Genomic DNA, 144,179 nt, shown 5'->3' on the forward strand with positions numbered 1-144,179 from the left:
CTCCTGTATGTAGGGCTGCTTGCACAAGCTCATGCATGCTTTGTGGGAACGTACTAGTGCTGCTCGTCGACTTTGGGAGTTGGCTATGCTCGCTCTATGCTCGCTCATTGAGGCACCTAACGCGACAAAAACTTCCGAATAGCCTTTCTTTCGGTTCTATACATCTCACTAAGATGCCGACGGGACATCAAATTAATTCTAATCACCCTTGAGTCGTAAAAAACCAGAAAATAGTAAATTCTTACACCCTAAATCCTTATTCAACAGCACTTGTGCCTGTAAAAATTTATCCTCCGGCATGGAGTCTTGGGTCTGACAAAGCTTGTGTACAAATTGTGACCTTATACTTGTCTTCACTTTGTAAAAACATCCTTCGTGGTGCCTGTAAAAACTGAATTTCCAGCATGGTAATGAAGCGCTCGTAGGAGGGTAAGCATTTTTTATGACGGTGATTCCTGGTACATGTACAAGTTTATGCGCATTCTATGTCGTTTTTTCTCGGTGCACCTTATTCTCTCCCAAACACAGAAAAACATGGATGAAAATTATCACTGATGTCACACAACTTTTATCATAGATTCATAGGCTGCGCCCTATTTTGCACATAGAGAAACTGAAATCTTATTGTCCAAACAATGACTTGCAGGTTATGTCTAACATCCAACTAACGACGGAGGAAAGACAAATGACGAAAGAGACAGCAACGCAATTTGACATAAAAAACCTAGAATTATATTCATGATCTGATCATCTTTGGAAGAAAAGCATACCTAAGAAATGTAAAACTCTTCATTTCCAACGCATAATTTAAATACATTTCACTGCTAATACTCCTGCATTTAACTTACTTGAGATTCTGAACCAACTCGTTAAATCTACATATCTGCACATCATTCCTCGTTTAAATTACACTGCATGAAGAACACAACTGCAATAACGCAAATTGAAAACGTGTTAAGAAAAAAAAAGGCATAAAGTGTCAAATGATTGCTCTAGAAATCAGCGAATAAAAATATTGCTCGTATCGAAAATAAAAACTAGTCAAATGTAAAAGCATACCTGTATTTGGAATAGGCCAGCAAGCAAAGCATGTAAAACAACTTGTGCTCTGCCAGCCACTTGATTATCTCTGCGCTTGATCTGACCCTGCAGCTCCAACTTGATTAGCCGGCGCACTGCTTGCTGACCCATTTTCAACTGGTGGGGCCACACCCCATTTGCCTTCAGATTCAAGGGGCTCAAAGACATGAACAGCACCATCCGATAGTCCTAATGCAAACTGATTTGCTTCTTGTGGATGCGCCGCAATCACGAGGGGCTGCACGTTAGAACTGCAGCACAGGGGAAGCAAAGGGTTGGAATTTTCAACAGCTATCACAAACCTAGTTAGTGTTACCTAACTAGTAACTTTATTGGGAGGGGTTATTTGCACGCCAAAACAGTAATCATGCACTTCTCAAAATGCTAATCTCCCTTCATTCTTTTACAAAGGAGCGCAGGATTGCTTATTCAGAGTGGCAATAAAAAGTCATCAAAGAGGCGCTGCAATTACTACTAGTTATCTGCAGTTTACTATAATTTTGTCACACGTGTAGTTAACGATCGTACACATATTTAGATTGGAAAAGAACGTTTTCTGCTTGGACTGCATGCAGAGATCATCACTCCAATGTACAATTTTTTTTATAAGCCGTGAAGGCAAGTATAAGTGAATTATAAATCCTATTCTATTAGGCCATAAGCATCAAATGTTGGGTTTTTAAGGAAGAAGTAGCTAAAATTGCCAACTTTTTAAAAAAAAATTACGTATTCGTTATAAGTAAAAGTTCTAGCTATACCACTAGATTACGTTATAGCATAAATCAGACAGGTGCATCCTTATTCTTATCACATGGATCAGGACTTATAGCGCATTAAGAATCTTGTTAAATTGTTTAGTTTATGACCATCTCTCAAATTATAGTGCATATAACATGTATACACTGAAGGTTCAGCTGATTAAGATTATTAGGTTTTAGATCATACTGCCATGACGGTCAAGGATGACAACAGCTTCCTATGGACAGCAATGAAAAAGAAGATCTATGTCCATCCAATGTAAGTATACTCAACTTGCTTGGTCTCTCATGAGGCTGGGCACATAACCCAGAATTCAAAGTGTAACTTAAAACCTAACACGAAGACTCTGTTTAAACTGTCACTCAAAATAAAAATCAAACATATTCCGGACTTGAAAGAGATAATGAACAAGTACAATCCAAATTTAAACTTGAAATGCATCATTGAAATGAAGGAGGAATTACCTGACATTAGCAGGAAGATAAGCAGAAGGATTAATACGACACCGTAGTCTGAGATTTGCAGCACTAAACACACAAACGGTTGCATCTAAAAAGCTGGCATATACAAGCTGGCTATCGCATGAGAATGTTGCATGAGAGATTGGTGCAGCAGAATCACGTGGGACCCACTAAAACCAGGGAGAAAATTTTTAATTTAAACAAACAATTATTAGGGAGGCGATAAATCTTCACAACAATGCTCCTATACACAAATCTACCTGCTTGACAATTTCTAGTTTTGTTGTTTCATATATGGCAAGTTGAGTCTCGTGAACAACCAAGAACTGTTGCTGATCGTGATGAAACTGTACACGCGTGTCTGATAGGGAAGCTGTCGTTCTTCCAGCTGGAAGCTGCAAGAATCTGGACTTCAGCTTCTCCCATCCATCAGAGCTCCATACGCAAAGCTGAAGAAAGGAGTGGAAAAAAAAAAAAAGAATACCCCAACGAACATTAGTGATTTCAGTATTTTTTTCACGAGGACAATTACATTTACAGAAATGCTTGTGTTGCGCGATTCCAAATTTAACAATTGAATTAATTCTTCAAAGAGAAAAATAATTCCAAATTTGACAATTGAATTAATTCTTTAAAGAGAAAAGTTGCGAGTCGCTGGAAAAAGTTTGAAAAGGTAAAATGAATGCATGTTGGATCAGAAACTAGAACACTGTTATTCTCTAAGATATGAGTTGTAATTAAAGGCCATAAATTTGCAAGTAAAATACACAAACAGTTGTTTTTTCAATGCCTCTAGTAATTTTCTTACTTCAGTTAGAGCATACTTGTCGAGGAAAGGTATTTGGGAGTCAGATTCAGTTTCAGTGTACCAGGGAGGACAACTAAATATGGAATATTAATTCATGACACCAAAGTTGATGAGTTCTAATACCTGTGCATCAGCTCCTGATGAAACTAGCACATTCAGTACATGAGAAAATGCCAGGCCAGTTATCCTTTTAGAGTGACCTTTAAGCTTGCTCTTAACCTGCATCAAGAAAATTACAACAAATTAATAACCATCTCAAACAGTAAGTTTTAAGACAAATTGCATACGCATGTCATTGTACCTCATCTACGCGGACATTATATATCTGAATTGTAGAATCATCCATTCCAATAGCTATAATATTGTTATCTTGAGGATGGAAAGCAAGAAATGTTGCGGCAGGTGGTGGAGGCATGAAAGTTGTCATTGTCTGCACTCGCCAACAAGTTGTGATTAGCCAGATGAAAAATGGAACGAGGGAAAAAAGATGGCTATCTATTACGTGTTACCTTAAATGTCATCATATTGAACAGGGAAATCTTTCCACCAGATGCTGACATTACATAAGAATCATTCTTGGACAAAGCGAAGCAAGGAACAGCTTCTTCAGGACTTGTGTCAGTAATATCATTGGTCATTAAAATGCCACTTGTGGGTTGCCACAGTTGAGGTGAAACACTAGCAGTTGCCTGCAGGGTATAAAAATTGTTTTGCCATTATGAGACTCGCCTATCAAATTTATGATGAAAGAACTACAAATGATTGATGGAAACTACTACTAAGCATTTACACACCTTGCTAGTAGAGTTACGCTCACTCCTCTGCCATTTCCATAACAAATGGATGGCGTTTGATGCTAATGCCAAAATTGCACTTCCTGAGTTGGTATAGATTAACCTCGAAATCTGTAAAAATCAAGGATTCATCACATTGATACGGCACCAAGAAAGAAATTATCTCTTAGTTCACTCAAAATATACCAGGTAAAAATGCAACGAATCAAACTATTTGGAACAACCTGTAATTAATATAGGTAATGGAAAGCATTCATGTCATATTGAATGATAAAGAGAGATTAACAAAAAGCCATATGTAAGTTATAACTCAGTTGTTGCTGCTGCATAAGTTGTCTATTTCAATTTCTATTTTTGAAGAATGAAATCATGTGAAGCACCATTCTGAAAACAAAATATTATTTGTTTCATATAAAAACTACTATGAACGGAAATAATCACTCATTTCGAGAAGCAGGGTCAGGGCCAAGAAAAAGGTCATAATATTTTTGTTGATGAACACATACATTAACTTGTACCATTTAGTAAATGCTCCAAGACCACAACATACAGATTTATACCGTAAGTTGTAGAACACAAGGAAGTATTTATAAAGTACCATGAGAAGGATTAACCAGACCAGGAACAAACAAATCCATCAATAGACATTAATTTTCCAAGAATCCAGGCAATTAGCAATATCATACCTTGGTTACTCTCATGTTTTCAGGTAGCCTCAAGGAACGGCATTGGGATGGTTCACTGATTTCAGTGAGCTTCCAAATCTTTGATTTGTCATTGGATTCTTCAGCTATTCTAGGTTTCACATCCCCCAAGTTCCGAGCATCCCCATTCTGGTATAAATATGTTTGAATAATTAAAAGAATCATAACTGTAGGTAATTTTAAACTCTAACTTACATATAATAAAAGAAGTCCGACTTAAGAACAACAAATGACCATGAGAGAGTAATTGCAGATCAAAATGCAGTTAGAAACAAGCAAAATAATGACAGTCCAATCAACGCAAAAAAAAAATAAGGATATACAACGAACCATTCCAGAAAGAGCAGCTGCAGCTGCACTTCGTTCAGCCAGTCCAGCACTGCTAGCCGCTGCCGCAGCAGCAGCAGCAACTTGAATTGGGGTTATTGCAGGCTGAAAGAGGTTGAGTGTTAGGCATGCTTAAGTTAATAAAGGATAAGCTTAATTAAATGTAGGTAGGCAAAATTAATTAAAATACCTTCATCACAACTTCAGAGGTCCTCGACGCCTCGTAAGAAAGATGATTCTCAAATGTTCGCAACAACCGCATTCCATCTGCATTTGCCAAAATCTTAATCCCATTCTCGTTGGCAGAAACAGCCAAGAGAGTGCCATCCTTGTTAAAGCGGATACGAGGGCTTCCCTAGGAATTAGGAAGAGTAAAGATGAGCAGCTGGTATTTTAGATTCTATTAGTTTAATTTACTTAAAGGGAATGAACCTACTGGGAGGCCTCCATCAGCATCAACAGTTGTCATAAGTTGAGTGTTGTCCATGTCCCAAAATTTAATTGAAAAATCATCACCAGCAGCCAAAAACCGGTTTTTAGTAGTATCAAATTGCACAACACCTAAAGAACGCTTGCGAAAGCCATGATAGGTCCTCTTCACAGCGCCTTCACTTTCATTCCATTCAACAATATGTGACTCACCATCTTTACTTGTCCCACATGAAAATAGCCTGCAACCCACCGCCAAAGAAAAACAACAAAAGGAAATAAATAACCATATAGTTTGCCCATCCAGCAAAAGGAAAAAAGAAACTCTGAGCTAAGTAAACTAACCTTGTACCATCAGCACTATAAGCCATGGTTGTGCACCAGCGACCAGGAGCATCATAATCAACTCGAGATCCCAAATTGTCATACAACCAAGCCTTTATCTTTCCATCCAGTGCTGTTGAAAAGATAAACTGAAGCATAGCAGCAAACAGTGAGTATCAAAGGACAAGGACAAACAGGCACCAGAGACAGAAACACAAGGTGTAATTAGTAAGAATGAAAAAACAAAATAAAATACCACAACACCTGAATGTTTTCCTTATAATGTGGGCAGACAGAATAAACTGGAGCTTCGTGACCTTCAAAAGTATATTGTTTTGCACCGGTTGCAGCATCCCACACCTGAATTTATGAAGGAATTCAGCAAGAAACAGAAAACGCTCTTCCAATGAGACAAGCAAACATGTTAGACAACGAACGAACCTTGATGGTCTTGTCATCCCCACAGGTAATCACACAAAGCTGCTTATTGGGATGGGAGAAAGCTAGATCATTTACTCCACCAACATGTGCATCAATCTATGACAGTAATTCCAGAGTAACCATTAGTACAGAAAACTCATAGATAACAAAACAAAAGTGGAAAAAATTGAAACAGCATCTTCAGTATATACCTCTAGGTGTTGTCGTACGTCATCACCCCCATGATATGAATATATTTGAACAATATGCCTTGAGTAAGCAACACCTGTAATTGGATTGTAAATGATACAATAATTAGGATCTAATTCAGTCCTTAAATAATTATAAAGCCATAAAACATTTGCCACAGTTACTTCAGTATGCTCAAGCTTACCAAATAAAGCACCATCAGGGCTCCAAATCACACGGTTAACAGACACACCAGGTTCCTTAACTAGAGCAGCCTGAATTTCACGAAGAGAAATTTACTTTTCAGTCAACCAACTCATACATTTACAAAGAATACAGTGCACACAATTTTTTTTGTCATATATGAACCAGTATAGAAAGGGAAAGACCTGCAAGGGCATTGAGCATGAACTAAGATCCCATACTTTGAAGTTCCTTAAAACTAGTCGCTCCCTAGATCCAACTTCCCACAGCCCAATGTCCCCCACATTGGTACCAACTGAAGCATCACATAGAAAACAATCAACAGTCAATTATGAGTACCAAGACTAGAAGGGAAAACCCCAATTAGCAAACATAGCTGTAGAGCCCGAAGGTGTACAAACAAATATAAGTAGCTACTTAGGAAATACAAACCAAGAAGCAAAGTCTGCTGTGAAGGATGAAAATCCATGCTCATGGGTGATGAACCCTGATTCAAAGTCCGTGTGACATTCTTAGGCAAGTCCTCAGGTGCATTCAAAGCTTGACCATGTCCGTGCCCTTGAAATGTTACTGGCAACATGTTAACAGGGAGATTAACCTGCACGAAAGAACAAATTGTCAAATACAAATAAAAGCTAAATGAGGACAAATATAGAGATCATCATTCAAAAGTTGATCTTCACAAGTATGTACATACTTCAGTCGAAAGCCCCATCGGCCTTGTTCTTTTAGAAACATGATCAGAATCCCCAGACGGGTACTCCACAGAAGGATTAGTTGGAGGAGTCCTTGGATGTTTCAAGGCAGCTATACAAGGTAATGAAACACCATTATCAAAATCCATCTTATCAGGATCATGAAGCACCACAATCAAAAACTATATTGATCCCGAAACACCACAATCAAGAACCATCTTATCGGGATCATGATAAATGAAAACTAAGAGATTGAGTATTAACAAATGCATTACCTGTTATTGATGGACCACCAAGACCAATACCTCCTCCTTCAGAAACTGCTGGATGAGTAACTGTGGAAGGATTAGACATCCAACCTGCAAGGGGAATTGGAACCGGGGCTGGTGTAGGTTGAAAAGGCTGAAAATGCAAAAGCCAAGCACATCAACAAAAAGTTAATAACAACAAAGTGTCTACTTCATTAGCGTATGAACAGTTAAAGCTAGATTACTTACCCCATGTGCACCTAGCGGAGGAAACCCTCCAGCTTTGGGCAAGGACCCAAGCAGTGGGTTGTTTGCAGGCGATGGTGCCCTTGCACCGTTCGGTTGTCCACATGAGTGATCCACAAAAAGTGTTTTTATATCAGGATTTGGCCTTGGATTCTTACAAAGTTGATGCTGCCAATTTAAGCTTGAATTTACATAAGGAAAATTAGTTCTCTCTCAAAAGAACCAGAAAGGCCATAATTTGCACAAACAATAGTTACTGGTGTGTGGAAACTTCTGACACCGTTCATCAACAAAAAAAAAAAAAAAATCCTGACACCAGACGCTGGAATCAAGCAGTGATGTACGACTGTCACCAGGCCCCTTTGCTATGTAGTAACGAACCATATGCTAAATTAAGATTCAGGCACATTTTTAGGCATTGCAAGAATACTAATGACTTCTTTTTGTTTCCACAGAATTCAAGCCATAACCAACTTTTTGATTGGCCACATAGACAACGTACTTAAACAATAAACTCATTAGTTACTGCTATCAACTTGATGAAATTCTCATCCTGAATGCAACGAGAGACAAAAGCACTCATTCCATACGTGGAAACAATATCAAAGTCCCAATGAAGTGCACAGCTAATCTTATATAACTGAAGGTTGTGGTTTCTGAGTAATTACCTTTGGTTAATGAGAGTCCGTAGCCTCGAATTCTTAAGGTTTGGAAACTGCAATTTATCACGGAACAAGGGATTCGCTTCAATCAGTTTCTTAAGTTCAACCAACATGATTGCCCTGGCAGACTTTGTATCTCCATACTTGGATAGTTGTTCATTCTCCCTATATAATGCAAGCGACCATTTTTCAGTAAATTTGGTATAACTGTTTTCTATAAAGGCCTTATTCATATAACGGAATTCTCATACCTAAAGTTCTCCAATGTCAAGAGCTGAGTGATTTCCTTGAAAAGTTCTTCATTGAATGTGGCAAAAACCTTTAAATCCTTAACTAGAATATCCACGGCTTTGGACCGATCATGCCTGCAAAGTCCAGTCACATTACATGCAATTCAACCATATAATTCCTCAATACCGATCATAAAATTCAACCCGCGAAAGTTACCAACGAAATGACATCAAAACATTGTAAGCTTACTTGTCCAGTGCCTCGAGATACTTCTGCTTCCTTATCTCGAAAAAGATTTTCATGGAGTAGCGGTTATCGTCCACTTTAGTGAACCCGGAGAGGTACTTCTCAACTTCATCCCAATTGCCATTATGCACCTCATCCTCAAAATACTTCATGTTGAAGAAAAACCCAGATTCCTGCTCTAGCCTATTTAGTATTTACATCACAAAAGCAATTAATGACGCAGTATATCAGTACATCATCAGCAATTACTGCCAACAAAAAATACATTAATTAAAAAAATTAATTTAAAATTACAGAAGTCAGCCCTACTTGTGAACAGTCTCTTTGAATTTTTCCTCATCGAGAAACTGCAAGATCAGGAACACAAGCTCCCTACTCAGAGAAGACATCTTGACCGCCCCCTCTTTGATTCCAGAACCAGAAATATCACCAACAATATAACTAGATCTGCAAAAATAGAAAATATTATTAAGAAAAACCATATACATATGAAAGGGGTCAACTTAGACAGCTCAAAAATCAAAATAAATTACAAAATAAAATAAAAAATTGAAAAGGAACATACCCAGAACCAGATCACAAAGCTAAAACACCAGTTTTGCCAATAATTTCACATATTTTCACTGATGTTTGAAGTAAAATATAGGGAAAAAAAAGGACAATTTTTTTTAACTTTTTTAGGGATCAAAGAGGCAAAGAAAGCAGCTTTCTTAAGACCCATGTGAGAATCGAAGATGCAAAAGAAAAAGGTTTCCAAAATTCGAAAACCCCCAAAAAATTAACAACCCAAAAGAAAAAATAAATAAAAATAAAAACTTCAAGAGAAAAATTAAAAGTTAGAGATTTCAGGAGAGAGAAACTCGCACCTTGAGAAAACCAAATCAGAACAAACAGCCACACATCCAGAAGAGGAAGAGAGAGAGAGAGAGAGACAGAGACAGAGCTCGGAGAAAGCTTTCTCTCTCCAGAAACTTATAGCAAACTCTCCTTCTCTCTCTCCAGAAAATTTTTGTATTTATATTTTTCAGAGAGAAAAGAGGACATTGAACTTGCGGAAATGGGTGATTTTATAGGGGGCGAGGCGACATGTAAACAGGATGATAAGTCAGTCCACTTATCATCCATCCTCGACTTATGAAGCAATAGGTTATCGTAGCCTGTGATAGGGACCTATGATCTGCACTATGGCTTATGCGTAGGTGCGAATGGAGGTGGGCCCCACTTGGCCGGCTACGTTTGTCGAGCCCATCGGAGCGGAATCTGTAGCTGACACTGTCCTTCAGCTGAAGAGTTGAACAAGACCTAGAGCAGTTATCCCGTACATCGCAGACAATTGTGCACCCGTACCTCATGCCGCTGGATGTATCAAACAAGATTGACATTGATATTTCTGAAAAGATAAACGGCTGAAATTAACCTGATGCTAACCTGAAAAGGATGGGAACTGAACTTGGAAAGCGAAATTCACCACCCTCAGATCCCCTTAACAAACGACAAGCTCCCTTGGACTGTTCCACAAAAGTTCGACCCCAGATTTTGTGAAATATTACGAAGCATACCACTGGGACACTTAGTACATTGTGTATCACGTGATACGGTGAGACAGGTGATGATTGCGATATGATATTTTAAAAGTCACGAAGTGGTTTTCGTTTACTGGCTCGCGATATGAGGTTTGAGATTTATTATGCCAATTATTCATTTAAATTACTTGGGAAGGGATTTATTTGAGGATATTGGATATCTAGTTAAAGCTGTGGTTATCGAGTCGTAACGTGGGGTTTTGTGACTTTTGGCCATCTCATCGGTTCCGGAAGTACCAGGACCACTGACACAAATTGGGTTCTATTTAGAAAAATATAGTACGAGGCCGACTAATTATTTAAAATAAGTTTTATAAATTATATGATGTGGTAAGACTAACTTCAATCATAGGCTAAAAGCCAAATTATCTCCCAAATTTTCTCCCCAAACCCACTCCAACTCAAGAGGAAAATTGGGGCTAAATGCTAAATGCTAAACCAAGGCCAAATTCCCTCCAAAATTTAGCCCAGAAATCAGAGTGGACTCTACCCAATATTTATCGGAATTTAAATTTTTTTAGATTAAAATGTTCATAAAATTAATTTACGATAGTCTACATATTTATTTTTTTTTTAAATTTAATTTAACAAAAAAAATAGCCTAAGTTCATTCTTTAATAATCCGGGGCTAAAATTTTAGGTTAGAGCGATTAGAGCAGAAAAGTTGTTTCTAGGCTAAAAACTAAATTTTCAAGATAAAATATTTGACTTTTAGCCCAACCATTGAAGATGGTCTAATAGATAGTTTTTTTATTATTTATTTATTAATTAACGTGCTCAGTTTTTTTGTAATACATCACATAATTTATAATTAGTCTAAAAAATTGACCCACCAAGCATTATTCTTTAGGAAATGTTAATGAAGAATGATAGCTACCTTCCCAAATTTTCAACCCAATGGACCAAAAATTCTAGCTAATTGGGTTATCCTTTAGGGGGCAGAAGAAAACTATGGAGAATATATTATAATAGTCAGTTTTGTACGGCATTAAAAGCTTTGTGTTTAGTGTTGATGAGTGGAGACGTCAAATGGGTGGGTAAGTGGGGAAGGTAGATAACATTCTGTCAATTTGCTAACATATGCAATGCTATTGTGGCTTTCTCAATTCCTTAAATTTATTTATTTTTAAGTTAAAAATTCACATATCGACAAAGTAATAATACACCTCTCACACTCTCATAACACTTCAATGGTATATGCAATTGAGCAGACACACTCGTTTTGATGAGTCATTGAAGCGAAAAGTAGTGTCAATGTTGTAGGCAATTGAGTAGGCAAATTTGTTTTTCATACTCTTCAAAGTAGGTAATATTGCCTACTTCAACATGAATAGGGGTGATGCTATTTACATACCTTTGTTTATCTCTTGCACACCCTTGTTCATTTTTGTCCGTATATCTTTTTCAATTCATTTGATCCGACGGCTAAAAATTGAGAATGGTGTGAGAAAAATAAAAACGAATGTGTGGATAGCACCACCCATAAACAAATTAGGCCCCATTTTGTTTTATAATAAAATATTTCATGTGGAGGAAAACGACAAAATGAAATATAAAAGTAAGGTTAAAGATGAGTAAAAAAAAAAATTAATAAAGTACAATTTTGAAATTAAAAGGCACACCGTATACATATGAAATCACTAAAATATAATGAGAAATGGCTTCAACACACCGTTGCAATAAAGTATGACCAATTGCAGAGTAATGAGCACACTCAAACACTTCGTCGAAAGTCGAGCTCCACGAAGAACCATAAGATTACACAAAATAATATAATCGCTAAATCTCATATTTCACAGATATCGTCTGGGAACAAAAACTCTCAAATCATACTGGGACAGGAAATATGATACCCATGTGTCTAACTGCATTACCTAACCACAACCATGACCCCAAAGCATCGAGTTGAAAATGAAATCCAACACACCAACTTGAAAACTAAAATGAAAGAACTCTTCTAAAGGAAAATTTTAGAGCCAGTAAATTCCTAGTGAGTTTCTAGCTCTTATTTAAAAAATAAAAAACCCAAAGGGCGTCATAGTGTGTCGTATTGGCTAAACTCATAATTTTATACTGGCTAAATTTGAACTCAACGGAATCCGATCCACACCCATATCAAATACTATAGTTAGAGCCCAAATCTTATGTTGGTTGCGTGCATGGAGAAATTTTTATTGTGATCAGAATACGAATAGTACATTATGTGTTTTTTTTTATAAGGGGGTGGAAAATTTTATTTTTTAATTTATTAATTTTTTTAACACGCGTATCCCACCATTTGTATAATAACACCACCTGTATTTCTATTACACTAAAAAATCTCTCTCATGCATGGGCCAAATGACGACTACAATGATTCCTAGAGACAAGCTCAAAGGCAAGAGCCGACAACGAAGGATTTTTCCTTGTTATTCTTCTCTCCAGACCGCTAGGAATTTTTACTTTGTAACTTTGGATCCTGAAAGTAAAACGATCATGTGACAATTGATGAAGCATATGCTATTAGGACTTGAATCTAGGTATTTTTATCCTCATATAAATGGAAGATTTTAGGTCGACGAATATGATTTGAGGAGATTATTGTGTGTATTTCTTCATACTAACTACATGTCAACTATGCATGACAACAATTGGAATATTAACTCCAACTACAAAAGAGAATTTATTTTTCCTAAAAAATGTACATGTGACAAATTTCTATGAGTTGATACTATTGCAGAAAGTTGGATTTCATTTAATCATATTAAATTAATCCATATGACCGTGGTTAATCGGCGTTCTTGTGTCCATGTAAAAATAAATTAAGAACACATGCATAAACTTTATATGAAATTCAGAATTCCAACTTTTAGATTTCATATGCGGACGAATTCAATGTTGTTGAGCCTCCCATGTGTAGCTACTATGATCTAGTGTTTTTTTCTTTACTTGTAATGTAGATGTTTCAATTTCAATCACTAATGTCCCAATATCGTTGTACGAAAGAAAAAAAAAAAGTATGCAAACATATTAATAATAAAACAATTTTTTTCTTAACAAAAGACATACTAGGGCCCTTAATTTGGCGTTTGCTCTAAGCCTCAAAAATCAATAAACCGACTTTGATCTTGTATACAAATATACAAATGAATTGTATATAATTATTTATATGTCTATCTTGTGGTGTACAATTACAACACATGATTGTCTATTATTACGTGACACATGATAAAGGATTAACATATGATTGTGTGCAAAGAGGCATCCATCCGGCAAGGAAATGAAAAACCTAATGAAACCCTAGAAATATTGATGCCAAAAGAGCCCTATCTACGAGTAGTGGCTTTCACGTAGCCTATCTGACAAGGGTTTGGCGACATGTCACTTTCCCCTAGTGGGATGCATATTTTATACAGAAAACTAGCAACGGTTGTCAAGCCAGTTGGATCACCAGATCCCAATTTCATCAAAATATCAGGAGAAAATGAGAAACGATTTATTCACATTGGTTCCTTCATCCATGATCTCTTCTCTGTCTTGTGCCTTCCTCTTTCCTTTAGGAAGTAAGATTCTCTTTCTTTCTTTTTTTCTCTTTTTCCTTTCTTTTCTATTTGAACAGCTACGGTTAAATCACGTTAACATCTTTTATTAATTTTTTATAACAAAAAAAAGATAAAATAAAAGAATGTAAGATAAGGAATAAAAAAGGATAAAAAGAGAACGAGAGAAAATCTTATCTTTTTTTTTAGAGGTCAGTAGTCAGTGACAGTAGCCCCAGTGGGCCCCCTTTTATGGGGAAAGTGATGTTCCTCCTCCACTCTATCAATGACTTTTTCAATCCAACACACAGACTAGTGATCAGAAGACGAATTTTAGATTTGTATTTAACATGGTATTTTTTGAATTTGATTTTTTTACATTAGTAAATCATACAATAATGATTTGAAAGAGATTAAAATACATCTGTAAATGTTTTTTACCTTTAAAAAAATAAATTAACGTAACGAAACCATCAACCCGTCTTTTACTGAAAAAGATGGAAGAAATGACTTTTTCAAACTTTTTTTTCTTCTTCTTTTAATCTTATTTTTTTCATTAGTTAGTTGGATAATGACTACTCTCCTTTAAGCCTCAGGTCACATGCCCAGGAAGGTTTATTAAAAGAATAATAAAATATTACCATGTTTTGCCAAAAGTAAAAGAATATTAGGTTTTCTTGTGCGTTATGCAGAGACATATGCGAACGTAAACCCTAAGGAGGTAGAAGTGTCATAATCCACCACAGGTCACGTTATTGACTATGGAGCATCATATTCCTTCCCTCTTTCCCCAAATGAAAAATGTCAAAAGAAACCACATTGTGCAACATTTTTATTAGAAAGTGAATCAGACCTACTTGTAATGGTAGCTCTAATTATTTCTATTAATGGCTTGTTTACTAATCCGTAATCAAAATGAGAGGAATTGAATTGAGGAAGAGTTGGAATGGGAAGGAGTTGGAATTGGATTTCTGTTAAAGCTGTTTACTTAAATTTTCTGGAATCGGAGTAAAAAAAATACCGATTCCATTTAAGTGTTTACTAATTCACTAGAATCTGAATATAATTCAATATGATTACAAAAATGCCCTTATTCAAAATCTATATAACAAAATTTTATATAATAATTCATAAAAAAATGAATATATATTTATTTAATAAAAAATAACTCAACCCCAAACCAATCTTATCTTTCTCTTCCCGAAGAACCCACTCCTCACCGCCACCTCTGACTATCTCAATCCATTCCATTATAATTCAAGTTTATTTATTTCAAGTCTTGAGCATTTGATGGCAAATAAACTCCATTGTAAGTCCCTCATTCCCTCTTTCTCTTCTTCTTATTCTCTCTCTCTCTCTCTCTCTCTCTCTCTCTCTCACCCAGTGCATTTAGATTTCAAAATTTTCTTGGGGAAACATAGAGATATGGCGGAAACTGGGAGTAGTGGGTTTGGGTTGTGTCCCTGGGCATGGGTGGTTGCGGTGTTGGAGGAGGGAGTAGCAATGGACATTATCGTTGGACAACGGCAAGTGGATCTTCTGTGTTAATGCAAAGGGTAGTGCTAGAATTTTAAAAATAAAGTGAGGATATAAGTGGTAGAAAATTTGTATTCCGAATTCCCCATAGCAGGCGGAATTGAAATACCTCATAGATTTCAGAAGTCCAATTCCTTCAAACGAAAGAATTGAATTCCAAATTTTTTGTGAGTCCCGCCACTTTTTCAATTCCTCCATATTTAATAAACACTGAAGTAGTCCGTAATCAGAATTCAATTTCACATTTTGATTCTGATTACGGGTACGTAAATGCGTCATAAAAAGAGTATATTATGGTAATGGCTCGAGTAGAGGCGTGCAAAAGGTGTATCGGCATTGGGCTCGATTTCTGAGAGGCCCCTAAATCTTTTTATACTTCTATATGTACTACAAATATATATTTTCTCATAAAAAAGTATTCAATTTTCATGTGATAAATTTGATTTATTTATTTTTAGTCAATACATTTCATGATCTCCACTAATTAATGAAACATTTTTTGTCAACTAAAAGATGATGAAAAAACAACTTAATCTTCAATCACACAAAAAAATGATGGGCAATAATGTAATTTCACATGTTAAAATTTTACTTTTTTTTTTATGGAAACCTCACCTACAAGTGATGTTAAAATATCTCTAATATTTAAAATTAAAAAAAAAAAAAAAAAACCAAAAACAAAAACCTCCCACTCCTCTGTAACATCCCACATCGTCCAAGGAAGTGGATCATGTAAGCCTTATGTGCATATTCCTATCTCTACCTAGCACAAGGCATTTTGGGAGCTCACTGGCTTCGGGTTCCGTAGGAACTCCGAAGTTAAGCGAGTTTGCGCGAGAGGAATCCCATGATAGGTGACCCACTGGGAAGTTCTCGTGTGAGTTCCCCATAAATAAAACCGTGAGGGCGTGGTCAGGGCCCAAAACGGACAATATCATGCTACGGTGGAGTTGAGCCTGAGGTCTGGTAGGGGCCCGGGCCAGAATGTGACACCTCCCTCCCATCTTCTCTCTCTCTCTCTCTCTCTCATTTTCTAAAAAAAAATATTCACACACAAAGTGTGTAGGTAAATGCTAGTATAAATTAAGTGAAGGCTATAATTATTATATTAATTTTTCAATTTTCTCTAACAATTAAAAGTTAAAGGTAAAAAAATTAATTTGTATGTTACTTCCTCCCACAAAAACAAGCGTCATTCCGTACCTCTCTCTTTTAGTCTTGCATGCTTTCTTTTTTACACGGATGCAACCAAAATCTAATTTTAGGGCAGTTGAAGGAAAGAAAAATCCCAACTAGTGAGACTATTCAATAGTTGGAGCGAGATGTTGGCTTTCATTAAGTTGGAATTTTGACTCTTGAATTTTGCAATGAATACATTGTTCGAAATAAATATTTGCTTGAAAGTCTACTTAAGAAGGATCACTTTATAAAATTCGTATAAGGCTCCCGAAATGTTAAATGGCCCTACAATGTAGTCACTCTAAAAATCATGGAACTCTTCTTACGTTCGAGAGATAAAGAGGAAAGAGTTGCAATACCAGTGATGGAAAAACTTTTTTCCACCATGAACCCTCGTATCATTGCTAGAAGTAATATTAATAAATAAATAAATAAATAAAAAAGGTTCTAACACTTTCTTTAGATCAAACAAAAATTTATTAAAAACGATCAAGAACACGCATAGGGAAGACATGCTAAATATAAAATCAAAGAGGCTGCACACTTTAAAAAAAAAAACACAAGAGCTTCATATATAGTTACAAACCCACTAGAAATACAATATAACTCCTCAATCACAGAGAACCCAAACTTAACCAACATGAAAGATAACACTCATAAACAAAAAAAATACTGCACCACTCCATAATGATTTTGCAATCGTGATAAAAGAAGCATTGTTACGAGAAATTTTCAACAAATATCGAGTTTTCTTCTCATAGTCATTTTCTATGCGTACAAACCACAAGCAACACAAAAATCTCTACCTCAACTCTGAACACAGGCACCACGCAGAAATACGAGTTTAAGACGTAAATCATAGACGCTAGAAAAACTCTCATAGACAAAGTGATCAATGACCACAATCACCAAGACTTCTCACCAGTGCGAAAGAGAAATCACAACCAAAGGAGATGGTTTGAACACAGGTGAAACAAAAAGGAGAAAAGAAAGGGAAGAGAGCGAGACGAAATGCCACCGACCTCAAAGCCAATGATAGTTGTGAAAAACTTCTCACACTAATTTATTATAAAAAAATAAAAAATCATTATTTATCAATTAGTCAATTTTAAACCTCACGTAATTTGCACCAATAAAAATTTATCATTACAGTTTGACCACTAAAAACACCTCTAATAAAAGATATCAAAAGATAAATCTTAAATGTTAATTTGAAGACTTACGTAGCAATATCAATATTTTTTTCCTCTAACCTTTTTTTTTTTTTTTTTTTTTTTGCAGTTACAATAATAAATGTAGGACCTGATTTTGAAAATTAAAGATTTAAAAGCAACATTCACAATCTATACTTGGAAAGATTTTTCAGTGTGACCAGTACATAAGATGGTACATCATGAGTCATTATACAAATTGTGTGATATGTATGTTTAAAAAGTTAATAACTTAAAAAATAAAATTTCTCACCATTCTTATTAAAATACGTAATGTACCACTTGTGTTTCCGTCACAACTAAAAATTTCCCTATACTTGGTCCTTACTTGGACCTACACAATAAATAACAAAAAAAATAATAATAAATGTCAACAACTTTGTTTGCTGTCAAATTTGGCAGCAGGCAGTCTCAATGCCAATTCATGTCAGACTGACGTACCGGTGAGGTTTCATCTTGTCTTAATGTTCTGCTACGTGACGTTTCACTGTGGATTTGACCCCTCAGTTAAACAATATTTTTTGGAGTGTATTATTCACACATTTGTTTTTTATTTTTCACACACATTCTTAATTTTTGACAGTTAAATCGAATGATTTAAAGGAAATTAAAAGATATAAATTAACAAAAAATAGGAGAAAAAAAATGTGGATATCATACCCTATTTTCTTGTTGGAGTTTTAGTTTTATAAGCTATTGTTTTTGAGATTTGTGTACATGACATCTAATAATGGATTAGATTTGAACTCATGAGCTCCTTACGTTATTCAACGTTGTCACGTGACAAAAAAGATGTAGTTACATTTACTTTTTCTTTTAACTATAATTGTGCATGTATTGTGGAAAGAATGACTTCCGTGTAGCAAAATACAGTTTAACGGAAACTTAAAACAACCACACTAACATATTAAATAGTTAAAACGCATTAGCAAAAAAACTTGTAATTGGAGCAGGAGAAGCCCCTTTTGACCCTTTAAGACCCTGTTGGTGGTACATGGAGTGGACTGCCCGATCTTGATTGGTGTTGAAGTCAAGCCGGTCCTTGCGTCCGGTTCGAAAAATGCCATGTTCGTGTTGTACCTTGAACAAAGAGCATCTTTAATGGTGTAGACAACGGAGTAGGTAAATTCATTTTGATGAGCCATGTCAATAAAAACCAACTCCAATAGTATAAGAACTAGAGTACGCAAATTTTGCCTACTTCTCTAAAGAAGTCAATATTGCCTAACTACATTACGAGTAGGCAAATTGGGCTCCACATCTCTGAAATTTGCCAAATGGAAAAAAAATGACAAAACTAAAAAATAAAAGTAAATGTAACAAATCTTTTGATTGATAAAATTAAAAAAATAAAACGTAAACGTTATAGATAAAATAAAATAATAAAATATAAAATTAATCAATTAGTTCGACTAGTTTATTAGAGTGACAAACTTTTTTTATAAGATAATTGAGTATACAACATATCACGTTAGTCTTTATGATATAATTCTGCATATTTTACTGCCTATATACCATTGAAAAACGCTATAGCCATGCCATAGCTAGGAAACCACTTCCTACAAAAGGAAAGGGATCCTCTCCAGATCCCTTTCATTAAATCTACTCAATGAATCAATTCGGATTTTTAAAATTTAATTCAACTATTATAAATATGAATCTTTTTAAAAGTTATAATAACTTTAGCCGTTAGATTAAATTTCAATAATCTGAATTAGATAATTGGATGAATTTGTTAGAAGGAATCCGGATCCATTTCTCCTACAAAACTTCCCAATCACTCGCATGTCTGAACAATTCAGCACCAGAAATGCCCACGAGATTTCGTTATAATTACTGATCTTCCGTACCGTGACTTGTAGACTTGTAGTTGTTGTTGACACAAACGAACAAGCAAGATTTAATAGTGTGAGCGTGACATCCATACCCCACGATAACCTGTAACTCCACGCTCAGCATGGAGCGTGAACACACGCCCATTGTAGGGCCTGTCGGTTCCCTTTCGTCTTTTATCTTTTTATATTTATTATTATTTTGTCTTTTGGTTGTTGGTTGACAAACGGGAGGAGGATTTTTTTCAAATCCTTATAAAGAAAATTTTGAAATCACTTTATCGAACCGATTAATTTTTATTAAATATTATTTGTGTTTAATTTTAAATAAATAATATAAAATAATTTTTTAACTGCATAATGATAAATGAACTGTTACTATAAAGTGATGAGCAGGATTCCCACGGATCCAGATAGGATCCTATTCCGACAAACCCAACAGGATTATCTCCGGATCCTTTTGGTAAGGATTTTGAGAATCTATAAATTGTGTCCGTTTATCATATATTATGCAGTTAATTTTTGTCAAGTACGGTTAGTGTTTAATTTTAAATAAAAATATTTAAAATAACTTCTAATTGCATAATATATGATAATCGAACACAATTTATATCCTCATAAAAAAAATCCAGCGAGATCCGGATTCCCGACAAACACGTAGGCTTATCCGGACCTAAAATCAGAACGTAGGCTTAATGGACATATAGGCTTACGTGGATCGGTTCTATCCATACAATTGGAAACATGACATTTTCCCTCTCCTTTTGTTGGATAGGGAGATTAAGCAAGGGAGTCACAGTTGATATGACAAGAGATGATATATCAAAATATCAAACGAAATAAATTTATTATTTCACATGACATATACGCATTATTTGTTATATCAAATAAAGCAGCAATATAATATAAAAATGATGCTTCTAACATATTCGTCTAATCATCGTCCAAGATCAATCACCTAATTGTAGAGAAAATGCACATTTGAAGAGTAGTGTTTTCATGTTGCCAACAAAAATGTAAAAGCACTCGAAACATTTTGGTTAACACGAAGAATCTTATATCAATTTGTGGGTTTTATTTCACTATACTTTATATAATAAAGAAATATTTGTGCAGAATCTTTAAAAGGTGGTCAAGAAAATAGATGATTTTTTTATCATCGAGCAATACAGGATTGTAAAAAGAATTAAGAAGATAGAAGAAGATGATCCAATTGTAAAGGTTGCCAACAACTCTCAATCTTTTTCAGCCTAAATTAAATGTCTCCAGTTGGTGAAATGTGAGCCGCCGTAATAGTGTAACAAAGAATTTTCTTCTATATACTTTTACACGTTTGAAGTACCAATAACAACTACTAACAATTTTAATCATAAAAAGACGTAAGGCGAATAGTACTAAGAAGTTCTCTTTCGGCCTTGTCTTTGTCCTCTTGACTCACTAAGGCTTTTTCTTAGCATGTACCGTTTCTTACATTTTAGACTCTCATATACCATCTCTTACCTTTTATGTCAAAACCAACATGTTGCTTTGTCTTACCAAAAACAAAATGTTGCTTGATCTTCTCCTTGATTAAGTATAGCTCATTATGTCAACGTAAAATTGTACAATAACATATGATTAGTGACGTCATATTTTTCTTCTTTTATACTTAGTCACAAAATACAGCGGGATGAAAGTAATTATACATGCACTTGTGAGAAATTAATAAATAATGCTCAAGAATACACTCACAAATATGAGTAAATCTGCCTTATATTGAATGATTTCGCTGCTAATATAAGGTAGATTTGACTACATGAGGTTTCTGATGTGGAACATGCTTCAAAAAATGATATTGTACTCCACTGCTTCTTCCTGAACCGGGGTATGTGGTTGCAAGTTATCGATTATAGTAACATGGTCTAGTGATATCGTTTCAAAATGTAAACAAAAAGTCTTAGGTTTGAATCCTATACATAAATAATGAGTTAAATACTAATGATGAATTAAATAACTAATTATGGCTAGCTATTGTGACGTTCAGCATGTCAGTAACATAATTCATGAACTAATTTTGTATGCATACCTATTTTTAGATTATCAAGAAAGGATGAGAATCCTTTTTAGATTATCTTTGTGGGCATCCTAGGGATCCTCACATTTTAGTCGTTTATTGTACATTGTGCGGTCAATTTTCATTATGTACTATTTGTGTTTAATTTTAAATAATAAAATTTAAATGATTTATAAGCACACGATGTATGATGAATAATTAAGATGCGAGTATCCTTAGAATCCCCACCATTTGAATCCAGATAGGATCCAAATCCACGAAGAAAATATCTTGTCTCATAGATCTGCAATTCATTATATATATTTTTTGTAATCATTATATACTTGAAATTGTTATTTGTGTCGTTGATATATCTTTCTTGTAAATTTATTTATAACATGTTTACTTACTAGAAATAAGTGCCAAAAAAAAGAAAGAAAAACTTTCCGATGCCTGACTTGCCACACATTTACTTGTTCAGTTATTCATATTTACTTTACTTTCCTCATTCCTAATATTTAAATAAGTTAAATATTTTTACAGTCCTTGGAATCAATGTAAATAACATTAATTTTTTTTTATAATTTTTATTATATTAAATATTAAATTAACCACTAATAAAATTCGAAGACACATTGTTATGCAAATATTCAACATATTTTTACTTCTTTGGTAAAAATGTCACCTGCTAAATAACAATAATAGTCGCGTTCAAAAAAAAAAAAATAACAATAATAGTCAAGACAGAGCCATCCATCCATAATCTCCGGTTAGATTTGACAGCTTGTCTTCCAAAGTTGGACCACAGAGACGTACGCGCAAATGCAATCAAGGATTTAAACGAAAGTTGCAATGCTACAGTGACATTTTATTCTAACAAAACAAATGTATGTGTGACGTTATATTTATATCGGTTTTTATTGGCATGAAATGTAACATTATGATTTATTTTGGCCATATAAGTTTTTTTTTGTGAGGCCCATTTTGAAACTTAGAAAAAGAAAGAGGTTCGTTGAAGATTGTGAAACCCTTTTCGAGCAAAGGCTTACAATTTTTTCAAGAAAAATGCTACGAGAGATTATGTTTTTAAGTTATATTTTTTAAATTACATGATGTAATGGTTGATAGTTGAATTATATTTTTAAGGATTTAGAATTAAATCCAACAATCAATCGCCACATCAAAGATGATGTATTCACACACACTCTTTTGTTGTTTTAATGGTATATTAATTTATTGCCTTTAATCTGTTGAGGTCGAAAATTGAGTGAGGTTACATTAGTCTTTTTGAGCAAATAATAGTATCTACATTAAGGGATGAGAAAGTAAGCTAAATTTTATAATAGGCTAGTAATAATATGATTCAAATTCGTTTTTAATGAAAATCGTACCTAAGATCCTATTACATTGGATTACTAAATGACATCAATCTTTTTCAATTGAGTGGGGGAAACACCTGTCTTTTTCTATTGACTCGGTACATTGCATCCTATAGTTAATTAACAAGGACTTCTCCATCATTGATTTGGTTTTAAGCAATTGCAACTTCCCCTCGAGAATAAAAGTATAAAACCCTTCCTTATTTTGACGATCTATAAGTCTAATGAATTTATCGCGATATATTGACTATGGTACAGCTTTATTTTATTATGGCTTTTTAAATTTGGTGCCTTTTGACAGTGAAATGATTCCGACCTTCTCGTGGGCCCGTGGCCATGTGGGGAAGGTAAAATAAAAGGAGATAAGGGGGATTTTATGTTTTATTCTTTTTATCAAATATGATAATATGAGGTATTTTGACCGTCTCCAATCGAATAAGGATCAAATGATTATGTTTAGCCCTCTAGTTATGTAACAAATTATATTTTAATGAATAATATCAATTCATATTTTATATCATCTCCAACCGAGATGGTCAAATGATCATATGTCAAACATAATTTATTATTTTAATTGAATTAATATAGTTAATTAAATTAAATTACCATATTAAAATAAGATTTTCAAACATATTGGAAGATTATTGAAAGAGGTGGCCATTTGAAAATTATTGAAAAAAATTAAGAAAAGATTATTGGAAGATAATAGAATGTGAAGAATTGAAATAAAATGAGGTAAGATAGTATGGAATGGTGAAAAGTATGTGAGAAATGGGTTGGGCTCATCGAGCTGGGTGGCTAGCTGGAAATGGCCAGCCAGCTGGCCTAAGGCCATCTCTAACCGAGGGTTGGGCAAATGGCTTGTTTTAGCCCTCTGGCTCCTCCAAGATATTAATATCTTAATGAACAATACAAGGTTATATTTGTCTCCATCTCCAACCGAGAGTCAAATGGCCATAGGGCTTGATTTAGCACTGTCGCAAAAAACCGTCTCTAACTGAGGGCCAAAGGGCCAAACATAATTTATTATTTAAAAACTACAACTTAAATTCAAATCCAATGGCTAAGTGACGTTAGCTAGCCGTTGGATTTGAACCAAATTTTGTAAAATAGAAGTTATAGGAAAAAAATTGAATTTAAAAAAAATATGAACCAAATTTGTAAAATAGAAGGTATAGGAAAAAAAATAGAAGGTATAGGAAAAAAATAGAATTTAAAAAAAATATGAACCAAATTTTGTAAAATAGAAGTTATAGGAAAAAAATAGAATTTAAAAAATATATGAAACAAATTTTGTAAAATAGAAGTTATAGAAAAAAAAAACTTTAAATTCATTAAAAAAAAAAATTTGAATACAACGGCTAGCTGACTAAGCTAGCCATTGTATTCAAAATTTTCATACTATTCGTGTCAGGTTATAACCGACACGATTGCAATTAATCAAAATTATTCCTGTGTAGTCGTTACTATTTGTGTCGGTTATAACCGACACCATTGCAATAAACAAAATTATTCCTGTCGATTATATCCGATAGTTTTAATCAAAATTCTGCCATGCCGGGGTTGGCTGGCTGGCTGGAAGGGGCTAGCCCTCTGGCCCTTTCAGATTATGTGGGGCCCACAAGCCCTTTGGCCTAGCCCTCGGTTGAAGACGGTTTTTGAACTATTTTCGGCCCTCTGGACCCTTCGGTTGGAGATGGCCTAATTTGGTGGTTTTGGCCCAGTAGGGCCCACAAGCTCTTTGGCCTAGCCGTCGGTTAGAGACAATTTTCGTGTCATTTTGAGCTATTTTTAGCTCTATGGCCCTTTGGCCTGGTCGGTTGGAGATGGCCTTAGTATTACGGTTTAGTGATATTTTTCTTCACTTGTAAGTGAGAGGTTTTAGGTTCAATTCTCGTAAAAGGAGAATTTGAACCAGATTATTGCTAGCTCATTGTGTAGCTTAGTCTACTTTTATTCCCTTAGTGTAAATAATATCGTTTGTTAAAAAAAGAAGGTAATATGGAACATTTTATGGTCTTTCAAATGCAAAAAACCCCATCCAGCTCCTAGCTAGTGTTTTTGCACCTTGCTGTCCCAGTCTTAAATTTTATTTTTTTTTAAACAGGTTTTATTTAGTATTTTATTTTTCTTTCTTTAAATATAAGAGGTATCTCCCTACATAGTGATGATAGAGGACATCCTTATTCCGCAGCCCCAGTACCCTATGAGGCGAAACATATTTTTAGTCTCTCGAATCAAATAGTATGTCAAAGCATAACCATCGACACCAGTGCATGCAAAAATACTAACAAGTCTTATTAAGAGAACAAGAAATAAGGTAAGATCCAAAGGCACTCATGGACATTTTTGTGTGGAGTAACGGAGATGCTAAACTTGTAATGGATGGTGCTCTTGGATTTTACTCGATTTAATAAAAGAGAAACACTTGCATGAAACTATTATTAATTTGAAAACATATTGGTAGAGAGACGAATCTTGTTGATGACACTATTACTAACCTTAGAGATTTATAATATAACGTGCACTTATGAGACTACACTATTTCCTCAGTAGTGAAAGTATTCTTTTATTTGAGTGTTTTGGTTTAGTCAGTAATAATTGACATGTAATTCAGTTAGTTAAAAGTATTAATTTTCACTTGCACCTGAAATTCTAAGTTCGTATCCTCCTCCAATATCTTATGTTATAGAAAATGAAGATTCTTTTTTTAAAGTCAATTTTTCTTACTGGGTTTTCCTCATGCCACATCTCATAAACATGTGTGAGATACATACCATAAGGTTTTCCTCTTCTGCCAAACCCTTCCTCTCTCTGTCTCTCTTGAGCATTGACCAAGAGAAAAATCCTCTCTAGATCTTTTGCTAGAAGGGGATGTTGGAGGGCATCATGGCAGACAAGTGTCTATGCCATGAGGTCAACCTTATTTTTCAATGTTTTAAAGTTTAATTATCAGAAACAACTAGGAATACGATCGGCTAACGATATTTTTTCTTTAACTGATAAGTAAAAGAATCTCAAATTCGACTCACATAAGTAACAATGATGTATTATATTTGTATTGAATTTGATACTTAATGATTGGTCACTTATGCAGCCTAACCCAATCCTTCTCCACTTTGATGTACAATATCATTGAAAAAAAATAGTTTAAACTATTATAAGTGAAAACCATGCATGATACCACTTTATACTACAGTTTAATAATATTTCTCTTCACTTGCAAGTGCAAGATTTTAGGTTCAATTCTCTCCAAAGGTGATTTTGAACAACATTATTGCTTGGGAGGCTTAACCCCCCCCCCCCCCCATCTTTAGTGTACATACTATGTTTTGTCACAAAAAAAAAAAAAAAACAGTAATAGACGAATCGCTACTAATATTAAACAGTTTGGTCAATCGACTTATTTCACAAAAAAAAATGGAAAAAATGGAAAAATAAAAAAGTTTTTTCAACATAATTTTTCTCTTTACCACAGCAAATGACCTAGTAGTAAGGATGCGGACTGACAATTCTCCAATAAAACAAAGAAATTGTGGAATGTCTCGGATTCGATGCTCCGAGTTAATGAGTTTGCTTGACCGTGACTACAAAAATAATGAAATTCCTCATAATCTCTTCAAGACGAAAAATGATAAATAACCTTAACTTACTACTAATTGTTTCTTTTCAATAATAATAATAATAATAATAGTTTTTCTATCTGAATGGTCGGCGATTGCCATTATCTATATTTAATGACATACAGCAGAAAGACGAGGTGTTTGGCCTGTTCGTTTTTCTTTTATGTCCTTGTCACTTCTTTTGGTCGAGGTATGTGGTTGTGGGTCTGCCATTTGTTCAACCACATGTTAATGATGGCATCAGCCAAGTTGGTACTTACTTGTCACCCTTTCATATAGCACTGTTAAGAAGAGGTTTTTGGGGGCACTTATTATGGGAGACGGATTGTCTGCCTCCCATTTTCATATTCTCTCTATGTTTTTATGTTTGTGTGATCACGGTTAAGTCACATCAATATTTTATATTTTTATTACTTTTTGTTTTATTATTTCTATAAAATGTTGAAGTAGCTTAACCGTGACCACACATCACAGAAGGACATGAAAAAAGTATGAAAATAGGAGGGCATACAATCTACCTTCCTTATTATGTATCACAATATAAATACCGATATATAAAAATATACTTTAAAAGTGAGATATAACAATTTTTATACTGTAACACGTTATACATCTCATTGTATTTCGAATATACATAAAAATTTCTCTACGTAAATGACTTCGTTATATTCTATTTACCTGTACGTATGTGGGTCCATTACAATTTCCATTTTATATCTCAAAATCACATATTTCTATTGGATATGCTTTAATTAGAATGGACAACACTTTCTTGTGAGACACAATTTCTGATGCATAAAATATCATTTATATACCCAATCAAAGAGTATTGGATTATCCTTTCAATCCTAATATTTTTTTCAATCAAATATATTATCGACATTAAATGAGAGAAGAATGTAGGTTAAGTCTTACAATATACAAATTATAATATAGTTCAAATTTATTTTTAGCGAGAATCGAATTTAAAACATTTTATTTACACGTGAAAAAGAATACTATTAAACCTGTAATACTAAATGAGTTGCTTTCATCCTACTCGGAAACCAATAATTCAAAAAGAAGAAAAAGAAAAGGTCACCATCAACCATGAGACGGTGAACAAAGATAACTTCTCATGCATGGAAATATCATGGTATTACATTTTCTTTAACAATTATATACCATGATATGTTATCTTATTAGGAAAAAAGATAATATCATGATATATTGCAACAAAGTATAGGAATATTTATCCTTTCACGGTTTCACCCAACTTTGAGAATAATAATGCGAAAGATAGGGAAAAAGAAGAGGTCATCGTCAACAATGAGAGAGAGAGAGAGAGAGAATGAGAGAGGCTGAATTATTTGGACCAGAAATGCATACAGGAAGGGACAAAATACAGTGTTCGACTCCTTGATTAGGACTTGGCCCATGCCTCTCAAAATCTTGGGGTGTGAAATGCTAGGAGACCTCTCAAAAGCAGGATTTTTTTTATGAATTCTCCGCAATTTTATGTTTTTTGGCACAATATATTATAGGTTTTTTTTGGGTAAAAAATTGTCATTTAAATTAGCATAATTTCTCATTTTGATTTATGAGATTTGAAACCGATAGAAGTAGGTCCTTAAGTTTGTCTACCATCAATCATTTTGTTTTTTCTGTAAAAAATTTTGTTAAACAACGACCAAAATAACAAAAATACCCTCAGTATTTGTTGATTTGCTCCCTGAACTTGTATGGAGCTACCAATTTCCCTCTTCAACTTTAATTTTAGCCGATTACCCCCTGAACTTTTATAATTAGCCAATTCCCCCCTTGAACTACAATTTTAGCTGATTATCCTCTTGAACATTTATAAATAGCCAATTCCCTTTGGCATTAAATTTTAAAAACTTTCATTTAATTTTTCATCCATCCAATTTCCCATCATTTTTGCCAAGGTGTAATGTGTTGTTTTCGTGATCAAGATGGATGGAAAATTGGATTAAAAACTTTAAAATCTAACACCAAGAGGGAAGTTGGCTATTTATAAAAGTTCAGGAGGGTAATCAACTACAATTAAAGTTCAGAAGGGAAATTGGCAGCTCCGTACAAGTTCAGGAGGCAAATCGATATATATGCCTTTAATAAACAATGGGTCAAAATGATTTGACAAAAACTGAGGATGTTTTTATCATTTTATCCTTATTTAATAGAGATTTTTTACGGTATGATCAAAATGATAGATGGTAGGCAAACTCAATGACTACATCTATCAATTTAAAATATCAAAGACCATTTTGGCTAAAAAACTTAGTTTTTAATGTTGGCACATAAATTAACGTTAAATTGTGAGATGACAAAGAATCTACAAAAAGTTTATTTTTTTTTTCAAAAAAAAAAAAGAAGGACAACTGGTGGCAAGCCATGGTTATCCACCAATTCTGGGAGCCGGGAAAGACTCAAAGAGGCATTTTAGCCTCCCCCTGGTTACAAGTTTGGCTTCCTCACCAGCATCGGGTTTCGAACCTGAGACATCCAATTTTTTGTTTTAATGAAGCCTTGTAATCCGTCCTTTACCACTGAACCCCCAGCTTGTGGTTCGACAAAAAATTTATTAAGAATTTCACTTTTAAAAGAATCGTCTTAGCATTTATCTTCTACAAATTCAGCCAAATACTAATTAAAAGTCGCACAGAAACGGACGAAGTCATAGTTGCAAATATCTAAGGAAAGGAAACGAGTCAACCACAATGCGGATTAGCTTTATGAAAATTTGTAACTAATGGACTAAACCATGTTTCCAGATGCAACTCCACGGAATATTCCTTATCAAGGACAACCCTTGCACACGACAAATACGACCAAGACTACGAATTTTGGTGCCATGTAATGCGTTCCAGTGGAACTGGTAGCCTTTTGTTTTTCGTAATCGATACGATAAGATGAGCCTATCATAATTAAGTATCGAATTTATTATGATGTGTAATTTTTACATTTGTATAAGTAGAGGTGACTACAGCTAAATAAGAAATTAGTTTATAATGGTGAACTCATATTTTATTGAATTTGAAATCAAAAAATTAATATGATTATCATGTCCATTTACATGACTCAAGTGATTTTTGATCAACAACTTTTACAGTTACGTTTCATAGACTACAATTGTTGAACAAATATAAGTTATAATTATGTATAACAAAAAGTCTAGTAACTTGTCTCATTCATAATAAGTTCAATAAATTATTATTAGTTTATTGTGCGGTTTAGGTTAACTCTCTCAATATCCTGTGTAGGATTGGAATCGTTGAAGGTTTTGTTGAGGGAGGATGGACTTCTAGGCAGGCTAATAGAAGTGGGCCCGCATGTTATACCTTAGGAACAAGGTAACCAATGAATGCTTGTTTTGATGATAAGTCAAATCTACCGGTTTCTTAATCCAGAGCCATACAAATTTTTTATCTTTGCATAATCCTTATTAGTCACCTTCATTGTTTTCGTTTGAATTTATCTAATTTGACGGCAAAAAAATAAATAATGTTTGTATGTGAAGAAAAATGATGTGGAGTCGTAACTTCTATTTTTGTACAACAATCAGTTTTGGTCTAAAATTTGTGTGCTTTTTTATCTCATAAGAACTCAATGCTATTAGTAGTAAACCGCCTTTATATTGGTACCCTTCCATCTCGGAACATGCATTCCCTGTAACCAAAACTCTCATTTGTGTTCACCTTAATGTGCTCTACTTTTATCTTAGTTACTATACGCTCATTTGGCAATAACGCTAGACTATATTGGACATGTGATGGGTGTCTATAGGGAATGCTCAAATGGTTATGGCTTGAGAAGAAATTCAGCAAGACTGCTAGACTATAATAGCTCTCATACGGAGCGAGACTGTAGGGTTGTATGAGACCGAACCATAAAGGGCTCATACCTTTGTGATCAAAGCACCATTACACAAGTTTTTCTCATCCACTAAGAAGGTCAACTGGCTAATTGTTTTTCTTTTGTTTGTTTGCTTACGTGGTGCAAATTTCACATCCACCTCAGCATGGACAGGGGCATACGCGTGCCACATAAGCAACAAGCATCTGGGTAGCGAAAATATATTAACAAAATTAATTTGTGCACAATACAGATAGACTTTGTTTTTGTTTTTCCTCTTTGAAAAGGAGACCAGCTGGTGGCTCAGTCCACCAGGGACGGAGGGACCAGAAATTGATCCAAATAGTTGATAGGTTAATAATATTTCTCTTCACAATTGAACAAATTCAAATTTCCGGTCTCAATTAGTTGTTAAAGGAGGGTTATTTGTGCGCCCTTGCTAAACAAGACAAGTGCTTCTATTTGCTGGGCTACATAAAGAGTAATTCAATGGGCTGCCTTGGGCCCATAATTGGGCATATGTCCCCCACTAACCCCATTGCCTAACCTTATTTATTTATTTTATAAATGTTTTTATTTAATACGAAATTGTGTTTTTTTTTTTGAACAAACGATATTATTTACACTAAAGGAGAGAGAAATGAGCTTAGCCTCACAATGGCTAGCAATAATATGATTCAAATTCACATTTGATGAGAATCGAACCTAATAGAAATAGCATCCTCTAGTAGTGTCTCCTTTAGAATAAAATCTTTATGGCTCTCTCCTTACCCTACGAGAGATTCTAATATAATAATTGGTTGTATAAAACAATATTAATACATATATATTTTGGTTACACCCTACAATTTAACCTCTCCTAACCCATCCACTTGTTAATCTAAACTATCTCTTCGCTCCTCTCCCCACTTTTCTGCTACATACATCCACCACGCATCTTGTGAGAAATCTATCTTGTTAGTAGTTTACCTATAAAAAAATGTTAAAGGTTTCGTATAATTAAAGAAATATTTTAAATTCCCACAAAAAAAAGTGGTGCTATGTCCACTACATTGTCTTTTTTTTTTACCCTCCTTATTTTTCCACACCTCATGGAAAGTTAAAAGATAACACACTCTTTCTCACCCATCGTTATTTCAAAAATACTCTTTTTTGTGTCAAATGATAGATTTAATTCAATCAAGTCTAATTAAGAAGTTCACATGCTCACCAAGAATCTTAAAATGAAAATCAGGACTAATAAATTCCCAAATAAACGTTTCTCCTACGTATTGCATGAAAGCTGCAACAGTATGTGATGATCTGTTGGTTTCTCGATGAGAAAACACAAACTCTACATATTCCATCTAAAATACCCTTTCATGTATCAACTTCAAAAACCATTAACTTGTCTTTTAGAAAAAAGGGAAAAAAAGAAATGGAATTGCTTATCTGTTATGTTTCAAAAGAAAACTTTTCACTGTAAACACTTCCAACATTTAGCACAAAAGCATAATTATATAAGGTTCAAAGTATAATCATCAACAAACTTAATTTTAACATTAAGCATAAGTGGAAATATCATCTTCAATGAACAATCATATGAACAGACGTGAAAAAGTTAAAAAATATATATGATTTGAACATGTTTTTATTACATTTTTAATGGAAACATTATCTTCTACCTCTTCAATAGAAACATCATCTTCTACCACTTCGATAGAAATGTCGTCATCTACTTCTTTAATGAAAACATCATCTTCTAAGTCCATTTTCTTGTTGTTTTCTCTGAATAAAAGGAGATAGAAAGATGAGTTACGGTCTAAGGGTAGATAAATCGTTTTTGGACAGAGAGCGAGAGTTAGAAGTGCACATCGTTATATACTTTTTAGGAAATTATTATCGACACTCTCAAATTCTCGTTGTGTACTCCAAACGCTCTATAGTTAAAAAAGAAAAAATACACTTGTAAAACTAAAAAAATCTTTAGAATGTTAATAACGTTGTAGCCTATTTTATCTGACAAGGTTAAAGGGAGCCGACAACAAGGGTAGAGAGATTGAGAGAGATGTGTTTGTAGAATTGTACGGAAATGTGTCTGTTATCCCTCCTACATAGTGCCTTTTTTTATAGTAGTAAAATGAGAGAAGAAATTCCTTCATCCCCAAGGAATACAAGTTGTAATAGGAAATGATAACTAGAATCAAATTTAATCTAGGATTTACACAATCACATAGAAACTAGGAAAGTTTACAACACTCCCCCTTAAGTGTGTAAATACTCAAGGTAGATTTAACATCATGCAGAAGTTGAGGAAGTCGACTCGTCGACACTGATTCTAAGGAACAACTCTTATTCTCAATAAGGTAGGAACTTGCATAAGTAAGTGAGTCTCACTAAAAAAACCCTAAGGCTATGGCAAAAACTCGAATAGGGACAAAATCCATAGTCTAAGAAAAATGTTTGAGAAATGCAAAGTCAAAAGAAACGTTTACGAGATGTCATTAGGGATATGACCAGCCCATGGTGGGTGCCTCATTAAAACCTAGTTAGGTAGCAAAAACCTAGTGGGAAAAATACTCCTAATCGTAGGGAAAATGAGCACATTAAGATCAAACAAGTATCTTTAGGATACTCCCCTTGAGTTTGACACAATTCCAAAGAGAAATAACAATGTTACAACTTAGAAAGTTTACGCATACTAATTTCATGAACAAGCTTTTGAAACGTCGTTTTTGGCAATGACTTGATGAAGAGGTCGGCTAGATTGTCTTATGAACGGATTTGTGTGACTTCAATCTTCTGATGCTTTTGTTGTTGATGTGAAAAGAAGAACTTCGACGCAATGTGCGTGGTGTTGTCGCATTTGATGTAACCCTTCTTGAGCTGTTCGATGCATGCTGCGTTGTCTTCAAAGATCGTCGTCGGGACATCAACGGCGCGATAAAGAGGAGCTTCGAATATGGTCCACTACTACTCTCAACCAAAAGCATTCTCGAGTTGCTTCATGTAAGGCGAGAATTTTAGCATGGTTAAACGAAGTGGCAACTAAGGTCTGTTTAGTTGAACTCTAAGAGATTGCGGTGCCTCCAACGGTAAAGACGTAACCCATTTGAGAACGTGCTTTATGTAGATTAGACAAGTATCATGTGTCGACATAACCAACAAGGCGAGAATCGACTCCAAAAGCAGGGGGTGCAGCATCACTCGAGGATCCGTAGAGCTCCAAAATCTCTTCATCATCCTCATTCGGACAGAGGGGATCTCATTTTGCATCTAATGATCGAACGATCATAAGAGTACTCGAAGGCTTCGCTTTATCCTCATCAAAGCGGCGCAACATCTTTTGGGTGTAATTCGATTGATGTACTAGGATTCCATCCGAACAATGCTCTATCTCGATGCCAAGACAATATTGAGTCTTACTTAGATCTTTCATCTCAAATTCCGACTTCAGGTGCGCGGCAGTTCTCGCGAGCTCTTCAGGAGTTCCAATGAGATTCATGTCATCGACATATACTACAACAATCACAAATCGGGAATGTGACTTCTTAATGAACACACAAGGGCATAGTTCGTTATTCACATATCCCTGACTAGTCAAATACTTACTCAGATGGTTATACCACATTCTTCCGGATTACTTCAAACCATAGAGTGAACATTTCACTGAATTGAAAGTGTGTTCCAGGGTTTGAAAATATTTGAGCCAGTCAATGTAAGTCATTCGAGAACTTTCATATAATTTTCCGTATCAAGATCCCAATAGAGATACGCGGTTACTACGTCCATCAGCTGCATACTCAGTTTTTCGGAAACTACCAAACTGATAAGGTAGCGAAAAGTAATCACATCCATAACAGGTGAGTAAGTTTTGTCATAGTTAATCCTAGGGCGTTATGAGAAGCCTTGTGCAATAAGACAAGCTTTGTAATGCAAAATTTCGTTCTTCTCACTACGTTTCCGAACGAAAACCCACTTGTAGCCAATGGGCTTCACATGTGGAGGAGTAGGAGTTACAGGTCCAAACACCTTACATTTCACAAGCGAATCAAGTTCAACTTGGATTGCTTGTTTCCAGTTTGACCAATCAGTTCTACGTCGACATTCATCAATGGAATGCGGTTCAATGTCATCGCTCAACATGATCTCAGTAGCTACTGTATATGCTAATGCATTGTTGACAATCATCTTATTTCTACGCCACACATCATCTAAACTAGCATAATAGACCAAAATCTCATGATTCTTAGGAGGAAGATTCATCTCTTCAAGGACGCTTCCATAATCTAGAATTTCCTCATGAGTTGGATAGAGTGAGTAAGCGATAGTCGGATTCACGATAGGTTCTTTATGACCTTATATCGTGGTTTTCCTCTTCCTGGGGTGTGAATCATTTGAACCAAGGGGTCTGCCACGCTTTTGTGTAGGGGTAAATGATTGGCTAGCCGCTAATGTACGTGGATCACCAAGATTGGTGTCGTGGGCCTCCAGGAGGCAAGTCCGTCATACATTTGGTACATCCATCTTTGCAGCCGTATTCACAGCGGAATATATAATCTTATCACGCAAGCTAGATCGGTGAAAACATCTGGCATACTCTGAGCTATGCTCTGGAGTTCTAATATGCGCTGTGTGGAGCCAAAAATAATCACAAGGCGCCACATGGATTTTTGGATAACGGAGGACAAAAATACCCTTGAGGCATACTGGGATTCCTACGCACGAGTAGTGGGCAATCATCCCTCAACTAAGTCAAAAGTTCCCAAATAAGGTAACAAATTCAAAATATTTCATCCTTCCTCATTCCATATTCTTTACAAAGCAATCATTCCATAACCTTCAAAACATTCCATAAAAATTAGGTTAATTGGTTAATTAATGGATTTATTTCCTAATTAATCCATTAATCACCAATTAAATCACCCATTACACACCAAAAATACCCCAAAGGGCCGTCCACCTTTTCTCCAAAGGGGACCAGCCATGCTCTATATATTGAACACCATTTTTCTCTAAAAAGTTAGGTCTTCACTCTGGCTAAAATTCTTCAAAACTCTTAAACACTTTTCTCTATAAATTCTAACTTTGACATCGGAGTTTGTTCGGCCAAAGCCCCCCTATTCATCGCGGTGCGTGAGGTTCTTGGCCTTGACCTAAGGTGTTATTTGTTTTGTAGGTGCAATTTTGTCCAAGATCAATGAGGAAGAAATTTGCATCCACAAATTGGTGCTTTCATTGAGAGTTGAAATTCACACTCGTAGAAGACACTCGCATAAAAAGGTTTTTTCTCTATTTTCTAGTCCACTTGTATTTTTTCGTACGTTCTTATTATTAAAATTTTTTATTTGCAATGATTCTTTGATAAAATGAAAAAGAGAAATACAATGGCTAGAAATTTAGAAAACTCTGTGAGTGAAAATTCCAATATTTAAGAAATGGGAACGCGGCGATCCATGAGACTAAATGTGATCCTAGAGGGAGCGGCACCACCACCACAAGGTTTCACCACTGGAACCACCGGTGGCCACCCGCGGCGAGGTCCATGGCACCACTACCACGGCCCGAGCCGTGCCACCAAAGCAAGCCCAAGTCGTGCCATCCAAGGCTCATGGCACCAAGGCCATGACCCAAGCCATGTCACTCCAAGCCCAACGTGTTGCCAAGCCGAGCCCTAGCCTTGCACCCACCGAGCAGCCTGCTCCCGCCGAGTAGTCTGCTCTCGTGGCCCAACCTGCTTCCGTGGCCCAGCCTGCTCTTGCAGCCCAGTCTGCTCCTGTGGCCTTCCAAGCAGCCCAAATCGATTCAAGACTAGTTCAACCGTCTCGACTCCAAATTTTTGAACCGATGATCAAACATGGAGCATTTTTACCATATTTTTTTTGTGGATTTGACATTTCCAGCTCAAATCTCACTCCTGGAGTCTATCATACTTCCACTGTTCAAGGAGAAACATTCATTCCAAGCTCTTCCAATCCAAATGGCGAACAACACTTGTCTCAACAAGTCATAGAGTTGACGAGCGCCCTAGCACAGCAGACGACTTTGGTGAACTAGCTCTTGCAGTGCACGAAGATGCAATGTGTTCCAAACGAGTTGTCCCAAAGAAGGACAAGAGCAGACGAAGAACCTTTCCAGCAGCATCTCGACAAGCAGCCACTTGACCTGCCACGAATCGAGTATGTGGGCAGAGTACATTCCTGATTGGGCCCCCGAGATAGCGTATACTCCCGTCTTAGCGCATGGAGGAGCGTGCACTCTCGACTAGACCCACGGACGAGCATATACTCACGATTGGGGCCACACTCCGATAATCAACATGAGTAGCCTTATAAGCGAAATGTTCATTTGCGGCTAGGCCCGCAAGGAGCATCTTCTATATAACATCGGGGTAGGCAGCATAACGAGCGGAAAGAAGTAGTTACTCAATCCGGCTCAAGTTTAACCAGCAGCCTGCGAAATCACTCGCTTTTAGGAATCCACCACATGCACCGCTGCCGCGGCATAGACGAGCCGAGCACGTAGAAGAGCAGCCTAGACCAACAGGTCAAGACTGGGGCAGCCGAGAGCTCTGCCACTCCCATAAAAGGCAAATTCAGGAAGAAGTAGAAAGGCTCCTGACCGAGCGATTACGCAATTTCCCGCGCAATGAAGCTATTGACAAGGCGCTCTGATAAGACATGACCAACATGAGCGGGTCATCTTTCAATGACAAGATCGAGCAGACGGGATTACCCCATATAGATTGCTGGATATAAAGACTACTTTTGTTTCGACAAATGTAGCAGCTCAGCCTAATGGTATGCCGGGGGCAGACGAGTACCAAAAGGACACACCAAGCCCAACTACCAAGAACCAGGGGCATGCTAAGGATTATTTCGGTTGTCCCAGCAGTCTAGCTTTCCTCAGCTGCACTCATGACAATGATTTCAATGCTCTTCAGTGCGAGAGGGTAAACCAATTCCCCGACACCCAAAAGGTATGTTTTCCAGTGTGAGAGGATAAACTAATTGCTCTCTAGTGCGAGAGGGTAAACCAATTCCCTGACACCCAAAAGGGGCTGCTCTCCAGTGCGAGAGGATAAACTAATTGCTCTTCAGTGCGAGAGGGTAAACCAATTCCCCGACACCCATATGGGTCTGCTCTCCAGTGCGAGAGGATAAACTAATTGCTTTCCAATGTGAGAGGGTAAACTAATTCCCCGACATTCATATGGGTCTACTCTCCAATGCGAGAGGATAAACTAATTGCTCTCTAGTGCGAGAGGGTAAACTAATTGCTTTCCAGTGTGAGAGGGTAAACTAATTCCCCGACACCTATCTGGGTAATCTCTCTAGTGCGAGAAAGCCACATGGCTCAAAGGATCGAATGCATGAAGATCAAGTAGGAAGCAAAATGGTCAGGGGGCAGCAACTACTTTTTGCACTTAACAATTCGCTCATCCGACACTTCATCTTCAACATCTTCGATTTTGGCAGTTCCATCCTTGACTGTTATATTTATGGCAGTTGAGAAATCAAACTCAAGCAGTTTCCTCATTTCCAATAGGCAACCCAAACCGTAACCCATGCCACGCCATTTCCTCAGCCATTGCCGAGCCAATCCTTGACTTCAATCAAGCCAAGCAGGTGCCCGCCACACCACCTCCTTGGCCCATGCCGAGCCGACTCCTGGCCCCTGCCAACTGACGTGCCGCACCACCTTAATGGCTGCCCCACAACAACACTATCCAAGAAGAAGATAAGAAAAATTAAAATTTTCTAACATCGGTGCGGCATGGAGAAGACGAAGAAAGCAACGAAAAACGGTCATTTGCACGGGTAAGATGTAGAAGATTGCTAGAGGAGGGGGAACAAATATCCTCTAAGCTTTCTCTCTCTCTTGTAGGGTAGAATAAATTGCTCTTCAAAGTTGATTTAATAACCCACTTAAGATGGACTTAAATAGGCTTTGAGAGAAATTTATTTCCCTTTCCTAGAAGGATCTAATTTCCTATAAAAAAGGGAATCTACATCAAAATAGGAATCAGTCTTAAGTTTCCTAAAACAAGAAGATCTTTACACCTGTTGCCTATTCCTGCGAGCAACCTAACAGGTGTGGGGCATTTGTGGAGCCAAAAATAATCATAAGGCGACACATGGATTTTTGGATAAAGGAGGACAAAAATACCCTTGAGGCATATTGAGATTCCTACGTACGAGCAGCGGGCAATCATCCCTCAACCAAGTCAAAAGTGCCCAAAGAAGGTAACAAATTCAAAATTATTTCATCCTTCCTCATTCCATATTCTCTACAAAGCAATCATTTTATAACCTTTAAAACATTCCATAAAAATTAGGTTAATTGGTTAATTAATGGATTTATTTCCTAATTAATCTATTAATCACCAATTAATCACCCATTATACCAATTGATCACCCATTACACACCAAAAATACCTAAAGGGTCGGCCACATTTTCTCCAAAAGGGACCGGCCATGCTCTATATATTGAACCCCATTTTTCTCTAAAAAGCTAGGTCTTCATTCTGGCTAAAATTCTCCAAAACTCTCAAATACTTTTCTCTCTAAATTCTAACTTTGGCATCGAAGTTTCTTCGGCCAAAGTCCCCTCATTCATCGTGGGTGTGTAAGGCTTTTGGCTTTGACCTAAGGTGTTATTTTTTTTGTAGGTGCAATTTTGTCCAAGATCAAGGAGGAAGAAATTTGCATCCACACGCTGCACTTCAGTTTCAGACTGAGCTGTGCAGGGATCTAAATGAGACAAAGTGGGAGTCGTCCATGATAATTCACGTCGTTCTTTAGGAATGTTGACGTTCTTATCTCCCCCTAACGACGGGAAGACTGTCTCATAGAATTGACAATCCGCAAAACGAGCGGTAAACAGATTGCCTGTCAAAGGTTCTAAGTAATGAATAATCGAAGGAGAATTACATTCGACATAGATTCATATCCTTCGCTGAGGCCCCATTTTTGTACGTAAAGGTAGCGAGATCGGCATATAGACCACATAACCAAAAACGAGCAGATGCGATATGTCGGGTTTGTATCTGGTAACCAACTGAAGGGCATTAAATGGTTGTGTCGCAATAGGCCTCAGGTGGACCAACTTTGTTGCATGCAATATTGCATGGCCCCAAGCAGCGATCAGGAGCTTAGTACGTATGATTGACGATCGAGCAATCATTTGTAAGCGCTTAATGAAAGCCTCTGCCATGCTATTCTGGGTGTGAACATGGGGTACAAAATGTTCAACTTCAACCCCAACCGACTTGCAATAGTCATCAAAAGTTTTAGATGTGAATTCTCCACCATTATCCAATCAAATGGTGTGGAGAATGCTATGTTCCTTATGGACAACGAGTACACGTGTGACCAATGTGTGGAAGTGTCAACCAAAACCATAAAGTATCTAAATGGTTCGTAGGGAGGGTAAATCGGTCCACAAATGTCCTCCTGAATCCGTTGTAGAAAAGTGGGATGATTCAAATGAATCTTGTCATAAGAATGCTTAGTAATAAGCTTTCCCATAGAACATGTTTGCCATGCGGTTCCTTGGATCGAACCTAAACTTCTGGTTAGTGGATGCTCGTGTGATGATTTTAGGATTCGGCGCATCGCTATTTGTCCAGGATGTTCCAAACGATCATGCCAAAGTTTAATTTAGTGCGGGGTCCCAGTAATAGGGCCGACCACATAGTGGCATTCTATGGGGCGTATGGTTGTAGTATACAGATCACTCGGGATACGCTCCATCTTCTTTAGAATATGTTTCTGGCCATATTTGTAGGAAGTTATGCACAGAAATTCAACTTCGTTTTCTATGTGGGTTTCAGCATGGTAATTGTTATCTATAATATCCTTGAAATTTAACAATGTTCTTCCGGAATGTGGAGAATAGAGTGCCTCAACAATGGTTAAGGTTGTACCATTGGACAACATTATACGTGCCTTACCGTATCCTTCTATCAGGTTGGATGGGCTTGAGAAGGTTGTCAGAGGTGCATCTTAGGTATGAAGTTAGTGAAATAGATGTGTTCATGCAATACGGTGTGCATGGATGCATTATCTGCCAGACAACTAACTTCCCCACTAGTCATACCTAGAATGAAAAATTAATTTGAATCGGTCACATGCATAAAAGTTCTAAAAACAAATAACAATTCAAAATAATTTCATTTATTCAAGGATGGTAATTAATTAAAACTTAATATCCAAAAACAAATCACCAACAAATAATCCAAACATAAAGGTAAAAATCAACCAAAAAAAAAACAAAGGGGGGTTTGACCACTAGGTGGAATTAGGCCCCATTGTGCAATTTTAACTCAAAAATAGTTTATGTCTAAAATTCTAATCTTCCATAGGGGTGGTATCCTATTGAAAGTCAGAACCTCCATCTTTGTAGTCTCCAGTTCGTCCACTTGCATGAAGTTTGATTCAAACTTCTTACGACGAGAATGATATTCAGCTACAACCTTCTGGGGAGCTCGACAAACACATGACCAATGGTCATTTGAACTGCAGCGATAACATATGTTTGCATCCATGGTTTCAGGTGCTTAGCCTTTATTCTTGAAGTTTGGGGCCTTGGGAGCGAGGTTTGAGAGCTTATGGGCTTTGTTTCCTCCCTTGGATGGGCCTTGACTCTGTTGACCTTCGCGGGGTGGTTTCTGGCCGCCCATACCACGTCTCTTTTGGCGTTTTGGGGGTTGGTTTGTGCTATAATGTGCTTCAGGCACAACAGTCGCTCCAGTAGGTCAAGCTTGATAATTCTTCATTAACAGCTGGTTCTGCTTTTCAGCAAGAAGTAAAACAGAGATCAAATTCGAGAACTTAGTGAACTTCCGAGCTCTATATTGTCGTTGCAAGACAATATTAGAAGCAGAGAAGGTCGAATAGGTCTTCTTCAGGAGATCCTTTTCAGTCAAAGTTTTGTTACAAAACTTGAGAAGTGATCGGATTCGACAAACTTTAAAATTATATGCCTTCACAGACTTAAAGTCTTGGAAGCGCATATGTTGCAGTCATGTCTTGCTTCAGGCAAGAATATGTCATTTTGGTGATCAAAACAATGAGCCAAAGCGACCCATATTGCACGTGGAACCTCATTAGCAAGATATTCAGTTTGCAGAGCGTCATGGATATGTCTTCAGATGAAGATCATAGCAGTGGCTTTTTCAGCTTCTCGAACAGGATTGTCCATTTCTTCTTCAATGGCGGGACACAAGTTCTTTGCTGTGAGTTGGAGCTTCACATCTTGGACCCACCTGAGGTAGTTTCTTCCAGAGACCTCCAAAGTGGTGAAGTCGAGTTTGTTCAAATTCGACATGTTCCTATCACAAAATAGGTGGACAAGATGTGGTTAGTGTAATGGAGAAAAAAATCAATCAATTCACATAGAAGTAGAACATACAGGTTCTAATAGACATGTATTGGTTTAATTTTGCATGAAAAAACTTCGGGTTTTCATGGGTGATGTTTTTAAAGAAAACTTCAGGTTTTCAAACAAGGCATGTTTATAAGAAACTTCAGGTTCATATGTTCCTGTAGGCAAACATAAATATATACACATAAATATGCAACAAAAATATGCAAATAGAACTTAGGTCTATAATTATAATTGAATTAATTATTTGGACTTCAGACCAAATTTAAAGTGTGGTGAAAAATATAAAACCCAAATTATTTAAAAATATTAAATAATCGAAGGTTGGGGCCAAAAATTGGATCAAAGCCCACGGGTGGGCTGAGCAAAAACGGTCCATGTGACCTAGGCCCAAAAATTGGGCTGGGGTGTCTAGGGTGCAAGTTGCAGGCCCACGGGTAGAGACCGGCCAATGGTATGAGCCGTTGCAGGTGAGCCCAAGGACCAAATTTATTTATTTTTTTCACGTAGGCCAGAGGAAACGGTTAGGCCCAAAAGGGTGGCCCAGACAGGTCTGGATCGTATATGACGCGATGCATAACTAGAATCAAATATAATAGAAAATGATAACTAGAATCAAATATAATTTAGGATTTACACAATCATATATAAACTAGGAAAGTTTACAACAAATAACAATTTTATCTGTCTTTTACAAATGGGCAAATTTATAATTAAAAATTTTATTAAAAATGAATGGGGAGTTGGGTGAGAGGAAGAGTAAATGTAAATCCAAAATCCACGGCGCGGAAAGGTACACGTTTGAAAAATCAGCCAATTGGAAAACCTTATTTACTCCCAAAACCCATCTTCCATTGGTCGCAATGGAGAGAGAAGTTGTTGACCTTTTGAGATCCATAGATCACCGCCGGGAAAACATCACAAAGCCCAAATCTTTTCTCCATTTCCAATCCGAATGCGGAAACCCCATTTCTCTGTGTAAGTTTTTCATGCATCTTCTTCTTTTCTCAGATCTGAATTGCTTCGATATCTTTATCTTGCTTTGTTCGTTTACAATGGATAGCAACTATTCAGCTATCCCTAAGAAGTCGTACGTAGAATTGCAATCGCAGTATGATTCTGAAAACCCAGAAAATCTTTCAAAATCCCATTCCAAATTGTCGGATTTTGATGAGGAAAGCTTTCTAGATTCCAATAATTTGAATGGGAATGATGGCAGTGATGATTTCAGTGATAATCTTGATTTCGATATTGGTAGTTACCCTTTAATTGTTGAGGGGTCTAAGAATGGGTCTGGAATTTCCGGGGCGGTGTTTAATCTTACGACGTCGATTATTGGGGCTGGGATTATGGCTTTGCCTGCTACCATGAAGGTTCTTGGCTTGGTTTGGGGGTTTGTTTTGATAATTTTGATGGGTATTTTGTCAGAAATTAGTGTTGAATTGTTGGTGAGGTTTTCGGTTTTGTGTAAGGCATCGTCTTATGGGGAGGTTGTTCAATGTGCGTTGGGTAGGCCCTGGAGGATTGTGTCGGAGATCTGCATAATTATCAATAATGCAGGGGTGTTGGTGGTGTATTTGATAATTATGGGTGATGTCATGTCTGGTTCACTCCATCATATTGGGGTTTTCGATCAATGGTTAGGACATGGGGTTTGGGATCATCGAATGCTTCTGATTTTTGCTGTGGTGGTGGTTTGTCTGGCACCACTTTGCGCCTTGGAGAAGATTGACTCCTTGAGCTTGACTTCAGCTGCTTCGGTAGCTCTTGCAGTTGTGTTTGTTGTAGTTGCTTGTGCTATTGCGTTTATTAAGCTTGTTGAAGGGAAAATTGATTCTCCAAGGATGTCACCGGATTTTGGGTCGACCAAGGCAATCTTGGATTTGCTTGTGGTGATTCCTATCATGACCAATGCTTATGTTTGTCACTTTAATGTTCAACCTATATACAATGAGCTTGAAGGCCGGTCTCCTCAAAAGATGAATCGGGTTGGAAGGATCACAACTGTTCTTTGCATTGTGATCTATTCTTTGACAGCCATTGCAGGATATCTACTCTTTGGGAAAGATACAGAGTCTGATATTCTGACCAACTTCGATAAAGACCTTGGAATCCGTTTCAGCTCAGCACTGAATTATATTGTCAGGGTTGGGTACATTTTCCATTTGCTTCTTGTTTTCCCTGTTGTCCATTTTTCCTTGAGGCAAACAGTGGATGCCTTGGTGTTTGAGGGATCACCTCCGCTCGTGGAGAGTAGGAAGAGATGTTTTGCATTGACACTGGTTCTGCTGGGACTTATTTATTTAGGATCTACCGTGATTCCCAACATTTGGACAGCATTTAAGTTTACAGGGGCAACAACTGCCGTGTCATTGGGGTTTATATTTCCTTCCCTCATTGCTTTAAAGTTAGGTCGGAAAGGGGAAGGCTTGAGCGTTGTAGAGAAGACCTTGTCATGGTTCATGTTAGTAATGGCAGTAGCAGTCAGCATTGTTGGAATTATTGGCAATATTTATAGTCTCAGAAGCAAATCTGAATGATCCTTGTTATAAAGGTTTGAGTGTTGTTGCTTTGCACGGATTTTCACCTGGGAAGACTACCTGTATACCTGCTGGTATGCTGCCTGTCTGATCCAAACAGTCAAATGAAACCGGTGCGAGTGGATCCTTGGCCAGGAACTTAGGGGGTGGGAATATGCGTTCGGCAAGGTTGAAGGGGATGCGCTCTTGTTCCGGTTATAATGTCTTGTATAGTTCCCGAGTTCTGAGGGATTCTGGGAGGTTGATTCAGAATTCGTGGAATGTTTGCTACCACATGTAGGTTATGTTAAGATTAATTCAAAAGTATTCACACAATTGTTACCCTTTTTGTTCCATTCCTTCCCCTCTCCACAACATTAAACACTATTGTAACAGTATGAGCAATATTTTTTCTGTTTTTGGATGATACTGTGTAAACAACCTGCTTTTTTAAGGAAATTTTTTAACATCGTTTATACGTTTGGCTTTCGGACATTGTGTCATGAATTTTTTTTCTTTGGCCTATTTTCTTTTCAAATGATGTCTCTGAGTTGAATATGTGAAAATGATTGCCTTAAAGATGCAATAGGCGGAAAAATGACAGTAAACAAACCCGTCAGATAGTATTAAAGCTCGAGGTATTAATATACAAGAAAGAAATCCATCATTGTTACATCCCTAATCTAATTAACATTCTGTATGAAGAAAGAAAAATATGAATAAATCAAGGTTTCTGCTGAATGCTCATCCACCATGGTCACCAATAGTCACCACAAGAGCACAAACCATCTTGAAAATGGTGGAACCTATTTCCATCTCGGAGAATGATTTTGCGCTTGGCGACACTGGAGACGAATTTCATAAACGAATGGCAGTCACCGCATATTCGGAGGTTCTTCAGAATCTGAATTGGACTACCATTTGGTGTCTGCAGGATTCCATATGCAACAGCAAGTTTCTCACTGTGGTATACAAGGTCATCCTCTTTTTGCTCCTCTGCCACATCATGAAGAACAAAATTAGTATCCGGCACATAACCTGTTGCGCGGAAGCGTTTGTACAACTCATTTACTGTCAGGTTTATCTCTTTGATGTTGTCATGTGCCTTATCCCCCATTAGAAAATAGTGAACCTTATTCATCTGAATCCAACTGAATCCGGGTTCTTTGGTCACTCCCCTATCTTTCATCATTTCCCTTACTTCCCGCACTTTCTCCCACATGCCTTTAGATGCATACATATTTGATAATAAAACATAGGTTCCAGATCTCCGTGTTCCCATTTGGAAAAGCCTTTCAGCTGTTCTCTGGCCAAGTTCAGTGTTTCGATGGATCCTACAGGCACCAAGAAGTGCTTCCCAAATCACGAAATCTGGTTCTACCGGCATGCTCTGAATGAGATCTTCAGATTCAGAAAGTAATCCTGCCCTACCCAGGAGATCAACCATACAGGTATAGTGATAAACCAAGGGCGTAATCCCATAATGTTGGCTCATGGAATTGAAATAAGCCCGTCCTTCATCTACTAACCCAGCATGGCTACAAGCGCATAAAAGTGCTACAAAAGTAATTTCATTCGGAGAAATCCCAGTAGTTTCCATTTGTTTGAAAACTTCAACAGTTTCTTTGCCTAATCCGTTTTGAGCACACCCAGTCAAAACAGCATTCCAAGTGACAATATCTCGATCAGGCATCTCTTGAAAGATACAAAGGCCATCGGGGCTTCCACACTTGAAGTACATTGTTATCAAAGCATTGCACACAAACAAACATGAATCCAGTCCAAGTTTGTGTATCAAGGCATGAATCTGTTCCCCAAGCTTGGTTGCACCAAGGTATCCACAAGCACTGAGGAGGCTGGTTATTGTTGATTGGTTTGGTTTCAGTCCCCTGGATAACATTTCAAGGAACAATTTGAACGCAATATCTCCTTGTCCGGATTGCTCATAAGCTGATATAATAGCAGACCATGACACGACATCCTGTTTTGGCATTTGATCAAAAGCTTTTCGAGCATCATCCAACGTACAACTTTCTGAAACCCAAGATACTGTGTCTCTCACTCTCTTTATCCTAGAAGCTTGTGATATATCTGTGGTTTTGCACTTTGCATACATGGATATCAACCCATTTCCTACAAATGAATTGAATTGGTACGTTGTTTTAATAGCGAGCGAGTGTATTTGTTTCCCCATCTCAACATCGTCGATATTTGCACATGCGATGAGAGCACTTGTGAAATTTGAATGACTTGGTAGTACAGTGCCTGATCTATGTAGCACAGCAAAGAGCTCCAGAGCTTCTTTGCTTTGTCCGTTCTGGACAAACCCAGAAATCATGGCTGCCCATGAAGCAGCATTTGGTACCGGAATTTTGGAAAATATATCTTTTGCTTCTTCAAGCATTCTGTTCTGGACATACCCTGCTACCATGGCATTCCATGCAACCACAGTAGGGTTTCCAATTTTATCAAATATATGCCTTGCTTCGTGAATCCACCCATTCTGAGCATAGGCAGTTACCATTGCCGTCTGTGTACCGACACCTTTTTCAGTGTCTATCTCATACAATGCAATGGCATCATCCAACCTACCACACTGCGAAAATGCAGCAATCATTGTCGAACACGAGTAATCATTCCTTTGTGGCATTCTCACGAAAAACTTCGCCGCATCTTCCAAACTTCCATTTGCTGTATAAGCATTCAATATTGCCGTGCCCACTACCACATTGCTCTCACACCCTGTCTTCAAAGCCAGTACCCTTAAACTCTCAATCAACTCCAATTTGTCTAACCTCATCACAGCTGATAAGGCAGCAACTATTATGGCCTGGTCTGGCCTCACACTGCTCCTCAACATCATCAAAAAAACCATCCAAGCCTCACGAAACGCACCTATCTCAACATAACCAGAAACCATAACCATCCAAGAGGTAATGTTCCTGTCCTCCATTTGATCAAAAAGCTCACGAGCTACATTCATCCTACCGCAACGACAGTACCCGGTAATCATTGAATTCCATGACACTACATTTCTCTCAGGCATTTGATCAAAAACCTCCCTAGCACTATTTAACAAACCATTTTGCGCATAAGCAGTAACCATAGCATTCCAAGAAACTACATTACGCTCAGGCATTGACTCAAACGCCGCTCTAGCTTCATCCGCATGCCCATATTTCGCATACCCGGATAACAAAATGGTCCAAGTTCTCACATTTTTATCTCGGAATGAATCAAAGAGCTCTTGGGCTTTGTTCAAATGCCCATTTTGGATGTACCCAGAAATCATAGTGTTCCAAGAGCCGGAGTCTCGGTGAGGCATTCGTTCAAACACTTGGCGTGCATCTGTTGCTCGGCCGAGTTGGGAGAGCCTGTAGATTTCTTTGTTGCATTGCAAGAGATGATGGGTTAGTGAAGTCGGTGAAGAGAGAGTGGAGAGCGAACGCAAGTGAGATAAATGACGATGTATCATTTGAGCATAGTCGGAGCCGTTGTAGCCTAAACCCGACAGTAACAGAAGCGAGTTTGGTTGCACAGAAAAAATGGGTTCTTTCTGAAAGGTTTTTACCACAAATATTTTGTGAAATTCCCGTTAAATTACAAAATCAATCAATGTCGTTCTTAAATATTAAGGCGGTAAATCAATGTGTTATTTCTGATAGTCTTCTTAAATATTAATGCGGTAAAGCAATGTGTTATTTCTGATAGTGTGCTCGTGTAGTGTACATGTGGGCCCAACGCTTTCAATAACGAAGTGTACATGTGGAACCACGAATTCGGAAATGTCTCATAGAGGGTCGTCTCTATGTTCCCTCTCCACTTTCATAGCCGACGACGACGACAACCATCACAAGCACCCGTCCATCACCATGGACGACATCCTCAAGAACATCTACAACTCCACCATCACCGCTGCCACAAATGACATGGACGACAATACAACTCCTTACATTTTAGGTTCAAACCTTCCCCTTCTCTCCTTTTAGTTTAGTTTAAATAATAATGTTGCTTGTAGTAAAAGAATTAAATGATAATTGCTTGCCTAGTTAGATGCATGCATGCACACTCGTATAGTATATTAGGTTAGATGGATGCATACTGAGTATGGATAGTACTAGTTCCCTTATGGGGATGCACATATTCTGCTTCTTTCAAATAATGTATATTTACTATATAAATTTATAATCAGAACTGTTCAACTTCTTAATCTTCATTTGAAGATCGTCCCTGCAAAAAAATTATTCGAATCGGAAATCGTTTAGTCATCTATGTATATGGAACAAACTGATAGGGTGAGTACAGAGTAACATATTCAAGATGATTTGTTCATTTGTTTGATACATTAAGTGCCTAAAATGATCTCTTGTTCAATTTTTTTTTTTTTTTTGTAGGAACAAAATTCATATGAAGATTAAGAAATTGAACGATTCTAATTATGGAGTTCATAAGATGATCATATGTTAGGTATGAAATGTGAAATATGTAAATTCCCATTGGGAACACAAGTATTATTAGTGTGATTATGTTGACAAGATGATAACCGAAAGGCCGGCATTTTATTATGTTGTTAATTATTGTTAGTTGGGGTGGTCATTTGGATTGCATCTCGGCTTGTTTGTTGGATCTTCAACTCTCACAATTGTATATATAAATCAGAATCAGAGATACCTTTGCTTTCTTTCGTGTCACTTGTTTGTTTCAAAACCTCCAATCAACAAAAAGAATAAAAGATAACGAAGAATAAGCAGATCAACAAAAAGCAGATTTGTTCTTCACATGGAAATAGTGCTCCACTTAATAGGGCCCGTGAACCTCTTCTAGTCTAAATTGTAATTGATAGGGGCATGTGAATTGTGGCGCAAAGAACAAATGTCTACGGGTAATTTTGCAGTCGCCAATTTGTTGGAGCTAAATTTCAATATGTGTTAGTAATTTTAATTAAATATTATTATAGTACTCATTTAAATTCAATCAATTAAATGATAACCAAATGACACGTACATATATAAAACAATACAATTAATACGAAAGAGTTGAGTATATCTATAACGTTATAGCAAGGAGAAACATAGTTGTTGTCCTAAAATTGTAGACGCCTCCTTACGTACATGTTGTAAGAGTTGTCTACATTTTCAAGTTATAACTCCTGAAATCTCACAGGATATGTCTAATCCACTAAACACAATTACGGCAAACAGGAGTACCAATTGTCTATCGGTTGGCCATTGACGAAGTATGAATAGGAGAGGATATAATAGGGGGAGTAAATGAATTAGTGAAATATACTATATATAGAGAAATATTTATTTTTTTTATATAACAATATATTTACATTAAGGGAATGAGAATATAAATTATCTACTAAATTGCAAATTTAAAAATTGGAAACTAAGATCTTTCACATATAAGTGAAGAGACGAGAATTTAATTGAAAGTGTAGTATTATCTCTATGTGGTATTATCTTTGAGTAGTCTTTTTATTTATAGAGCTCTATATATAAGTTTTTCATCTAAACTAGACATGACTCTTTATATTAAACTTAGAGGTGTGCTATCCATACACCTCATTTTACTTCTCACACATTTCTTGATAATTTCTGTCCGTTAATATTCTTCAATTTATTTAATCCAACAACTAAAAATTAAAAATATGTATAAGAAGTAAAATGAATCTCTCACAAACTACTTTAATAATAAATAAAAAAAGTGCAAAAAACTAAAAGCAGTATACGAAAACCACCTTCTTTCTTTTAAATAGCAACAAATAAGTTTTGAATCTTTTAATAAATAAACTAAAATATCACCCATATGTGTCTAAGTTTAAAGTTGATGGAACGAAAAGAAAGAAGACACTTTATATTAATGAATAATTAGTGGCTTTCTTTTTATTGGGCAGTGCCAGTTGGCAGATTGGCGGACGGTCAAAGCAAAATCTCTAGAAGGCAGCAACCCGACCGACCTAAAGATGCACTGGGGATTTTTTGGGTGCCTCATACGCTAAGATTGGCTTTATGAGGACTTGGTTTAATGTATATTTAGAGTTAGAAGGCTAAAGTAGAAGTAGTCAAGCTACAACGTAGATGTATATCTTTCTAATATTATTTTTATTGTCAAAAGTTCAGGGATAGATTGATTACTTTCAATACCAGTACTGAAGTATTCCACAACTTCAAGCCAGAATGACTTAAGTTACGCATATATCTTTCAACTTTTAAGTGAGAGGTATTTTAACTCTCGTGGATGAGTTGATACCAATTTATTATGACTCTCACTGTATGCTCCTAGCCAAAATTTTCATTCCTTATTATAAATGTATCGTAATATAAAAAACAAAATAAAACATTGAAATTTAATATTAAACCTATACACTAATATACAAAAAAATCATTTTTTATTAAAGAAAATTTCCATAAGTTGTTAGGGCATAGCTATGGAAAAATTGTCTCCTTCCAAATAGTGTCCCAGATGACAAAATACTAGAAATCAATTAGTTGACGATGGCAGAAAAAACCTACTACCATAAACTTGCACAATTAATTAATTAATTAATTATTTTTTCAAGCATTTGCCTTCTCACTTCTGTAACGTTTTCAGATGCTATATTAGTCTAAAATTATGAATAATTAGTTTCTGCATGATTAAATACTGCAAGATTAAGTAACATGTTAATCATTGTTACTTCTTCCAGTTTAGTAAAGAAGAAGAAAGCTTTATACTTAATTACAGTCAATCTGCACCAGATTCCCATGTCACAGATTGCTTATATAAGATTTCAGTAATCAAACGGCACAACAACCAGCCTCGGAATTGACTTCTTTGATTAGGGGATTCTTCAATTTATTAATTAGAAATTTGCATGATTAAATAAAATTGGTGGTTTCGAAAGATGTTTTGAATCATTTTAGGTGGCCAAATTATATTGCACTCATGCAACGTGTTTGGCCCATGAAAAGAGAAAAAAAAAAAAACAATTATCCTAGTTGCTCCAGCTCTTAGTACTATAGTCTAGTAGTATTCATCTTTGTTTGTAAGTGAGAGATCTTAAGTTTAATTTTTGTCAAAAAACGAAGTTGAACCATATTATTATTGCAAACTCATTGGAAACCTTAGCCCACTTCCTTACCCCTTAGTAGAAATATTATAGTTTGTTCAAAAAAAAAAAAAAAAAGAAAACTTATGTATCCTAACTTTGTAAATCGCAACTGATGTGATGGTATCTCATTTAGTTAGTTGATGAATTTTATTTATGTACGAGCATTAGCAACTCCTTACCCTACCGCATTATTTGACATTAGAGAATCCAAAATAATGGTCTATGCGTGTAAATGTAATGCAACTCAAAAACAAGCATGGTTGGTGATTCAGACCAACAGGTTATAGAAATTTCAATCGTCATGCAAAAACAATTTATTAAACTTTTATTAGAAAATATATGTGCATGTCACGACGATGAAATTTTTTGGAAGTCCTTAAAAATTGGGGACTTTGTGTTGTTGCATCTTTTGCATGCTTCCAACATCACACTTGTCAATTAATTTTATGATGAAACCTACTTTCTTCAAACTCATCATTATACAATTCATGTGTATATAATTAGACATCATATCAATTGCTAATTGAGTTGCCTTCACTTTTGGTTTAACCAAAGTCTCATTTATTTCTCCCCTAAAGTTTCATTATCTCTTGCAACAACTAGGGTAGCACTTGTCAATTTCTGGGATTGGAGAGTATATTTATTCCACTTTCTTCCAACTAAAAACGCACAAACACAAGTAATGGGATTGTCCCACTCCACACCCTATTTTGTTCCCATGCCGTGATTGATGGCAATACAATTCCACATGGAACCCCTTTGTTCTCACTCCCTTTAACCTATTTTGGAGGTAATTCACATCCTGTTTGGATTTTTCAGTTTGAAGCTGATAGACTGAGAAATTTGGACCGTTTAAGAGAATGAGAGAGATTCAGACCCCTAGATTGTGTGAGTGACTCAGTAAGATTGACTAATAGAGACCGTAAGGTTAAAATGAGTGATCCAGATCTCCAGATCTGCCAATTCTAAACACAGAAATCTCGAATAGGATTTCAATTCTTTTAGAGGAGGATATAATGGACAGGCAAACCCCACACTTTTTTCTTTAGTCACCCTCAAGATTTGAACTAACCACCAATCCTCTATTGCAAAAATCAAACCCCCAAAAGTAAGTCTAAGTTACCACAACAAACTCCATCTCCAACTTTATATATATCATCTCTCTCTCTCTCTGTAGCTACATCTCAATTCTCAAATCCTAACACACAAACTACACAAGTTTTTTTTTAGATCATCCTACATCATTTGAATCCATGGATTGGTTCTCATGGCTGTCAAAAACCGGCCTAGAGCCGTCGCTTGTGTACGAGTACGGCCTCGCTTTTGCTCACAATGAGCTAGAAGAAGAGGACATAATGTATTTCAACCATGAGTTTCTTCAAAGCATGGGAATTTCCATAGCCAAACACAGGCTAGAGATCCTCAAGCTTGCAAGAAAAGCAAAGGGCATGAACACTCCGCGTCCGATGCGAAAGCTTTTGGTGGCAATCAAGAGGACTAAGAGGTGTTTATCCGAGTACATACGCACGTGGATTCACCGGGATCAGGACTCAACGGCGCTGGCGCTCGTGACAAGGCCAAGCAATTACAGGACAAGGTTTAGAGGAGCCATGCTGAAGAGGAACAAGAAGTTGATCACGGCCAAGCAAGGCAGCCAGTTACTGCTCACAAATGGGAGTCCTCTGGTGGTTTCCGCCGGACCCCATCATGTCGACAGCTTTTCGAGTCCGGTGGTGTATGATTTACGGAAGGAGGAAAAGATGATGGATGGTGATGAAGCAAATGATGAGGGTTATTGGTGTACTGGAGTTGAAGAGATCAGGTGGGATACTATGTTCCAGGACTTGAAACCTACTTGAAATTTGATCTTTTTTATTTTTGAATTTTGAATTTTAATATTTCTCCTAATTTGGTTCTAGTTTTTTATTTCCTTTTGTTTATGATATTAATTTAATGGTGAGAGATGGGTTTTTAGGGTTCTTTCCACCAAGATATTTTTTTTTTTTTGGTTAGCTTTTTCCCAGTGTAGGTGGGTCTAGTTAGGTAACGAAATTGCCTCCCCTGTGTTGTATGTCACTTGTCTCTATCTTTGAATATCATTCAAAGCATCTAGTGTCTTTGTGAAAGCTATGATTTTGTCAGGCGTGCAAAGCGATAGTAACAATAGCATCATTTCGCATCACGTATAGTTTTTAGTTTTATATTATTTTTGTTTACGGTATTGGAACGGGGATTTCGAACATATGTGCAAAATAAGCGCGTTTAACCACGTGAGCTACAAGTTTTCTGATTATATTTGTTTTAACTTTTGAGATACAATGACTGAAATTATGTTTCTTATCATTTTTTTTGGGGGTCAAAGGTAGAGTAATTTATTAAACAAAGTCCAAACAGACATAAAACAACTTACAACAAAAACAACTAGCATACAAAAAGAACATCATTGATGCAACCAAAGCATGAGTACTAGTTTCTTTCTGCAGCGAGTACAAAAACGATAGATTCAAAAGTGGTTAGTAGAGAAAACTCTAGAAGCCTATGTGAGGGACTGCCAGTAGCAAAAATTTAGATACCAAAGGCGACGAATAACACACAATGCTAATTTCGCACCACAAAATAACAACGGCTCCCTAGATCAATACCATATGCAGATCTTTGAATGTCCTCAGCTTGGATTTTTGCCACCAACTATTCATTTTAGAATCATTTAAAAAATAGCTTTTTTGTCCAGAAAATTTAGGTTTTAACCCTTGGGCTAAAACCTAAAATTTTTAACTCAGAAAATTTAGAACATGTTTGGTACTCTACTTGAATCCAACTTTTTAAATTCAAAAACAATTTTCAAGTTTTAGACTTTAAAAACTTGTTTGGTAGGACTATTTTAAAAAACTGAACTCAAGACTAACTCAAAAATACAGTCTATTATCTAAAAACACAAAAAGTGAGTTTTTAGAGTTTTTGAACTTAAATTTACTCATTTCTTTTCTCTCCCTCCTCCTCCCTCTCACTCCAGATCTCTCTCTCTTTTTCTTCTTTCTCTCTCCCCCTTCTCTCTCTTTTTTTTTTTTTTTTTTTTTTTTTTGCCTTTTTAGTCTCTCCTCCAATTTGCTCTCTTCATTCTTTCGGTTCTTTCTCTCTCCTCTTCTTCTCTATCTCCTCCGATCCTCTCACTTCTTTCTCTTTCCTCCAATCATCTCTTACTTTCTTTCCTCCTCTCTCCTCTTTCTTTCTCGACCCCCTCTTTTTGGATATTTTTGTTCAGCTTAAGTTGTAAGATTTAAAATTTTTAAGTCGCATACCAAACAAAATTTTGAGTCTTAAATAAAATTCTTAAGAAATGTTTTGAGAAATTATAAAAATTTTCAAATAGGATACCAAAAAAAGGCCTTAGGTTTTAACCCAAAAACAACTTTTTTGCTCCAACCATTATGGGTTAAAATTTTAGTCCCAGATCATTATAGAATGAATTTAGGCTAATTTTTTTTCTTACAATAACTTTTTTAAAAGAAAAAAAATTATGTAGAGTATCCTAATTTAATTTTATGAACATTTTTACCTAAAAATATTTAGATTCTGACAAATATTGAAAAATCACTAACCGACACCATGAAACTTGTGAAACATTATGAAAGAATATGAAGCACATAAAAGAATTTTTTTTAATTACTTCAGCCGTTGAATTTAAATTTGGACTATTAAATATTTTTTTTACCGTTGGATTTCATCAAATTAGATCTTCTTAACCGTTGGATTCAATGAATTTACAAATATAAATCTAAAAAAAATATACATATACAGTGGACTAGCCCCACTAACCTAGGGGGATTCCTAGGCTAAATTTGTCCCAGAAATGAGTTTTGAGTTTTAACTCATATTTGCCCCAAGGGTTGGAGCAAGTTGGGGTAAGTTTAGAACCTAAAATTTGAGTTTTACTCCAAGGGTTGGAGTAGGTCTAAGAGAATTGGTCAAATTTCTAGCTCTTTTACAAAGTAACCAACTAAAATAGCTTTGCTTCCAAAAACTAATATGTACATGCTCAAAATACTCAACTTAAGTACGCTTTAATAATATTGGTATTCAAATACAAGAACGACAATATACTGATAATATTTTAAAGGTGATGTTATTGACACTCTAAAATATTCATTGTGCATTTCAAACTTTCTACATTTAGAAATAAAAATACACTTAGGCCAATTTGAGATTGTTGTGTTTTTTTTTATTTAAAAAAAAACTGCTTATGTTGTGTTTTAAGAATAATTAGCTGCAAAATAAAGCAAATGAGCGTTTGGTTAACTGTATTTTAAAAATGTTGTGAATAAAAAAAGTAGTGTAAAAATGTTTGGTAAATTTTATAGTAAAAGTAATATAATTGTATACAATAACAAAATGGACATAGCAGTAGGAGTGGGGAGACGACATCAGTGATGAGGACGATGGTGGTAATGGTGGTGGAGGTGGTGGTTACAATGGTGGTGATGGTAGCAACAATGGTGGAGGTATGGTGGTGGTGTTCATAGTGGGATATGGTGGTTGGGGTGCACATGTAACAATGGTACTAGGGGCGGTGGTAGCGCCAATGGTGGCAATTGTGGTTGTGGTGGCAATGGTGTTGGTTGTGGTTATAGTGGAGGTATGGTGGTGTGCTAATAGTGGGATGTGGTGGTTGAGGTGTAGAGGTAACACTCGTGGCATGGTTGGTGGCGGCGGTGGTAGTTGTGGTGGCAATGGTGGTAGTTGCGGTTATGATGGTGCTAGTGGTGGTGGTGGCAATTATGGTGGTGATACTGGTGGTAGTGGCGGTTGGTGGTTGTGGCCGCAATGGTGGCGGTTACGATTATGATTGTGGTGGTGGCAACAATGGTGATGATAATGACATTGATGGTGTAAGGTTAGTGTTTGTGGTGGTAAGTCGTAGCGGTCACTTTATTCTTGAGGGTTAAATTTGTGTGGAAGGCAAATAATGTCATTTAAAAAAATTAATGAAGGTATTTCAACAATTGAAAATATTTATTAAAGACTCAATTCTGTTTTTTATTAAAGCAGCTTTTAAAGGCAACCTACATGCTGCTTTTAAAAGTTAAAAGTTGCTGTTTGGAGCCCATTGCTAGCAAAACAAAAAGGGCGATAGTTTGTTCGTCTCACGTGCTAGAGAAGCACCAAAAGAAGTTAAAAGGATACATAACAGAATGTGAAGGAATATGTCTGCGAGAGTTCCGACTCTAATATGGTATGATGATAAATGGTAATCATGGTGTGGGGGAACTTGTAGCATGTGCCATGGGAAATTGTTGCAGCACCACAGCAACCAGAATCATCCAAAAACCCTGCCGAAATACTTCTGAAGATCGCTTATTCTTGATTTTAACAGCACTATGCGTTCTCCAGTGTACTTGGTTTCGTATGAAACATGGTAGACCGGGGGGACCTACAACGGACTCCATTGACTCTTGATCCGCCATTAACACGCAACCAACAAAGGCCAACTTGGGTGAAAAATTATAGTTTAAAGCTCAGAACTTGCAGTACCTATATAAGACAGCAGATTCAAGCCGCAGATATTCACTAATAATCTGAATGACGAAATCAGAACGGGCTTCCACAAGCCTGTATGGAACTATGGATTCATGTCACCGAACTCTAATCATTAGTGGCTCGAAGGCAGACGGAAGGAACCCCCAGCATAAAGCATTTGGTAAACTGGTCGTACTCTAATTGTCAAAATTACACTCAAGATGAAGCCTAGTCCACAGGCGCTGGCTAAAACTATAAATGTGAGCCCAAAGCAAGCAGAACCTACGCATGTAGTCCCTCCTTGCTTGGCAGCTTCAGCATCATACACATCACCAGCAAGAAAAACGGAGAAAAGTACTGCACCGATAGGATTCCCAAGTCCCATGAAGCTGTAAATTACAGCAAAATTTTTCAAGCCGAAAAGTTCGGAGGCTGTTGGAACCATCAATGAATACTGAGCCCCATAGCAGATACCAAACAGAGCAGTTGCAACATAGAGAGTACCACTGATACCTAGAGCAAATAAAACATACGATATGAGCATAACTACATGCGCACATGCCATCCACACTGTGCGAGGAACTGTTTTCGTCCTGCAATGGCAAAATGTTATACCAAATTAGTATTATGCCCTTAAAGAAGCAAAAGAATGACTCATCCATTAAAAACAGAGAGTGGAATGTGATCATTTATTCTCGAACAGAATAAGGTCCGTATATAGTTTACGAGTATAAGAATCTAGGTCACAATCTCAAAGTATATTGGAACACTTTGACATAAAAGTAAGATGTTCAAGAAACTCTGACATAACATTGCAATCTGCTAACCCTACAATAGAGGGAAGAAAAAGGTGAACGAAAACACATTAAAGAATAAGCAACAATTTCCAAGTTTGAGAAATTTATCCACCAAAAAGAAGATTAAAGGTTAAAAGAAACACAAGTCAACAAAGCAAGCTAGCAAGATACTTTAGAAGATCGTCGAAACTTAAAATCAGGGCCAGTGGAAAAACAGGACTTATTATTGCCGAATTGGTGTCAGTTATACTTAAAGTTAAAAAGCCAGGCTTGTACAGAAATTTGTATAACTTAAAGAGAAAAAAAATGTTTCAGAAACAGTTAAGCAGAAGTTAGTCAGAAATGACCTGAGAAAGTATTCAGAAACAGCACCAGAACCCAGACGACCCACAAAATTGCAAAAGCTGAAGAGAGACAACAGTATTGTCGTATCACTAGCGCCTAATGCAATCCCAATCTGGCTCAAATTATTGAGTACTGTTATTCCAGAACCAACCCCAAGAAAATATAGAAACCAAAGAAGCCAGAAATCAGCCTTTATAAAAGCTTCTTGAAACTTAAAATCCTCTCCCCTCTTAGGTCTCCTTTTCTTCTTCACTGCCCCTTCCCCAATTGCAATAAGTGTTTCGATATCTGAAGCATACTCAGCCTCAAGAAAACTGCCAAGATGTGTAGCTGATGAGGATGGTGTCAACAAAGGATCCCTTTGGGTCGCATTGCCCTCTTCCGAAGCAAGACGGTCTGAAGATTCAGCTCGTGCCCTTGAAGGAAATAGTGTCATTTTCACAGGAATTGCGAGGGGAGCAAGTAGAAGAATAACCATTATAGCAACCAAAATGTAGGAAATAGCGTTGCTAAGAGATACCAACTGCTCTACTAATGTGACAGTGACAAGATAAATAGCTAGCAAAACACTGACAGCTATGGTGAAGAGAAAATGGACATGCTCCGAAGAATCTTCTCCAGAAGCTGGAGTACATGGCCGGATAAAGTACATCAAGGCTAAACACAAAACTGGAATCCCAAGAGCAAGAAACAACAATAGATTCAAAGCCGAATCCTGAAGCACCGTACTGTATAATACTGTATAAACAGCAGCACTAAGCCCGATATAACCTTTGAGAATGCCAGCCACAGTGCCTCTACTGAGAGGGAAGTTCCTCATGTTGGTTACAAGCACAGCTGTGCCGAACCAAGCATTGCTATTTGCCGCAATTAAAAGTGTGATCCATAACTGCAATAGAAATAAAAGATAGATATTAGATGTCCTAATGCGAAAACTAAAACATATATTTAACTAGCTTATTTCTGAAAATTTCCTTCTGTAAGATTTTTACTTTTTCGGCATAATTCAACATCGACATAAGGATAAAAGGGGGACGGGATTGTGTAATGCATAAAGACAATAATAGAATTTGACATGTGGGTAATGCCTTTTGTATTAAAAGGCAATACATTCCATAATATGACTTTCCTTCAGAAGACAACATTTAAGTCACCCCTAACAGCTTGAGACAACAATGCACGAAGAAGCAAAGTGGTGAAGTAATTATTTCAACAAATTAACAGAAAGCAGATGAAAGCAGGCCTGAAAAAGAAAAGGCCCATGTAAATCAATTCCAACACACACACGAGGAAAACAAAATGCTTATTGCTACAAGAACATAACACCTGTACAATGCAGTCAATAGGAGATGAATCAATTTCAACTAAAAAAGAAGTTGAAAACACATGTGGATCAATTGTATCTAATCAATCTGTTCTCAGGAAAAAACATTTCTCTACGTACAATCTTCATGCAGGATGCTAATTGTGCGGCTTCAGTTTTAATCACACAAGAAAGCTCCAGAAAGAGAGGACAAGAATACTACGGAGATTATAGTTTGCCTTAAGTGAGACTTGAAAAAGTCCAAGATCTGAGATACCACTAACAGTTTAGAAAACGAGCCTGCTTGTGAGTAATCAACACTTACACGACTTTACAACTTCCAAAAATTTGAAATTTCAATCAGTTAAACATAATGTCTTGAGCTCAGTTAGGAATTTTTTGTTATTAAAGTGGACTGGAGGTTCCTCATCTATCTACATTTTTAATCACTTTCCATCTCCAAGTTGTCTTTGCTTGAATTTATAAATGATGCATGTTAAGGAAAGCCACTGTAAACCTGTTGATACCTAGACCATTCACAGAACTAATAGACACATATGAGATATGAAAATTGCTTTGGTACCTGAATTCTCACCTTTAAGGTTTTCAATCCTTGAGAGTAATGAGCAAAGTTCTGTTAAAAATTTGAAAGTGGGAAAGACAACAATTCCAAGGAACACTACGATACAGAATTTCTTGATAAGGAGAGGAAGCTGCAATGAAATTCGATAGGTTTTCAGCATTTAAGGTTAATGATGCGTTTTGTTTGCACTTATACTACTTAGCTCCTTAAAATGCATCGAAAAAACAGACTTGCTATTTTTTTTATCACTGATTTAAAGAATTTCTTTTAATTCTCGGATACAATTGGTAAATAAGAGTTACTATATTCCCCTTCAAGAGTAAAAAATTCTGCCAGTTCAACAGAAATGGAATATCAACATGATCTACCGTAACTTCGCATGCTTCCTAAGAATCTAGATAAACGAAGAGAAAAATAGATACATTGGAAGAAAGTAAAGGTACCAAATTTGAGAAGTACACCAATCAAGCAATCATCTCCAAAATCTTATCAAAAGAACAATTAACCCATCAAACAACAAACTGCCTATGTGAAAGTTTCAACTTTTGGAGTTAAACAATCTATTTCAAAATTCAAATCATTCAAAACAAAGAAATGGAGATATATAATGAAGTGGGCAACTCACCACCACAAAAGGGAAGCTGCCAATAGTTCCGCTGACAACGAGCCAGATAACGCCATAGCCCAAGAAACAGAGCACACAACCAACCAAAAGCACAGCCCACGGAGGAAACCTGTTGCAGGCGATCCCAGGGAGGAAACCGAAACTCTCTCCAATGTCACTGGCCACTCCGAGAATGGTGAGCTGCTGCTGACTCAAACCCATCACCGATTTCAGCAGCGGGGAATAGAGCGGGAAGTTGTAGCAGCTTCCGGAAGCAATTTGGACCCAAACCGCCGCTCCCAACCCTACCCACGGCGGCCGGCTTCCTGCTTTCAGACTTGGGCTCGGCATCTTCTGATCGCTGATACAATGGGATCAGAGAGAAAGGAAGGGCAATAGAAATGTGGGAAAATACGTCGTTGCAGTGTGTGATTGGAAGCGGTTGAGAGAGAGCTATCAGCGCGACCAAACACCCAGTTTGGAGTTTATGGAGTGGCAGTAATCACATGGGGATTCGGGAAACGAGTGTCAAAGTGATGGGACAGAACCATAGACCAGAGGGCAGGTGGCTGACGGCCGGGCTGCCCATTATGTTCCCGTTTAAGACTAAATTATTGTACTTTGCATTTTGTTCACGTCATATACTTTGTCCCGCATGTTGTGCCCTTTGTGGTGAATCAGCTACACGCCGACGATATGACATAAAATTTCGGTATTTGGCTTGGAGCCTTGGATCGATTACACACTTAGATGCGTATGTCTTCGTTACGTCAGATTATTTCGAATTAAGATAGAACTGTCTTGTAATATACTAAATTAAAATTAATTTAATGAAATATTGGATGTAGCGTCAGATTAAAAAACAAGATATTAATAAAAATTATCTCTCTTTTTTTTTATATTTTTTTATAAGAATAAACTGTTTAATATTCAATTCTTTCCACTGTAGAGTTTGATCCTTAGAATATTATCTTGATATTTTGAGATTATTCGTAAAGGGTAAGCTATCAATACACTATTTTTACTTCTCATACACCCTTATTAATTTCTATAATTTGATATTCTTTAATTTAGTCGATCCAAGGACCGTAAATTAAGAGGGTGTTTATGAAATAAAAAAAAAAGTGTGGATAGCACACTCATTCTTTCCCTCTTGGATGATTGTTATAGGAGAAAATTTGCATGCAAAAATTAGAAAGATTTTTCTGTGTGCCCAAAACATGAAATGGTACACTATGTATCATTATATAAGTGAGATGAGATACCTATGTTAAAAAATTAATTTAAAAAAATAGATAAAATTCTACTTATATAATAAAATGTGATGTATTATTTATGTTCTGAGTATAATTATTTATGTCCTGAGTATAATGAAAATTTTCTCCGATAATTGATGGTCTAACCGAATCTTTTCGACTTTTGGATTCATCTTCCATCTTAGTTCAAATTGCGGTCATACTTCTACTTTCAACAAAGAATATCAAATCAATTTGAATTGTGTTGCTTTAGATTTGGAATATTTTCTGAATAGTGAAAAGTCTTTTTCTTTAAAGAATATGTGGAGGAGAGAGATAACTCATCTATTACCTTTTTTTTTTTTATTTTTTGGAACAAAACTCATCTATTACTTTTAGCATAAAAGTATTTTTTTTTTATTAATCATCATGCACTATATATATATATATATATATATATATATATATATATATATATTAAATAATAACTTGTATAGAAATTGGATGGGCTATATAAGCTAAAGCCCACCCTAAACATGTGGGTAGCTCTGTCGTCTATAAACTCTCAAGTAAACACAATGCTAAATGTACACAAATAAGAGTTGGAAAAACCTAACCTTGAGATCGAGTCTAGCATTTGATATTATGTTTTCCCAAAAAAAAAAAAAAAAAAAAAAAAAAAAAAAGTAATTGACATTACTTAAGACAAGATTTCGCCTCACGTGCTTCAAAGTTTGAATAATAAATGTCTTCCATGTACAACGATATTTTGCTTTGTAATAATAGCACTCCAATCCATAATTCATAAAACGGTGAACCAAATAGCATTTGAATTTTCTCAATGAACACCTTTCTAAATATTCAATGCATGTTTGGGCAAGGAACTTTCAAATTCCAATAGATTTAGGCATAGGATAAAGAAATGGATAACCAAAAGTTAGACATTAGAGATTAGAAATATGATAAATTTTAGCCAAGTGAGCGGTTTCGTGTATGGTCCGGGCAAAGGTACTATTTTCAGACCAATAAGAGAAATTTTTTTACGCAGACATGTGAAGTATCTAACTTAATATGCAGTGTTGGGCTCTGCTCGATGAGAATTCTAAGTGCTTCTGTATGCAGGAGAAGGCTAAAAATACTGTTAAATATGCAGGAGAAATTAACAGTTGGTAATTGGACTATCAGAAATAAACTTGATCATTATCTACTCAATTTGTTCCTTGTTTCTCCGGCGACCGGGGCAACCTTCAGTCCTGCGGTCGCCATACATACCACAAGTTCGACAAAGACTCATAACAGCGTATTCAACCCAGTCATCTTCATCAGAATAGCCACCCTCTTTACGACAACATTTACAAACTATTATGTCGGCATGGCCGAGCTGTGCACCCTTTGGAACATGGTGCAGGTACGGGGAAGATGCAGTCACGTGACGCCCTACAGCAGTACAAAGCCAACATTCACAACACCAAAAACGTGGTTTAAGTAAACATCACAACACCAAACTTTGACACCATAAAGGCATAAACAAGTATCTTTACTGCAGAAATCTGGAGTACAACCTTGACCAATGTTCCGAGTATAATTTAGAAACCCTAGCCAGCAACCATAGAGCATAGTAAATAAATGAATACTAAGTGCCAACCCAACTACCAAATTAAAACACCAACTTACAAGGAACCATCAAATTATCAGGAGATATTGAATAGAATCTGAACGAGCCTTCAAACTAAATTAATGTCACATCATTTGTTTGGCCCCAAAATAATATTTTGGGCCAAGCTTAGAATCGTTCTCGGTCCAGTAACATTCATCTAGAATCTTGTTATGGGCCTTCTAGTCAAGGTCGGCCGAATCCTATTACGGAGAGGATTGGTTTAGATAAGGATGAGGTAGTCGAACCCTAGTGCAACAAGGAGTCTTAAAGCTAAGGATGCTTAGAATTAGAGGATGAATCTGGTTCGTCAAGGAGCTTGGTTCAAAGTCCTATAAGGGTTAGGATTGGCCGAAACCTGATCAGATTGGGTTGAGGAATTCTAATCCAAGTGAATCTCTAGTTCGGCCATAAGGGGGTTCGCTGCTATAAATAGAGAGGGAAGTGCATCATTCAAAGTCCGTTCAAATCAACACACAAATTGCCATGTGCAAAGCTTCTCAACAACCCTGAGATTTTTTCCTTTCCCCTTTTCTTCCAGCCAACACATCTTTAGTTTGGATAAGCAATACTGTGAAAGCAACCGACGACATCTTCAGTTTGGATAGACAACACTGGAGCCATAGAATTAGCCGATTGAGGAGCACCTTCAGTTTGGATAGACAGCATTGTTTCGAGACCGACTGGTTATTTCCAAGTTTTAATCAATAAGGATTTTCGAGTCCTTGTTGGTAGAGGTCATTTCATCAGCCTTCTTAGTGAAGTGAGGTGTTACTAGGTTATTGGACTCGGCACCTTGAAAGCCAAGTTTTTATTTTATGATTGGATATTCACAAGTACATTTTAAAGTTCGGCATTCCGACGGCTGAACCACATTTACAATGAAGACATTTATCTCTTTCGAGTATTTGTGTCCGTACAGTCTAGTACCAGTTCGGCGTACTTATACTCTTATGAATATAATTATTGAGACAAAACAAGACGCCGACGATTTGTGAACTTTGAAGAAACTAGCAGCCTTGTCTTCAAGCTCTAGAACCCGAAGGCTGAGACATGTTCCTTCCTCGTCCGCAGTCGCAAGATTAAGAAGTCAGCAACGCGCCCAACGCCACATCAACATATTTTAGTCCCTAGCCAAACTCGGCAGACGAGTTGGCACGCCCCACACACAATTAAAGCACGTAGTTAGCTTATTAGTTACTCGGCCTGTGTACCACGTAGACTTGATAGTTTTTAGGGTCAACATGTTTGGCATTCCTGGTGGGACCCAGTGCTAAAGCTAGGAAGTTCATGACCATTGAAACACAGTCAGTAAAAAAGAAAACAATCATGGGTAAGTCAACGACTAATCTTCCACCTACAGTCCAAAGCCCAAGAAAATATGGCTTGTCACATGCATAGAATCCCCTTGTTACTGAAACACTTGAAGCCACAAGTACAACATGCCGAGAAAAGGAAATTAATCTCGACGGTTAGGCTCGTGATGCATAAATCCCCACCAAAATGACAAAAAGCATTTTTGTTGAAGGACTAGTGGAGGATTATGACGATGATGATAAGGCCTCCGATCCACCATCTATATCTTTTCTCTGGCGACGATTTGAAGAACAATCCCGGCAGTTTGAGCAAATGTTCAGCTGAGAGGTAAAAAACATACTTGAAGAGATGTGTGATAATAGCGTTGTGCACAACAGATTGCTCGAAGTTTTGGTTAATAAAGTCTACAAAATTGGACCCGTCGATCGACCTAGACAACCTTTTTTTCTAAAGAGTAATCCCTTGCCAGCGATATAGGCTAAGATAGGATTTGCTCAGCTCAAAATGGTTGACTTAGAAAAAAATGGTGAACCAAGCAGCAGATCGGTCAGAACTGATTGAGGGGCATAAACGACGTTTGTTGACATGGTTGAAGTCCAAAAAATAATTGATTCGGCCTTACAAAAGGGGCCGATGTTCCAAAAATTCATTCACCCATGTCCATCATTTGTAGAAAGATTTGAGTATCATAAGGGATTTAAGATTCTAGACTTTAGCCTTTTCGTTAGAGAATCATCCTTATCCTCATTAGAACACGGGGCTCGATTCACCGCTCAATGTGGAGACGTTAACAATGATTTTCATTAACTAGGACTATTCAATTTCTCATTAACTGGCTCAGTGTTCTCATGGTACATTAACCTCCCACCTAACTCCATCCAAAGCTGGGAGGAATTAGTCAAGAAATTATATCGGCTAGGAATGGAAATGTCAATCTCTTCTTTGGCCAGGATGGCTCAATAATCCGACAAGTCACCAATGGAATATCTTATGAGGTTTAAGCTGGCAAGAAACTGGTGTCGAGTATAATATTCCCAAGGCCAAAGATTTGAAAGGAAAGACGTATTGCAAATACCACAACTCAAACAAGTATACGACAAATAATTGTGTCATATTTTGCGACGCCATCCAAAGCTGGATTGATAATGGCAAACTCAAGTTTCCTGAAAAACCTCCAAAGGTTGTTGACACTGATCATTTCCCTTTGATAACAGTAAGCATGTAGATGTTTATCTACCTACGGACAAGAGAAAAGGGAAAGCTGAATTCATCCCGACGCAGTACATCCCTAAACAGAATTCTCAGCCACAATTGAAAGTTGATCTATCTTCGGACGAGCCACGCAAATACTTTTCAAACCCAGCTTATGTCGAGTCAATGTCAGACTCCAGCACAGAGGAAACTAACAGGCCAATGGTTTTATGTAGTCGGTGCAAATAAAATGTTATCATAACTGAGTCGAAGGAACAACCACTTTGGGCAGAAGCACCACAATTGGGGCCTGTAGCTGCAGCAACATCTAAAAAAATGCTCGGTGTAGGCCAATGCCAGAAAGTTTTCAATAGGCTTGGCCCTTAAACATAGAATAACAAGCTGTCTTCGACTAGAAGACGAATTGATTTCGACGAGCCATTTGACAATGAAGATTATTATGCACGCAACTCTGGCAGCTTAAGTTCACTTATGAACTTTTAAGCCACCTGAGTCACATGATCAGCGTTGGTATAGTTACATCTTCCCTACCGGTGCGTATACCGCATTATCCAAATTGCAGAAATGCCGTCGTCAGAGAATAAACTATATGGCTCACCGACAAGTAGCCCATGCTACCCTAGCTACCAAATGGCAGCCGAAAGAAATAGTGGGTAACGAAGAAGACTGACAACCTCTGGCAATCATGACTGAGCTGCTTTAAGGAAAGAAGGTAATCGATCACGATTTTGAAACCACAATTGAAGAGTTTGAGAAGCGAATCAAACTCCTTCTTTGACCTGGGGAGATGAAAGCTCACCTCGAGAACTTTCGAAAGGAAGCCGAAAGTAAACTTCCTTCGCTACCCCCACAAGAGCCATTAATTAAAGTCAGACGAAATTACCACTTACTGTTTCTCGGCGAAGCTTTGGAATGCATACAGGAGTTTCACTAAAAGCATTCAGCTAATGACTTGTATGGCTTGCCAAAAGCATGCCAAAAGTCTCCTGACCTAACATTAACATGCCCCGATGTCGAACAGATCATCCAAAAGTGGTCGGATTCGGGAATGAAGGCTAGGTTCCAACATGTACGCAAGGCTCGAGTTCTCAGCTTTAAGGTCAAACCATATACTGATATTGATACTGTCGATCTTTCTTTCTCTCTTGAGGATCTCCAATATATACGGTACCATTTTGAAGTTTTCTCAACTGTTTCTCTCTTCGGCCTTACAACCAATGAAAAAGAGCTCGTGGTGCATTTAGATGTTTACCTGGACACAAGAGACATCTGCATCAAATATCAGGAGTGAACTCGCAAGGCTTTCTTCACCAAAGAAGACAATGGTCCAGTCTTGTTACTTGATAAAGTCCAAGCTGCACAGCTGAGCTTGAAGACAGTCGGCCCTAAGTTAAAGATCCATTGGATGAAGTAAACGTTAGAATGACCGATGACCCTCGACCTTTATAAATTAGTTTTTTGCTGCCCTAACCTATGAAAGTCGGGCTTTGTAAACTGCTTGAAGAATTTAAAGATTGTTTCTCTTGGAGTTACCATGAGATGCCTGGTCTGGATCGAACACTCGTCTAGCATAAATTACGAATTAAGGCTGGTTGTAAAATTTTCCACCAACCTCCTCGATGATTCTCGATCAAAGTTCAGCTCGGCATAAAAGATGAACTCATTCAACTTTTGAAAGCCAGTTTTATTCAGACAGCTCGATACGCCAAATGGTGTGAATATTGTCCTAGTTTTAAAGAAAAATGGTGCTTTACATATTTGCATTGATTTTCGTAATTTGAAATTGGCAACCCCTAAAGACGAATATCCAATGCCAATTTCAAATTTGCTAATCAACACTGCAACAAACCACGAGATGTTATCTTTCATGGACGACCATGCTGGGTATAACCAGATTTTCATTGCTGAGGCTAATGTTCACAAAACTGCTTTTCGTTGCCCCGGGGCACTCGGGACCTACGAATGGGTCGCCATACCTTTCAGACTTAAGAACGCCTGTGCCACATATCAACGCGCTATGAATACCATTTTTCATGACTTGATTGGCACAGTCTTGAGGTATATATCTATGATGTTGTGGTCAAATCAAAGCATTGTCGAACACATTTAGAGGATCTTTGGCGAGCTTTCCTTCATATGCACAAACATAACCTTAAAATGAACCCTGCCAAATGCGCCTTTAGTGTATCGGCATACAACTTCTTGGGTTTCCTTGTACATCATTGTGGCATCGAGGTAGATGAGAATAAAGCTCAAGCGATCATTGATGCTCCACCCCCAATAACCAAGAAGCAATTACAATCCTTACTCGGCAAAATCAATTTCCTATGCCATTTCATTTCTAACTCTGCGGGGAAAATGAAGGTTTTTTCCACGTCTTTGAAACTTAAGGATTCTGACAAATTTGAATGGCTTTAATAACATCAGGACACTTTCACGTAAATCAAGGTCTCCTTCACCACCCCACTTGTCCTTGTGCCACCTCGGCGCGGTAAACCTCTTAAGTTGTATATCTCGGCTGTTAAGGAATCCATTGGCTATTTTCGTACGCAAGACAACGACACTGGGAGGGAGCATGCCATTTTTTATCTTAGCTGAAATCTTAACTCAGCTGAGATAAATTATTCAGCCGTCGAGAAACTTTGTTTGGCTTTGTCCTTTGCTACTTTTAAACTCAGGCATTACATGCTCCCTTCCATTACTCAGGTCATTGCCCAGACAGATGTTATTCACTATATGCTCACTCGGTTGATAGTAAAAGGCTAAATTGGGAAATGGACAATGACGCTGTTCGAATTTAGTTTGCAATATATGCCCCAAAAAGCTATCAAAGGACAAGTGTTAGCCGATTTCTTAGCTCAACATCTTTCTCCATATGGTTTTAGGGGCAACGACATCGAAATTGGCATGGTGAAAACACGTGATAATTACTGGACGATGTATTTTGATGGCTCTAGTACCTTGACCTCAGTTAGTGTTGGAATCATCATCCAGTCCTTTGATCATTACTGATGGTATTTTTCTCTCAAGTTGGATTTTGACTGTACAAAAAATCAGGCCGAATATGAAGCCCTCGTCATCGGCCTTAATGTCCTTCACGACTTGAAGGCAGCCGGCGTGCTTGTCTTCGGTGATTCAGAACTTGTGATTAACCAACTCAATGAGACTTTTTGCTGCATGAGTTATACTCTGGCGCCCTATCATATGGTTGCCAACTATTAGCCGAATCATTTGCAAGCATTACATTCAAGCACATCTCATGAGTTTGAAATACTGAAGTAGACGAGTTGGCATAAATAGCCTTCGGAGCACAACTTCTGCGGTGAATTGGACCGGGTCATACCAGTAGTGCGATGTTTACACCCGGCCTTGGTTAATTAACAAGTTATCCAACACGATCATGTAATTTGTACATGAGTTATGTCCCTACCTTCATTGTTGGAACAAGAAGATCCTATAGATATTTGCGAGGTCGAGACATTACCAGATGACTGGAGAAGATTAATTATGCAGTATCTTGATAATCCCAGTGGCAAACACGACCGCAAAACAAGGGTACATGCCACAAATTACATCATGTATCAGAATGAACTATACCGAAAAGGTGAAGACGGTCTGTTGTTATTATGCCTCGGCCCAGAAGAGGCTGCTCAAGCTATTACAAAGGTACACGAAGGAATATGCAGGGCTTATCAATCTGAATGCAAAACATGTTAGTTGCTTCGCCGACATGGTTATTTTTGGCTTGGTACGTTAAAGGATTGCATTGAATACATGCGAGGTTGTGTACAATGTCAAATCCATGGGCTCATACAAAAGGTCCCGACCGAATTACTTTACTGGGTTACCAAGCCATGACCGTTCAGAGGATGCGCCATGGATGTAATTGGTAAGATTACGCCGTATTCGGGATCTGCAAAAGTTGCATGGATACTTGTAGCGACTGACTACTTCACCAAGTGGGTCGAAGCAAAATTATATGCCGAGTTAATATTTGAAGAAGTTTGCAATTTTGTAGAAGAAAACATCGTGACGAGATTCGGCGTACTAGAAACAAGTATACCGGACAACGACATGATTTTTATGACCGACAGGTTTAAAGAATACATAGCAAGTTTAAAAATTTGGCTCGAACAGTCTATGCCGTATTACCCACAGGCAAATGGATAGGTCGAAGCAAGTAATAAAGTTTTAATCGGTATCCTTGACAAAATGATAAAAGAAAAGCCTGGTATATGGCATTTAAAGTTAAACAAGGCATTATGCGCATATCGAACTTCACTTCGATCAACAGCAGGGATGACCCCATATGTGTTAACTTATGAACATGATGTGATGCTACCAAATGAGCTAAGCATAAACTTGTTTCAAGTTATTGAACAAAGCAGTTTGTTCAGTGCCGAGTATAGTCAGGCTATGGGACAAGAATTGGAGGATTTGGAGGAAGCTCGGCTTGATGACTATAATTTACTAGTGGTGCAAAAAAAGATTGTCGAATGAGCTTATAATCTACGAGTTAGGCAAAAGGCGTTTGGTGAAGGTGATTTAGTGTGGCAAACCGTGTTACTAGTAGGGATTAAGGATCCCAGATTCGGGAAATGGTCGCCGAATTGGGAAGGCCCATTCATCGTCCATAAAGTTCTCGGCAATGGGGCATACCACCTCAAGGATCGAACTAGTTTAATTCATAAATTGCTGATCAATGGGAAATTCTTAAAGAAATATTATCTGGCTACTTGGGAGATGCAATAATGAAGGATTTGTTTCATTAAATTTCAAAGATTGTACACACAAAATTACAAAAAGAAAACAACCGGCCCATAAGTTGGCACTAGAAAATTCTAGGGAGTCGAAAGAAGAAAAGCTTCAAGAGTGGCTTTCAGTTCTAGCCACTTCACTTCGCCCATTGTAACCTTGGCCTGTCGAGTTGTTTTGTCAGCCTTTAGTTGCTATATCCGCTTCAAGCTAGCTGCATACTCTGCTAGTTAAGGTTTGTTCGACTCAAAATCCTTTTCGAGCTTAGAAGTAACGGACGACCTCTAACGATGAAGTTCGGCACTTTGACGATCAAGGTTGACCAGTTTCTCTTTCTTTGCCTTTATTGCCTCGAGCCTTGGTCGGATAGTTTCGTGAGCGACCATTGTAGCCTTGAGGTCATCATCTGTCAGGATAACCTTCTCAAAAACAGTAAAATATTGTTGAGTTCTTTCCAGAACAGTTGACAGATGAACAACATTTTCGTTGCTCAGCAAGCCGTCAGCTGCAAGGTCATTCAAGCATTTTCCCACAGAGTTGGGCCTTTGCGTTGGAAGATTTGTGAGGCTGAGAGAGACAGAAGTTCCTGCAGCTTGGCAAGGGCACTACATTTGGCCGGTGTTGCAGAAGGCCTAGCCCTCCTCAAAGTGTTGGAGAGAAAGGCGTTAAGCTTGACTTCCCATGAAGGCTGCATAGAAAAAAGTTGTTAGAGAAACGAGAGTTTAAGAGGATGACAGAGAAAGAAGTTATTTTAGACTTGACAAGAAAAGACTTCAGTCATGTTTGCTGGTTTGTTGATCGAAGCCAGAGAGCTCAATGGCCAAGCCCAATATTTAAGGCAATTTTTCAATTCATGCAGCCGATGAGGTTATTTATGTTTGATGGCTAGAAAATATAAATAACGCCCTTCGACGCATAAATGTTTTGGTGAAATGATCGATTGGGCACCTTGCATTTAATGTTTTTATTTGTTTAGAGTTCTAAGGCAGGAAATTAATAAAAGAAAATGTTGATGTCTTACGAAGGTTGAAGAGACTTCCTGAGGAGGTATGTCGAGGTTCTGATCCTGGGGATGAACCGGTGTCTTTGTCGTTGCTTCTGGTTCAACAAAAGGTGCCACTTTATGTCCCGAACTTACTTCGGCTGCTTGGGGGTCAAACTGACTAGCCACCTCGACCGCGGGTTGGAGATCACCCATAGAAGATGTGACATATTTTCCTTTGTCTAGAGGCAAGGGACTTGTAGTAGGTGGTTCAACCCGTCGAAGACTCCACACCAACCAGGGTACTTCATTCTTATTCTCCTGATCATAAAGAAGATTGTTTGTTAGTCGGGAGATCCAGTCAAAATGAAAGGAGAACATTATTAAAGGAAATTATTATACCTCTTCCTCCAAGACGGTTACTGGATTCTTCTTTGGATTGGGGGAAAGGTTTCTTTAGGCGATGATTGCTGCCTTCTCCAGAGTAACAGCTGTTGGGCGGACATCAGCATAGGCAACGACGAGCTCTGGAGTTGCAAGTTCCTCGACCACTGAGGCGACGACTGGTTTAGCTTGGATAATGGGTCGAACCACGATCGCCTGGCCTATGGTCGGGCTCGAAGGGTTTTGTGGTACCTTTGCCGAGACCTGGATAACAGGAGAAAAGAGAGGGATACTAGGATTGGTTGTTTCTATGTTTTGACTTGAGATAACATGAATCTTCAATTCTCCATTCTTTGCTATTTTCTTGATACGCTTTTAGGGCTGGGCAATGTTACCAGTTGTCTCGGCCTTCGGGCGAGGTTGTTTGCTCGGTGCGAACATCGCAGTAGTGGCCATTACTGGAGTTGGAGTGGTTATCTCTTTGGCTAAAGGAGCCGCGATAGTTGCAGCCTTCTTTGGAGGATGAGCGAGTTTCTTCTTGGTTGACGCTATCGCAACCATATCAACCCATTTTATTGCACGACCACCTGGATAAACTAAGCCTAAGTCAGAATTAAGTTTGAATAAATGAACAAAGAAATAAAATATATATACCTTGAGCCGTTTCTTTGGATTTTGGAGCAAGCGTCTTCTTTGGTCGATGGCCAAAAAGCTTCTTTGAAGTGTCTTCGGCTGAAGCTGCTGGTACAATAAGTCTCTAGAGTATTCAGCTGATGGCGGAATTTGGTACATCGCTCTTGATATTCCTGCTTGGCTTCTTCACATTCCCTCTTCAAGGAGCCGGAAAAGCGTTCTCAGCTCAAGAGTAAGCGAGAAGTGAAGAGTGGGACATGATAGCCTTGAAGATATCCCAATTGACGGGCCACGATGTGGGGATGGTAGACTTCCTAGCTAGCTCGTTGAGCATCACAATCAAAAGGAGCTAGGGTAAATGACCCCCAGGATTGTCGAAGGTCGGCTTCGTCTTTTTCCTTCCATAACGTTATGGGGAGGTTGATGGAAGACATATTTCTGGTGGCGGTAGACTAGAAATTGATTGTCTGACAGATCTTCAAAGCCGAAGAAATACTTGAAGAAGTCTTCAACTGAGTAAGTAAGAATGGGGTGCGATGCCAGTTGAAAACCCATCGCTTCAAAAAAAGTTGAAGTTTAGGATCTCTGGCCTCAACATGGAAAAATAGACCTGCATTCAGAGTTGAAAAATCCAGAGTGGGCCGTTCTGGTAGGGATCGATTTTCCTAACAATGGCATCGGCCAAACACCGAGTGAGGTTGGCGATGATGGCCGCTAAGGGCCATGACATAGCCATTGGCATATTTTTGACTAAACACTTGTTTAACTTGATATAAAAGATGAATTTATTGTACTAGTAAAACAAGAAGGCCTCGTGCTCTCTTTTCTTGAGATCCTCATCATCTGAGCCAGCAAAGTGGCTGATTAAGGTGCCGTAGTTGAAGAAATTTTTGTACAGTTTGTGCACATCTTCTTTTGATGCATCCGAATCTTTCTTTGTTAAAAATTCGACGACACACTTAGACTGTTTTCAGGTCTAGGTCAAATTGATACCGAGAAAGAGTGGTATCAATTTGGAGACCATAAGAAGAAGTGCCGAGTATGGCTGTGATATCCAGCACAGTTGGACCAATAGAGCCAAGAGGAAGAACTATAGTATTGGTGGCCGAACACCAGAAACTTATGGCGGCCATCAGAAGCTCTCAGTCCATGTTGATTTTAATGGTTGAAAGTTTGATGGCGTCAAGGATGTTGAGAGTCTTCCATTCATCGCTGAAGTATGGCTTCATTCGGGTGACCCAAGTAGCCCAGGTCGTAGGGGTTAAGGGCCAAGCCTTTTGGGGTTTGGTCGATTCCCACTTCGACCAATCATACCCGTGGAATAAGGGTTTTAGGCAGTGGGCCTTTAACATTTCAGTGATGGTTTTTGGGACGTCGTCCTTAAAGAGTGGTCCTAGAATCTGGTGGGTGGCGATTGAATCACCTTCAAATCGGAGGGTAGCATTTCGATCAATGAAGTCTTGGCATTTGTTGCATTCCTCGGTGAGCTTGGTAATGAAAGTGTTGGAGGCCATTGATGAAGGTTTGGAGGTTTTTCTGGGTTTCGAAGTTTGGTTTCTTTTTCTAGGTTGAGAGCAAAATGGCACGAATTGATGAAAATTGAAAGCGTGAAAGGTCAAATGAATCTGGGCAGAGTATTTGTAGGCAATTGGGGAAAAGATCAACGATTTAGGGTTAAGAGATGAAGGGTATATCCGACCAAAGAATTTCATAATCATAACAGATCTTTTGAAATCCAGGTGAAGAGGCCGAAAAGCACGCAAATTAAGGTTGCATGATTATATGTAACGACATTGCAATAGAAAGAAGAAAAAGAAGGCGGAGCCAAAAACCAAAGAGGGCATTGGAGGGAGAACGAAAACCATCGTCCCTTGTTATTTTCCTCTCTTTTTCTGCTGTGGTGTGGGCATCAAATTTTATTTTTCAAGTTCGTTCTTCCTGCAGCTTATAGGAGGACTGGATGAGAATGTGAAATTAAAGATGGCAATTAATTATTAATTAAGGAGAGAGAATTAACGAAGCAGAAATGGTAAGTTTTAATTTTTAATTCATTCAATTGTTTTTTTTTTTCATAAAAGATTTAATTAAATGCATAGGTAATCCTTAATCATCTAAATGACCTATTAACTAGGACTGGGCATTTAAAAAAGGGAACTTTAACAAAAAGCTCTCGGTACTATTCACTTTAACGAAAAATCACATTTTTTCACTAGAAAGTCAATCTGGGTACTATTCACTTCACCTTTTATTTTGTTTTTATTGTTAAAACTTAAAGTTTTCAAGCCATTTTCATTAGTTTTCCTTTAAAAAAAAAAAATGGCTGAACTGGCCCAACTGCACCGATAACGTGGTTTGGTTTAGTTAGTTATTTATTTATTTATTTATTATTTTTTTTAACTTTCAGTGGTTAAACCGAACCACACCGATATTAATCAGTATGATAAATGGTTTCTAAAATTCTCAGTCAACGATTAACTAAATCGACCTGCATGTTTAAGAGTCAATTTCCTTTTCATTTGCTTTCACTTAACTGTCAAACTCATAACCTACTTTTGGGTTTGATTTCATCTTCTTTCGTGAGGATGAGTCCTTGGGTTTGATTCCATCTACTTTTGGCTTTGGGTACTCATCTGCTTTTGTGATAGGATAACACTTGGGTACTGTCTTATCAGTATCCAATTTTTACTGACTTATTAGGTGACCTAATAATTGTCCAACACCTATCTTTAAAATTCACACCCAAATCATTGTTATCCTAATAACCAAACACCTATCTTCTTCCTACTTTCCCTTGGGTTTGATTCCATCTACTTTTGGCTTTGGGTACTCATCTGCTTTTGTGAAGGGATAACACTTAGGTACTGTCTTGTCAGTATCTAATTTTTACTGACTTATTAAGTGACCCAATAATTGTCCAACACCTATCTTTAAAACTCACACCTAAATCCTTGTTATCCTAATAACCAAACACCTATCTTCTTCCTACTTTCTGTATGCCAGCTACTCCGTCAATCCCATCCTCATCCTCCTACCTCTCTCCTCCGTCATAGCCCTTCCTCTGCAAATTCGACCAAACCAGTGCACAGACCAAGAACAATTTTTACAGGTGCCATGAATTCGATTACTCAACGATTTCACAGGATACAATTAATCATCGGTTCGAAAGCGGATGAAAGACGGTGACTGGTGATGGTGGTGGGTGAGGATGGTTGTCGAATGTGCAAAGGACAACGAACATGGTGACTCCCATCTCCATATGGGTCTTATTTTGTTCATGTTGAAAAGAATTCATTTTGTTTATTCGCAATTATGATAAATTGTAGCCATGGTGGTGATTGGTGTAGGCAAAGGAAGATGAAGGAAAAAGGGTGAAAAAGTTGTAGGGAAGAAGAAATGAGGTGTTTGGTTGTGTGTTTAAAGGTGTTTGGGCGGGTGTTTAAAAGAATTCTAAGAATACTAGGTGTCCTCAATTTAGTTTACCACATAAGTAGGTTAGCATATTTGGTACTCGCTGGTGAGTATCCAAGTATTTCAACCTATTTGTTTGCTACTTAGTACTACGATCTAGCAGTATTACTCTTCACTTGTAAGTAAAAGGTTTTAGATTTGATTCTCGTCAAAGACGAATTTAAATCACATTATTATTGTGAGGCTAAGCTTACCCCCTACCTTTAAGGTACTTTTGTTGCACTGGACTATCTTCGACTGGACTAGCTTTAAGGACTAAGCTAGATTGGTTTTGAATAGACTAAGTTGGACTGATTCATGAAGCGTTTAGTGCAGTTTAATATTATATTATTTAATTTATATATGTTAAAACTTGATTATTAATTTAATCTATATCTATCAATATTTTATTATTTCTTTATCATTTTCCATTTGTTCTAGACTCATCTTCTTCTCTGATCAAGGTTCTACAAGACGTTAGGCGTTAGTCGGACGGCGAACTGGAGCCTAGCGCCTAGGCGGCTAAGCGAAGACTAGGCTGGTGCCTAGGTAGACTAGGCGGATTTAAGTAAATATATTGTATTTTGTTTAAATAAGTGTCTGTTTATATTTAAAAAATATATAATTTCATCATAAACTAGAAAATAGAATGACATATATATTGTGAAGTATTAGAACATAATGAAAACATGGGGGGCAAACATATAATGTGCGTTTATTTAAGTGTTCAATAAATCTCTTACAATTTATTGGAAACAATAAAATGCAAAAGGAAAGTTATCTATTTTCTATCTAAGTGAGTTGCAACCTAAGCGGTGTTTAGGCGGGTCTGGATAGGCTAGGCGGGTGTCTAGGCAGGTCTGAACGGGCTAGACAGGTGCCTCAACAGGTCTAGGCATCATTTCTTAATTTTCAAATGCCTAAGCATTAATTGGGGTGGTGGCCAGCTGCCTATAACCTAGGCGGGGATTTTTAGAACAGTGTCTCTGATCTCTATACCTCTATTTTTTTTTTAATTTTTTACTCCGCTCACTGTTTCCCTCCATTCTTCCTTTTCCCTCCCTTTTTTACTCTGCCTACTGTCTCCTCCTTCCCTTTTCTTTTTCTGTTGTTTCACCTTTGTACCACTGTCCCTTCTCCTATCTCTCCCTTTGTATTCATTTTGTTTCGCCTCTACAGAAGCACTTAGCGCATGAGCTGCGGGGTAGCAGAGGGATCTCAAATTGCAAAGATCGTTCTTGGATCCTAAGTTCTTCAGGCAGAGACTGTTATCTCTGTTTTCTGGGGTCTAATTCCAACTCAATCGATGAAAATGGAGAACCCATTTCCACATATCGATTAAGTGTTCTTTCGTCGGTTCGTCGGGAAGTCTGGGTTGTGGGTTCGTTGGGAATCAAATAGGGGGTTGGGTTCGCAGGACGATGGAGATTGGCAAAAAGGCAGGATTTTGGTGACTGTGTTCGCGAGACGTTGGTGGTGGAGACGGGATTAGCAATGCCGAAGTTTTCGAGGGGCTTAGCTAAGATCAACTAGCGAAAGACTTAATCGGCAATAGTCCGATTTAGTCTCATTAATCTCAATCCCTTCTCGCACCAAAAAAGGAATTGGTAAGCCAGTTCAGTCCAGTGAATTCTAGCGAAGTCAAACAAATGTTTTCTTAATGTATATCATATTGATTGTTCAAATAAAAAAAAAATACATTTGTTTAATTTCTTTTTTTTTTTTTTCCTTTTAAAGTGGACCCATTTGTTTTCTTTTGTCATTGCTTTTACCCATTTGTTGCTTTTAACCCAGAGCGAATAGCTGCTTTCCCCCCACTTCCTTCCTCGTTGTTTGGTTTTATTTTACTAAATTGCTAGTTGAAATTGGAAAGGAGTTAGATACAAGGTAGGGCCTGGAAAAGGATTACGCATGTCTGGAGAAGAGATGGGACATCCATAAATCAAGAACCAACCCAAATCGACTTGTCATTCTCTGTTAACTGACCTGATCAATTTTAGACCAGCTTGGTAGGTTTTAGTTTACGATTTTGGCCTGACCGACTGGGTTGGTTTGGTTTCAGTTTTGGCTCAAACCTAATTCAAACCAACCTCCATCCAGCCTTAATATTAATAAAACTTTCTATGTCAATAAAAATTGGGTGAAAAGAAAATTTAGTCTATTATTACAAAATAAATCATGGATAATAAATTTCTCTTATAAAAGCTACAGAATATAGCATCAATATAAGTGATTGCTCAAATGAAAGCACAAATGAAGCAACCCAAGGAGAACACCAAAGCAGCAGTTGCTGCCTTCTCCAAATGGTCCCCCTGTTCTTCTTCAAAGGGGCTATTAAACTAAATAAGTTTTGTTTCTTGTAGTGGAATATGGTAACTCGTAAATAACTAACTATTTATATTACTACACATATTAATTATGAATAAAAAATAAAATAAAATATACGAGAATCGGCGCGGTTAACCCCACCTTAAGAATTTTGAAAACCAATTGTAAACTGATTAAGATCAGTGTGGTTCGATTTAATTGCCAAAAAAAAACAAAAAAAATCCAAACCAAACCAAACCAAACCACCTGCCGGTGCGATTTGGACGGTTCATTCGACTTCTTTTTTTCTTAAAATGCCCAGCCCTATTCTTTACCTACATGTAATGTGATGAAAAAGCATAACACTTGGACGAATTTTCTCGGCTAGCTTCCTTAGTTCCTTTCATCCCCTAAATCCATTTTTTTGTGTACGTGTGATGGCTACACTCTAATGGTTTATTAAATAGACACGTGGTGTCAATGCGACAAGATCTAACGGCTAAACGATTACCACATCTTTAATATTATAAAAATTGATTTGTTTTTTCTTGTTTTCATTTCCTTCGCTCTTCTTTTATCATACTTATATTTTGTTTTAAAATAAAAAAAAAAGTGTAAAAATTAAAAATAAATGTATGAATAAAAATCCAAATATCCACCCATCGCAAAACAAAGCCAAAACCCATGAGTCCACGACAAATCAAAGCTAATCAGCAAAAACCTTTTCACAAATGAAATCAAATTTACAAATGAAATCCAAAAAAAAGAAAAATCTGATAAACCCCTAATCCGAAGAAAAATAAAAATATTTCTTCATCCAAGATTCTACAGTACTATCACCATGCGATCATCCTTTACAAAAAAAAAAAAAAAAAAAAAAAAAAAAAAAAACACGATGAACGATTCCTAAGTCAACTCACCGGTAAAACTCGCTCCTATCTCCAAACTGCTCCATTAAACCCTAACCTCCCAACATCAATATACAAGCAATATTCCGAGAACCATTCAGGACTTAAACGTCGTCGTCGGAAGCTTTGGACATTACGGAGAGCCGGCTCGGCTTGGGCTGAAAATCCACCCGGCGGCGCTGGCTGTGCGACGACGGCCTGATCAGAGCCGACAAAGCCCTCTTCACTAAATCGCCTTCCACTCCTCCGATTCTCACTAGCGAATTTTTCATCGCCGACCTTCTGTAGTTCAGGCTGATACTCGAGTGATACGACGAACTTTGGCCGCCACAATGCGATTGGTGAGCGGCGCCGCCAGGTGGCGAGTTCTTGTGCAGGGCGCACCGAAACGAGCCAGGGTGCGTCGTAGGGGAACACAGGCACGTTCTCTTGCCGGCGTCGCTGTTGCTGTCATTGTTCTTGCGGTTTGGTAACTGATTCTTCACGGAAATCGAACGGCCGGGAGAGCCGGGGCGGTTCGCGAATCGTACGGACGACGACGACGACGGCGGCGGGGAAGGAGAGTGGGCGTACATGGAGATGCGCGTCGGGGAGGTGGAGCGCGCGAAGAACGTCGACGACCCGGAGGAGAAGCTCGAGGAGGTGGACGACGCGAAGCCCGACGAAGAAGAGGAAAAGAACGGCTGCGATTTGCGATGCTTGTACATGTCAGATCTTGTTCTCGATGACGAAGCCACGGCCATTGTCGCATGGTAGTTAGAGAAACAGATAAGACGGTTATGCTTTCTAGAGAGAGAGTATTTAGTGTTCGAATTTTCTGTGTGTTTCGAGAAAGCGCCGTTGGGTGGCATATTATATAGAGAGTGGGTGATTTGTAATTTTGTGATGTTTCGGAGGGTGATTTGGTATTGTAGATTTTTTACAGGCTGTTCGCCGCGAGTTGGCCTTATTAACTGCCAATGTAGAAATAAATTAAGGTTTTGGGTTCGGTTTAGATTAAATTTATAAATTAAATAATGTGTTACTAATAAGAAATAAACACGTTAATCAACAATTAAGTAGTAATCTAATAATTAACTTTCATATCGTTTAATTTACAAAATTTAATCTACACATTTTCCCATAGTTTACCCTAATAAGAAATGAACTCAAAATCTACTAGCATAAAATAGTGATTGAAAAGTACTCCCCTTAACTGTTTTTCCTAGAAGAGTTACTCGTCAAGTGGTGGGTAGTATGGGGTAGTATCACTATCAACATAACAATCAAGGTTTTAAAAAACGTTAGGCGCTAGTCGCAATGGAGGATTTAGAATTTTAAACTCAGGAAGTTCCAATAACAAAGGTAAAAAAATTTATAGATTAAAATAACATTTAAAAGTTAAATTATAATACATTTTATTGATGAATCATACGTAAAACAACATTACAAGCTATAAAATCTAATTCAAACATCTATGACAAAGTTTCATAGTCTAAAAATGTTCCATTTGCAAATATGATCTTTGAACCTCATCTTGAATATTAGGAGAATAATCCTTCATTCGAATTCTTTTTCTAGGGTCTCTCTCAAGATTATTCAAATGAATATCATACTCATTTTGTCTTGAACTTGAACTATCCAAACAAATAGATCGTGATATTGGTTTTGGCTTGAATTTTTTTTTCCATATTTCTTATCTATACACTACATATTAATAAAAAAAAAACACAAAAACATATACCAATTAATCAATAAATAAAATTCCAATAATTAAATGAGTATACAAAAATAAAATATATCAATAATAGATTATAAAATCTGCACCAATATATAATATAATTTAGTTGAGATTAGATTAGAATACCAAAAAATCTTATTTGAATTTTGAACCAAATGGTGGTGGTGTGGAGATTTAAAACAAATTGAGATATGATATTGGAGTAAAATTAAAATATGAGATTGGGTGGGATTTTAGGATTATGAGAATTGGGAAATTGAGGATTGGATATGCGAAAATTGGGGATTTCAGGTTTTGGATGGGGGAAGGGATGGTAAGGTATGGGGATTCAAGAAGAGTGATGGAGGCCTTGGGGAATTAAAACAAAATCGAAGCACACGGCATCGTTTTGCCGTTGTTTAAACTTAAAAAAAAAAAAAAAGAAAAAAAAAAGAAAAAAAAAAAAGAGTTTTAGTCATTTGGCCAAACGTGCGTTTTGGGCCAAGGTTGAAATGGGCAAATTTTCTTTCTCCCTCTGGGCGGTCTTCTTCCCCATCATGATGCCGCTGCTGTAACTGCACAGAGTTTGTCCAATTACGAAGGGTCCTCGGAAAATTTCAAGCAACCATTCAAGCGTCTTCAAGGGGTCCTAGGACCTCCCAGGTCCCTTTGTGGATTCGCCAATGTCTAGTCGGGTGGCGATCAGGGGTCTAGCGCTTGGCTGGTGGGCAGGGACCTAGTGCCTAGGCGGATTTATGTAAATTTATTATATATCTTGTAAATAAGTGTTTGTTTACACTTAACGAAAAAATTTATACTTTTATGGATAATAAAAAAATGATAAAATGCAAAAATAGAAATAGAAGAATACACAAAGTACATCCATCCAACAAGTTCAATATTTAAAAAACAGTAAGCATATAATCATAATGAAAAGTATTCTTGGATGATAGACTAAAATTTTCTTGTTCATGATCCTTGCATTGGTTTGACATAGACTAAATTATTTAACCTTGTTGTATCTAGTTTATTTCTTTTCTTTGTATATATCCCCTCAAAACTGCTCCAATTCATTTCATAATTGGATGAACTTGTAGTCAATCCATCCTTTTTAAATTAGGTGCACCATTTCCATAAGTATACCACTATGAAACTAAAAAAGAAAAAAAACACACACACACACACACACACAATTACTAAAAAAAAAACCGCCTAGCTTCAGACCCATTTTTCGAAACAATTTGCACTAAATCGCAGCGGGCCTTCATTGCCTAGGTCGATTTTTAGAAAATTGATACCAATTATTGTGTATTGATTGCATAAAGTCAAAAAAATGTCGGAATGTCTTTAGCCAGAGTAACGTTGGTGATAGCTAGCCTGGATGTGTTAATTGGTGTTGCAAGTGGGATACTTGCTAGGCCCAAAATTCCAAAGGCAGCAGAATTTAGTTGAGCGAAATTTGGAGAGAAATAGGGATAATTGGGTTACTGTGGTGCCTGCGACGTAGGATGGTGAAGAGGTTGGGGTCTGCCCAATCAAAACCCTAGGGATTGGCATGCTGTTGTTGTGGTTACTAATAGTGACCACGACCCTTTTTAGAACCACCACCTCGACCAATTGGTGAGTGCAGTGATTGTAACCACGAATGCCAGTGAAATGATCCCAGTGTCTTTCAGATTGCACTCCTAAAAGAATTGAGCCACCAAGAGGACATGATGTTTGTTAAGCCCATTTACTTGCGCCCACTACTTCTCCTTTTGCAACTGGCCCGTACTGGCCTTATTTCCTTAGGTCCAAGTAGCTAGGGTTTTTCCCTTTTATAAGGAGTATAAATATGTAATAATGAGAACAGAAAAGGACCATGAATGATGAATTAAAGCTGCCTCTATTTCCTTAACTCTTATTTCCTTTTCCTTTTTTAAATTCATGCATTGTTTTTTTTCTTTTAAAATTATCATTTTCAGCCAACCTGAATCGATTGGGCATACCAATTGGTATTAGAGCTTGTCGATTCGATGGGCAAAAACACGCACTCTGCCATCTCTGATCCAGACGCCATCGCTGCTGCGGCTGATGTTCATAAAAAACACCTGCAAACATAAGTCGACAACTTGGGTGACTCAATCTCTACCGTGGAAACACAACACACCCACCTCCAGAAATCTCTCGAAACCTTGACCACCTCCAACACAGCTTTTCAAAACAATATGACCTCAAATTTTGTAGCTTTTCAATCCCTAATGCTTGATGAACTCTGACTCCTCAAATCGGGCCATTTACCCTCCCATACCTCCACCCACACAGCCACTCAACACACACCCAGCCCATCTTCATCACCCTTTTAACCTCAACACCAGACCACTTCATCATTCGGTCCCCGTCCCTGTAACCTTAATCCATCCCCTTCATTTCATTCCATTTTGGGCCATTCAGTGCTCAGTCGTTAAGTATGGGCCTTTTCAACCCACTTTCCCTGAGCCTAGCCCTACTTCCCACTTACACCACCACCCCTCAACCTACCTCTGTTCCCACGACTACAACCAGCCGCCCCAACCCTACCCCTTATCAATATGGCTTTTCCTTACTTTTTACACCATACACCCTCCCTTCTTTCTCAGCACACTCACAATCCTTCCACTTAATTCCCTCTACAGCACCTGACTTTTCACCACCCCCCTTCCATATTAACTAACCCACCTCTCTAGAACCCCCATCCCCATTTTAAAGCTATTAAAATGGAACTGCCACGATTTAATGGCAATGATCCATACGGCTGGTTAGCCATGGCAGAACGTTACCTTGACTACTATAAGGTACCCCCTCATCAATGGGTACTCGTGGCTGCTTGCAATTTTGAAGTTGATGCCTCAATCTGGCTGATAGGATTTGAGCAGCGGTATGATCGAGACAAGTGGAGTCTTTTTGTTAAAATGATGCTACAACGATTCGGGGACGGTGATCTTGCAAATATTGAATCCTGGTTCACCCACATTCAGCAAAGGATCAATGTGGATGATTATATGGCAGATTTCACAAGGCTTTCTTGCTGGGTAACTGATTGGACTGAAAACTAATTGAACCATGTGTTCTTGGGTTGTCTAAAAGAGGACATTCACTACGACATTCTTGCTCTTGAACTGGAATCTTTACACAAAGCTCAGAAATTGGCCAAAATTTTAGAAACTAAGCTTCACACCAAATGTTATATCTACCCCAATTTTCCCCGTCCTTACCCATCCACTAGCATCACTTCCCATTCCTCCATACATAACCTATCACAAACAACCACAACAAGGAAAACCCCACTGCCTAAAGACCCATTTAAGCACCTAACACCAGCTGAGGTGTATGATAAAAAAAGAAAAAAAATGAATGTTTTGGCTGTACCAAGCCCTATACCTCTATCCACAAATGCAAAACGTCACTGCTTGTACTGCTTGACATTACTCTGTCTGAGGATGATTCCCTGAAATTCCATGATTGTTGAGATGAAACCACTGCCAACTAAAAACCCTCTTGTCACATGCTTGAGCTTTTTACAATCCCTGGTATCAATATAGGTAGACCAATGCGCTTGAAATGCTCCATTTCCTCTAAGTCCATTACCTTCCTGATTGATTCCGGAGCCGCATGCAACTTCCTGAATCCCCACATTGTTGAACAACTGGGTTTGCCTGTAAAACTGATCGAGCCCGTGAAATTCACTACCGCATCACATGACCGTTATTCCTTCAAACGTGTCATGGGTGTGACTCTAAAAATACAAGATTATACATTGTACAGGTCATTCTCTTACTGAATGTGCTGGGTTGAAAACTCATTTTGGGTGCAGAATGGTTGGAATCTTTGGGATTTATTGGTTGGCATTTCAAATAGAAAACAATGGTATTCTCGGTTGGAGGAAAAACTTACACACTTCAAGGCTTGACACCTTTATCATCCTTGTTCCCAGCCACAGAGTGGACCATTTAATGAGCAATCCATACTTTCTCTTAGCCTCCATAACTTGACTAGATAAACCCACCCATGGACACTCATTCTGCCATTATATCCCTCATCCATTAATCCACTCTATCAATCCTTCCACCCAAAAGACCAATAGACCACAAAATACCCCTACTGGCAAATACGAACCCTATCAATGTTCACGCATATTAGTATCCCTATTGTCAAAAGGCTAAGATTGAAAAACAAGTGTGGGAATTTTTGAATTTGGGTGTCATCTGCCCAAGTTCAAGTCCATTTTCTTCCCTGATTATTTTTGTCAAGAAGAAGGACGAAACATGACGCTTATGTATTGATTATCACGCCTTGAACGCAATAACTATCAAGGACCGTTTTCCTATACTAGTAGTGGATGAACTTCTAGATGAATTGAATTGAGCAACCATTTTTTCAAAACTGGACCTCAGATCCAGTTACCACCAAATACGCATGAGCACCGAAGACATTGCAAAGATAGCTTTCCCTACCCATGACGGCCACTACGAATTCACGGTAATGCCTTTTGGCTTATCAAATGCACTGCAACATTTCAATCTTTAATGAATTCTATTTTCCGTCATTACTTACAAAAATTTGTCTTAGTTTTTTTTTATTTTTTTTATGACATACTTGTCTATAATCCTTCAATAGCATCTCACCTCTCCCATTTGGAGACAATTTTCAAGATTTTGTCTAATCATAGCTTGAAGGTCAAACTAAGTAAGTGCTCATTTGGCAAAGAACAAATTGTTTATTTGGGCCATACAATCTCTGGCAGTAGAGTTGTTGTCAATCCATCAAAGATAAAGGCTATCATAGACTGGCCACAACCAACATCGCTCAAGGGCCTTAGAGGTTTCCTTGGATTAACGGGTTATTACCGAAAATTCAGTCAAGCATTACGGACTAATTGCCAAGCACTTAGCAAACATGTTAAAACAGGGCAGTTTCTCATGGTTTCCTGATTCCCTTAAGGCCTTCAAAGCATTAAAGCGTGTTTTATCAACAACACCGGTGCTAGCACTACCAGATTTTTCAAAGCAATTTATCGTTGAAACTGATGCATCATGCAGTGGTATTGGGGCTGTTTTAAGCCAAGATGGTCATCCAATTGCATATCTTAGCAAAACACTTTCAAGGCATACCGTTGGCCTGTCTACTTACGACAAGGAAATGCTAGTAATTGTCTTTGTAGTGCAACATTAGTGTCCTTATCTATTAGGCCAACATTTCCGCATTATCACTGACCATTAACCAATCAAACACTTTCTGGAACAACAAATTACAACTCCACAAGAAAAAAAATGGCTGGTGAAATTGTTGGGGTACAACTACTTGGTCGAGTATTGGCCCAGTTCTCAAAACAATGCTTCAGATACTCCTTCCTGCCAATAAGAACTCATGTTCTTAATGGGTCTTTCCACCCCTATTTGATTGCAATCCTCAGTTGCAATAGTCATATGCGCAGGATCCGGAAGTGCAAAAGGTTTAGAACCTTTTAGTTCCAGCCCCCAACACTTCAATCAAATTGTTCTCAATTATAAATGACGTTCTGCACTACAAGCAATAGTTCTTTGTCCCATTCACATCACAATGGCGACCTAAGCTCTTGGATGAATTCTATGCATCTTTCCAAGGTGATCATTAGGTTTCATTCGCACATACAAAAGACTCTCAAGATACTTTTTATGGCCGGGAATAAGGAAGGAAACAAAAAAATTTGTGGCTGAATGCACAGAATGTCATTACCAAAATGTTGAGAATATACTCCCTTCTGGGTTGCTGCAGCCTTTGCCCATCCTCGCTGGCATATGGCAGGACATCGGTCTTGATTTTGTCGAAGGGCTTATTCTTTCCAATGGGTACACTGTGATCCTAGTTGTCGTCGATTTCCTATCAAAGTATGGCCACTTTATACCACTAAAGCACCCATACATAGCTGCCTCTGCAGCTGACATTTTTATCAAGGAGGTTTTCCGACTCCATGGCATGCCCAAGTCGATCGTTTCAAACTGTGACCCAATTTTCATCAGTAACTTTTGGCAAGAGTTCTTTAAACACCAAGGCAACAAGCTTTGCCTAAGTTTAGATTACCACCCTTAAACGGAAGTCCTCAACCGCACATTGGAACATTATCTTCGATGTTTCTCAACAGACAAACCTACCAAATGGTCTTATGTCTTTCCATAAACTAAATGGTGGTATAATACAAGCTTCTAATCTACCATCAAAATGTCTCCATATCACGCTGTTTACTGTATTGAACAACCAACCATTCACGTGTATATGCTCGGTTCTATGATGGTACACTCGATTGATGTTGCACTATAAGATAAGGACAAATTAATCAGTCTCCTGAGAACAAGTTTGTAGCCTGCACAAAACATAATGAAACAAGTCTATGATAATAAGAGAACTGAGCTAGAATTTAACATGGGCGACTGGGTTTACCTGAAGCTTCAACCATACCGCCAACAATCAGTGGCTACTCGAACAACAAACAAGCTGGCACCTAAGTTCTATGAACCTTTTCAGATAACTAAGTGCATTGATTCCATAACATATCAACTTCGTCTACCTGCAGACTCCAAAATCCACCCTGTCTTTCATGTGTCTCTCATCAAACAAAAGATTGGTAGTGCTTCTCCTCCACTGTCAGATTTGCCTCATATCGACTCCACTGAGGTTCTACACTGGCAACCAGAAAAAGTGTTAGACTAGGGCATGTTCAAGAAAAAAAAAATAAGGCTATTACAAAATGGCTAATTCAATGGGCTGGCCTACGCACCAAAGACGCCACCTGGGAGGAAGTTGACGACATCTTGGCCTGTTACCCCAACTTCACGTCTTGAGGTCAGGCCTGTTCTCAAGAGAGGGGAGTTGTTAAGCTCATTTACTTAAGCCCACTACATCTCCTTTTGCAACTGGCCCGCACTAGCCTTCTTTCTTGAGGTCCAAGTAGCTAGGGTTTTTCCCTTTTATGAGGAGTATAAATATGTAATAATGAGAGCAGAATGACTATGAATGAAGAAATAAAATTGCCTCTTTTTCCTCAACTCTTCTTTCCCTTTTCTCTTTTAAATCCTACACTGTTTTTTCTATTAAAATTACCATTTTCAGCCAACCAGAACCAATTGGGCATACCAATGTTGGAAGTCTTCTATGATTGTTGGCTCTAAAAAAAAAAAGGATTCAAGATCAAAGTTCTGATAATTCGAGCAGATGTGGGAACTGAAGTATTGTTGTGGTAGACAAGGCATAGTCCAGTCTTAGGCCACGAAGCACAGTGGTGACGAGTTCTTTGCTCTGGATGGGGAGTTAATGGCGGCTAGAGAATCGGCCAGGGTTTTAGTGTGTTGCAGGTAATTATCAATTGATTTTACCTGAGAATAATGGTTGTGGAGGAAATCGCATATTTGTTTGGAGGCATCAAGTCCAAAAGTGAGACCAAGGACATATATTGGTGAAGGTGGTGGTGAGATAGCTCACCACGAGTTGGTCTTAACAATACAAGGCTATGTAGGAAGGATTTGGTGCAGGGAGAAGGGGAATCAGATTTCGAGGTAGAATCAAATTCTGTGACTAGTGAAGGAGTGGTGGTGCATGAAGGATGAGGGTGAGAGCTGCTAACAAATTTCCAGAGATCTATGCCAATGAGGAAGGGTTTGATTTTCTGGAGTCAGTGAAGGTAGTTGTGTTCATCCAATTTGAAAAGTTCTCAGGTGTAAGAGAGAGAGAGGTGAGGGAAATAGAGGAGACAGTGACGGAAGCAGAAGAAAGAGAAACCATGATGACTGACAAGGATAATCAGAAATTCTTCATAAGAAGGAAATGAATGGTTGATACCATGCAAAATTATGAAGGATTTATGATTGATCCTGGGCTATATACAAGGATGACTAACTATATTTAATCTAGTGCTTAATTGTGCATTATATATAATTAGGCTAATGGTAATTATAAGTACAGAAAACCATGGTGGAGAAATCAAGGTTATGAATCAGACTTGTTTCTCTAACAATCAGTATGACAATTGTGGATCCAATTTCTGCAGTCTTCTCATTTGACGAAAATGCACCTGCAAAATAATAACACCTAAGATTAAGGCCAAAAGCCTCATGCGCCCACAATAAATGGGGGGCTTTGGTTGAAGAATCTCTGATGCTAAAGTTAGAATTTGAGAGAGAAAGTGATTAGGAATTTTTAGGGAGAGAATGACCTTAGCTTTTTGGTGGAGAAATGGGACTATATATAGAGGTGTGGCTGGCCCTATTTGGAGAAATAGGGACCAGCCACTTATGGTGGTATTTTGAATATAATTGCAAGATATTATGTCAAATAATATCTTTCAATTAATTTGGTAATTAATCCCTATTTGAAAAGAATAATTGGGAGTTACCTTATGGATGAGGATTTGATAAGGAATGATGAGAGGGTTTTCAATAAATACCATTTTGATCACCTTTGACTCTTCTTTGATTGAGTCGTTATTATCCGTTGCATACGTGTGGGAATCTCGGTATGCCTCGAGGGTAATTTTGTCATTTTTACCTTAAAGTACACGTGTTGCCTCCATAATTTTCTTGATTGTTTTTGGCTCCACAAATGCCCCCATACCTACTGGGCTGCTCGCAGGAAAAAGCAACAGGTGTAGAGATCTCTAAGTTTGGTACAGATTCTCACTTGGACTTGGAATTAGATTCTTCTAGGAAAGGGAAATAAATCACCTCCAAAGCCTATTTAAGCCTACCTTAAGTAGGGGATTAAATCAACTTCAGAGTGTAATTATTTATCCCTACTCGGCTGGCAGGGGCCAAGAGTCTGCTTGGCATAAGCCGAAGAGATGGTGTGGCAGCGACCACAACTTGTGCTGCTCGGATTGACTGAAGCCAAGGGCTGGCTCGGCATTAACCGAGGAAGTGGCTTGGCATGAGCAACGGTTTGGGCTGCCATGTTTGGGCTGCTTGCCAAGAATAAGGAAACTGCTTGAGTTTGATTTCTCAATTGCTATAGATGGAATAATCAAGGATGAAGCTGCCAAGATCGGAGTTGTTGAAGATAAAGGGTCAAATGAATGAATTGTTGAGTGCGAAGTGACTGCTGCCCCCTGACCATTTGCTGCTTAGCTGGCCTTTGAGTATTCGATCTCTTAAGATGTGGCCTTCTCACATTGGAGAACAGACCCAGATGGGTGTTGGGGAATTAATTTACCTTCTTGCACTGGAGAGCAATTAGCTTATCCTCTCGCACCGGAGAGTAGATGCAGATGGGTGTTGGGGAATTAGTTTACCCTTTTGCATTAAAGATCAATTGGTTTATCCTCTAGCTCTAGAAAGCAGACTCGGATGGGTGTCGAGGAATTAGTTTACCCTTTCGCACTGGAGAGCGATTAGTTTACCATGTAGCATTAGAGAGCAGACCCAGATAGGTTTCAGGGAATTAGTTTACCATCTCGCACTAGATAGCAATTAGTTTGTCCTTTCGCACTGGAAAACAGACCCATATAAGTGTTGGGAAATTGGTTTACCCTATCGCACTTGAGAGCAATTAGTTTACCCTCTCTCAATGGAGAGCTTACCCAGATGGGTGTCAGGGAATTGGTTTACCCTCTCGCATTGGAGAGCATGGAAATCGTTGTTATGAGTGTAGCTGAGGAAAACCTGACTGCTAGATAACTAAAATAATCCTCAGCCTATGAGGTCTTGTTCGGCGATTTACTTGAGACTTCGAACTGCTTGTGGAACCCTCGTAAAGGTGTACGTGGGAAGTGCGGTGAGCTACTGCCAGACTTTCTTCAAGTATTACGCCATCGTTAAATGTTTCGTCGTGTGCCATTCTGAGGTTTGGTTGGTGAGCAGTTAAGAATCTGAATGGATTACAAGCTTCTTCACCTCTAAATCTTTTGCTAGCGGGGGCTGTTAATAAAGCCTTGTCTTCTGCTCCGTCATTGGATGCTTTGAAGTTTTGAGTGCTATGGGCTTGGTGCAATTAGAAGCAATGGGGCAAGATTGGCACGGCTGGGAACCGCGGTGTAAAATTGACACGGTTAGGAGCCTTGGTGATAGATCAAGGGCTATCGGGAGCTGTGGATCAAGTAGGCACATTTGTGAGCATGGAGTTGGGGCTGGCTTGGGCCAAGTTGTGCACATCATGAGGAATTGGACTACTAAGTTTGTAATGTTTGGCTACTGGTAATGTGCTGCTCTAGTATTAAATTGTCTAGAGTGATATGAACAAGACATGCCCCTAGTTTGGGTTGGTGTATCATTTTGGTACTTGTTTGCCCCCAGTGCGCTATTAGGCTGAGTGGCTATGTTTGCCAGAACAAAAACTCATATGCCCAAGATGAAGGGGGGGCTTTAGCTGAAGAATCTTCGATGCCAAAGTTATAATTTGAGAGAGAAAATGTTTAGGAATTTTTAGGGAGAGAATCACCTTAGCTTTTTGGTGGATAAATAGAACTATATATAGGGGTGTGGCTGGCCCTATTTGGAGAAATAGGGACCGGCCACTTATGGTGGTATTTTGAATATAATTGCAAGATATTATGTCCAATAATATGTTGCAATCAATTTGGTAAATAATCCCAATTTGAAAAGAATAATTGGAAGTTACCTTGTGGGTGAGGATTTGATGAGGAGTGATAAGAGAGTTTTGAATAAATATGATTTTGATCACCCTTGACTTTTCCTTGATTTGAGTCGTTATTGTTTGTTGCATGCACGTTGGAATCCCAGTGTGCCTCTAGGGTAATTTTGTCATTTTCACCCTAAAGTACACGTGTTGCCTCCATAATTTTCTTGATTATTTTTTGCTCCACTACAATTACTTAAGTACTTGGACTGTTGACAACTCGAGTTATTAGTGAAATTGGATATTGTGTTAGTTTGTTTGGAAGTTTACACATGGACATTGGAAATTTGTGATCCGTTCTATTTGTTTTCGTCATTGCTAGATATGGAAACCTTGTTCATTTAAAGGCGAAGAGCATTTATATGCTTCTTTTAATGCATTCTAAAACGACTTTTATTTAATCTAACAATCACATAGTTTTATTTTTTAGTGATTTAGATATACATTATGTTTTACCAAATACTTAAAAAATAGACGACTATATAGTTGAAATACATTACCAAATATACCCTAAAAAATATCTCTGAATCCTAAAGTATACATATATATATAATTGTGGATATGAAATAAAACACTTGTCGATTATCGGGCACCCTTTAGTCCTAATCTGAAATGAAGTCGACCAAAACTCTTTAATAAAGTTTGAACAACGAATTGATCAGTTTTCTTTGTTTGAACAAATTATTTAATAGGGCGATGACAAAGATTCAAACAAGCAATGGGTTTGGTCTGCCTAATGGCGATAACGTGTAATTTCTCCACGTGCCTGTCTCTGTTTGGCTTTGTTTTTAGGGGACGGTTTGATTTTGGTGCCATAGCTGCCTGTCTCTGTTTCGTTTTTGGATTTTGAAAGGTTTGAGGTTTTCGTTTTCGTGCCGACCATAGAATAGCACCGATATCAGTATCAAGGCGCCACGTGCCTTACGGTATGTTTGTTCTCTGCTCGACACAATTAAAAACACCAGGTGGCTCTGATCGGGTACAAATTGAGATTTCTCTGGATGTTTGTGTCCACAAATCAAAAAAGAGAAATTATAAGTGGACTCTAAAAAATAAAACTTTCTATGAATTATCTTTCACCTTATGTTTTTAGTATAATTCTCGTGCTAATAGTAATAAACATTGTGCTAAATGACAGAAAGTTCATATAGAATCTCACTTAGAGAGACTCTCCTTAACATTTCTCTTCAAGGATTAATAGATTCGGATTACTTATTTTATATCATGTGTGGAACAAAAAAAATCTCAAAAATCATAGAGCTGGCACGTGAATTATTTTTCAAGAAAGACAAGATTGCCCCTATTAAATGAACAGAGAGCATTCTCATTCACCACACACAAATGAGGTAGAGTAGATAGAGATCAACGACTGCTCGAGGCATTTTGTGCGTAGAAAAAGTCAAAGGTATTTATGATAGGATAATTTCTTATTTTTATCATAAATACATTCCTAAATAGAGAAGACATCTTTCAAGTATGTAATCCTAATTCCATTTATTTATGATATTGACCTAATTACTCCAAGATATTTATTTACACAAATATCTTACAATATTCCCTTTAAACACAAGCCCGTCTGTCACATCCCGGCCCGGGTGGGACGACTTCCCGGGCCCGATCCACCACCGTAGCACGATATTGTCCGCTTTGGGCTTACCATTCCCTCACGGTTTTGTTTTTGGGAACTCACGAGCAACTTCCCAGTGGGTCACCCATCCTGGGATTGCTCTAGCCCTCTTCTCGCTTAACTTCGGAGTTCCTACGGAACCCGAAGCCAGTGAGCTCCCAATAGGCCTCGTGTTAGGTAAGGATGGGAATATACATTTAAGGATCACTCCTCTAGGCGATGTGGGATGTCACAATCCACCCCCCTTAGGGGCCCGACGTCCTCGTCGGCACACCACGGCCAGGGTTAGGCTCTGATACCAATGTCACATCCCGGCCAGGGTGGGACGACTTCCCGGGCCCGATCCACCACCGTAGCACGATATTGTCCGCTTTGGGCTTACCATTCCCTCTGGTTTTTGTTTTTGGGAACTCACGAGCAACTTCCCAGTGGGTCACCCATCCTGGGATTGCTCTAGCCCTCTTCTCGCTTAACTTCGGAGTTCCTACGGAACCCGAAGCCAGTGAGCTCCCAATAGGCCTCGTGTTAGGTAAGGATGAGAATATACATTTAAGGATCACTCCTCTAGGCGATGCCCAGGGCGGATCACTTCCCGGGCCCGCTCCACCACCGTAGCACGATATTGTCCGCTTTGGGCTTACCATTCCCTCACGGTTTTGTTTTTGGGAACTCACGAGCAACTTCCCAGTGGGTCACCCATCATGGGATTGCTCTAGCCCCCTTCTCGCTTAACTTCGGAGTTCCAACGGAACCCGAAGTCAGTGAGCTCCCAATAGGCCTCGTGTTAGGTAAGGATGGGAATATACATTTAAGGATCACTCCTCTAGGCGATGTGGGATGTCACACCGTCCACCCCTAAACTCTAGAGAGCGGCCCATTTCCTCCATCTTTCCTATAAATACTCACTTTATCTCCAAAGTTCAAGAGGATTTTTCTACTTGCAAACGTCTAAACACATTTTTTTTCTTTCAAAATTCTAACTTTGGCATCGGAGATTCTTTGGCCAAAAGCTCCCATTCATCGTGGGCACGTGAGGCTTTTTGCTTTAATCTTAGGTGTTAATATTTTACAAGTGTATTTTTGTCAAAAGAAGAGACGGCGGAAATTTACATCAACAATGTGGCCCACATTAGTTTATTCCACTCTTCCTTAGACTCCGAACACAGAAATCCGGAGAGAATCTCAGTTCATCCAATATAGTTTGATACAATTTGGAGATTTGCAAGTAGTTAAGAGATTTAAACGATTTGCTCTAGTAAGAATTTGACCTTGTGTTTGAGATAAATGACGGACCTTGAACAAGAGTGGAGACGATTTGCTTTTCGCAAGTAGTTAAATGATGGTTGTATTGCCAAGGGGTCATTTGATTATTTGACCATAGAGTGAATAAATGATCTTTGTACACGGAGTTATTTAGATTATTTGAATATATAGAGTGAAGAAATGGTATAGTGTTAAGGGTTTTTTTTGTACCCGATTGAGAGGAGAAATAACCTTGGATTAAGTTATACCGAAGTTTCTTAAGTTAAGCCCTACTGAAGTTTTTCTCGATTGAAAGGAGTCAAATAAAGGGTAATGTTTATGTTTTTTTGTTTGTTTTTTAGTGATCGTAAGGTTGCTTGTATTCAAACACTTGGTCCAAATTGATCGAGGATTGGTTGGGTGGAGTAAGATTGTGCTTCGAGCCAGTTAAATTTGACTTTTCAGTCAAATTTCAACCTATATATAATATCGGAATTGGTCCATCGTGCCTCAAATATTCTAGGATGGGGATTGGCCTGATGGTTTGGCTAATCGTAGAAAATAACTTTATCCTCCTCTCTAATGAGAATTTAGATCCTGCAAGATGTAACTAAGGATAAAAAGGAAAAGAAAAATTTCCATGAAAGATACAGCTCAAATTACAAGAAACTGAATAGACTGCTTAGGGTTTTCTTAGAAGTACTTTTAAAATGTCTGGAAGTACTTTTGGTTAAAATGTTTTTGAACCAATCCTTTGAGCAAGTCCACCACTAACAAATGAGTTGGACAATAGCCCATCCCCCCCCCTAGGCCCCCCTCCAAAAAAAAAAAAAAAAAAAAAAAAATTCCACCCCACCCCATCCAATTAGCTGACCCAAAGTAAAGGCTAACTTTGAGCCCAGCACAAAATGTTGAGTAAGAAACCGGCCTACATGGCGTTAGCATGTGGTCAGCCATGTGAATTTCTTTTTTTGCTGTTAGTGCATGGGAAACACACACATGTGGGCAGGCGTACCAGCATTAAAAAAATGTCAGAATCTTATAGTTCGCCAAGTGTCCACTTTTGGGCTGTTGGATTTCAACCTATTTGAAATCCCACGATCCAGATTAATTAACTTAATAAAAAAAATTAAAAAAATTGTTTAAAAATACAGAAAAAAAATAAAACGATTTTTTTTTTTATATATAAATACCTAATCATCTTCCACAAAAAATTCTACTTTTAGATCACGTGGCGTGACAAGATTAGTTAAAAATCCTATCCGAAATTAAAAATAATTTTATTTATTTATTATTTTATAAAAATTAATAATATTTTAATATGAATTGACTAAGCTATTCAGATTAGGGATGGAGATGCACTTAGGTAATTACTATTCATTGCCGTCAATTACTATTCATTTGGGTGGATTGAATAGACTCTTGCCCAGCTTGGTTTTTAGAGGTGAAGTTGCTCTTAGTAAAATATCCAAGTGGATTCTGGAAAAGCATTTAAGTGCTTTTTGCAAGAAGGACACTTATAGTGCTTTTGGAAGCCAAAATCAGTTTCATCAAAAATGCTTTCACTCATTTTACGAACACTTCCAAACTAGCTTTTAGAAAATTAATCCATTTTTTTAAAACTATTTGTACCATCTCTACACGTGTCGGTGGGAATAAGTTATCCTGTACCCCAGCGACAGTGGAGCAAAATCCCGATTAGAACTCCCTGTAATTTCCTTGGCCTGAGGAGCTGAACTTACCTTGCACTCAAGAATTTTCTAGGATGCATGCAGGGCCAGCAAACAGCATCATCTCCTTGCTGGTAGTTTTGGAGTAATCAACTACAATCTTGAATCTTCCAAACCAGACCGAAATAATCGAGGTCTTCTATAATAAAACTTCACACACTTAATAATAGGTGGTTGAGTTAGTGACAATATCACTAATGTAGTAGTGAGCCATGCTAGACCTAAAAATTTATCAAGTAATTTTTCGAAAATTATACATCCACAACATCAAATCCAAAGTTATATATCCTTTTAAGGGAGAAATGCACTATAAAGTTTTAGGTAGCTTGGTAGATTATATTATTCAACAATGACTCAAGCTCAGCTGCCAGTTAGTTCTTGGACATATCTATTATCCGCAATGGTTGGACGACTTTTTTCAATAATTTATACGTTTGGAGTTTAGACAGACATCTATAGATAAAGTAAGTTAGCCTTTCACATGGAAAGGATGTTGGATTTTTAGTACTTACATACATATCGCAGCAGGTAGAATATATATAGATATATATAGTATAATGTATATCTGAGTGACCTAACCTTCTTGGTTCTTTTATTTCCTTTATTAAATATAAATCTCCGTAATTAAGTAGCAGTTCTTACTAAACATATATTCTGACAATTCATGCTGTGAGCTCAGGTCTTTTTCTTCATTATTCTTGTAGGATTTCTCATGAAATAATACACAATTCAATCCACGTGATTATTTACTGGTGTGCCAAAACGCTCCTACCACCAAGTGGAATATTTAAAAAGGCACCAAAACATCATGGGAAATAATAAAATCCCTTAATTACATGGCCATGTGCATCTCACGAAACTCAATGACCCAATTTTCTGATATGGAGATGTGCTTGCTGTGCAGCATGCTGGGGGAAGAAGGAGCAAGCAGGAACGCTGGAGGAAGTCGCTTTTGGCACTCTTAAGGTCAACTGTGACACCTTGATGGCAGGAGGAGTTGGATGGATCGTTAGAGATAGCGTCGGGTGGTTTCAGATGGGAGGAGGGAGGGGGATCAGGTTTCCTTGTGCTTCTAGTTTTGTAGTGGAGGCAGAAGCAGATGCGTTGCATGTACGTATTGACTAATCAGGGTTCATGCACGTACGTAACTGTCGAATCAGATTCATCAACTCTCATACCTATGCTAGAAGGTGCCCGGTTGACATGTGTGTCTACTGGAGGTATATTCGGATGGCGAAAGATTTTCATTTTCCCATTGTCGTTGCTGTAACGATGCAGCATACTCTATGACTTTATGTCTAGAGTCTCACAGACGAAACTCCATCTTTTTAGACTGGCTATATATACGGTTGTTTTGTAATGACTTAATGATACTATTCGAATTTAATGAATAAAACTGCTATTGTTTGAAGAAGAAAACAAAACAAAACCTGTAAAGGCTGTTATTATGAAGTTGATAATCTTACTAAGTATAGTGCCTAGTGGTATGAAATTTTTAGAATAGAAAATTGCATATAGATAATATATCGCACCATTGACATACAATCGGAACAATCATGTCCCTTATCATCATTACAAATTTACAACCACTAATTCGATCGATTAAAAATGAAAAGAAAGAATCAAACCCATTAGGGAAATAAGCACCATACAATCATTTGATTAATTGCAAATCCACCATAGAAAGCATAACGAAGTACAGTAAGAAGGCAAACCCAGCCATATCCTTTTCTTTAGCCAGAAAAATCAAATCAAGAGGTGATCGATTAGCAAAAATAGAAGGGACTAAGATATAACTAACTAATTGAGCACACAAAAAAAAAACACTAATTAAGCATCATCACTAAGTAGTAGTGGTGGTGTTGATGTGAAATATGCGACCGCAGCTATAAACTGAGCAAAACGCTTGCAATGCCATCAATAGCAAGAGAAAAACGGCAGCCAGCAAAGCAAGAATTGGCCAGCAACCAACCACATAAACCTTGAAAATTTTTGCCATTTTAACCTTCCATCTACCGTTGTAATACTTGTTCAAATCTTCAATCGCCTGGTCCAAGAATGGCACTTTCGTCAACCGAATCGACTTGCTCATACCATTAAACAGATTGGCCACTTCTTCATCACTCTTCAAACGGTTCAGAATTATACCTTTTCCTCTAAGCAGCTTTGCGTCCTCCTCCGTGTCTATAATCCCGTTCATCATTTCAGTGTAGCGCGTAAAAACCAACTGCCCTGATGCATTTGATGCTTCATAAGCTACCAAGTTTCTCAGGATCACCTCTGTGTTCACATCTAAGCTAGTTGCGGGGAGGTAAAGTGTGACCGTTTTGGGATCAAAGGAGATGGATGAAATGCAACCCTTTGTTGGCACGAAACGGACCCCGGATTCCATAAGATCAGACGCAGAAGGGATTGTAATCTCCTCTACCAATGGCGGTTTGTTGACGGAACTTTCATTTTCCGGTTTGATTTCTTCTTTGTCTTGGGAGGAGAATAAATAAGCAACAGGTTGTTTCAAAAGTGCAAATCCAGGAAGGCTGGAGAGGATTGTCCAAGGCAATTTAAATATCACTTTAATAGGTCCGGATACGAGTATTTTTTTAAGGAGACGTACCGGGCCTTTGTTTAGTTTCGACAGCAGCGTCCATACTTCCTCAAGAAATTGTTTAACGTAATTCGGGTTCTTCGTAGATTTTGACTCCTTGTCTTCTTCTGTGCCTTCACCTTGATCCTCATCTTCTACAATTTCAGAGGGCCGGCGTTCTAGTTTGGGGGTGATCATTTGGTACACAAAGTCTAGCAAGTGAGCACATTCTGAGACTGTGATCATTGGTAGGTCCTCATCCTTCATCTTGAATGGTGAAAGCTCTTTGCACAATCCCATCAACATTGAAAGCAGCATCTCGTCGGCGGTTTCCAACGATTGGAATCGAAACTCCAACATTTTTCTCAACACAAATAGTGGGATTTGGTTCTCGAGCATTACCAAGTCCCTTAGAATTGCATGGTGTGCTGAGTTCCTGCCGGAATAGTCAACCAAGCGTGACATCTTTGAGGAAACTCTTGTCAAAATCTTCCCTTCTTTGGCTCCATAGAGTTGGATCATCTCTAGCAAGAACGATGCATCAATCGCCATCATCCACCCTAGAGTCTCACCATTGAAATCCAGGTACTTGTGGTAGCAAGCACGAATCCGCGGCTCAAGGTTTATCAATTGGTCAACAAGATTTTGGAACTTAAGGCACTGGAGATTCTTTTGTGTTCTTTTAGCTGCAGCCACTTTGTACCTCTCCATCTCGCAGAGCTCCGGACGCAAATAATGGTAAGGACCAACTGCAACTTCTTGTGGGGTGTAGGAATCAGGATCACTGGCCAAAAGGGTTTTTGGGACATTGAAAACGGAAACAGGGATTTCGCTATCATCGTCGAGCTCTTCCCCGAGTGTTTTTCGGATTTGAATAACCCATTGGAACTCGTTGAAGTTCGAACTGGATTTGGATGAGAAGGTTTGTTGGAGAGAAGACATGTTTATGGTGTTGTCCTAGCTTTTTTAGGATCATAAACTTTTTTGGTGGGTTGAATGACAGTTTCTGATCAGATTGTGAGGAAGTTATGAGAAGAACTAAGGAGAGAGTCCCCATATTAATATTGTCATTAGGGACCCTTAAGAGTGTTTTTGAATTTATCAATTTTGAATGCGTTTTCCTCATGCTTTAATTGTTTAATATATGAAAGGTGTCTTTCACCTTGCTCATGACATAGATCTGAGTTGGCTACGGCATGTCTTCATTATATCAAATTCTAATCCTTCTAAGTAATTGGTGGTAGCAAGAGTAGAGAGGATGTAGAGCGATGAGTATGAGAGATTTTTCACTGTGACAGAAACACGGTTTGGTATGCTACGTGTAATAATATAATTAGTTGGAAACTTAAAAAAAAAAAAATTTAAACAATTGCGTTATAACACTTAGTGTGCCGAACCGTGTTTCTGACACACTAAAAAATTTCTTGATGAGTAAGAATAAATTAGGTCAAAAATTTGAAACCCTTAAATATAATGAAAAATATGTAATAATTCGTCTATTGGTGACAGGGAGTTATATGTTTGTTATTCCCACTTGGTGCAAGTAGGATTAATGTAGTGTGATGATAGTGCCATGTTACATTTTCTCCATGGGTTTTGGAAATATATGTGCGCGCGCGCGCTTTGTATTTTGTATACAAAGCAAACCACTTCAAAAATTTGAAACCCTTAAATATAACGAAAAATATGTAATAATTCGTCTATTGGTGACAGGGAGTTATATGTTTGTTATTCCCACTTGGTGCAAGTAGGATTAATGTAGTGTGATGATAGTGCCATGTTACATTTTCTCCATGGGTTTTGGAAATATATATATATATATATATATATATATGTGTGTGTGTGTGTGTGTGTGTGTGTGTGTGTGTGTGTGTGTGTGTGTTGCTTTGTATTTTGCATACAAAGCAAACCACTTCAAAAATTTGAAACCCTTAAATATAACGAAACCCTTAAGTATAACGAAAAATATGTAATAATTCGTCTATTGGTGACAGGGAGTTATATGTTTGTTATTCCCACTTGGTGCAAGTAGGATTAATGTAGTGTGATGACAGTGCCATGTTACATTTTCTCCATGGGTTTTGGAAATATATATATATATATATATATATATATATATATGTGTGTGTGTGTGTGTGTGTGTGTGTGTGTATTTGCTTTGTATTTTGTATACAAAGCAAACCACTCACTTGCCCTCATCATAATCATCACTAGTTCCGTCCCATTTGGTATTAGAGCCAAGTGAGTGGTAATTGAGTTATCATCTTTATAATCACTGCATTATGTTTATCCTTCAATTTTCATTTACAGTTTATTTTATTTGTTAACCTTTTAAGTAGGATTGTTTACTCTCAACCCAAATAGTAAGGCGTGTTCCAAACAATAAGTCCATAAGATTGGCATGAGCGGAGAGAGAGTTTAGCAAATACGCGAGGAAGGTAAAGCCAGTAAGATTTCTGTATATTGAAAACCTGCATTTTGAGCATTATGAGTACATTATTTAGATCTAATCCAATGGCCAGCACTAGCTCCAAATCCAGTTTAATTAGAATTCTATACATAGTAAATGAAGAACAAAAATTAGAATTTCAAACAGATGATAGTGTCGACTTTGGAGATTGGAATATCCCCAAGGTTTCTAGTAAAAACATTTACAAAACGAAATGGTTAGTAGCCTCTTTTAGAAGTGAACATCATGTCAAAACTGTTGAAAAAGCTTATTCTCTTAGTAAAGAATATGAAACTTGTCAATTATTCACATCAGAACAAATTAAAACTCATAGAAAAGATGGTTACAATTACATTCACATAGGTCTAGTCCAAATAGCAGTCAAGCCCTTAATAAGAAAATGCCTCATTACCTCTATTTTGTTATGTCTCTGAGATGCAAGATTCACTGACTTCAGTGATAGCATTCCTGGGATGATTGAGTCAAGTCTTTACAATGAACCAATTCATTTTGATTGTTTCCCAAATCTCACGATAAGTCTTTCAGATCCCCACATGCTGAAAGCACTCACATTAAACATCAAAACTTATGGGTACCCAGTTCTTGAGAGTTTACTACAAAGTTACAGGAACAAACATGAATTTCCAAGCCTTACTTAAAAGTCCTAGAGACCACACGCTCTTGATACAAACCAATCAAGAAAATGCCAACATCAAAATACCCAGAATTATCAAATGGTCATATATTTTTCTACCTTCAGATTGGTGCTTGATCAATAAAAGCAAACCAGTAAGCATACAAAATAGCTTTGTCAACCTCGACAACAAAGAACAATATTTTGACAGAATAGTTAAAATCAACTTCAACCCTTCAGCCAGAAAATCTAGTGTCCACTTACACGAGTTAGCCTAGTCACACAAATGTTTAGAGTCAAATTGAAATTCTTTTTCTGGATCCACAACAACTGATATGTTAGGCCGAGATCAAGATCTCATTAATTCCTTAGTCAACAAAAATTTAAAATCAGTAGAAACCAGCTCAGTAGTCACCCAACAAGAATTGATCAATGATTTACTTAACATGAAGTTAAAATCAGTAGAAACAACCTCTCAGGTTACTCATCCAATATACCAACCTAACACCCAAAATCAAGGAGAACAAACCTCTCCAACAGAATCTAATTTCGAAGCAAGTTAAGTCAACCACTAATTACTAGTCCTAAATTCCCAGAAGAAACACATTTAGGGAAAAATATACAAAAGAAAAAAAATTGGACATTTACAATAAATGGACAAATTTCATGAAAAAATGTAGATTTGAAATATTTTTCTTTGATTTCCTTGAAAAACATTACGATTTTGAAAAGAAGTTAGAAGTTATCACCAAAGAAAATTGGGTCAAAGAAGACAAAACCATAGTCTCCTCTAGTCACCCTCCACAAGAAACAATTTTAATCACAACCACAAACACACAAGTACCAACCACTCCTTTCAAACTTCCCAAAGAAGATGCAAGAGTCAAGCCAGTCATTGAACAAAATAATTTCACAAACCAGAGTCTACACTCCATAGGAAAACAGCTAGATAAAATAGAAACCAAAATAGATAGACTTTCATATCCCAAATCAACAATTAAGGAAAAACCCTTAGTCAACTTCCCAGAAGCCTTGTCTAGCACAACAACTTTAAAAACAATCTCCACAAGTAAAAAAATAGATCAAATGTTACAAGAGTTAAAACAAGAAAAAACATTCAATGTTTTACAACACCCAGATGAATCTCAACAAGAAACAATTTTTGCAATATGGGATTCAAAAGGCGAGAGTGAAATAAATTCCATCAGAAAAGTAGAAGAAACTTTTCAAAATCTTGAATTAAAACGTATCACAAACAAAAGAGTCAACCCGACAACTCTTACCAAAAAATTAGTATCCAAGGCCAACACCTCCGGATATTCAATTTGAGGAAAGAAACATCCAAAACCAATTCGCAGTCTCGGCTGATAAACTCTATGAATGGAACATAGATGGATTATCAGAACAAGAACTTTTGAACAAATTACAACACATCTCCATGGCTACTAATAGTTATATTACCAATCATAACCTCAATCAAACCCAAGTTGTCGACCTTTTGGTCATTGGATTTACAGGAATGCTCCATTCCTGGTGGGAAAAACATCTTACTGAACAATCCAAAAATGAAATAAAAAAATGTAGTCAAAAGAGATGAAGAAGGAACACCTATTTTCGATGAACGTATCGGAAGAGGAGTCCCAAATACGATCAACACATTACTTTTCACTATCATATAACATTTCATAGGGACACCTAGTAATGTCATCACCAAAATTTATGACCAACTTGGTAACTTAAGATGTCTAACCCTAAGCGATTTTACGTGGTACAAAGATGTTTTCATATCCAGAATCATGCTTAGAGAAGATAGTAATCAACCATTTTGGAAAGAAAAATTTATTAATGGATTACCAAATCTATTTGCCCATAAAATCATAAACATTTTAGTTAATGAAGAAGGTATCATACCCTTACTTATGGAAATATTATTAATATTATCCAGAAAGAAGGATTGAAAATGTGTATTGATATGAAAATTACCAAACAAGTCAATAGCCAAATACGAATCAGGAACATTTTGTGAACAATATAGATTACCTCTTATTGCTCCATCCTATAGAAAGAAAAAAAAAATCAGAAGTCTACAATAAATCTCAAATAGGTACTCCAGTAGGAAACACCCCAAACATAACAAATTCAAAAATAAGAATTTTCAAACAAATAAATTTTACAAGAAAGCCAAGTCCAGCAAGTGGAATAGGAAACCCACAGAAAAACTTCACTCCAAAAATCAAGAACAAAAAGGGAATTGCAAGCGTGGCAAATTCAATCCTTATGCAAATAAATGTAGAGTCAAGAAAACAATCAACCAGTTGAAAATCTCAGAAGAAGAGAAAACCCAGTTAATCCAAGTCTTAGAACTCAAAGACACAAACCATAGTCAATCCGAAGATGATTTAGGTTCATCTTCTTCCAGTCAATCCTCAAGTAGTCTCTCATCCCCTGATATTGAGATAGGATGCAAAGATGCTTGTTGTAATAAAATTTCAGTCCTCAATAAACAAGAAGATCTTCTTATTGAATTAATCAATAAAGTTGAAGACCCTGAATTAAAATCATTTTATCTCAAGAAATTAAAAAAGCTAGTCTATCAAGAAGAAGTCAGTACTAGGCAGCCCCAAGTAATCCCAAAGATCAATCTTAGTACAACCCTGGAAATGTTCAATAAAACTAAGAAGGAAATTATAGTCAAGGATTTACAAAGATAAGTCAATAAAATCAAAAAAGAAATTAAGGTTCTAAAATTAGAAAACTTAGAAATTCATTCACAGCTCAGTGACATTCAAACACAAGAGTTTTTTTGGGGAAAAACGACATCCAATCCCCATCAGACGAAGAACAAAATAATTCTTCATCTGATCAACAATTAGAACCAGAAGAAAATTCAACACATAACTTAGTGTTAGGACTATTACAAAAAATTAGGATCCAAAAATGGTATTCTAAAGTAAAAATAATATTTGAAGACTTCCAGTTAGAAACCATTGCCTTGATCAATTCATGTGCGGACTTGAATTGTATTTAGGAAGGACTAATCCCCACAAAATATTTCCATAAGTCAACAAAAATCCTTAGTGCAGCAAACCAGTCCCTGATGTAATTAAAATACAAAATCCCAAAAGCACATGCTTGTCAAACTAATGTTTGTTTCAAAACGGCATTTGTTTTGATAAAAAAGAACATTTAGACCCAGTCATTTTAGAACTTCCCTTCATAGCTTTCTTGTATCCTTTTAGGGTTCATCATAAACACATAACCACAACAATGTTGGCTCAAAAAATCATATTTGAATTCTGCATGGAAACATATCTCAAAAAAATTAAGACAATTACAAAAAGATAGTATCTCAAAAACCATCAATCTAGTCACCAAAAAATCACAACAAATTAATTTCTTAAAAGAAGAAATTAATTACAAAAGAATTGAAGAGCAATTAACAAACAAATCTTTGTTACAAAACATTGACAACTTTTAAAAGAAACTTGTTAATGAAATTTGTTATGACATTCCCAATGCTTTTTGGCATAGAAAGCAACACATTGTTAAACTTCCTTACAACAAGGAATTTGATGAAAAGAAAATACCAACGAAAGCCAAGCCAATTCAAATGAGTCAAGAAGTCATGGAATTTTGCAAAACAGAATTTCAAGAACTTCTCAATAAAGGAATAATTAGGAAAAGTAAATCACCCTGGTCTTGTTCTGCTTTTTATGTCCAGAAAAACGTTTAATTAAAAAGAGGAACTCCCAGGTTAGTCATTAATTACAAACCTCTTAACGAAGTCTTGGAATGGATATGGTATCCAATTCCTAATAAAAGAGATTCAATTAAGAGACTTAGTCAATTGTAATCTTCTCAAAATTCAACATGAAGTCTGGATTTTGGCATCTTCAAATTCATGAGGACGATAAATACAAAACTGCATTTGTCACTCCTTATGAATGGAATGTAATGTCATTCGGTCTTAAAAACGCACCGAGCGAATTTCAAAACATCATGAATGAAATATTTAATTAATACAGTCATTTCTCAATTGTGTACATTGACGATGTTATCATTTATTCCAAATCGATAGAGAAGCATTGGAAACACTTAAATATGTTTGCTAAGATAATTAAGTCAAATAGATTAGTTGTCTCAGCAACCAAAATTAAGTTATTCCATACCAAAATTAGGTTTTTAGGATACAATATCCACCAATCAACCATTCAGCCAATAAATAGAGTAATTCAGTTTGCAGATAAATTTCCAGATGAAATTATTGACAAAACCCAATTACAGAGATTTCTAGGATCTTTAAATTATGTTGCATATTTTTATCCGCATCCTAGGCAACAATGCAAACCTTTGTTTGACCGTTTAAAAGAAAATCCCTCATCATGGTCTCATACTCATACTTCCATAATCAAACAGACCAAGTCACATGTTAAGACGTTGCCCTGTCTTGGCATTCCAACTCCTAATTCATTCAAAATTGTTGAAATTGATGCTTCTGAAGTTGGTTATGGTGGTATTCTCAAACAATCAATTTCTTCTGGATCTCCTGAACAAATTGTTCATTTCCATTCAGGAGTATGGAATCCAGCACAAAGTAATTATAGTACTATTAAGAAAGAAATATTATCTATAGTATTATGCATTAGCAAATTTTAAGATGATTTATTAAATCAAAAGTTTTTAATCAAAGTCGATCACAAATCTGCAAAGCATATTTTACAAAAAGATGTTCAAAACATTGCATCAAACAGATTTTTGCATGACGGCAAGCTATATTAAGTATTTTTTATTTTGAAATCGAATACATCAAAGGTAGTCAAAATTGCATCCCTGATTTCTTAACCAGAGAATTTCTGCAGAGGAATAATGATAGCAAGAAGACCTGATTAGAGGAGGCCTCCAGCCACTCTACCACCACCACCAATAAAACAAGAATCAAGCCTAAATTCTTCATTGATCTTAGCCATTACCAACCCTTTCACTCCCTTAGATTCCACAATAAGAAACCTTTAGCTAAATTACTAGTCACCACATCCTAATTACCAAATGGCATTAGTCGGTCAATATGATCCTTATTCAACCCTTACATACTAATCATCAACATCCCAACCAGTCAGTTATACTAAAACATCATTGTATGTCAAGAAAAATCCAAGTGAATATCTTTTTAGCATCCATTTCAATCTCAATCAGGAACAAGCACCAGATAAATTAGCCAAAAACCATTTTTCCACCTAATTTCCATTATTACCCTACAACACTACACAAAACATTGAAATATTATCAAGCCATTCTCAGTAAAACAGAGTTCATCTCTATCAAACTACTTTACAGTAAAACCCGTGAAAACAAAATTCTTTACCATTCTCTTTACATTGGCCGATTTTTAACCAAATCAGATTGGAGAATCCCCTTTTACAAAACCAAACCTCTTCATACCCAATATGTCCACATTCCCAATAACCATTACAATTACTTTGATTACATTGATGCATGGACTAACATCTTTCTCCATTAAACAGAAGATTTTAGTCATTCATGGTTCATTAATTTTGACAAAAGTTTCAGATTGAATTTTCCTGCATGGTTCCCACAATGATGGTCAATCCACGACCCAACAGCCAGTTTCCTACCAGAAGAACTTATGCATGTCCTCTGCCAGTTTCCAGCAAAAATTTGACATAAGCCGATTCAGCTACAGAATTACATTTCTCCCAATATTCATGGCCAAGTACAAAGTCCTATGGATCATGAAGAGGAATTATGAAGTCAAAACATGTGAAGTTTATAGAGTCAAATTAGTCCAGTGGTGGGATAAATTTAACCATCAAAAGACCATTAGTCAGTTCCTCTCCGAATTTCGCATTACTCCACAGCCATCACTACCAATCATCTTGGAACAATCATTATCAGACATTAGTCCATCCTCATCCCTCAATGGAACAGTCAAGTCTCCTAAATCGTCAGCCTCAAATAAGAATAAAGCCACTTAGCTCAAAGATTTAGCACAACAATTACTTGCACAAGCAGCCATGCTCCACACTGAAAAAGAAGAAGCTTCAGACTCTGAATCTTCAGATGCATCCTCACAGTAACCAGCCAATCCAATAAGCGACTACCAGGATTCGCAAGACCCTTTTGCATAAGATCACGTGAACACAGTTAATTACCTTGTGAAAATTCAATCATCATGTGAACACTATGACAATTGCCATGTGAAAATTCAGTCATCTTTCCAAGTTAGCATGTGAAGAGTTCAGATAATATTCGCATCAATAATTCCGACAAAGCATGGAATCATTCAGTCATCCGCAAATTCCACAGTAAAAGCAACAATTATTCCAACAAGTTCACTATTCATCAACAGTAAAAGTAAGTCATCATCCATCCGTATTTCAACAGTAAAGCAATCAATCATCCAAGTCTATATGAAGAGGACTAAGAGGAAGAAAACATTAAGTTAATTTCTACATCATTTCTCAGTCAAAATTTCTTTGAGTTCACATTGTATTCAAAGAAAACCAAATTGTAAACAATTTAAATTCTCAATTGTCAAGGATGCCTACATGCACCAATATTGTTTTCACCAATCAATTTCTTATTTGCTGACTCAATCGTTAGTAAATTAATTGTGAGTCCCAGTATAAGTTTTGCAATAAAACTTATTTTTAAATTATAATGCATCATTATTTTAAATTAATTATTTTCATAACTACTAATTTTGAATGGCATCAAATTCTTACTCACAGTCAATTCATCGAGTATATCAAATTCTAGGTAAACACAGATGACTCCTTCATTTGGTTTTTCTTATTCACTTATAATAGTTGGTTTCATGGTTTATTCAATCCTGGCTATCCACCACATCAAATCTCCAATTCACATAATTTGCATCACTATTGCCCTCATCATCATAATCATCACTAGTTCCGCCCCATTTGGTATCAGAGTCAAGTGAGTGGTAATTGAGTTATCATCTTTATAATCACAAGTGATGATTATAAAGATGATTTTAATTTTTTGTGATCCGCTCATGCCATGCGATCCACTCATTTGGTATCAGAGCCAAGTGAGTGGTAATTGAGCTATCATCTTCATAATTACTAGTGATGATTGGCATGATTATATATATATTCTGCGTTTTTTTTTCCGTCAACTTTAAAACAAAGTCAAGTCTGCAAAAACGAGTATTTATAAACATGTTTAATTAATTGAATGCAACTGCTATTTAGTACTACGATTTAATAGTATTTTTCTTTACTTGTAATTAAGAGATTTTAGGTTCGATTCTCGCCACGGGCAAATTTGAACCAAATTACTGCTAACTAATTGTGAGACCCATTTCCTCCCCCTTATGGTAGATAATATTGTTCATTAAAAAATTAGTTGAATGTAGTTGAATATAAAAATTAATTGGTGCATATGGTACTCTAAATCAATAATCAATACTTATATCGCCACCAGTTAACTCTTGATCCGTCTAAAAAATAGACTCACTCTTGATCTAATGATAAATCTTTTATCAGTATTTAATAGGTGCTAGTCGGGCGGCGGGCATGAGCCTAGCGTCTAGGCGGCCTAGACGGATTTATGTAAATTTATTATATATCTTGTAAATAAGTGCCCATTTACATCTAAAAAAACTATACTTGTATGGATAATAAAAGAATGATAAGATGCAAAAATAGAAGTAGAAGAATACACAAATTATATACATCCATAAAATTCAATATTTAAAAAACAGCAAGCATATAATCATAATGAGGAGGATTTGGATGATAGACTAAATTCTTATTGTTCATAATCCTTGCATTGGATTGGATATAGACTAAATCATTTAACCTTGTTGTACCTAGTTTATTTATTTTCTTTGTATTTATCACCTTAAAAGTGCTCCAATTCATTTCACTATTGGATGAACTTGTAGTAAATCCATCATTTACAAATTAGGTACACCATTCCCATAAGTATACCACCATGAAACCAAAAAAGAAAAAAGCACACAATTAATAAAAAATATAAAAACTAAAAAAAAACTGCCTAGTACCGCCTAGCTCCAGACTGATTTTTCAAAACGATTTGCCCAAAATCGAGGCGGGCCTTCACCGCCTAGTGTCTAGGCCGATTTTTAGAACATTGGTATATAAAAGAAGGTTTTATTTTATTTTATTTTTTTTCAAAGTATTTAAAAGAAGTTAATTTGATGTGTAAAAGTAAACTTACTTTGGATCTAACTATGACTCTTTTATCAGTATTTGAAAGTTTCAAGTTCAATTTCAAGTAATTAAAAAATAAAGTAAAAACCTAATTGATGTGTTCGATTTTTTATAGGTCTGCCAACAATTACTACACAACTATCACATTATGTGTCACATTAGTCAGTTTTTATTTTTTATTTTTATTTAAAAAAAAAAAAAAAAAAAAAACAACTGGTGGCAAGTCATGGTATCCATTTTTTTCAGGCCGGTGAGGCTATATGAGGAATTTCATCCTGTCCATGGCCACAGTCAAGCGGATTCACTAGCTCGGAGCATCGAATTCGAGACCTCCCACATTTTTTTTGTTTATTAGGGAGCTGCAATCCGCATTAATTCTAAAATGTTGAGATAATAGTTAGTGTATGTCATATTACTCATTTTTACACTAAATTCATCTAAAGTACAAAAAAGGCGTCACATTAGTCATTTATAAAATGTTGAGTTAATAGTTTGTGTACATCACATTACTTTTTTTGCTTTACAAATGATAAGATAATTACATTTAAACTACAAAGAAATGCAAATTCAAACTTCGGTGTAGATGATAAAGTACATTGCTCTAATTAATTTAGCTAAACTTATATCTATTTAGGTCATATTACCCTTAATATTTTATAATTGTGGCGTGGAGGGCCTACATTTCATAATATTAGCATAAACCCTATCCTAACTTAATACTTCGTTAACTGGAATCGAATTACATCAGCATGGACAGAAGAGGACAACCATCTTGGTTCCTTCCCTAGCCGTGAATAATGGTTAGTTTAATAATTCTTTTGGCAGATTTGAGTTTAATAACTAAACACAAAGACAGAAGATAAGTCACGTACAATGCCAAGACAAAACACATCCGTTATAACCAAATTCTCAGTTAACTCTCTTTTTTCCATGAAGTTCCATGTTTGCAATTCGAATTACTTTTATAGGTAGCTCAAGTTTGCAATTTTAATTATGACCTTCTTGTAAACAAAGTATGACATTGTGCCTGGATGCGTAAAAAACACTTGAAATTCTCTTAAAAGTTAGAAATTCAGCACGCAAAAAGTATTTTTTTTTCTCGTTTAGTAACTTCTAATGAGAGAAACGACAAATTCTATTCGCAACAAATAGTGAAGAGGACGAAGATTCCCTACTTCAATTTCTGTCAAAAGAGACGTTATTTCATAAATCTCACTATGATGGATGTCACAAATTCCATGAGAGGGGAAATCTAGTGCACCATTTCCCAAACTTCACGTTAAAACTTTGTAACTGTTCACAGTGTGCACCCGGTTAACGCTCCAAATTTCAATGAGTTGGCAACTTGCTAAAGAGCATGGCTAGTAATATATGACAGTATGACTAGTTTAATATTTTCTTTTCAATTTGTATCCTTGTGTAGTATAACAATTTGAGAAATTATCTGAACATTAATGAAATTTGTAATTCTTGTCATTTTCTATTTTATGTATGCAACATCCAAACAATGGAATTTCAATTTACCAAAATTTAAAAAACTAGTGTAAACTGTAAACTCCCGTTATTTATAATTCTTTGGAAATTAAAAACTATCAATCCATACAAAGTGAGAATTTTCTCAAAAGCTCCTATATTTTCCATTTTCTTAATCTTGAACATTTCCCCTCAAATCCTAAGGCTGGGCACGGCCCCAGTCCACAGGTCTTTTTTTTTTTATTTCTCTCTCTTCTTCTTTAACCCTCTCGATCGTTACAGGAACCGAACTATCACCTTCTTCACAGAGGATCTTCGACAAAAAGGTCGTACCCTCCGCTCTCGCCTTCAAGCTCATATCTTCCGTGTCGCCAACGAGATCGAGACCTGCTAAAGATCTTTAAGATTTACTGGGTTTTTTCAATTTGTCTAATTTCTGAGATTTGATGGGAGAATGGTTCCAGACCCGCAACAACGCCTTATTGGACTGCATCTTCCTCATCCTCAAATCCTCTACCGACGGCAACGCCGCCACCACCATCGACTGCCGCCTTAACGGCGACAACGACATCCCCTTGCGCTATAATATCCCTTACTCCTCCGCTGACTTGGCCCTCACCCATCTCAGTCTCCAGAGTCCTAAATCCTAACTTCGATCACAAAGGCCTCCAAATCCTGACTCTTTTCGACCTCGATCTCGAATTCTCCCAGCTCCGTTCGTTCATTAACTGTCCGACGTTCTTCTTTGTTTCAACAACCATTTCCAGCCTCCAGATCTCGACGCGAGCTACGCTGTCTAGCCATTGTGAGCAACACTGTTGAGTCATGAGTGTTTGATTGCGGTAGGTGCAGAGGAAGCCGAGCATGAGAGACATGAGTTTGGCCTTGGAAATGATCTTGAAGATGGCGTTAAAGGTGGCGTGGGTGTGGTGGAAGTCGGGCTGGAGGCCGGCCCAATCGAAGAACTTGAGGCAGGAGAGGACATCATGGTCGTTGCTGCCGTAGCGGAGGACCTCGAGGAAGCTGAAAGTTTCCATGGTTGGGAGAGCCAATATAAGGCGGCAGAAGGGGGCTATAGTGAATAATTACAAACGGGTAGGTCGGGGCCCCTTTTTCTATACATTTGGACCCGGCTTGCATCTAAAATTTCAAGGGCCCGTCCGTTTCTCTAAAGTAAAAATTGGAACCGGCCCATACCCATTCTGACCCATGATTTCTATACCCGTTTGCCCACCTCTATTCTACCCTACAAAAGAATCTGAATCACAAGCCAAAACCAAAAAGAGTTTTGACTTTTGGGGACATTGAATGCAATTAGATTTGGAGAGAAGACATGTTTATGTTGTACTTTCCATTAATGCCATGGAAGAACTTTAACCGAATGCTTATGATCTTAAACAAAATAATGGGGGTGAATGCGTTTTCCTCATGCTTAATTTAATTGTGCTTATCCTTTCAAAAGTCAAAACTTGTCTTTCACCATGCGTAATTGCGCATTGACCCATTCGACGTTTACTAATACCTACCGGCTGCCACCAACCAATATTGTTTCCTTTCTAATTAATCCTACTTGTGCTTCACATGTTGCTTCAAGAACCCTGTGGGAATGGAATGAAAGTTCCATGCTACTATTTCTCCACTGTAATTATTCAATATTCATATGACTTTGTATGATTAAAATGGGCCCTTTGTTTTCCTCGTTTTTGTATCCTGATTTGTTGTGTGTGCAAACTGTGAACCTTTTTTGTTTTTGTGTTTGTTTTTGAAATGGAGAATGTACGATTATTTATAAAAGTATGAGATTATGGTAGACCTCTTACTTACGAGTGAAGAAGAATATTGCAAAATTGTTGTACTAAATGATGAGAATAGTTATTTCGTATCTTTTGTTGTTTTTATGTGAAAGAAAAATGTGAAAGAGAGAAGGGTGGGAGAAAACTTGGAAGAATTTAAATTAGTATAATTGTTGTTTCATTTTATTATGTAAATATTGTTTTACTGCAAGGATAATATAAGAAAACTGTTGACATGGTTGGTGTCTTGAGAAAGAGGTTGACAATCTCTCATGGAATTTTATCCTGCCTTTAAATTTTGCTACTTTACATTCCACCTAGATTTAACTTAGTAGTGGTAGTGTTGATGTGAAATATGCGACCGCAGCTATAAACTGAGCAAAACGCTTGCAATGCCATCAATAGCAAGAGAAAAACGGCAGCCAGCAAAGCAAGAATTGGCAAGCAACCAACCACATAAACCTTGAAAATTTTGCCATTTTAACCTTCCATCTACCGTTGTAATACTTGTTCACATCTTCAATCGCCTGGTCTAAGAATGGCACTTTCGTCAACCGAATCGACTTGCTCATACCATTAAACAGATTGGCCACTTCTTCATCACTCTTCAAATGGTTCAGAATTATACCTTTTTCTCTAAGCAGCTTTGCGTCCTCCTCCGTGTCTATAACCCCGTTCATCATTTCCGTGTAGCGTGTAAAAACCAACTGCCCTGATGCATTTGATGCTTCATAAGCTACCAAGTTTCTCAGGATCACCTCTGTGTTCACATCTAAGCTAGTTGCAGGGAGGTAAAGTGTGACTGTTTTGGGATCAAAGGAGATGGATGAAATGCAACCCTTTGTTGGCACGAAACGGACCCCGGATTTCATAAGATCAGACACAGAAGGGATTGTAATCTCCTCTACCAATGGTGGTCTGTTGATGGAACTCTCATTTTCGGGTTTGATTTCTTCTTTGTCTTGGGAGGAGAATAAATAAGCAACAGGTTGTTTCAAAAGTGCAAATCCAGGAAGGATGGAGAGGACTGTCCAAGGCAATTTAAATATCACTTTAATAGGTCCGGATACAAGTATTTTTTTAAGAAGACGTACGAAGCCTTTGTTCAGTTTCGACAGTAGCTTCCATACTTTCTCAAGAAATTGTTCAACGTAATTCGGGCTCTTCTTAGATTTTGACTCCTTGTCTTCGTCTGTGCCTTCACCTTGATCCTCAGCTTCTACAAACTCAGCTTCTACAATTTCAGAGGGCTGGCGTTCTAGTTTGGGGGTGATCATTTGGTACAAAAAGTCTAGCAAGTGAGCACATTCTGAGACTTTGATCTTTGGTAGGTGCTCATCCTTCATCTTGAATGGTGAAAGCTCTTTGCACAATCCCATCAACATCGAAAGCAGCATCTCGTCGGCGGTTTCCAACGATTGGAATCGAAACTCCAACATTTTTCTCAACACAAATAGTGGGATTTGGTTCTCAAGCATTACCAAGTCCCTTAGAATTGAATGGTGTGCTGAGTTCCTGCCCGAATAGTCAACCAAGCGTGACATCTTTGAGGAAACTCTTGTCAATATCTTCCCTTCTTTCGCTCCATAGACTTGGAAAATCTCTAGCAAGAACGATGCATCAATCGCCATCATCCACCCTAGTGTCTCACCATTGAAATCCAGGTACTTGTGGTAGCAAGCACGAATCCGCGGCTCAAAGTTTATCAATTGGTCAACAAGATTTTGAAACTTAAGGCACTGGAGATTCTTTTGAGTTCTTTTAGCTGCAGCCACTTTGTACCTCTCCATCTCGTAGAGCTCCGGACGCAAATAATGGTAAGGACCAATTGCAACTTCTTGTGGGGTGTAGGAATCAGGATTACTGGCCAAAAGGGTTTTTGGGACATTGAAAACGGAAACAGGGATTTCGCTGTCATCATCGAGCTCTTCCTCGAGTGTCTTTCGGATTTGAATAACCCATTGGAACTCGTTGAAGTTCGAACTGGATTTGGATGAGAAAGTTTGTTGGAAAGAAGACATGTTTATGGTGTTGTTCTAGCTGTTTTAGGATCATAAACTTTTTTGGTGGGTTGAATGACAGTTTCTGATCAGCTTGTGAGGAAGTTATGAGAAGAACTAAGGAGAGAGTCCTCATATTAAATATTGTCATTAGGGACCTTTAAGAGTGTTTTTGAATTTATCAATTGTGAATGCGTTTTCCTCATGCTTTAATTGTTTAATGTATGAAATGTGTATTTCACCTTGGTCATCACATAGATCTGAGTTGGCTACGGCATGTCTTCATTCTACTGAATTCTAATCCTTCCTAGTAATTGGTGTTAGCAGAGCGGAGAGGATGTAGAGTGCTAAGTAGCAGAGATTTTTTAATGTGTCGAAAATACGGTCCGATATGTTATGTATAATAATATAATTAGTTGAAAACTTGAAGAAAAAAAATTTAAACAATTGTATTATAATATTTGTTATATCAGACTATGTTTTCGATACACTAACAAATTTCTAGATGAGTAAGAATAAACTAGGTCAAAAGTTCGAATCCCTTAAATATAACGAAAAATAAGTAATAATTCGTCTATTGGTGACAGGGAGTTGTATGTCTGTTATTCCCACTTGGTGCAAGTAGGATTAAGGTAGTAGTGTGAGAATCATAATCATTGGGCTCCATTTCACGTGTAGAAGACCAGTGGGATGACAGTGCCATGTTGCATTTTCCGCATGGGTTAATTCGTCTATTGGTGACAGGGAGTTGTATGTTTGTTATTCCCACTTGGTGCAAGTAGGATTAAGGTACTAGTGTGAGAATCATAATCGTTGGGCTCCATTTCACGTGTAGAAGACCAGTCGGATGACAGTGCCATGATTCATTTTCCGCATGGGTTTTGGATACATACATACATACATACATACATACATACATACATAGATATATATTCTGCAGTTTTCTTTTCGTCAACTTCAAAACAAAGTTAAGTCTTCAAAAACGACTATTTATAAACATGTTTAATTACTTGAACGTAATTGCTACTTAATACTACGATATAGTAGTATTTTTCTTTATTTATAATTAAGATGTCTTATATTTGATTTTTACCAAAGATAAATTTGAATCAAATTATTGCTAACTCATTGTTAGGCTAACCTATTTTCTCTCTCTTATTGTAGATAATATTGTTCATTAAAAAATTTTAATTGAATGCAGTTGAACATAAAAGTTAATTGGTGCGGATGGTACTCTAAATCAATAATCAATACTTATATCGCCACCAGTTAACTCTTGATCCGTCTGAAAAAACAAACTCACTCTTGATCTAATGATAAATCTTTTATCTATATTTAAAAGAAGTTTTTTTTTTGGTCAAAGTATTTGAAAGAAGTTAATTTGATGTGTAAAAGTAAACTAACTCTGGATCTAACTATAACTCTTTTATCAATATTTGGAAGTTTCAAGTTCAATTTCAATCCCTAGTTATTAAAAAATAAAGTAAAATCCTTATTGATGTGGTCGATTTTTCATAGGTCTGCCAACAATTATTACGCAATTATCACACTATGTGTCACATTAGTCAGTTTTTAAATTTTTATTTTTATTTTTAAATGAGAACAATTGGTGGTAAGTCACATGTCACATCCCAGTCTCGACTCCGTCATAATATGATATTGTCCGTTTTGGACTTACCATTCCCTCACAATTTTGTTTCTGGGAACTCAGGCAAGCATTCCAAGTAGGTCACCTATCTTGGGATTGCTCTCGTCCAAACTTGCTTAACTTTGGAGTTCTAATGAAACCCGAAACCAATGAGTTCCCAAAATGTCTCATACTATATGGAGGTGGGCATGTACATATAAGGCATATCACCCCCTCTCCGTTGGTCAATGTGGGATGTTACACCACGGTTATCCACTTCTTTTGGATTGGTGAGGCTATGAGGAATTTCATCATGTCCATGACCACAATCAAGCAAACTCACTATCTTGGAGTATCGAACCTGAGACCTTCCATATTTTTTTGTTTATTAGGGAGCCGCAATCCGCGTTAATTCTAAAATGTTGAGATAATAGTTAGTGTATGTCATATTACTCATTTTTACACTAAATTCATTTAAAGTACAAAAAAGAGCGTCACATTAGTTATTTATAAAATGTTGAGATATAAAATGTTGAGATAATGGTTTATGTACATCACATTACTCTTTTTGCTTTATAAACGATAACATAATTACATCTAAACTACGGAGAGATGCAAAGTCAAACTTTGGTGTGGATGATAAAGTACACTTAATCTAATCAACTTGGCTAAACTCATATTTATTTAGGTCATATTACTCTTAATATTTTATAATTGTGGCGTGGAGGGCCTACATTTCATAATATTAGCATAAACCCTATCCTAACTTAATAATTCGTTAACTGGAATCGAATTACATCAGCATAGACTAAAGAGGACAACCATATTGGTTCCTTCCCTAGCCGTGAATAATGGTTAGTTTAATAATTCCTTTGGCAGATTTAAGTTTAATAACTAAACACACAGACAGAAGATAGTCCTGTACAATGCCAAGACAAAACACATCCTTTATATCCAAATTCATTGCCAACTCTCTTTTTCCATGAAGTTCCATGTTTGCAATTCGAATTACTTTTGTAGGTAGCTCATTTTTAAAAGTCAGAATTTCAGCACGAGCGAAATGTATTTTCTCTTGTTTAGTAACTTCTAATGAGAGAAAAGACAAATTCTACAAGCAATAAATAATGGAGGGGACAAAGATTTTCGACTTCAATTTCCGCATAAAGAAACGTTATTTCATAAATTTCACTAAGAATGGTGTCACAAATTCCATGAGAGGGGAAATCTAGCACACGTTTTTCCAAACTTCACGTGAAAACTTTATAGCCGTGTCATAGTGTGCATCTTGTTAACTCTCCAAATTTCAACAAGTTGGCAACTTGCCAAAGAGCATGGCTAGTAATATATGACAATATGACCAGTTTAATGTTTTCTTTTCAATTTGTAATTTGTTTAGTATAACAACTTGAGAAATTTTCCAAACATTAAAGAAATTTATAACTCTCGTCATTTTCTATTCTATTTATCCAGCATCCAAACAATGAAATTTCAACTTACAAAATTTTAAAAATTAGTGTGAATTATAAACTCCCGTTATTTATAATTCTATGAAAATTAAAAACTATCAATCCATATAAAGTGAGAATTTTCTCAAAAGCTCCTATAGTTTCCATTTTCTTAATCTCGAACATTTCCCCTCTAATCCTCTACCCTACAAAGTAATCTGAATCACTAGCCAAAACCAAAAGAGTTTTGACTTTTGGAGACATCGAATTCAATTAGAATTGGAAGAGAGTGCTGGTTGGAGAGAAGACATGTTTATGTTGCACTTTGGATTAATCCTGCCATGAGCAACTTTAACTGAACGTTTTTTTATATTAAACAAAACAATGGTGGTGAATGCGTTTTCCTCATGCTTAATTTAATTGTTCTTGTCCTTTTAAAAGTAAAAAATTGTCACCATGCGTAATTGCTCATTCACCCGTTCGACGTTTACTTAAACCTACCGGCTGCCACCAACCAATATTGTTTTCTTTCTAGGGATGCATTTGTTGTACCGGACTATCTCGGATTTTATTAGCTTTAGGGACTAATCTAGATTGGCTTAGACTAAATTAAGCTAAACTAACTTAGTGAAGCGTTTGATGCAGTGTCAAACTAAAAAGCTGAATAATAACAAATTCTAATATTATATTATTTAATTCATATTTATTAATATTTTATATTATTTAATACATATTTAGTAATATTTTATTACTAGTACTGTCTGGTTTTTTCATTCTAGCAACCTCCCATCTCTATTCCCAATTCATTTACGCCAAGCTCCCCTTTTCTTCCTTATTTTGCATCGTCCTTCTCCCTCTGTTTCTTCCAAATTTTTATTCGTCCATCTCCCTCTTCATCTCCATCTTTTTCTTTGTATTTCTCTTCGTTCATCTTCCTTTTTTCTTCCTAATTTTTCTAGGACACATTTGGCGAATCAAAACCCAAATCAGAGTCTAAGTCATCTAGGTATTCATGGGTTTGCCTCTCCAACGTCAATGGCGAAGGTCTGCGATCAGGGAGTCTGGACTAGGTGCAGTGTGATTAGAGTGACTGTTGTGTGTTTCAGACGCACAACGATTTTTGTAAAAAAAAAAAATGGCTTTTTTGTTTAGAATTTTAGATTTTTATCTGGTTTTGAAAGTGGAAATATTGCATAATTTTTTGCCTATTTTGCTTCAAAATTTGCAGGATCTGGATTTGGAAATGGTAGATGAAAGGGGCGAAGCAGGGCATAGTGTATACCTAGGTTCTGAATCTTGCAAGGGACAAGTAGATGGGAGGGGCGAAGTAAGGAGGGACGAAGCAAGGAGGAGTTGGCTTAGCAGTCCGTCCGATTTTGGGGCGTCTCGCTAAGACCCTTTAGCGAAGTGCTTAGTCCCGTTTAGTCGGGACGAGTCTCATTAAAGCTTGTCCCGGTTTGTATCAAACACAGGACTAAACTACCACTTAGTCCAGTCCAATCTAGTGAATGCTAGTGAGTGCAAACAAACGCACCCATGTTTCACATGTTGCTTCAAGAACCATGTGGGAAGGGGATGAAAGTTCCATGCACTATTTCTCCACTGTAGTTATTCAATATTCATATGATTTGTATGATTAAAATGGGGCCTTTGTTTCCGGACTTGTTGCGTGTGTAAACTATGAACATTTTTTGTGTTTTTGTTAGTTTTTGGAATGGAGAATGTACGATTATTTATAAAAGCATGAGATTGCAGGTAGACTTTTTACTTACGAGTGAGGAAGAATATCATAAAATCGTGAAAGGTGGAGAAAAGTTGGAAGAATTTAAATTAGTATAATTATCGTTTCATCTTTATTATGTAATTATTATTATTTTTTTTTTAAGAAACAATATTATCTAGACTAAAAAAGTGGGGGAGTGGGCTAAGTATCAAACTGGATTAACAATAATATAATTCAAATTCGCATTTGACGAAAATTAAATCTAATACCTCTCGCTTAAAAGTGAAAAGAAATATTATTGTAATACTAAGTGACATTATGTAAATATTGTTTTTTTTTTTAATTGTGCTTGTCCTTTCAAAAGTCCAAAATTGTCTTTCACCATGTGTAATTGCGCATTGACCCGTTCGACGTTTACTTAAACTTACCTGCTGCCAACAACTAATATTGTTTTCTTTCTAATTAATCCTACTTGTGTTTCACATGTTGCTTCAAGAACCCTAGGGGTAGGATTGATCGTGGATTATCAATAAGTTTGGATTTGATTCTTCCTGGGTCGATACCCCAGCGGTTAATGGAGAGAGACTGTAAATTCGTTGATAATATGTTTAAGCTGATTCAAATTCACCTCGGTCCAATAATTTGCCGATCCGTCGCTAAATGATATATTATAACCCATTTATTACTCTCTAAAAATGCATGATCCCCCAGTCTCAATACGGAAGAAATCTCATTTTATGATATATCTATACAACTATTTATTTACTCTCTTTTTACAAAATTTTTTAATCTTGTTGATAATCTAGATTCATATCAGGATCCGTAACTATAAACTAAAGTTGCCACCAACCAATATTGTTTCTTTCTAGTTAATCCTACTAGTGTTTCACACGTTGCTTCAAGAACCCTGTGGAAAGGGGATGAAAGTTCCATGCTACTATTTCTCCACTGTAGTTATTCAATATTCATATGATTTTGTATGATTAAAATGGGCCCTTCGTTTCCCTCGTTTTTTTATCCCGATTTGTTGCGCGTATAAACCGTGAACATTTTTTGTTTTTGGAATGAAGAATGTACAATTATTTATAAAAGTGTGAGATTATGGTGGACATTTTACTTACGAGTGAAGAATAATATCACAAAACCATGAAGGGTGGAAGAAAAGTTGGAAGAATTTAAATTGGTATCATTATCGTTTCATCTTCATTACGTAAACATTGTTTTTTTAACAAACTTTATTATCTACTCTACGGGGTTAGGATGTAGGCTAAGCTTCATAATGGGTTAGCAATAATATAGTTCAAATTTATCTTTGACAAGAATTGAATCTAAGACATCTCACTTACAAGTAAAAAAAAATAATACTAAACTGTAATACTAAGTAACATTATGTATATATTGTTTTACTGCAAGGATAATATAAGGAAATTGGTGACATGGTTGGTGTCTTGTGAAAGAGGTTGACAATCTCGCGTGAAGTTTCATCATACTGACCTTGTTTAGCAGATCGAATTATACTAACTATTTCAGTTATATAAAATAAATAGTTACCGTATAATAATGATTAAATTAGGCCTGTCATTTTATGCACTCTCGGATTAAAGATCGACTTTTAGTGCTGCGTTTGGTACCGTACGGAATAAGTACTACCGCTAATATTTTTTATAAAAAAAATATCCATATTAGTTTTAAGAAAAAATTTGATAATAAAATAATTAAAAAAAATGGAAAAATAATGATAGAATAATGCACAAAGGGCTCTGCCCTTAATTTGTCGTTCATCATCTGCACAAAAACCAATTTCGTTTTTCTGCAGACAACACGGATCAGTTATGGGTGTGTTTTCACGGCAAATCGAGGACTCTGTGAAGGTGCGGCTTTCACGCAGAGACGACGGTCCAGCCACGTCGGCGAGGATTGACAGAGCTTATGTCTCTTGAAGTTTTCTGGGAATCGTTGAGATTCTGCTCCAGATTCCGGCGAAAGGGCGGCCGCAGGTCATCAGGTTTAAGATCCTGTCAAGGAAATCGATTAATTGGATTTCCATAGTGGTGGGTCGTCGCAAATTGAGCCAAGAAGCTGTATGAATTTAGCCAGGAAGCTTCGTCGTCCAACCCTAATTAACTTCACAGAATTTTATAGAAACAGAGAGAAGAAGAAGAACGACGGCTGAACAACAAGAACAGGAATGAGTCTTGCGAACGATGCGAGAGAGAGAAACGCGACGACAGAGGGACTTAAAAAGCGAGAGAGGGAGAGTTGTTTCATAGAGGCTGGTTTGGTATTGCTGTGCTTTGAAAAAAAATCTACTTTCTGCTGTGCTGTGAGAATAAGCTGTGAAATAAAGCAGCAAAATATTTGATAAATTTTTTTCGTAAAAGTGCTTTTGAATAAAAAAAAAGGCATTATTATAGTGTTTGGTAAACTTTTATGTAAAACAGATATGAAAAATGTCGGTTTTTTAAAGTTGGGTTTTGCATCCTCTTGTTTTTTACTTTTTTTTTTTACCCAAAACTATGAAAAAAACTAAAGTTGAATGTTTACTAAACACAAAAATAGCTCCTAACTTTTTTCAGAATTACCTCAGCACCGAATCAGATCTAATAATCCTTAGGTTTTGGGATGGATAAATTAGCAGGTGTGCGCCGTATAAAACATGTGGGATCAATACAATTAATTCGGGTGCTATTTAGTACGAAGTCGTGCCAAAAACTCGGGTCCGTATAATTTATTATATCCAATCCTTTATTTATTGCTTTTCTCAAAATTTATGCTTTGATTCTTGTTGGGTTTTGTGTGTTTTTGTTTCTGTTTCTTGGTTTACTATATAGGATTAATTCAGTAACTTGGTTTTCAGAAATTATTGTTCTGCCTAAATTTCTGTCATCTGTGAGTTATGGCTTGATGTTTGAATTTCTAATTCCTTCTTGAGCATTTGAATTGGTGTTATTTGTGTTTCTGATTTGTTCTGCAATTGGGTTCGTTTCCGTTTGCATTTTCGGGCAGCCCGTGATGGTTTTTGGGGTTAGTTATGGGGTTTTGAACTTGGAAAGTTTCCCTTCACTGCTGACGTTATTGCTAAATAGTACTTAAGCCATTGGTTCAATCTCTTTTAGTGTTTTGCTTAATATACATTGTTGGTCAATTTTCAAACAATTTGAGCTTCTGGGGTTATAGTGGATGTATGTCTAACAAGGAAAATAGGTTCTCTTTGTAATGCCACAAGGCCTATATGTTCTCTTTGTTCTATCACCATTACATGGTAGTTTTCTCGTCTGACTTTTCTTTTCTGTGAATAACGAGTCCAACTTGTAAACACTTTAGACGGTGGAAAATTGGCAATCTTTGTTTTGAAATTCCCCCTTTTCTCCTTTCTTGAGTTAACTTGAGTAGTTTTTTGTTTGGATACCTTAGTGTTTAGAAACTGATCAAATATTTTTTGCAAATGCTTTCTTCACAGTTTCGGATAGTTATGTTGCCTTATGAAATGGATATTGGTGTTTGAAATTTGTTTACCACCATGGGTGTGTGAGATCACATTAAGCACGCCTTAGCTACTCGGGTTAGTAGGGCATCCCACACACTATGAGTGGGTAGCAAACAACAAAACTAAGAATCGACTTGGAAGAACATAATCAACTTAAACAAAACACAAGAAATAAAAGATAACAATGAAAACCAAAATTGACACCACCCTTAATTCTCCAAACGACATTTTAACAAATTGAAATATATATCCAGAACTATTCCAACCTATTTGACAAATCGACGTGCAAGACAGAAAGAGAGTAAGGAAAATGTCACACTCAAAACATTGGCAAAACCCTGGCAAGGAAATCTCAAAGGGTAACCAGCTCGAACAAGCATAACACATTATGAAATCCAAATTGTGAAAGTTCAAGTCAGTTCGTTTCCAACTTCCCAAACACAAATTAAGCAAACAAACACACCACAAAAATGCATCGAGGTTAAGCTACAAGAGACCAAACAGGCAATGTGGTAGAAAGAGAGAGTTACTATAACAACCCGCTTCAAAATTTGCGTTATAATTAGTAAAATTACGAAAATACCCCTAGTGACCGAAACTTTCATCTGTTGACATATTAGAAATTTTCATTTATTTTATTCCCGTAGTTCTCATCGACACAAACACGTTGGCGCAAAATCGGAATCTAGTTTGGAGCTAAAACGAAGCTTCTAAGATTTTTGAATGTTAAGGGCATTTTGGTAATTTCACAAGGGGAGATATTTCCCCACTTTGGGCGTCTACATGGCCGACGTGTAACGATTTCCCACCCCATTTTTGGGGTGTTTTCTTCCCCACCCGTGAACCCTTTCTCTCGAGAATGCTCTCATTTCTCTCTCTTGTTCTCTTTTTCCTTTCCTCTCTGGCGAGAACTCACACACACACATACATACATACACCTAGACAACAACCACCACACCACCATCACCACCACTAGGACCTTTCCATTTTCTCCCTTACCCCTCCCTTAATCTCTATTTTCCTTGCACATACTAGAGCATAGTCACTGTGTTTGCATCTCACCGGCAAGTAGTACAACTGAGGTAAGCCTCTTAGGACCTTTTTAGATCACGTTTTAGGTTAGATATGGTTAATTTTGAGAACCTTGGTGACGCTTGAACATAGGAATAACTTGGGGAATCATTCTCCATATTTTCAAGTGAACCCTGTTGCTTGCAAGCCATTTTTCGGTCGATCTTGACCATGACACAACCTCATTTTGGTATGAATCTCTTCCTCTTGTGTTAAACTTCATTTTGGCTTTTGAATCATTGAAAATGGTGTTGATTTAAGCTCGAACGGAGCTCGGGAAGGTTTATCTAGATTCCGACTGAACCTACGGCCTGGAACCAGGTCAAACTCGACCCGAAACCCCAAAACCAGCCCAATAACTAGCCTAGCCCAAATCAGATCCAACCCACTAAACCTAATCCAAGCCCAAATCAATATTGGCCTAACCTATTAGGCCCAAAAACCCTTGGCCTAATTCAGTTACCTAGAACCCAACCAAGCTCCTTGGGCCGGCGTGTAGCCTACGCGTGGCGCGTGTCATGGCTGGCGCGTGGAGCACACACACCTCTGTTGGAGGTACTGTGTTTCGCCGCTGTGCCGGTGACTTTTCTGGTAACCCATCTCGGCACATGGGGGACCTAAGGTTATTTCATAGGTTTTCCGACATTCTGAATCCAAATTCGTTGTCTGTTTCCCGAAATTCCATCATTTTAGTAGAGTTTTATTAAATGTACTCTCTTTGTGTATAGGTGCATCGAGTGGAAGTGATCCAATCCTCCCTAGTTCGAATGGCTATCTGGTAGTGGAATACTTGTGAATGGACCCCTTATAAACTTACATATCTTTATAAAATTTTAGCCTAGCATGCATTTCACACTTCATGATTTGAATATGTTTTATATTTTGTTTTCCATATTTCTATATTTACGGTTTATGAAATAATTATGATTTATCGCAATTACGTTTTATCAAAAGATTATGAATTATTAGATTCTCGTATATGAAATTATATGGCTATCGAATGTGATTGATATTATGGATTTATGAATATAGTTTATCCTAGATTTTATGAAAAAAGGCTTTGAATTTTTGAGCTATGGATTTGGATTTACGAGATGAGATTTTGAGATATGTTTTCGGTACGTATCTAGCATGTTATCATACAACACATCCACACAATCGGGTATGTAGACGTCTATGGCAGTAGGACACATTTGAAGAGATTTATGTATATATCTCTTCTCCGGCGTAACCCGGAGTCGTACAACTTCATCTTCGGGTGATGGACAAATATTGCCTTCGGGCGAATGAGAAGTTGATGATATTGATGATATACCCCCAGCTTCACTAGCTCAGGGCTAATGTCGGTGTCTGATGTTATGCATCCTCTTCTTCGTCGTAACCTGGAGTCGTATAGCTTCACTTTCGGATGATGGACCATGGTTTCTTCACTAGCATAATCCAATGTCGTACAACTTCACCTTCAGGTGATGGACAGGTACTGCCTTCGGGCAACTATGATACCCGTAGAGAGTACAATATTGATGAGACTTAGGGATTTGCCTTTGGGCGGCAATATTCATTTCTGAGCACTATTTCATACGTAATGATTTTGTGAACGTTTGCATGGCATGTAGAGTTACCGGAAAAACCTATATGTAGTATTATATATATATATATATATATGTGTGTGTGTGTGTGTGTGTGTGTGTGTGTGTGTGTGTGTGTGTAAGAGTTTTCAAAACAGGGGGTTAATATGTTCAGAAAATTAGAAATGGTTTTCCTATTATTAGTATTAATATAAATTATGGTCCACCACTTTTTCTGTTTTTATGCCCCATCAGAACATAACGACGAAGAGTACGACCCGAGCTTTGAGGCATTTCCCTACCCATGCCTTTGCATCCCTCCACTTGAGTATGGCTTCTTTTTATGATCTATTATTATTTGATGCTTTACCTTTCTTTAGCATTTTTATTTAGTAATATGCTTTGGACATACCCGTATATCTTGATTCAGATTTGTGAATGTTGAATACTCTGTTCCTTTTATGTTTGAATTGGTTTACAGTTTCTACTGCTTTGTACTGTTGCATCTCCTTATGAATGTTGTTTCTTGCTTAGTTTTTGAATTGCTTGTCCCTTCATATCCTCATAGATTCATACACTTATGGCTTTCGTCACCATTGGGTGTCGGCCAGCACATGTCATCCAGGTGTCATTTGGATATCTGGGTTGGGGCGTCTTAGTTACCATCAGTCAAAAAAAGTAGCAGGCATCGCTGTGCGGTAGAGGAGAGGGTTGAGGCACAGAGGGTTCCTTGTGTGAGAGAAGAGACGATGTAAAATCATATGCAAAACGAAGGTTTGTGTGTTTTGAGAGTGATTCTGTGTAGGAAGGACCACAATAAGCTCTTGACCCTTTTTTTTTTTTTTTTAAGAATTGACTTAAAGGGTTCCAAACCTAATCAAAGGGACTCGTGGTCACCTACTACTCGATTTTGATTCAATGATAGAGCAAATCAAGTCTACAGAAAGGGGAATGGGTTTAAATTCTATCAAATTTGACGAAAACTTAACCTAGTTAATTGGAGATTCCATAATCTAGGTTCCATAGGTAAAATGATCAAGTGAAACAGTTGAGACTCAATAAATTGAACACACAAATTCAACTCAAATGATTAGTGTGTTATGTGTTGATGTGTAGCATAAACTATGCATTTAATGACATTGCTTTCTTAGCATTAAGAGGAATTTAGGCAGAAAATTCTTAGTCGATGTCGCCTATGTGAGTGTAAATGTGGGGTCACATTTATGAGAATCGTAAAGAAGCTAAGCTCTCATGAAACTTAGGATATGTTCAAGACCAAAACGAACAAAAACGTATAAACTATTATCTATTAAGAAGTAAAACGTGTGAGGCATATTGTCTTAGTATACTACAACACTAAATAATTCAAGATCAACTATATCCACTAGACCACCATGTCAATCTGATATGTTTTCACTAGGCAAAGTTCAACTCCAAAGCATATCATTTATTCATCCTCTTGGATCATTTAGCATTTAAACTCTTATTTTCTAAGAGATATGGTCGATATGAGATATTTTAACATGCCTCCTCACATGGGACTCAATTAGTGTGTCAGGTGATACGGTCGATACGATCTAGTGATATTCATCTTCACATGTAAGTGAGAGGTCTTATGTTCAATTCTCACCAAAAGCAAATTCGAACCACATAATTGTTAGCCCCTATTGTGAGGTTAATCACATCTCTTCCCTTAGACTTAGATAATATCGCTAGTTTTAAAAATTAAAAAAAAAAAAATCATTTAGGACATGACATTGCATCATCTGCAGTCCTCAATCTCAATACCAAGTCAGTTTACTTCAATTTCCTTTACTAGAATCATTTTATAATTGCTGTTCATATTCAAATTATTCAAATATACATATTTATAGAAATAGATTGTCAAATTCCTACTGTGTTTAATATACTGTTGTTACATTAGTTTGCATCACTGATTGCTGTTTTTCCAACATCTGTCACTCAGAATTACGTTATAAAAGCCACCCCTCAGTGAAAATACATCGTTGACAAACAAAGTTAAGTTGTTGACAAAAGCTATTTTGGTAATCAATATAATAGATATTTAATAGTTGAATCTAATGACATGTTTACGTACAATGAATAAGAATTAGAATCTATTTGATTGTAGAATTAAAATCTAGTTGACTGTTGGTTTGTAGTTTAATTGGTTAAAAATATTTGTCCTTGCATCCGAGGTTCCATGATCGAATTCCTCTATAAATTAATAAATTATCCTATATTTTGTAAAAATAAAATAATAATAAATAAATAAAATAACATACAGAGGAGGAAAATGCAAACAAAACCCTATGGGGACAAAAGTTCGAATTATGAAGTACAAAGAGAAAATTAAGGGGGCTATTAATGCGAAGTACAAAGAGAAAAGTAACATGATTTGGTAATTGGACCCTGAACAAAGCGCAGTCAGAGCTTTAGCTTGACAACAATGGCTGCTGCTCCTGCTTGACTCCAACTCGACGCTAAACCCTTCAGCTCCTTTCTCTCTCGCAACCCCATTTCCAAACACACCCTGAAAGTGGGTAGGATCAGTTGCTCCGCAGCCTCACCCTCTAAACGCTACTCCATCACTTTGCTTCCCGGCGATGGCATTGGCCCCGAAGTCATCTCCGTCGCCAAGAACGTCCTCAACCTCGCCGCCTCCATCGATGGTTTCTTTTAATTCTGCTTCCTTTTTTTCCTTTCGTCAATTTTATTTCGGTTTCACCCGTTTGGTGTCCGAGAAACGGTGGGAAAATAGGAAAGGAAAAGTCTTTTACTTTTCCCATCTCAGGGTCTATGTTTAACATTTTGAGCTGCTCCGTCTGCTGTATAATCGAATAATTCTGCTGGGAAATTAGTACTTTTATAACATTTGGGTGTCTGTATAACTAAATGTGTTTGCATAAACCAGGGATTGAGTTTAAGTATGAAGAATTACCTGTTGGTGGAACTGCCTTGGATTTGAATGGAGTTCCATTACCTGATGAGACTCTTTTGTCAGCTAAGCAGTCCGACGCAGTTCTTCTAGGAGCAACTGGGGGGTAGGTCGTGATTGTCCTTCCCAATCCGTATTATTTCTTAGTGACTTCCGTTTTCAAGTGATGTAATTTAGTTAATTTTATTGTTGGTGTTTAAGGTACAAATGGGATAAGAATGAAAAGCACTGAAACCAGAAACTGGGTTGCTTAAACCTCGCAAAGGTCTTAAAGTGTTTGCGAATCTGAGGCCTGCAACTGTTTTGCCGCAGGTGAATATTGAATTTGATTTATTATCTTAAAACTAGTGGTTCTTCATTTCAAATTTGAGGCCCGCAACTGTTTTCGTACGATCTGTTATCGACTGAGTAACTATAGAGTTCACATAATTGATTTATTATCTTGAAACCATGGTGTCTATATTTCTAACTTATCATTTTACGTTAATTACTATTTAAGTTAGTGGACGCTTCAACTTTGAAGAGAGAAGTAGCTGAGGGGGGTTGACCTTATGGAGGTTAGTGTACCAAATTTAAACTAGTGACCAACTTCATGAACTTGCTCGTGTTGAGGTTTTTTTTTCACTTGAATTAATGAAGTCATTCTTGTTTTTGCTGGAAATAGGTATATATTTTGGATGTCCTAGGGGTTTTGGCACCAATGAAAATGGCGAGGAGATTGGCTTCAATACAGAGGTGTATGCTGCCTATGAGGTAGTTTCCTTTGTTCCTTTCAGAAAGTTATGCGTTAAGTTCTGGTTTTTCTGATGATACTGGCAGCCATAAATGGTTCCTATAAACCCAAAGAATTTCTCTTTATGCACTCCCAAAGACCATTATTCCTATGGTATCGCCTCAAGGTCTTTTCTTTTATTTCTATTTCTTTTGGGAAGTGGTTCATCAAATATGCAATAACATTGTGAGTTTGTGTTGACTTTGCTCTGCGAAGGATTCACAAGCATTTCACTAAATTGGGACTACTTGCCAGTTCCAACCATTAGATGATTTCATATTTGAAATTGAAACCTGAAAATTGTTAGGTTTCTTTTAAAAAAAATTCCGCTCAGAACTTTCTGTGAGTTTCAGAACTTTAAATTTTTCTGGCCTGTTGTTATAAACTGTATTCAGAACTTTATAATTGCACGTCTGTGTATGAGTGGTTATTTAACATGAAATAATCTTCTTGCCAGATTGATCGAATTGCTCGTGTTGCATTTGAGACTGCTCGGAAGTGAAAGGGGAAGCTCTGCAGTGTTGACAAGGCAAATGTGTTGGAGGTACTTTTCAATAGAAGAACTTTTATTTCTTTTGTTTTCCTTTTTCTTATTTGGAAAGTTGTCAGGATTTGTTCGAGATTTTGCCACAATAGAGGCATAGAACATTTTCTTTCTGGTTATAATGGTGTTACATGCTATGAGCCTAGCTATTCTGCTTTACAACTTCCCAATCCATTAGTTGACTCTTTAATTTCTCTCGAACAGATGACAATAAGCTTTACAAGTCAAGCATCATCTTTTGCCTTGAGTTAACCAGTTGTGCCCCTTAGGCACTGTTTCAATAAAATCATTCAATTGTAAAAGGAACTTATGGGTGCTTAACCTGGCTTTTACGAACATATGATGTCTGACCTTTATATTCTAACCTTATGTAATCCTAATTTGGTTGTTGATTAAAGTGGAACCAAATATTTCATACTTGTATACCCTCATTATTTGTATGTGATAGAAAAAGAGGTGCAAGCTGATAACTTTTTGTGCTAAATTCGTGACAATCTAAAAACAGTAAGTACCAAGGATAATAAGATATGTGTGATATTTTGGGTCTGATAACACCTCCTCCTTATAAGGTTTGAGGGTGAGTGGGTCCAATTCCTGTTTAGTTTGTGCTATTGGCTTAAAGAAAACTAAAGGGAGATGATATGATTCTACCATTTGTGGTGGTTTGCCGGAATGTCAAATCAGAGTTAAGGATGCACTACTGATAATCAGCACATAATATGTTGGAAAGTGTCGGATATTTTGAAACTGTTTGATGGATACACATGCTTGTACAATGTCTTCGATGTCGTCATTGATTGATCCAATCAATCAGATTGAGCCTTTAAAGATCTACTAGCCAATCTAATTCACCGAGTTCAATAGTGTTAGGGTTTTAATTAACATGGTGCTGGCTAAATTTAGATTTTCCCACAATGCTGTCTGTTATTCTTTGCGAAAAGAAATGCTAGAAAACATGTATGGCAGAAACATGTGTTGTTTTGTGTTTCTTTCCTTTTCTTCTTTCCGTTGCTTAAGTTCTATTTTACGTTTATAATGTATATTTAATTCAATGGATATCCAGGCATCAATGTTTTAGAGGAAAAGAATCATGGAAATAGCCTTGGAGTATCCTGATGTTGAACTCTCACACGTGTATGTTGATAATGCTGCAATGCAGCTTATTCGTGATCCGAAACAGGTTTGTCTAAGGCCTACCAAGGGGAAAATTTTAGGACGGAAGGAACAAGTTTTCAAAGCGTCCTAAATGATTATTGTTAGTCTCATGATGTTTGCCTATGAAATTGCAGTTTGATACGATTGTAACGAACAACATATTTGGCGATATATTACCTGATGAGGCTTCAATGATCACTGGAAGTATTGGGATGCTGCCATCTGCTAGTCTTGGGGAATCGGTAATGCAAAGTTTTGTCTGTCACTGGTCAAGTTTCGCTCTACATGTGTTAGGAATGTTATTCTGATGGGAATTTCCAGTTGTTTTTGGTGTTCTAAGGGTAAGTTTGAATTCTTTTGATCTGACTATATTAAAATTCCCATTGGTACAGGGTCCTGGACTTTATGAACCCATACATGGTTCTGCTCCTGATATTGCTGCACAGGTTGGTTTACCTACACATCAAACTATTTCTCTTCGGTGGTACGATGCCATTTATTATGGAATATAATGGTCTAACATGCAGGATAAGCAAACCCATTAGCGACAGTTCTCAGTGCTGCTATGCTTTTGAAGTACGGTTCAGGTGAAGAAAAGGCTGCCAAGAGAATTGAGGATGCAGTTCTAGATACTTTGAATAGGGGGTTTCGGACTGGTGACATATATTCCACTGGAACTGTATGTACATTTTTTATTTTTTCACATGCGCCTTTTTTGTTTCTTTCACTTGGGTTGGAAAATGTGATCGCCACAAAATATTATACTGCTCTTTCCTTTGTTGAAACAAAAAAATGTTATGGAATATTAACGTAGCATAGTATTTGGAGAGCTGCTTTCTATCTTCTCCTTAAGTCCTCATGAAATAGCATCTCCTCCTCGTAATTTTTGTGCATCCTTTTAAAAAGTCTTTGAGGAAGCAAGGTAACTTATCGTGTTAAAATTCTTTGGTATGATCGTCTTTGAATTAGGTGGAACTATTTAAATTGAATCTACGGTGTGTGATAGTTCCCTGAGTGAAACCAGTCTCTATAGTAAAATGAAGCAGGAGAAAAATATGTTTTGTTCTAGTTGTGGTCTACGAGAAGATTCAGTTGAAATTCTTGAATCAAACTTGATTTCTCATTGATTTGTGCAGTAACAGTTGCTTATAATTCAGTGTAAGCTTCTCCTAATATGATTGATTGATGACCATTGATTGCTGATATTTGCTTTATACAGAAATTGGTAGGATGCAAAGAAATGGGTGAAGAGGTATTGAAGTCTGTTGATTCCCAAGTTCCTTCTCCAGTATGAACTGATGCATCGATCAGCATGGACAAACGAGGGATCGGTAGGGCTATTCTAACATGATCTCTGGAGTGAAGAATGTAAAAAGTAATTGAAAAACAAGAACTTACTAGGATCACACATAAAACATAAATAATTACAATAAACCAATCAAACAATTATCTTCCAAAGTGGAGAAAGAAGAAGCCATGACTGCTAGGGTTTCAACAGGAGTCTTCTACACTCAAGCAGCTGATAATCCTTGCTATCAAATAGAGTTTTTAGCACGAGATAGGATAATGCTGTGAGTGCAAGGACCTCCTAATATATAGATGCTGCATGTTAACTGATTAAAGGAATATTCCAAATCAATTAGGATTTCATTATAGTCCTAAATGGTAATGAATTCTTTGTCAACTAATCAAGGATTTCATAATTAATTGCACTAAATAAGGACTCCTAAACCTAACCAAATAAGGCTCCATAATTTTCTCAACTATTAAGTCGGATTGACTAAGTTACTTGTATGTCAAGAAATAGTGAGCACACGTTCTTTGAAACTCACAACTTAACATTCATCCACTTGAGTGTCCAAGAACATGATCATTATTTGGCCAAGTGGTAGGTGATCATTGATGACACGTTTACGTAAGGGTAATCAGAATAAGGAAAGGGAATTGAATTTTGATTATGGAATATTCCGGTGTTTACTAAATATTAAGGAATCAAAAAAGTGGTGGAGCCCACACGAAACAAGGAATCCAATTCCTGAAATTGGAGGAACGAGATTCCCTAGTTTTGTGAGGTATTTGAATTCCTTGAGGGTAAGGGAATCGGGAATGCATCTTTTATTCCTATTAAGCCTTCACTTGTTTCTTATTATCCCAACATTGTCCTTCATTTGACACTCATTATGTCATTTAAAAAAAAAAAAAACCTATTTATATATTTTTATATAGATAATTTTATTATATAAATTTAATTAAGAATTTAATTTAATTAATTAGTATGAAAATAATTTATATATGTAAGGGCAATTTAGTCATCAACTTAGTTTTCATTCCGATTGAAGTGAATTAGTAAACAACTCAACATCATTCTTACCATGTTTTAATAAATAAATAAAACCCATTTATATATGCTTATAGAGATGAATTTTATTATATAAATTTAATTAAGAATTTAATTTAATTAATTAGTATGAAAATAATTTATTTATGTAAGGGCAATATAGTAATCAACCTAGTTTTCATTCCGATTGAAGTGAATTAGTAAAAAACTTATATGAACTTAACATCATTCCTATTCCGATTCCTGACAGTTTTAGTAAACAACTTCAAAATGAATCTGATTTTGATTTCACCTCATTTCAATTCCTCTCAATTTGATTATGGATTAATAAAGGCGCCATGAGTCCCACAAGGTTTGCAACTATACCATTATCAACTTGTCACTAGTAGTTTAAATATTGTATTATAGAAAATAATATTTAATTGCTTCTACATGTTTACTCTATTACCACAAATATCAAATTACGAGCACAATGTTGCCTCACATCATTCGTTAATTCAGGTTGATAAGCAAAAGATCAACTCTTGAACTGAGCCTCATGCAAGCATGGCTCATATTTTCTATCAATTAAAGCATAAAAATAAGAGAAGATGCAAATGCAATATACTGTTACAAAATTAGTCTCTTATCAAGATTTATGAATAAAAGTTTACTATTAAACCATTTTCCACTAACACTTCAATTCAATAAAACAAAAGCAATTTTAAACTCCCACTAATAAACACACATACCTCTTAAACACTCCCACTGATCAAGCATTAATCAAGGATTTATTATTACGAATTTTGAGAATTCAACATCAACTACTAATTTTTTTTTTTTTCCGACTTCATCTCTATGTCAAATATTGCAAAGGAGTGAGTGACTGAAAAACTATATAAAAGCATATGGTCGGTTTTACTCATCTAAAATTTGACAGAAACAGAAAACTTTAACGGAACGTTTTCTTATTTCAACAAAAACATATAATTCGATAATCATCTTTGGACATAATCTAATTATATTAGGTTTTCACAGCTAAAACGTAAAATGCAAGGGCAAACGTATATAGTTTCAACACTTTTGAGCAGATGAAGTATATACAATTTTGTCAATTCCATGTTTAACTATTCATTGATTTATAGTTGGACTGAATAAGAAAACACTTTTGAGCATATTAATTATTCATCAATAACACATAAATCACTATTCAATTTCTTGAACAACAAACAAGAATTAATAAGCAAAACACTTTTGAGCAGAATATACTCATTAACCCTTCTTGAATTTCCTGCAAGATTAGTTGCATATATATATGTATAACAACAAAATATAAACAAGTATCATAATGTACGTTTTATCTACCAAAACCATGATCATTAAGCATACAAAATTGATGAATGTGAAGCCCATAATACATTATTTCTCCCACTTAGACAAACACTCAAAATTGCAAGATTAAACACTAGAGAAATTGGTTTTCATATAACAAAATATAGGCTCGTGTTCATGTCTAATTAACAACCAAAATGCAAGTAAGTTGAATCAATAGATCAAATACATAAACGTTTCCTAAAAGTAGGTTAGAATTAAAAAGTTCCATAAATAAATAAAAAACTTATGCAATGACTACAATTTTTATTTTATTTTAGTGCATGAGAGAAAACTCACATATGTGTTAAAAAAAAAATATTAGGTCATAAAAAAATGAAACCCAATAAGAGAATCCAAACTCAAAATTTATGTTTTAATTCTAAAAGAAAGTCGATTAAAATAAACACTTAGTTTAGATATCTCGATAACATCAATTTTTTTTTAACAATAATTTTAATCCAATTTAGAACTCAGAGAATATTAAGGCAAAAGATTGACAAATTTACCTATTCATTCTTGATTCTGCAAGATTCATTAAGGAAGTAGTCGAGGTGTGGATGATTGAACCAACTGCAAATTGCATGATTGTTACACCTTTGGGTAGAAACAAATCATGCAAAGGAAATACCTGCATAGCTAGCCAAAGCATAAAACATCCAAAATACATATACTTTCAACAACTTTGGCCAGATGAAAATATGTTAGAAGTACTTTATGACTTGCTATAATACTAATTTATAGTCGATGAGTGATTTCCTGAAATTCCTTATGGGACAAAAGTACTCATCATATAAATTAGAATTTTGATTTTTCAAAACAATCATTTAGAACAATATTAAATAATCCATTTTATTGGATTATCAATGATTCTCAAAATATTCAATCAGATAAAGAGTATGTCGTTATTGACATTGAACAATAAAGTTCTCTAAAGAGGAAACATGGTTATTCAGTTATTCGATAAGGACCAAAATGATCAATTAGTAAACAAATGCCACTTTTTAATTTTTGTCTCAAAAGACAATGATCATCATAGTCAAAATTGCTGACCAAATAAAACATTAGTTTGAGCAAAATAAACCAACACTTTTCAACCAAAATTTAATCAGTATTACATTGTCATGAAAAATTTCTTATGTGAACTAGACATATATGGCTACTTTTTCCCAAAATTTTATGATTATTAAATTTTTACAACTGAGTAAAAAATTAATTCGAAAAGAGATGTGCTGCATAAACTGCAGAAAATCTGCGATGCAGACCTAAGATTAAAAGTTCACTAAATACTCATTTTTCATTCAATATGCATGAAAATTTCCAAAAGTGAAGTAGATACATAAGGCTGAAATATCACATAATTTTTGAGGTTTTATAAGTGGATTAAAAATAAAATCGAAATGGAATGTACTGCAGAAATTCCGCACTAGATACCTGATACTAAAAAATTCACCAATAATTCATTTTGCAGCCAATTATCGTGAAAATTTCCAGATTTAAGTTAAACATATCAGTGTATATCATACTAAAATTTCATGAATTTGAGAGTTGCATAGGTATATCAAAAAATATCACAAACAGACAATGTTGCAGAAATTTGAAAAATTTCAGTAGCATAATCTCCTTTTAAATTTTACAATAATTTAATTTCATGTCAAAATGATGTGAGAACTTTTAATTATAAAAAACATATACTAACATAGCATGATAAAATTACATAATAATTCACAATTTACCAAGAATAGTTTTAAAATAACCTTTAGCATGTCCATAATGTATCAAAATCTCCCTTTAAGATAAGAAAACAATTAAAAAATGAAACCAAAATGGCCACGGCATTAATATGTGTACATAGGTCAAGCTCCTTACGATCGCAAGATCTGGGAATTGAAAGGGTTCTCAAACCTTTCTAATTTCTGCAGACTGAGTTCACACATTCATCTAAGATATGAATGAACATGTGTGCCTGCATAAAACATGTTAGTGCCATGGTATCCAAATTCAGAATTTTAAATCATGAAAATCCTAAACAATGGCTCACCCAGGAAGTCAGTATCCATATTCTCACCTTTGAACGGGATATGCTCATTAGGGGGTTTGGGCGAGTCCTAGGAAACCCAGCACTAACACTACCATTCAAATTAAAGCAAGATATGCAAATCTCGTGAAGCTCTACCCAAAATAGAGCATGGCAAATAATTCATTTTGCAAGACTGGGGAGCAAGCTTTTCATAATTGGGTTCAAGCTCGATGCATAAACCCTAGTACATGGGTAATGAACCATGGCTGCTTCAATCATGAAGGGGAAGTCTTCAGCATACTGGAGCTCTCTGATCCTTCGACCAAACAAATTTACTCCGTCGGAGATATCATGTGATAGAAAAGGAAGACGAAAAACTAAAAAAATCCTTGGAATAATGTATATTTCACCCACCATACATCTTATGTATATATGTCGTATGATGTAACTTGACATCTAAATCATGAAGTTAATTGAACAAGTTGGTCAACAGTCATTCACAATATAAATTTTGCCATGAATCTTTGTGATTCATGCCGCAAAACTGTAGTTAGAAAACTAATTACAAAAATATTCTAAGATTAAGCGGAAGCCTCAGGATCAACAAGTAAAAGACATTTAACCAAAACAACAAATAATTATGCCTTTAGTTTGTCAAGAATTTGTTCAAACAGATTACCAATAATCCGAACCCCCAAGATTTGCAAATTCCCTAGCAGGTTTGTATCTGCAGACAAAATAATACAACTACACGCAGAAGTAATTTCTGCAGATGGGTCAGATTAAAAATAATAATAATAATAATAATAATAACATCTAAATAATTATTTGCAAAGCCAATATGATAATCAATCCACATATTGAATTATCAGCAATTAAATCAATGAATCATATTATTCGCGGAAGCTTTACATATTGTAAAGGATAAAAAGTAATGGCATGATATTAGAACCTTACCATTATATTCAAAACCAGCCATGATCGAAATTATGAATCCTAGACAAGTTGAGAGGCTTTGATACCACATGTAAGAAGTAATTGAAAAACAACAAGTTACTAGGATTACAAATAAAACATAAATAATTACAATAAACCAATCAAACAATTAAAGGGAAATAAACTTATCTTCCAAAGCAAAGAAAGAAGCCATGACAGGAGTCCTCTACACTCAAGCAGTTGCGAGTCCTTACTATCAAATAGGGTTTTTAGCATAAGATAGGATAATGCTGTGAGTGCAGGGACCTAATATATAGACTCTCATCCCTTTAATCCAGCATATTAATTGATTAAAGGGATATTCCAAATCAATTAGGATTTCATAATAGTCCTAAATGGTAACAAATTTTTTGTCAACTAATTAAGGTTTTCATAATTAATTGCACTAAATAAGGACTCCTAAACCTAACCATATAAGGCTCCATAATTTCCTCAACTATTAAGTCGGATTGACTAAGTTACTTGAATGTCAAGAAATAGTGAGCACATGTTCGTTGACACTCACAACTTACAAAAAAGTCATTCTGGACGTCTGAAAAGCAAATTCGAAGCCCTCATCTAGTACGATGTTCCTTTGTTCGTAATTTAGAGGGCTTCTTTTATTCAGGTGACATAAGCCCATTTTACTGTCTTATAAATTTTATTTTTATTTTACTTTTTGGTTGCATTGGAAGGTTGACACACCCCGACCCGGAATGTCCACTAGGATTCCGAATTGAGATGTGTTGTCCATACCTGGAAGGTGACGAAGCCATAAAGTGCAGTGATGTGGAAAATGTGAATAAATTTAAACCTAAAAGTAACTAAATACAAGAGTGCGCTATGAGAGGGAATGAACCAAATTCACACATGATGACAGAGCATAAGTACAGTACAGTAAAATAGGGTGAGAAATTATACCATCGAAGGTAACCGTCTACCCCAAGATTTGCCAACAATCCTCGTGGACACGAGAGCACAGCTACTAAAACCTGGAAGGTGAAAAATAAGGGTGAGTGAGCTTGAAAATAAAGTTTTATAAAAACCTTTCTGAAAACATCGTAACCACTCGCCGTAAAACAAGTATAGTTTTCATAATATACTTACTATGTATAGTATAAAAATACTTACCGTAGCTTGCGAAATTTCAAGAATTCATTACGGCACAATATTCCAACAGTAATATAAGTAAAAACAGGTGCTTAATAACCTATGCTAGCACACTAGTCAGAGTCGCCTAATGCAACTTGTACGACTGAACTAATTTGCTCATCCATCTATACGCTCTAGTGCTACAATCACGTGAAGACTAGTGTTATTTGCTATCACATATGAGTCGAAATTGCCTATTGCAATTTGTACGATAGGACTAGCATATACTTGGATCCAAGGCGAGTGTGCGGTACTGATGTGAAAAACACGTGAAAGACTAACCTGGCCCTGGGCTGAGCACTAACACCTGGGTATAGCAATGATGAGCAGACTATATGAATATAAGCATGCCATAACCATTCAATAATTTTAATCAACATACTATCATAGCCGTAAACATAAATATGATATCAATAATCATACCATACATGTGCATCCCGTAGGATGTAACATATTTCATAAGTTCTGTCATTTCACTAATTCTTATAAATTTTAGTCAGATTCAGACATACGTAAGGAATTCTTTTTCAATTGCATAAATGGAAACTATCACACACACACACACACACACACACACACACACACTATAAAAAGGAAAAGACCCACTCACCTGAAGTCCGTGCTACAACTCCCTAGCATAAATATCGAGGAGTCACAAACGATCGTCGCCTAGAACCAATATCAAATCAGGTCTTAGAATTCTTATCAATAGAGCATGTAGCTTACTTAAAACACATCCCCAAGGATGTTCTAGAATGATTTGAAACCCATTGACCAAAAATCAACTGTCGGTCAAATGTCAACGGTAGGGTCCACAACCCTACATAACTCGATCCAAAAGATCCGCATCTCACATTTTCGATCCGTAACTTCCAAAAATCTACATTATGCTTCTAAAACAACATACTAAAATCTTCACATGATCCGACAGTTGAATCTCCGCCAATCACAATTTAAGTGGCGGTCAACGTTTTATTTTAAGAACTTACAAATCCAATTCGGAAAAATACGTATGTTGGATTCCTGATCCATAAGTTCCTATGGTCTTCAAATATTATGTATTAAAGTTTAGTGACGATCCAATGGTCGGATCATCGAATCATATAATAACCAAGTGGTGGCCCTTAACGAAAATATAACCAAACAACAGAATTTCAGAGAACGGATGGCGGATTCGGGTCCGACACGTCGAGGAACCTAAAGAGGGACCTCAGGTTCCTCCCAGCGCCTCCGCATGCACCGCCACAAGGTGGCTGCACAGTAGGGCTGGGTTCGGTTTGAATTTCGGTTTGGTTCAATTTTTTTTCGGTTCGGTTTCAGTCCGGTTTGGTTTTTTCCATGATTTTTTTTTTTTTTAGATCTAGATATTGGTAAACTGGCCCAAAAGAGGACTTGCCAAACTAGCCCAAAAGATCCATGTAAACACGAAAAATTCCTGAAACAAGAAACAAGAATACGTGTACAAAATATATTTTTGTATTAATGATTTTGGGGTTACAATCTCTTTGTAATTTGGTCCTCTGATTCTATCTTCGTAGGGTGTAGGTTTGTGGATGAGTTGTTGATCCAAAGGGCCGTCGGGGCTTGATCTAAGGATGAACAGTTGATGAATGGATCTTCAAAGGGCGTTGGGCTTGATCTTGAAGAATGGGTGTATGAGTTTGTTGAGGTTGTTGATCCAAAGGGCCGTTGGGGCTTGATCTTAGGATGAACGGATGATGAATGATGAACACTTTCTTCAAGGGGCCGTCGGGGCTTGATCTTGAGTTGGTGGAAGTTCTTCAAGGGCCGTTGGGGCTTGATCTTGAAGGAGGATTTGACGAAGAACGAAGAGTGCTTTCTTGATCCTTCGGGATTTGCTTGAGAGCTTTAGAGTTTCAAGGCTTCAAGGTTTTGGTGTAATGTAAATTTCTCTTTTCTTTCTTCCTCCAAAATGAATGCCTTGGCTTCTATTTATAGAATTCCAAAACTTGATTTTTGGATTTAAATAATCAGATGAAATAAATCATTTCTGCCAGGTATTGACACGTGTCCTATTTGATGACTTTTCCAATTTATTTCGATTTTTCGTTGAGTCACACGCTACATGTAAAATTTATGTGACACGTGAGCGTTGAAATTTTAATTATTGGTCAACATTCATTTCACCGAAATTTTGATGTCTACAAATGCCCCCACTTCAAGGCGCGTCGTAGACATGTGCTTGTCACGTGTAGAAGATGCGTTTTGAAGTCCCTTAATGTAGATGTCAACCCAAGGGCCGTCGAGGCTTGATCTTGAATTGGGTTGGAAATTTGTTTAAGGGCCATCGAGGCTTGATCTTGAGCTGGGCTGGAGGATTCTTTTGGTCTCCTCCGAAGGTCTGAACTTACTCCTTTTATCTGGAGTTGAATTTGATTCAAGGGTGGTGAACACTTGATTTTGAATCGGACTTGTGATTTCTTCAAGGGCCATCGAGGCTTGATCTTGAATTGGAAATAAGACCATGAGTGGTTTCAGGATTCAGACACATGGCAGGCAAGCACGAGGTGGAGGTGATGACCTGTTTCTTTGTTCAATCTTTCCAATTCGTATTGAAGAGTACGAATTAGAAAGATTGATTTTTTTATTGTCACTCGTCTTAGCTGTTCTCCAAGCAGATGTGGTCCCTTCTCTGGAAGTGTATCAACCGTTGAAGATGACTACTCGAGAGCAATGCTAGGTAAGCAACCAGGGAATAGGTTCCAGGTAGTCGGTTCCAGATTGGCAGACTGACTCCAAGTGCCGGCTGATTGCTTTTTTCACTTTGCCATGCGAGTAAGAACAAGGACAAAGGAAAGGACATGGAGGAAGCATGATATGAGATACCTTTGCTTTTGAAGAAGCAGCGAATGAATCAGCATATATATTTGTTGTGCTTGTCTCCACATGCTTCGATGTATCATTTTCACTTGCCTTACTTGCTCCCTTTGCAGAAGTGGTATTTCCTTATGCAGGTTTAGCATCTTCTCTTATAGTATTTGTCTTCTGATACAGGAGTGGAATGCAAACCTTGCATTTGAATGGACCATCACTTCTTGGTGGCAGCGCAAGTTTGAGCGGAGGTTCCGACATATTGCTTTCTCTGTCCTTGTCTTGGCAGGTGAGAACAAGGGCAAAAGAAAAGACAGGGAAAAAGCATGATATGAGATACCTTTGCTTTCGCCCTTGATGATATGAGATACTTTTGCTTTTGAAGAAGCAGCGAATGAATCAGCACATATATTTGTTGTGCTTGTCTCCACATGCTTCGATCTACTATTTCCTCCTGCTTCATCTGTACTCCAGGCATCTGGTATCTTCTTTGGGGAATACATCAATGGTTGAATATGTGTTCTCAAGGGAAGAAGAAAACTGAGCATGTTTGAGAGGTTTGGTTGTAGCTACATTCTCGGCCGAGAAGAAAAGTCATGCGTTTTTGGGTGTATGCCTTGCCATGAATGTTGATGTATGTAGGAATTGTAATGGCAAGTAGTAGTGCGGATGCGGCAATGACCTCCACGCGTCTTCAACTTTGTCAGAGATGTTTTGACAAAGTTGCACGCGTTATCTGAAAAGCCGAGATTGCGGCTTTATCACCCACACTTGTCGGCAACCTCCACGCGTCTTCAACTTTGTCAAAGATCTTTTGACAAAGTTAAACGCTTTATCTGAAAAGCCGAGAGACCTCCACGCGTCTTCAACTTTGTCAGAGATCTTTTGACATAGTTGAACGCTTTATCTGGAAAGCCGAGATTGTGTCTGAAGAGTTGGCGAACTTTACGCAGGAAAATCCGGCTTTGAAGAGTGCTGTCTCTTCAATTCTGAATCGGTGATTGTGTCGCCTCTCCTTTTATAGAGGTGATCGATCACCTCTAACATGGACACTTTGAAGATTGCCCATTCGTGAAAATCGTCTCCGGCCCGTTGAGATTTTACTCCATCCAACCTTTCTTCTTGAAAAATGGCTAACCCATCTAACCCATCTAACATTTGCTTAGATTTGAGTCTTAGCAGTGATTCGGTCGCGCCGCGTCAGGGTAAGGTATGGTGCCCGTCTTTCTTATCTTCTAATGGCCCTCTTACAGGTGAAGACTCTGTGATGACGGATGCAACAACAGCTACTATAGTAGCTCGGAACCTCCTCACTCCTAAAGATAGTCAGCTGCTTTCAGGACGGTCCGATGAGTTGGCCGTTCAAGAATCCCTAGCTCTCAATGTTCAGTGCGCGGGCTCTGTGTCCAACATAGGCCAACGCCTACTTGCTCGATCCCGTCAGGTTGAATCATTGATGGCAGAGGTGGAAAATCTCAAGCAAGAGATCAAACAGCTTAAGCACGAGAATAGAAGTTTGCACGTGCTTGCAAATAATTATTCGGCAGGCATGAAGAGGAAGCTTGATGAGATGCAAGAATCTCA

General features: G+C 37.0%; 8 protein-coding genes and 2 pseudogenes across 10 annotated transcripts; 4 read left to right on the plus strand and 6 right to left on the minus strand.

The window, feature by feature from the left end:
* Window positions 1-709: 709 nt before the first annotated feature.
* Window positions 710-9,868, minus strand: LOC103930837 (protein TOPLESS). 3 transcript variants are annotated; one of them, XM_048583920.1, is made up of 27 exons: window positions 9,694-9,868; window positions 9,259-9,274; window positions 9,137-9,223; window positions 8,831-9,010; window positions 8,602-8,715; window positions 8,357-8,515; window positions 7,692-7,869; window positions 7,470-7,596; window positions 7,197-7,306; window positions 6,932-7,097; window positions 6,685-6,794; window positions 6,319-6,570; window positions 6,128-6,223; window positions 5,951-6,046; window positions 5,708-5,835; window positions 5,370-5,604; window positions 5,124-5,288; window positions 4,937-5,038; window positions 4,589-4,735; window positions 3,903-4,013; window positions 3,618-3,797; window positions 3,410-3,538; window positions 3,232-3,327; window positions 2,561-2,749; window positions 2,304-2,470; window positions 1,060-1,331; window positions 710-928 (listed from the first exon to the last, which is right to left on the minus strand). In XM_048583920.1, the coding sequence occupies exons 3-26, from the start codon at window positions 9,214-9,216 to the stop codon at window positions 1,124-1,126; spliced, it is 3,525 nt and encodes a 1,174-aa protein (XP_048439877.1). In that variant the 5' UTR covers window positions 9,217-9,223; window positions 9,259-9,274; window positions 9,694-9,868; the 3' UTR covers window positions 710-928; window positions 1,060-1,123. The 3 variants fall into 3 exon arrangements, with proteins under 3 accessions (XP_048439877.1, XP_009338495.1, XP_048439876.1); XM_009340220.3 differs by having other exon boundaries at window positions 6,319-6,392; window positions 6,501-6,570; window positions 9,137-9,274; window positions 9,694-9,867; XM_048583919.1 differs by having other exon boundaries at window positions 9,137-9,274.
* A 32,885-nt stretch (window positions 9,869-42,753) lies between these two features.
* Window positions 42,754-44,934, plus strand: LOC103930834 (amino acid transporter AVT6E). Its single transcript, XM_009340219.3, has one exon. It carries the CDS (start codon window positions 42,803-42,805, stop codon window positions 44,477-44,479), a length of 1,677 nt encoding a protein of 558 aa, XP_009338494.2. The 5' UTR covers window positions 42,754-42,802; the 3' UTR covers window positions 44,480-44,934.
* A 122-nt stretch (window positions 44,935-45,056) lies between these two features.
* Window positions 45,057-48,427, minus strand: LOC103930833 (pentatricopeptide repeat-containing protein At4g02750-like). The gene has a single exon (XM_009340218.3). It carries the CDS (start codon window positions 47,931-47,933, stop codon window positions 45,216-45,218), a length of 2,718 nt encoding a protein of 905 aa, XP_009338493.2. The 5' UTR covers window positions 47,934-48,427; the 3' UTR covers window positions 45,057-45,215.
* A 3,811-nt stretch (window positions 48,428-52,238) lies between these two features.
* On the plus strand, window positions 52,239-53,680 carry LOC103930832. Its single transcript, XM_009340217.3, has one exon. It carries the CDS (start codon window positions 52,808-52,810, stop codon window positions 53,411-53,413), a length of 606 nt encoding a protein of 201 aa, XP_009338492.2. The 5' UTR covers window positions 52,239-52,807; the 3' UTR covers window positions 53,414-53,680.
* Window positions 53,681-55,834: 2,154 nt separating this feature from the next.
* Window positions 55,835-56,397, plus strand: LOC125477017 (loricrin-like). The gene is made up of 2 exons (XM_048583760.1): window positions 55,835-55,852; window positions 55,960-56,397. Exons 1-2 carry the CDS (start codon window positions 55,835-55,837, stop codon window positions 56,395-56,397), a joined length of 456 nt encoding a protein of 151 aa, XP_048439717.1.
* A 140-nt stretch (window positions 56,398-56,537) lies between these two features.
* LOC103930831 (protein NUCLEAR FUSION DEFECTIVE 4) lies at window positions 56,538-61,352 on the minus strand. The gene is made up of 3 exons (XM_009340216.3): window positions 60,722-61,352; window positions 58,213-59,099; window positions 56,538-57,661 (listed from the first exon to the last, which is right to left on the minus strand). The coding sequence occupies exons 1-3, from the start codon at window positions 61,049-61,051 to the stop codon at window positions 57,202-57,204; spliced, it is 1,677 nt and encodes a 558-aa protein (XP_009338491.1). The 5' UTR covers window positions 61,052-61,352; the 3' UTR covers window positions 56,538-57,201.
* A 17,895-nt stretch (window positions 61,353-79,247) lies between these two features.
* LOC103930830 (putative protein TPRXL) lies at window positions 79,248-80,381 on the minus strand. Its single transcript, XM_009340215.3, has one exon. The coding sequence runs from the start codon at window positions 80,275-80,277 to the stop codon at window positions 79,639-79,641; it is 639 nt and encodes a 212-aa protein (XP_009338490.2). The 5' UTR covers window positions 80,278-80,381; the 3' UTR covers window positions 79,248-79,638.
* Window positions 80,382-97,962: 17,581 nt separating this feature from the next.
* Window positions 97,963-100,110, minus strand: LOC103930829 (putative UPF0481 protein At3g02645). Its single transcript, XM_048584119.1, has one exon. It carries the CDS (start codon window positions 99,973-99,975, stop codon window positions 98,293-98,295), a length of 1,683 nt encoding a protein of 560 aa, XP_048440076.1. The 5' UTR covers window positions 99,976-100,110; the 3' UTR covers window positions 97,963-98,292.
* A 13,649-nt stretch (window positions 100,111-113,759) lies between these two features.
* LOC103930859 lies at window positions 113,760-115,961 on the minus strand (annotated as a pseudogene).
* Window positions 115,962-128,989: 13,028 nt separating this feature from the next.
* LOC125477018 lies at window positions 128,990-133,386 on the plus strand (annotated as a pseudogene).
* Window positions 133,387-144,179: the final 10,793 nt, after the last annotated feature.

Source organism: the organism of the source record quoted next, unplaced genomic scaffold, assembly GCF_019419815.1.
Source record: "Pyrus x bretschneideri cultivar Hongxiangsu unplaced genomic scaffold, Pyrus_bretschneideri_v1 Contig20, whole genome shotgun sequence".
NCBI lineage: Eukaryota > Viridiplantae > Streptophyta > Magnoliopsida > Rosales > Rosaceae > Pyrus > Pyrus x bretschneideri.

Excerpts from the sequence above, each read along its gene's own strand:
- LOC103930837 (XM_048583920.1), bottom strand. The coding sequence starts at position 9,216 with ATGTCTTCTCTGAGTAGGGAGCTTGTGTTCCTGATCTTGCAGTTTCTC. Across the intron at positions 7,597-7,691 it reads CTCCGCTAGGTGCACATGGG|CCTTTTCAACCTACACCAGC; the intron begins GTAAGTAATCTA and ends TTGCATTTTCAG. Across the intron at positions 3,539-3,617 it reads TCAATATGATGACATTTAAG|ACAATGACAACTTTCATGCC; the intron begins GTAACACGTAAT and ends TGGCGAGTGCAG.
- LOC103930834 (XM_009340219.3), top strand. The coding sequence starts at position 42,803 with ATGGAGAGAGAAGTTGTTGACCTTTTGAGATCCATAGATCACCGCCGG.
- LOC103930833 (XM_009340218.3), bottom strand. The coding sequence starts at position 47,933 with ATGATACATCGTCATTTATCTCACTTGCGTTCGCTCTCCACTCTCTCT.
- LOC103930832 (XM_009340217.3), top strand. The coding sequence starts at position 52,808 with ATGGATTGGTTCTCATGGCTGTCAAAAACCGGCCTAGAGCCGTCGCTT.
- LOC103930831 (XM_009340216.3), bottom strand. The coding sequence starts at position 61,051 with ATGCCGAGCCCAAGTCTGAAAGCAGGAAGCCGGCCGCCGTGGGTAGGG. Across the intron at positions 59,100-60,721 it reads GCAGCTTCCCTTTTGTGGTG|TTATGGATCACACTTTTAAT; the intron begins GTGAGTTGCCCA and ends TTTCTATTGCAG. Across the intron at positions 57,662-58,212 it reads GTTTCTGAATACTTTCTCAG|GACGAAAACAGTTCCTCGCA; the intron begins GTCATTTCTGAC and ends TTGCCATTGCAG.
- LOC103930830 (XM_009340215.3), bottom strand. The coding sequence starts at position 80,277 with ATGGCCGTGGCTTCGTCATCGAGAACAAGATCTGACATGTACAAGCAT.
- LOC103930829 (XM_048584119.1), bottom strand. The coding sequence starts at position 99,975 with ATGTCTTCTCTCCAACAAACCTTCTCATCCAAATCCAGTTCGAACTTC.